The sequence below is a fragment of the Miniopterus natalensis genome, chromosome 11, assembly GCF_054644295.1.
Source record: "Miniopterus natalensis isolate mMinNat1 chromosome 11, mMinNat1.hap1, whole genome shotgun sequence".
NCBI classification, from domain to species: Eukaryota; Metazoa; Chordata; class Mammalia; order Chiroptera; family Miniopteridae; genus Miniopterus; species Miniopterus natalensis.
This window is the reverse complement of record NC_142091.1, coordinates 42,935,513-43,061,742: the sequence shown is the minus strand read 5'-3', so window position 1 is coordinate 43,061,742 and position 126,230 is coordinate 42,935,513. Positions and strand designations below refer to the sequence as shown.

The 126,230-nt window shown below is 43.8% G+C and overlaps 1 protein-coding gene across 1 annotated transcript; it reads right to left on the bottom strand.

Moving 5' to 3' along the window:
• Positions 1 to 5,380: 5,380 nt before the first annotated feature.
• SYT9 (synaptotagmin 9) lies at positions 5,381 to 114,956 on the bottom strand. The gene is made up of 8 exons (XM_087822266.1): positions 114,812 to 114,956; positions 73,416 to 73,767; positions 63,606 to 64,152; positions 14,147 to 14,267; positions 12,529 to 12,700; positions 10,272 to 10,401; positions 5,778 to 5,811; positions 5,381 to 5,448 (listed from the first exon to the last, which is right to left on the bottom strand). The coding sequence occupies exons 1-8, from the start codon at positions 114,954 to 114,956 to the stop codon at positions 5,381 to 5,383; spliced, it is 1,569 nt and encodes a 522-aa protein (XP_087678392.1).
• Positions 114,957 to 126,230: the final 11,274 nt, after the last annotated feature.

The following is a 126,230-nucleotide window of genomic DNA, read 5'->3' as shown; positions in this document are numbered from 1 at the left end:
TTTCTTTCCGATTATTCCTTTTTACTTTCAAGCATCTCCACTGGCAGCAGCAGCTGGAGCTAAAAGCTGTTTCCCTGTAACAAAGCGCAGCTCTCTCAAGGCCTTTGCTCTTAACTCTTTCGGGCTAGGGACGTGAGAGCAGGACTCGGCAGGGCAGATGGGGCAGGTATGGGGCAGGTTAGCCTGCTGTCCTGATCTCCCCTCATCCTCGAAGTGTAGGGTTTCTCTGCATCACTATTTCTTTCTCTACAAGGATCCTTGGATTCATATTTCTGGTATAAGATTTAGTTCCAGGTATGCTCACATTCACATGCTACTTTGATTCCGTTCTTCAAGAGCAATGTAAGCGTTATGTTATTTTTAGGTGGCAGGATAAGAGCCATTAGTGCTAATCCCGGGAGTGGACTTTCTGCAACTTTAAGGAACATAAAATTTTAGATGCAAGTGAAAGATCAGATTCTCTTAGCCCCGGCTCCTCACCTAGAAATACCATTTAGACTTCAGCCTGCAGGCTCCAGGGGACAGGCAGACGGCAGTCCTGCGGCTGCCTTGCCATGCTGCGGGCCTGCCACACAGTTTTCCACAGCCAGGGGGCCTTGGTTGTCGACTCCTTCATTCCTCAACCTTGTGTGCAAAGCGAGTGTAACTCCCATATGCTTCTCCACCACCAGGCCGGCCCAGCCTGCCACGCTTGGGGCCTGCTGGGATCTCCCTCAGTCCTCAGAGTCTGCCGTGAAGACCTCTGCCGTCACCAATACCAGAAGCCCACTCTGACCCCTGCCCGACTCTTGGGTCCCTTGTCAGAGGCCTGATCTGGGGCCGTGGTTACTGCCGCAGGACGGTCCCACCCTCTCTGCCTGTATGGAAGCTTCTCGGACGAGGGTGGGCGCGCCAGCTGCTCAGCCTCCAGATGTTGGTTATGGATTCTATGGAGCTTTTTGCATCCAGTTAATCCCTGTGAGCACCCATCTTCCCTGTGAGCAGGAGTTGGCTGTTCTCAACCAGCTTTGTCCTTGATGTGACCCTGACTCCAGTCAACGAGGAGGGAGAAGCAGGCACGGCCCAAGCAAAGGCACTCCGCCTGGACGCACATGCCCCCCTTCAGAGACGGCATTAGCATCAACGGGGAAAAATCCAGAATGCTCCCATTGTTGACATCTAGTCCATCTGAATCCCTCTGCAGGTGCTCACTTCCTTGACTGGTTTTATGACCTTCCTCTAGTAAAGTTTTCAATCTGGATACTACTATCCATACGCACATTTCAGCATGCTCCAGTCGGATCCCTCAGCCACGCAGGAAACAAAACCGCACCTTTATTTCCTGTCCATAACTGCTTCTCTTCCTGACAATCTGAGCACAGCTCCCGACTGCATCCCACACCCAGGGTTCAGGCTGCATTCCGTCAGTGCTCAGGGACTGTAAAGCTCCCCTGGCTTTGTAGAAACCCCCTTTCCTTATTTTTAATTGAATCTATTGGGGTGACATTGGTTAATAAAATTATAGAGGTTTCAGGGGTACAGTTCTGTAATACATCATCTGTGTGTTGTATGGGGTGTTCGCCACCCCAAGTCCTTTCCTTATTTTCAAGCATTTCAATGATCAATGTCATCACATTTCATATTCTGGACTTTATTTAAAATGGGGGAAAATATGTAATTCTACCACTGCGAATCGCAGACTTTAACATACAATTGAGCTTTAGCTTACAAATAAAAATAATAAATACAGGATTAAAAGATAATGTTCGAGTTCCTAAAATACTGTTCTTTAATAAGTATAGATCTTCATTTGCATTCTAAACAAATAAATTGCAGTACACGGTAGGACAGGCAGACGGGAAAGGACAGTCCCGCAGCTGATCTTCGCCCCAAGGAACTGTGTGCCTTTCTCAACCAGGGAGCCAGCAGGAGGCGGAGAGCTGCCCAGGGCGCCAAGTCCATGCAGGACTTGAATTTCCCTTTGTAAATAAGATACAAAGCAAAAGGAAAGCAGTTTTTCTAAGTTTTGAAATTACTTTCAAAAGAAGAAAGAGAGAATCTTTTTTTGACAATAACTATTTCAACACACAAGTTAAGTCACCAAACATAATTTGTTTTAATAGCATAACTTTATAGACTGTCTGTCACGTGCCACGTACTGTTCGGTACCAGACATACTGTGGTGAGCAAGACAGAAGGGCTGACCTCATGGCAGCTTTGGGAATGGCTCTGTGTCCCAGAGAAGGCATTTCTGTTTCAAGCAACAGAAATCCCACCCCATATTGCTTACAGAACAGAGGAAATGTCCGTACTTACATGTTCATAAAGGCCAGAGCTAACACTGCACGCACGCGGGGCTTGCTCAATCACACGCTTCAGGGTCGGGGTTCTTTTTATCTCTATGCTTCCACCTATCGGGCTGGCCTCACACCAAGCCTGGCTTCCCTACAGGTCCCAAAGGGCCACAGCTGTTCCTAGGGTATATGCCTTCCTTATTTACATCCAGCAGGAAAGAAAGAGCATCTCTGTCCAGGCATCCACACAGAAGGTTCTATACGCTCTCGGGTTAAATCAGTGTGTGCAGTGCTAATCCCCATGGCTGGCTTGACGGTTTAGCCTGGGACGAGGTCATAGTTCCATTATTGGAGCCAAGGATGGAGCCCAGATTCTGACAATCCCCAATCAGAAAGGGGGTGTTGATGGTGGGGAGGCAATGAGCTAACGTTCATGCTGTCTGGGTGGGTACCTGCAGAACCGGGCAGGCCCCTGCCAGCTCTCCTGCTTTTTTGTTGTTGGGGCCTAAGAACTAAAGCCATCTCCCCCAACAGTGCTGCTTACAGAATACACTTTTCATTAACTTGACTTTACTATTCTATTGTCCTCGTTAGCAATTTTAGTATTCCTGGAGAAGACACTTGTCAAGCTAGATAAAAGCTTCAAATAAAATTATTGCTCATTATGGGGACTTGCCAAAAGACCATCAATTCTTCCTTAGAAAGCATCAACAGACAGTTTACACCCCAAGACTCTTTGAATCCTGGTCTCAGAATCCTTGCCTTGCTGTGTCCACCTAAACTATTATGTCATAACAGTTACCCAATCCTAACCAAGCCCTCCAGGTCCCGTCTCATCCCCCTTGTCACATGGAAAGACCAACCTTTAAACCAGACTTCAAAATCTTCATAAATCAGACTTTGCCTTTCCCCTTCCATTACCAGGCAAGCAATAAGCTTGGTTTTGTCTTATCAACAAGTTGCTCTGGTGATGTTTGGGAGATAGCACTCAAAAAGCACACATTCTGAAAGACCATTTTCAGGGGCAGCGGTCCTCCTAATGCCCTCTGCCTTTGGCCAGGATGTCCCACCTCGGCTCCAAGCCCCTCCCCCCAGGAAGTACTCTCCTCCCCCCAGATACAGCGAGGGGATGTGGTTCTTTCAGAGGCTGGTAAAAACGAGCCTCGTTCATTTCATCCAGGGGGAAGAACTGGCCCATCCGTCCATTATGTTAGCAGTCACATCTGAATGCCAGTCCGGGAGATGAAGATTGCTAAGGACTCAAACCCATGGTTAACCACTTTCGTATGATTATTCAGGTGTGCCTCAGGGCCTGTCTAGGACCAGGACTGCTGGGGCAAGGTCATTTGCGAACGAAAGGTCAGTCAAGATGCAGTTGTCTTTCTGTGCGGACAACAATGTTATTTTCCAACCATTATTCTCTTTCATTCCTCCAGCGTTTACCCTCATGCTGTGTATGGTTACTGTCTTCATAGCTTTTCGGAAGTCACTGGCTTTGTATCCCAGCTGAAGGGGAGAAAATGTTTAGGGTCCTTTGTTGTACAGATAATTCAATACAAGAAAGACTTGCTTGGGAAATTCGAATGCTCTTGGCTTTGTTTGCTAACCATTCCCTCCACCAGCTGGAAACACAACACCCCATTAGCACCAACCATGCCCACTTGTCCAGACTTCCTTCTGGCCACTTAAATCAACCAGCGCAGATTCTAATGGGGTTGTTCATGTTCTTCAGATTCCCAAACATGGAGCACATTTTTATGTTCTTTGCGATCAGTTTTGCTTCAGTGGCCCTGCAGGCATTTATGGATACTGGCATGCTAAATCCCACCCATAAAAATAGCTTATTTTGGGGGGAGGGGGGATATCTCACTTATAAGTCCTTTATTTTTTTCAAAAAAATGCTTTCCCATTATTTTTCTCTTTTTTTATCTTCACGTGTAGGTGGAACGATTCATTACCTTGTATAAAACTGCTGCTAAAATATTTCCCTGGTGAGAAAAGCCAACTTGTGGACTAATATCCTCTCTACCTCCCGATCAGTTCACATTCCAGGTCAATGGTCTGCCACTCCCCACAGGGGTCTCTGCGGTATTTCTGTTTCCTCTGTCTCTTATGAAAGAAGATACTGAAGTACTTTAGAACCTGCCCATCTACATAAGCTCAAGAGAAACCTTCATGATTTAGTTAAGGTGCCTCAGTTACTGTTTTGAATATTTCTCAACTGCACTCAAAATGCAAAACCAATATCATCAGACAGCAGCACATGGGAACCAGGGGAGCAGATGACCTCTTCTCACGCCCTTCTCCTAACTGCAAAAAAGGTCACTCAAGCTTGGAGCTTACTGAGGGAATCTCCATCTGGAGAGCCCACTGCAAATTCAATCTCAGTATCTTTTACATCACCCCAAACTGACCTCTACTTTGAACTCCACTGAATGGGGAATTGTGGAGCTTTAGAACCAAAGGAACCCAACTACTTTCACTATATGTCTCTTTCATTCATTCATCAAATACTAATTCAATCTATGTAATAGGGATAGTATTTCCATTCCCTGTAAATCATGCTGTTCCATGCAATTAATCAATGCCATATATTCCAGCACATCAAAGGCAAATAACATACGGTCAGTGATCAGCTAGACCCTCATGAACCTCATGAAGCAAGAGCCAGGCCTTGTCCAAAAAGAGATGCATCTAAATTCCAAATGTTCCCTTTATTTTTATTTATTTTTTAATATATTTTTGTTGACTTCAGAGAGAGAGGAAGGGAGAGGGAGGGAGAGAAACATCAATGATGAGTCACTGATCGGCTGCCTCCTGCACGCCCCCTGCTGGGAATGGAGCCCACAACCCGGGCATGTGCCCTGACCGGGAATCCAACCTTGATCTCCTGCATCCTAGGTCAATGCTCAACCGCTGAGCCACGCTGGCGAGGCCAAATGTTCCCTTTAGATGTTGAGAGGAGCCCTTGGATCTCTGAGCATAAGGCATAGGTAGAGAGGGGTCATGCTATGGATATAAATAAAGTTTCCGTCAGCAGGGAGGAGGAAGTAGAGAGCCCTTGGTGGAGAGACAAGGAAAAGAGGCTCTGATGTGAGGTCCTGGCTTCACCCCTCGGGCTTGAAACCCTGAGTTTCAGGTGGATCGAGGAGGAAGCTGAAGGCAGATGTGGCCCCTGGGCGAACATGAAGCTAGAGGACCAATGTAGAACTGGCTACTCAAGGGCATTACGAGGGCGCCCGTAATGGCAGGTGTGGGAGGACCTGGTTAGCCTGGGGACATGTAGGAAAGGCTGAGCTTGGAGAGAGAAAGACTTGTCCACACCTGGCCAGCCCTGAGCGGGACTCTGCGGTTTAGATTCTTGCACCTTGGCTGGTCAGGGCAATGCTGTTCATCTTCACTGTAAATTCTGAGCAGAGCCTCTGTCTTCTGTCTCTCAGAAAAGTAAAATCTGATTTAACCAAACGGTATGTGTGTCTGGTCTTCCCGTCAAACCAGGTTTACAACGTGTTAATGGAGAGAGTGTATATAGATAGCACTCCACATGGAAGCAATGAAAGCCTGGAACTGTCTCTATGATCTCTCCAGAGACCATGAGGAAGGTCAGCTCCACATCCAGGAGGTGGGTGAGGTGCTGGGATATAGCCAGGCCAATACTACCTTCTCTTGGGTATACAGCGGGGGGCGGGCGGGGACTGGGGTGGGAGCCCCGAGGGTTCTGTCATCTCCCGAGGCCCCATAGAGGGGATGTTCCTGTCCCTGGGTCCCAGGCAGCCTTTTCTGGGGGAGTCTGCCAGCTTCCTAAGCCTTTGACATCTGGCAGTAAAGGGAATGACTGGCTGACCTTTGAGTATGCGGTGAAGCCATCCAGAATCCCCAGGAGAGAAACGGATTTCTGAACTCACTGGCTTTGAAGACTCCATCTGCCACCTGCCCTGGCAAGGTCAGGGCATGCTGGATGCAGCCCCGAGCGGCAGCCAGATCTCTGCAGGCTCAGGGTTCAGTCCTAACCTGGCCCCTCAGTCCCCAGCAGTGAAGAGCTTCTGCCATGCCAGCCTCCCTTCACACGAAATCCTAACGATCCCATATTCTCTCTTTCCCGTTTCTCTCATTCAAACACACATGCTAATGTACACACACACACAAGAGAACTGGGACTTCATTACTGTTTTTGTTTTGTAACAGAAATTTAAAGGAAGCAGGTATAACAGCAACTTATCCTTAAGGCCGAGGAAAACAGAAGGAGCAGAACTGATACATGTGCATCTACGTCCAGCAGGGCTGCAAATGACCCCTTCCCCCGTCCTGAGGTAATGGCTCACGGGTGCAGGGGATGGACATTCCCAGCCTCCCTGTGATCCTCTATGACACACGATGGATGATATTTCTTTGTGTGACAGTCACATGAGGACACACAGCAGTCACTCGGAATGTGGGACATACATGATAATGACTATAACTGAGGCCTTTACTGAGCAGCTATTATGTGCCAGCTGCTGTGCTTCACATATATTAGATGGTTTAATCCTTACCACCACCCTGTGAGACAGGTGCTGTGACGGCCACTTTACAGAGGAGGAAACTCAGATTCAGAGAGGGGAAAACAACTTGCGAGTGGCGGCACAAGGACCTGAACCTGGGTCCACCCACTCCGGAGTGAGAGCTTCCTCCCGCCCGCCTGTGGCCTTCTCCAGCCTCTCGGCTGTTAGCGAAGGGCAGTGACCTCCCCCAGACTGCTTTTCATCTCCTCTGGTACCAGTGCCCCACTTCTGTTCGCTGCACATTTATCTTTAAAAAGAAAAGTACTGCTTCCCCTCTGAGGCTGCATCTGGAGTTCTGGGCACACACTTCAAAGGAGACAGGAAGCCACAGGGCAGGGCCCGCCTCCCCTGGTTCACCCTTCGTGGAAGGGGCACGGCCGTTTCATTTCCTAAGTTCTGCTGCAAGGGTTGAGAATGACCATTGTATTAGCTGAAGTTATTCCAGCTGCTGGAACAACCGACTTCTAAGATTCAGTGGTTTAACCCTAAAGACATTTATTTCTCACTTACATAGCTGTCAAACACAGATTTGCAAAAAGCCAGGTGCTTAGGATTCAGGAATATCTCCCAGGTGACCAAAGTCACACAGTGCCTTTTCCTTGGCAGAGAAGGAAGCCTCTAAGGTCCGTTGTCTACAGGCCCCATTGTGTACTCGCACCACCCAGGGTTACTCCCTCGCAAGGTCATGAGAAAGAACTGCTCGTACCCGGGGTCGGGGCTCATGCCTCAGCCCCACACTGCGCTCCTCGTCTCATCCCGATCCTTTCCTGCGTCCTGTGTCGTGAGAAGCACGGAGCTCTGACGCTGTTTCACACGCCAGATTACAAATAAGAACTGAAGTCAGCGGTGACTTACAAGGGTGCAAAATGTCTATTACAACTTCTCTAACGGCCACTGCTAGCGACAGGCACAGGCGACTTAAGGAGCCCACAGACAGACGGATGCCTTTGAGACCCGCACCAGGAGCTGAGGGAGTGAGGTGCGGTCCAGTCAGCACAGCCCTCCAGCCACTTCTCCAGCTTTAGAGGGCCCGTGGGTCTTCCTTAGGGATTAATTTTGAGTCCAGGAAAGAAAGAGTCTTGGTTTTGATGGCCCAGGGGCAGAGGGGTCCTCAGGGACCTGCAAATTGGAGGCCCAAGGCTTCTCCTGATACCCTGAAGCTTAGCATCAATCCATAAACCCTGTCCTGCTCTTCTCCCTCTGGCACCATCTGCAACAAAGGAAGACTGTCCCTTTGTCCCCAGGCCAGACAGGGGTCGCTGTACAGCTGCCTGGATGTTTACTGCCACCAGACTAACCTGTCAATGGCAGCAGAGCCCACACTGAGCGAGGCTCTGGGGCTGGCCTCTCAGGATGGCTTTGCAGGGGGCACAGCTGTGTGCAGCGGGAGGCTAAGAGAAAAGCTCTCGGCCTGAAATCCAGACTCCCTGGTGTCCCCGTTCCCACGGGCTCGGTTCCCTTCACTTACCAGGAGCAGGAGGAAGAAATGCTCCGTGGACTATTACCTCTAAGCATGACAACACGCTCCTGCTTCGTGCTCTGTAGCACTGGGTGTGGATGACAATGATTACAAATGTGCACTTTTAAAAATATATATATATTTTATTGATTTCAGAGAGAGGAAGGGAGAGAACGAGAGAGAGAGAAACATCAACGATGCGAGTCATTGATCGGCTGCCTCCTGCACGCCCCCTAATGGGGATCGAGCCCCCAACTGGGGCAAGCGCCCTGACCCGGGAATCGAACCTTGATCTCTTGGATCCTAGGTCGATGTTCAACCACCGAGCCACGCCTGCCAGGCACAGACGTGCACTTTAAAGACTAGTTTACTCACCACAGTCTGTCTCTCTTATGGTGTATACGCTCTTCAAGGGAAGGAAGGGATGGTTTCTTATTCACATCTACTTTCTGTACCTAATATGGCATTTGACCCTCAGAAATGTTACCTAGTGGATGCAATTTATTTTTGAGAGAATGAGTTAGTAAGTAAATAAGAGTGTGAGTCAGTGAGCAAAGATGAGTGGGAGGAGAATGCATGAGAAGGAAACGACGGGGAGTGAGAGAATGAATGAGAGTATGAGAGGCAGAATGACTGTCCATTGCCTCCAGGTATCCACCACCCTCTTCTTCCTTGTAAGAAATTTTTACCCTAGTTTTTAATTGGGCACATTTTCACAAAACAAAAAGAATACATTTCCCACACATGTCTATGTGACTAAGTTTATTGTCAGTACCAGTGTTGCATGAGACGTCAAGGAAAATCCTTGAAAAGGAATGTGTGCGCTTTTGGGCACCTTTCTATGGCTTATAAGATATGTGATGGTTAGACCTTAGCAGCCATGTTGTGCAATGAGGTGACCTCAAACAACAGAAAACAACAACCCACACTAGGTCAGTGAGGTAGAAACACAGAAGTCTAGGTCTCTGTTGATCATGGAACCACTATAATAATCTAGGCTTCCTTCCTCTGACCTTTATTATGTAAGACAGAAATAAATTTTCATTTCAACTGTTGTTTTGTGGTTTATTGTTTTTTATATTTTTATCATATGCAGTTGAATCGGATACTAACCAACTTGTCCAGAATCACTCATTCATACTAGAGTCAGTCTAGGCCTCCTCTCTCCTAGTCTCAAGTTCTTTCTGACACCAGGCGTAAGTCACTATATATGATAGCCCGAAAATGCCACACTCACCCAGATCCTGCAGGTGTCCTTCAAATGTCAACCCAAAGCAAGTATCAGAGAATCCTGACCTTTTTTTAACCCTCACCCAAGGACATTTTTCATTGAATTTTAGAGAGAGGGGAAGGATGGGGGAGACAGAGAAAGAGAGAGAGAGAGAAACATTGATTGGTTGCTCCCCACACACGCCCCAAACAAAGTGGAGATCAAATCTGCAACCTAGGCAAATGCTTTGATGGGGAACTAAACCCACAACCTTTTGGTGTATAAGACGATATTCCTACAACTGAGCCACACTGGCCAGGGCTGGAATCTTGACCTATTTATTTATTTATTTATTTTAAAAAATATTTTTCCTGATTTCAGAGAGAGAGGAAGGGAGAGGGAGAGAGAGACAGAAACATCAGTGATGAGAGCATCATTGAATGGCTGCCTCCTACATGCCCTCTGCTGGGGATCGAGCCCGAAACCCGGGCACATGCCCTGACCTGAAATCCAACCGCAATCTCCTGGATCATAGGTCGATGCTCAGTCGCTGAGCCATGCTGGCCAGGCTGGAATCTTGACCTTTTTAAAGGACAGTCAATGTGAAGGATGATCCCTTACCTTGGCTCAAAACCCACCAGGCAGGTGGAGATCACAGACTGAACCTCAGATTGAATGTAGTTCCTAACAGCCCAGGAAATATACACTCACATTTTTGGTGGCTCCTCCACCTCAACATTCAAGCATTTATTCTTCCATGAATTGGAGTATGTTGGGGTGGGTCTTACCTCCACCAGGGAATGCCAGTGTGCAATGGGCTTCCGAGGATATGACAACATTTCACTCCAGTGGTCTCTGCCCAGCCTCTCAGCTTTGTTGCCTACTTGACACACGCCGATGATCTCATTGTGACCTATACTGTGAAAATGGCCCACAATAGTTTTTTCTTAAAATTTTGGTATGCAAGAAAAATAACTACTCAATTAAACCAATAAAGGAGCTGGGGAGGGGTGATTCTTTTCATTCCCTAACTTAAAACTAGATGGAAAGTTTAACAGAGACTAAGACTTGGGATCCAATATTGTACTCGGTGGCATGGAGAGGAAGAGCAGAGCGTGGCCCTCACACACCTAGGGTTTGTAACACGGAAGTGTCACATGGTATGACTTGGCTTGTTCCCAAGAACCCTATGGTTGAAGAGCTCCCTGATGCATGCTAAGGATGACACCTCTGTTTGGTTTTGGAACTAGGTTGACCTTCAGGCCTCCAAATCCATGTAATGAAAGGGGGCCACCTGAATAGAGTTTCTTGCAATAACAGTTGCTCAGATTCCTGCAAGAGGCAACCAAGTACCCATCGGGGGCAGCTCTTTGTCTGGGGCCATAGTCTTGAGCTCACAAAGAGGGCAGAGCTGAGGAAGCTCCTGGGTCTTCTTGCTCCCCCTCTCTTTAGAGAACATGTTTTCTCATGCTCTTTCCTCCTTCCTTCCAAACCCAGCTTTTTCTCTTTGACCCAATTTGATTTCCCTACTGTAAAAAAAATCCTTAGCTCCTTTAACTTTAGGGCTAATACTTCTGAAACATTCCCTAGTTAGGTCCCTCCCTTGGCCCATTTTTTTTCCTTAGCAGGTTTTGGCGAGAGATCCTTTGTACAAATAGAATGACATGGCTATCCTTTAACTCTCTGGGATCCAAACACGCAGACTTTCCTTCCTTTTTCTTCCTGCAAAGATGACTGTTTTCCCTTCTGTTTGGGTAGGAAGTAAGGGGGAAACAAGCTGGGGAAGGGTACTCGAGTCTATGGTGATTAAAATCAGTTGGAAAAAAAAATCAGTTGCATGCAGAAGCTCCATGAATTCTGCCATGGATTTTTCCAGGCCAGATTCATGAGTTTACTGAGAATTAAAATGAAGCAGAGCTCACATAATCAGATTTGTCGATGTGGGAAACTTGGCAATAGCTTGAAAAATGCTGGCCTAGCTTTCTATAGTTGGTGGGCAATGTCCCCTCCCATGGCCTGACACTACTGGTGCTGTATGTCGTTCAGAGGAGACAGAAAGAGGTCTCCTGCCCAGTATGGGCTCTCACACCCATGGCAACTCAGCCACCCATGGGCCTGGGGCTGGAAGATGGTTATGCTTCCCCCAGGCATCTGCTGGAAAGAGTGTTCAGGGCACTGGAGCTGCTTTGTTGACATTGCAGAGGTATGTGGAAAAATTTCTAGCTACAAATAATATTTGGAAGATTATATTAGAAGTCAGAATGATTTTTTTCATAATTGTACCCAGACCACGTGGGAGGTTTCCAATTAAAAAGAGACTTTTCATTTCATTCTAATGACTGGTTTAACATATATAATTCCCTGTTGGTACTTTCTTTGCATATTAAAGTGACTGTTTTTCCAATCTGTCCTTTAAATACACAATTGGCTACAATGTAGGCTATAAATATCTCTTCTGTGCTGTATTAATTAGAAAGTCGAGCATCTTATACATTTTAATGTACCCTGTCATCCATAGTGATTCTAGCATTTTCAGGAGAATATTTCTGTGTTTGCTTTCAGACTTAAGTGGATGGAAATGATCTTTATTAAACATGCTAGGAGAAGGGGAAAAAATAACAAAGTTATATGCTTGGAAATGTTGATGGTCAGGCTAAAGCAATTACTTTGCTGGTTTGAGTAGACCCTTCCCCTGAAGGCCAGGCAGGGCTGCCAAGAGAAGACTTAGACTTGTGGGGCCAGAGTTCTCCAAGCTGGGGTTCTTGGGAGGGGGTGTTGGTGTAGAGAGGGGAAGAGGTGGGGGGAGAGGAGGGTGCAGAAGGAGAAAGAGATTTAAAAGGGGGAGGAAAGCCTGGGAGAGCTAAGGGGCCCTGTCGTAACCCGACTCAACAGCGCGGTTTGGATCCCTTGTCAATCAGCTTTCCATGTGCCGCTCATTCGTATCACTTCCTGCTGCTGGGACACCGGCTAAGAATGGTGGCTGCCCGCCCCTCCCCTTGCCCTGGACACAGGGGACCTGCCCTGAAAGAGCTGCAGGCATCTCACCGGTCATAGTCCATGACCGCTATGGACAAGTGGATTTGGTCAATGTTCTCAGGAGGGACGTCAAAGACTATGGCTTCGTTGTAAACAGGGTTCAGGGTGTTCCTCTTGGTGGACGTTTTCCTCTTCTTCAGCCGCCTGCCGTCGCACATCATTGAGACCTTCACGTAGGGATCTGTGGGGACGGCGAGAAGCAGGGGAGCCGTGAGGACACGTGCAGGCTTAGGCCGGCGGCCCCACCATCGCGGGGTTTCACGGGCCGTGTGTGCGGAACTGCTCCTGCCTGTCGGCTGCAGTCTGAGGAGTTTCATTAATACGATGCCTGGGCAGTGACTAGAGTTAGCAGAATTAAGTCATTCATTCACGAAAAAGCACAGGACACTGTCTCCTCAAAATGCGTGGAATTTAAAAATAGTGTGAAAAAAATCTGTTACCAAATTGGAAACAGTTCCAGCTAGAATTCCGACCGGCCTGGCTGGGACAGGGAGAGAAACCCAAAGGCACCTTCAAGGCCTGGAGAGCCAGCTGCAGGCCCGACTCTGGGCCACTACTGGCAATGTTTTCCTAAACATCTGGTCTTTGGGAAAGGGAGGAGCTGAATTCCCTGAGGACAGGCGGAGTTTCAGGGGTCGGTTTCCAAGGTGCAGGGGCCTTGAGCCCCTGAAGCTGCCTGCAGCCAGGTTGCTAAGGGGGAAGCAGTTTAGCATGTCATGGAGAGAAAGGAGCAGGCTTGCTTGTGGTGTGACGCTGGGATGGGGTGACAGGTGACAAGGCTGGTCTCTGCTTCAGGGAGGCTTTCCTGGTTCCACCTCACTGCCCTACTGCTCAGTGGGGAGCTCTTCTCTCTTCACCTGCATAACAATACACTGTCTAGGAGGGACCTAGAGGGCCAGAAGGGAACAAGTCTTTTTTCTGCTTGGAAAAACCCTGGAAGACTGGAAGCAGAATATACTGCATCTGATGTCCTTTATTTCAGTGACCAACAGCTGGTAGACTGGGTATTTTAGGACCACATTTCGGGAGCCCCTGCAGAAGTTGCTCGTGAATCTGTATGTTAGGAACTGCAGTTCGGGGCTTTTTTTTTAGGGTTTAGAATTTAAGGTATATATTTGATTCACTGGAAAAACAAAACTCCATAGTTTGCTAATGAGCCTTTTATAAGGATAGAGGGTTCTTCGATCTTCAGTAAACCTGAGATGGTAACTGCTTATATCTGAGGAAAGACTTGATTAGATAAGCTGTATCACCATATGTAAATTGTGGGCCCAGTTCACAATTATGGTGACGAAGACTTAAGAAAGAATAATAATGCTGATAGCTAATAATAGGCTATATCTAGTACGCACCAGGCATGTTCTTATGGCTTTATATGTATTAACTCATTTAATCTTATAACAACCCAATGAGCCAGTTACTGTTATTATCCTCTTTTCCAGATGGGGAATCTGACACCCAGAGAGGTTAAGTGACTTGCCCAAGGTCACACAGCGATTAGGTCCAGGACAGGGATTAAACCTAGATAGTTTGGTTCCAGGGTCCATGTGTTTATCACTCTACCAGAAACTTCATAAGGTCCTACAACAGAACCACATGAGAAAGTCTGAATCAGACAGTGTCCCACCTGATGCTCCCGTTATGTCCATGGCCTTTAGATTCCTTGCTTTTATAACGGTGATGGTCAGCCTGCCAGCCGTTGGAAGATAGCAGAGGGAAAACATCAGCTCTCCCAGGTCCACGTTGTCCTGTTGAGAGAGCACACGCTGAAGCGTTAGGGAGCATCTCCAGCCTGGCGTGCAGAGGGTCGGCCGCAGGGCAGCGCAGGAAGGGTGAGCACTGCCCCCTCCGCTCATCTCCTGAATCCCGGTGCCTCTCGCCTGCAGCCAGTCACCTGGAGAAGAATGAACGCCTGCACTTTGGGAGCCCCTCAGCCTAAGGAAGCCCAGCCCATCCTCAGATGGCAAAGCTGTGGAGGCCATCCAGGGCCTCTGTCACCCTCTATCCAGACGCTTGCAGTCCTCCAGCCTCACACAAGTCCCCGTGGCCCAGAGCAGAAGCCCCCACAGCCTTAACTATTCCAAACAGAGTCCCCTTGTGGGTCCACTCATATCCCCGTCACAGTCTACACAGAGCCCCCAGGATGACATACACAAAGAGGTACTGAGGTACTGTGCGGCCCCCACAGCAGCCTGCATAGACATGCTCCGCACAGCCCCAGGCCATCTCTCAAACAGGTCCCCACACAGCTCCTCGGAGGCTCTCCCGCCCTGTTTCCCACATGGCCTCCCCCACAGTTCTTTCCACCAGCCCCACATAGGCCCATAAAGTCCTCCAAATAGTCACTATCTATATGCACACTTGCCCTACACAGGCCCCCCAAGTTTGCCACAATACCCCTCCTAAGCTCTTGCAAACACCCCATGCCCCAAAACACACACACACACACACACACACACACACACACACTCACACACACACTCACACACTCACACCCATACACACATGCACCTCTACCCGCCAGAGCACTGCACACAATCTGGTCTCACACAACCTCTGCAGACCAGCACACGGCTCCACCGGACCCTGGAAACGCCTTGTCCTCACATGGCTCTGGACAAGGACCCTTCAGAAGCACGAGAGCAGCACCTAGAAACCCCGCACATCACAGCCCTGGACATACCCAGCCTTAGACAGAGCCCCGTGCAGTCTCCATGCAGGGCGAGATGGCTGGGCCCCAGGCCCCAAGGCCCTACCGCCCACCCCTGGGGACTCCCACATCGCTGCAGAGCTTGCCTTCTCTTGATGTGTCTCTAAGGAGCCCCCATTTCCCTCTGTTGGGGAAGACATCTCGGGCAGTACACAGCCATTCAAGTAAGTCAGAGGACATGCTTCCCTTTCTCCTTTTTATCCCAGAAAGAGTGTAACCAGAAAGGAAAATAACGAAGCCAATTTATTTAGCTTCAATTTCTGTGATACCTGAGGTTATCAAGCTGGTGAGTGTCTAATTAATAAAGTTGCATTCTGACAATGCTCTGGGGATCCGGTTTTTGTCCCCGACTTCCACAGCCTCCCCTCCCCTTCGCATTCTCCAATGATGCTTCTATTTTTAGAAGCACAGACTCAGCTCTGGAAGGTCACCTCGCCCAGCCTCCCTGCCTTGACCACTCTGGTGGCGGATGAGGTGGGGGGAATCTGTTTGGTCCCTAAGGCGGATGGATTGCTCTGTATCTTCGGCATCACCTGCCTCTTGTAAACAAATGATCTCACCTCACAGGACAGGCTCTCTGGTTCCTGGAACCCTGACCTCAAAAGACCTGGGTGGCTGGGCCTTTCCCTCTGGGGTGGAGGTGACAGGGAAAGATGAGACTTCTACAGGATGGGGGTGTCACATGGGCAGGTGCTGGACTGCTTTGCACCACTGGGTTCCATACTGCAGGGGGGGTGTCTGTCTCACTGAAGAGGGAGAATCCGACCCAGAGTCTGCTGTGGCAGGAGAAAGACAAGCAACGGCCGGCCCCACAAATTATCTTTTCCCTTCCTCACCCCCTGGCCTATTCCTCGGCCCTCTGTCTGCCTTAAGTAGAAAGGGCCAGACACCTGTTCTCCCCTCACAGGGCTCTGCTGCACCCAGCTCACTCCTTCTCTCCTCTCATCCTGCCCAGAAAATCTTGTATGGACGAATTAAAACAGGAGTGACCAAAATCACTCCATGAAGCTTCATCACCACCAATCTTTTCAGCATACAATTCCCGAGGGCAAAAGCTCTGTAGGGTTTGAGGTGTGACATCCTCAAGGCCAATGCACGGAATTGAATGTGGTGTGTCAGGTTGCTTTTGTACTAAGTACATTTTTTTCCAACATATAGCCCATTCACAAATATTTATATTATATGACTGTTGGCTCATGAGTTAAAAGAAAAAAAATCAGAAGTTCAGACTTGGTGATGCTTCAGAATGTGAACTAGGGTTAGTAACCACATTTGTACTTAAAAAACAACCCGGCAAATTAAAGAAATAGTTATCAAAGAGAAAATGCTTGCTTTGATTTCCAGAATGTGAACTAGGGCTAGTATCCACATTTGTACTTAAAAAAAATCAACAACCCGGCAAATTAAAGAAATAGTTATCAAAGAGAAAATGCTTGCTTTGATTTCCAAGTGCTTTAAAGATAAATCATTTAAAAATTTCTATGCTATGAGAATAAAAATGATAAAATTCAAACACAGAAATTTTTAAGTAAGATATCTCCTCTTCTTATGTACATACCACCTATGTCACGCTTTTTCCCAGGGTAACACCATGAATTATCATCCATATTTTTCTTTCCATCCACTCACCCATCCACCCATCCCCTCACTTATTCTTTTAACATTTGCTGTGGTCGTGGTTGCCGAGCATTGCTTTGTGCCAGGTGCTGGGGGCTGCATTTGCAGCAGTGAAAAACACATGGTCCCCTCACAAGAGATGGGATTGCTGGGACATGGAACAGGAGTTGATGGCACCTAATGCTAACTCTGCTTTCTCCCCATCTGATGCTTAATTTGAGGTCAAGAGCCTGTAGAGTTTTTTCTTGATGTGCTGTAGAATTGTGCACCTGAAACCTGTATAATTTTGTTAACTACTGTCACCCCAATAAATTCAATATAAAGAAAAAAGAAGAACCCGTAGATCCTGATATTTGTAAATGTTCCCTTAAACCAGTGGTTAGCAACCAGGACCAATTTTGCTTCCCCTGGGGACATTTGCTACTACCTGGAGAAAATTTTAATTTTCATAACTGGGGAGGTGGGTGTCTTACTGACATCTAGTGGGTCGAGTCCCGGGATGCTGCTAAACATCCTGTAATGCATAGGACAGCCCTTCCTTCCAGAGAATTATCTGGCCCAAAATGTCAATAGTCTGCAAAGTTGAGAAACAGCATTATACAGAAGTGCTTATATTGTTAGTAAAAAAAATTTTCCGGAATGCTGATAAAAGTCAAGCATAAAAGGGTGGGGAGTATATGGCTTCTTTTCAGCTTGACAGGAACCATATAGCAGAAGTTTCACTCATGGCTGAGTGCCCTGGGCGGGGGTACAAGGGGAAGGAAAATGTCATACAGAGATATGCTTCATTTGCTCTTGCTTTGAGTGGCCAAGTTCAGTGTTGTTGGCAAGATACATTGGGGATTTACAGCAAGTGTGTGTGAATTCTCTACCTGCCAATTTGTAAACTCTTTCTGTGATATGTTTGCCTGTAATGGTCTATGACAGCTCTAGTTTTTGTCTAACTAGTACACTTTTGCATTCCTCTTGCTGGATTCTTCTGGTGAGCTCTTTCTCAATTCCATGAAGTTTTAGAAGGGCTGCTGCAGAAATTCAGGCTTATCCAAATATTCATGTCACAGTCTACTGTTGTCTGTTTAGGGATGAGTTATGTAACCCAAGCAGGGGAGCTTAGAGTCCTCTCTGAGATTGGAAAATCAATATTGAGAAATTCTCATTCTACTGGGGTTATTCACTGGGAGGACAGGAAACTAGAACTGTTGTTAAGGTTCTTGTGCTATATATAGTACAAGTAGTATAATATAACTTTAAGTTAGGTTGAAGGATGATACTTGCAAACCATATAGCTAATAAAGGACTTCCATTCAGAATACATAAAAAACTCCTACAACTCAGAGAAACAACCTAACAAAAATATGGGCAGAAGATATGAACAGTCATTTCATCAAAATTATACTAAGCCTTAGTGAGATATCACTACACACTCACTAGAAGAGTTAAAATGAAAGAGTGTTGCCCAAGATGCCAAGCAACTGATTCTCTGATAAGCTGCTGCTGAAATGGCAAAATGTTAAAACCATTTTAGAAAAACAGTTTGGCAATTTCCCTTAAAGCTACACATACTTGCCAAATGATCCAGAAATCTCACATCTAGTTATTTACCTAGTGAAATAAAATCACACATCCACCCAGAGACTTGTATGCAATTGTTCTGAGCCCAAACTGAAAAGAAACCCAAATGTAGCATCAAATGGGGAATGGCCAAACAAAATGGGGCATATGCATACAATGAAATACTACTGGCAACCAAATGAAACAAACTGCCAATACAAGAAAGAGCAAGAATAATCTCAAAAGCATTGCGCTGAGTGAAAGAAGTCACACACAAAAGACAACACATTGTATGAAATTCTAGGTAAAGCAAAATTACAGTGACAGGAAGTGATCAGTGGGTGCTAAGAACCAGGGCTGGGAGAGAAGGTTGACTGCAAAGGGGCACTGGGAAACTTTTGGGGATGACAGATATATTCTGTGTCATGGTTATAGTTGTGGCTATATGACTACACATGTGACAAAACTTATACACTTAAAATTGGTTAATTTTCATTTTATGCAAAATAATAATGGGGATTTAAAAATTCTGAGAAGACAGGTTTTGCAGAGGACTATATTTTTGTTTTCTAGTGTTATTGCCTTGAGTTCAGAATTATCCTAGCCTGCCTTATACCATTCATTTGTGCTCAAATGTATCTGAAAATAATGAGTATTCTCTATTTGTAGGGGACAAATTTTTATGTCTATTAAATCAGCTTGTAAATTTTGTATCCAAATCTTATTCTTCCTAGAATTTAATTTATTATGCTTTTGTCTTTTAAAATGTGGTTTCTTACTATTCCATGATGTTTCACAGCCAAATTATTAACAAACATTTAAACTATGGTTAAAATGTTCTCATTTCTTGGCTCACTGTAGTTTCCTAAAACCCACATCATCCCTGCATTTTAGATACAATTTTCATTTTGCTTGAGTATGTCCTTGAGTATCTTTTTTCCCAGTGAGGGTTCACAGGTAGTTAAAACAATCTTTATTGCACTCTAATTCTTAAAAGAAAGTTGGCACGGCATGGAATTTAGGTTGAAATAATTTTATCTTAGAATCATTTTATTCTGTCACAATGTCTCCTAGTACTTCCAGCTGGGGTGTTTAATGCCATTCCTTTGTAGAATTTTTCTCTCTCAAGGAGGTTTTAAGATTGTTTCTTTGTACTTCTACTTTGTAGTTGTACCTTCTGAAATTTCCTCCGAAGGTATTTAGATATCTTGTTCTCACTGATGTTGTTTGGTCAAATTCTTTCTCTTGCTTTAATCTTTTTTCCCCCAGCGATCAGTTGATCTATTTATTTTGGACCTTCTCTTTCATGATGTTGGTTTTCCTCTGATTCTAGGCCACCCCTAATTGTCTATATTTATAACTGAAGGTGTTATCGCTGGAAATGGAGTTCTTGGGGTGCTGTGAGGAAAAGAATTTCCTGAGGCACCCACGGGAGGATGAGGTTTTGTGGAAAGCTTTATTGATGATGTAAAATTAAGGGGGTTCCCCTCCAAGGTGCCATCTCTGTCCGTCTTGCCATGGAAGAAGTCCATTCTTGTCCTCAGCAGGGCCAGAATTAAGGCCACTGCCCAGAACTTCTGCTCTATATTAAAGGCCAGTCCAGACCAGCATCCTGCATGTGGAATCTGCATAGCCATGGGCCATGAGGCTGCTTAAGGCCACATGGCTATGGAGAGGAGTGTGCAGGAGAGTGTGGGCCATGGAGCAATAGAGAACAAGAGCAGAGCAAGAGCACAAGAGCAAGAGAAAAAAGGGAACTCTTTGTCTGGGGATTTTAACTTTCCAAGATTTTGAGTGCTTGCAGTGGCTCTATCCTCCTAGCCAATGATCTTTATCCCAGGCTAGAATGACAGAGAAGCACCTTCCCTACATCACCCCACTTCACTGTACAACTTTATGCCCACATATTTTAAAAAATAGACAAAATGGATGAATTTTTCATAACATAAAACTTATAAAATCAATATAAGAAGAATTAAAGGCTGAATTCTATGGCTCATTAAAAAACTGAATCTGTAATGACACACCTCACCATAAAGAAAATTTCAGGCCCAGTTGGGTACACTGGTGAATTCTATTAAATACTTAGGTTAGAAGTGAAGCCAGTATCATACAAACACTTTCAGAAAAGAAAAAATAGGGAATATTCCCAAATTCATTTTTTGAAGCCATCCCATTATATTTAGGGTACTAAAATCTGAGATGGACATTACAAGAAAGGAAAAATTATAGACCAATTATATTTCAACTGAGATTAAAAAATTAAACAAAATGTTAGAAAACTAAATGCAGAAAAACATGAAAATGATAATATATTACTGACAGATGTGTTTTATCTCAAGGTTACAAGGTTGGCTTAGCATATAAAAATTTGAAAACATAATTGTCTATAATAAAAAAATAAAGAGAAAATCATATAATTAAATGAATGTAGAAAAATATGATAAAAATCAAGCATTTATTTATGTTAAAAGCTTTTAAAAAACCAGGTATGGAAGAGGTATTTGCTTATCTGATGGAGGGAATCTAAAAAGAAGGCTAACTTGATGGTGTACTTAATGGTGAAATGTGGAAAGCTTCTCAATTAATGTTAGAAACAAGACATATTACTACTTCTATTCTACATTGTATGTGAGGTCCTAGCTAGTGAAACAAGGCATAAAAAGAAATCAAGGGTGTAAAGTGTTGAATAAAAAATTCATTGTCATTGTTAGATGATATGATGTGTAAAGAAATAAAAAAATTCTACAAATAAATTATTGGAATTAATAAGCATGTTTATTGATGATTTATGGATTGATGAATATGGGATCAATGAATAAAAATAAATTTCACTTTTACATACCAGGTAAAAAAAGGTAAAAGTTAAAAATAGAATAAAAACTCACTTAAAATAGAATCAAAAGCATCAATTATCTTGGAATAAATTTACCCAAAAATGTTCAATATTTCTTTACAGAAAAAAATGAAGCATTATTGAATAAAGTTAAGGAAGGTCTACATAAATAAGGAGATATACTATGTTCATAGAATGGAAGGCTCAATATTACAAAGATATTCTTCGAACCTATATACAGGCTAAATTCCAATCACATTACAACTTGACAAATTGATTCTAAATTTTATTTGGACATGCAAAGTGCCAAGAACAGTCAAGATTCTCTTGAAGAAGAATAAATTGGGAGACCTTACTTTACTGGATAGGAAGACTTAGTAGAATGCTGTGGACTAGAATCCAGAATGGACTGGACTAGTGTGGCATTTGTGCAGGGCAAACAGACCAATGGAGCTGTATGCAGATCTCAGAAATGGACTCATATGTGTATGAATGTTTGTCTTCCACACTGGTTCTCTTCATCTGCCTCTCCGTGGCACTCCCTGCTTTGTGCTCTAAAAGGCTGTCCTCTACAGAAAGAAATGAAACCTGATGTATTTACTAAGAGACTTAACCATCGGACAAAGTTTGGGATGAATTAATGATAGCTGCACGGACATCCACTCCCACACATGGCAAATAAAACCAAGGTAATTCATAAAATTAATTATACATAAACATGTATGTAACACACATGTATAATGAAATGGAGAGGGGAGGGAAAAAGTAGAGAAGGGGTCTAAGCAGTGTTGAGGGGTTAAATAAACTGTTAAAGGGAAGGCCTCACAAGAGAGTGGCTTTTGAGCAAGGGCCTGGAGAAATGAGGCGAGGAGGCTGGTTATGCAGCTAACCGGGGAAGATTCCACACAGACCAAGGAGCAAGGGCATGTGCCTGAGGCGGGAGGGAGCTGCTGCGTCTGGGGAAGGGAGAAGAGAGTGAGAAAGGCGAGGGGAAAGATGATGGGGTGAGAGGCCAGGCCACGTAGGCTGTCGAGAGGACTCTGGCTTCTGCTTGGAGTGGGAATGGAAGCCATTGAAAGGAGTGAAGTAGAAAAGTAGCACATTGTGACTTTATTTGAATAGGGTCACCCGGGCTGTTCTGCTGAGAACAGTCTGAGGCGACAAGGAAGAAGCAGAGCCATCGGTTAGGAAATTGTGGCAACGAACCTGGTGAAAGGTGATGTGACTTGGTCTAGAGAAAGCAGGAGAGATAGTGAGAAGTCATCAAATTTTGAAGATAAAATAGGATTTTCTATTAAATTAAATGACAGAGAGGAGTCAAGGAAGATTCCCGTATTTTTGGCCTGAGTTAATGGAAAGGTAGAGTTGCCAGTGACCCTCATTTCTAAATGGAAAGGAGGAAAGACATTGGGCTGTGGAGAGCTCAGGAACTCAGCTGTGCGCCTGCTGAATGTGACAGCCACATGGGGAAGTGACCGATAGCCAATTAGATATGAGAACAGAGATCAGCAGAAAGAGCCACGCTAAAGATACAAACACCAACTCGGGGGGGAGAGACAATGTAATCACAGCACACTACACGGTTCAGCTCTAAACAAAGTTTACACAATAATGGCATAGACATCAATCGCTATCTCCACAAATTTATGATACAACTATTTTGAGACGATGGGGGAAGGAAGTGTGTGTAGTGAACTTATGAGCGAAATCCTCATCTTCCATAATAAAATTGAATACAAGTCTAAAACTCAAAATAAAATAAAGTATTTAAAAATATATATGGGGGTTTCTTTGGCTATATACCCAGAAGTGGAATTGCTGCGTCATAAAGCAGTTTCATTTATTTTTTGATGGAACCTTCATACTGTTTTCCATAGTGGCTACACCCATTCCCACCAACAGTGCACAAGTTTAAAAGAAACAGTTCAAGTAGTAGAAAGTATTTGCTTCTGATGCGTGGGAACTGAGGTTGAGGGTATACAGCTGAGGAAGATGATTTGATTGGTTTTTAAGACCCTGAAGCCTGAACATAAAGTGCAACTGATCGGAAGCTCCTCACTATTATGCAACTTTAGATAAGCTACATAATTTCTCAGTTTCTCTGTTCTGTGTTTTGTTTCCTCATTTGGAAACTTGAAATAATATCTAAAGCACAGGGTTATTAAAAAGGTTAAACGAGAAGACATAGGTATGCAGTAACTACCGAATATTTGCGGTAACTATTATACTAACGCATTTGGTTACATGTTTCTCAGTCCCACTGGTCTGTGTACTCTTCGAGGCCGAGTCCTGCTATCCACCTCTTCCAGTGGCTGACACTTAGGAATAGCTCGGTAAACATTTTTTGAGTTAAGGAATTGATGCACAAGTGAAGGGGGATTGCCAGGGTCCCGGATATTTGCAGCAGCCTCAGTAGCCCAGCTCCCTGGGGTCTTCGGGTCAAATTTCCAGTGAGCCACCACGCAATGGGCCATCTGGTCACTACCACCCCCACTCTTCCCCAGTGGCCGAGTCACTGAGAAATCCTGTTGTTACAGAGTCTCTTTCAAAAGCAAAGCCCTGTGAGATACAGCAGCAAGAAACCATTATTTAGCAAGTGGAGAGGAAGTGCTAGTTGCGATCTTTCTCTCAAGTGTCGTTGATCCTCACCTGTAATAATCACACCGATGGCCCACACTTGGCCTACCTGGAATATGGACGCTGTTAATGATCTGATCATGCTATTTTCTCAGTAACTCCAACTGCATTCCTGATACTCGCCCCAGACATGACAAAATTGGCAAAAACACCCCTTTTCAGTGACAGAGCCTTCCAGTAATTATCATGCACTGTTAAAGTAACTGTTGATTGCACTTTATTTATAGATATTAACATGATTAATTGCATTGGAAGTGTTCCTGGAGGATGACACTTTCTGAGCTGGAGCTGGGGCACAAGTGAACCCAGCAGCCTTACAGGGGCCTTTTCCTTTTCTGAGTTTCTCCCTCAAATGATTCTGGGTCTGATTCCACAGGACTGGCCTACATTAGACAGTAGTCACTGTGACTAATGATATGTTTGTCTGGGAAAGGGCAGGAGAATAACATCACGTATGTGTAAGGCACACTATGGCTGACCAAAAACATTCACGTCACTATCTTATCAGGTCTTATCCAGCTCCCTGGCTTAAAACACCACTTATGTATGGATGGCTCCAACATTTATATCTCCATCCCAGTCTCTTCCCTGCATTAGAGACTCCCACGTCCAAACTGTCTAACAGGCATTTCAATCTTAATATGTCAAATATGAAGCTGATTCCATCCGCTCCCCCACCCTTTCTACCCAAGTCTTCTTCATCTCAGTTTGATAATAACATCCTGCCAAAGGCCAAAGCTCAAAATCTGGTAACCATCATATCTCCACCCCTCCTCATCTCTCACACTTCCACATCTGCAAATCGTGTTATTTCTCTCTCCAGAAATATCTAGAGTCTGTCCAAATTTCTTCTTCTCTATAGTGCTACCCTATTCCAAAATACCCTATTCCTCTTTCACATGAACGACTGCAGAACAGCTAAGGCAAAGGAGACGTGAGTCCATGAGGCAGACGACTGCTATGATGTGCTCATTACACATGATTCTATATGGCTCACAGCTGCTGCAGAGAGAAGGAAGCCTCTTTCGGTTGCTTGCATATCCTCACGCCTATACCACCGCAGGACTCTGAGCATGGGATGCCCAGTGGGCCAGTGCACTGTAAGTACTCAGAGAGAGCTTCAGAAAAGGACTGATTCCACGGTGGAGAGGATATGACACTCCCTCAAAGGCATCTAGAGCCCAACTCGGTGGCTGGAGAGCTCCTCTCACATCTCCACCCACTCGGAAAGCCAGCTGTATCTTAGAGCTGTGATGGCAGGAGGACAGAGAACCATAACACAAAGAAGAATGTAAGAAGAAGAATGATAAATCGCACCGAGGGCTTGCTAGGTGCTCAGCTTCTCTCAGTACTGCAGGGTAAAGGCAGAGCTTGGAGACTGGCTTATGCCTCATAGGAACTGACCGTCTAGGGCGACAGGCACAGCTTCACCGACAGGCGGTGGTCAGGACCCTACCTGGCAGAGAAGGAGACCATAGGCCCAGATAAAGAGCTGAGCCTCTTCCTGGGAAATCATGTTCAGTGCTCTTCTCAGACATGGTATCAGGATTGGTTATTTTAAAAGTATGGTTTCGGAGGTCCTAAAACAAATCAGTGAGTCTTCATGGCTTCATTAAAAACAGGTGATACTAGACTAACACAACTTCCTATTTTGATTTGGGCTCTTTGACTCACACATCAGGGCACAGTAAGTGTGGACCTCAGCACAATATCTGACCACTTGTAGAGGATCTGGGTAAACACGCTGAATGGTAGTTAAATAAGGTGAATTCATATCCAGTTGGACAACCAAACTAAAGGGTGGTTAGGTACTATGCAGTTCTGTAATTTACCAATAATTTAGAAGAAGACATAAAATTTGAGTATGACATAAAAGGCACAGTAAGTACACTGGAGCTCAGAATCATAAAAATCCTGATAGGAAGGTGAACTGGATAAAGCCTAACAATATATATTTATCAAGATAAGTTACTTGAGGGCCTAAAAAATATGATGCAACCTCTTAAGTAGATGCAACCTAATGCATATGAAAGTAAAAGGATTTATGGTTCAATCTTATTTTGAATTAAAATGTGATACAACCAGAAACTAATTTTGCTGTAAGTTGCATCAATAGAGGTGCAGTCTAGAGAGGGAAGGTGTACAGCAGCCACAACACACCCAAAACATGAATCCTGCCCCAGGCATCCTCATTTTAGAGACATGTAATCAGCTGGGAGATGGTGAGACAACCACCACAGGAGAGGTGCAGGATTAGCGAGGAGCAGTGAAGAACTATAAAGCTTTATGGAAAAGATTCAAGAAAGACAAGATTCTTGTCAGCACATATTTGAAGTGGAGTGACACAGAGGAGAAACTAAACTTGTTCTCAACAGTTCCAAGGACTAGAACTAGACCCAACAAGTGGAAGCTGCGGGAAGATTTAGAATAGTCTTTCTCTATCACAGTCCCAAACCAGTGTTTGTCTCTAAAGGTGTTAAGTTCCCCATCCCATCTGTTTGGCAGGTTTTTCTGCTTTAGAGAAGAATTGAGTATAAAGTAATTGGTTGAACCAACATAAAGCTTGTCCCAGCCCTGAAATCCTGCAATTTCCTGACCTCAGATATTAACTTGTGGGCAGGAGGAGAAAAAGTTTGGAGCAAGATAGTTGTGTTATCAGAAATGTGATTAAGGAAATAGGATTTGCTGGACTGTGCAACTGTATTTCAGGGGAAGATGTGGAGACTGGGAGGTCAGAAATAACGAGGGCTATGGACATAATGCTTAATTCAGCATCCTAGGACCATGTATACTTTAAAAGGGGGCATAGGAAAAAGGAGGTGAATTCCCAGTCTTGGTTTCCTTCACACAGAAATTTTGAGTATTGAAGTCTTCCCGAACCTTCTTATTCTTTCTTAACATGCTTCCCTAATAGAGAAATTGAGATGCACACATGACTTTTTTTATGCTCCTATTGTCCCTACATCTAGAGAGAGTCCTTGGTGAAAACAAAGTTAAAGGCCTACAGAAAATGCTTTAATATTTAATTTGAATGTAAATAATCTATCCTGAAAAGACTTTTTATAGAGCCACCAATTCTCAATAGGAAGAAAAACAGAAGTAATTGGAAGTGAAAATTTGTTCTTAAAGGACAAATACCATTTGGCAATGTCAGAGTGTCTTAGAACCTTGGGCATTGTCTGCTGGCTCTGACTGCTACCTCGTGTTTCACTGACGTGAAGAAAGGAAAACATTAAAATGAGTTGGGAATGATTATGAATTCACCCTTTATCCTAAGCATCATTGTCATCCTGAAAATTTTCCATCAAAACAAAGGATTCACATAGTTTATGAGAGGGAAGGGATGAAATTCTCTAGCAAAGCTGTCTTCCAAAGAGAAACATGGCAGTAAGTGAACTAAACTAACACACTCAGTGCTCTGAACAATCAATCATAAAGGAAAACACGGTATTTTTATTTGACCATGGATGGAGATCTGCTCCAAAGATAATCATAGGACATAGGTGTTTTAACCTTTTTTTGTTTGTTTTAAATATGTCTTTATTGACTTCAGAGAGAGAAAAGAAGAGAGAGATAGAAACATCAATGATGAGAGAGTCATTGATCGGCGGCCTCCTGCACGCTCCCTGCTGGAGATCAAACCCACAACCAGGCATGTGCTCCGACCGGGAATCGAACCTCGATCTCCTGAAACATAGGTTGATGCTCAACCACTGGGCAACACCAGCCGGGGAGTGTTTTAACCTTTCACTGGGGACAAGCACTAGGCTTCCCACCTCTCTTCTGTCCCTGTCAACTGTTCCTCCATCCCTATTACTACTTAACTCTTAGAACTTAGTAGTACGTGAGTCACCAGGTCATTTCATTCAGCCTCCAAAATGCACCTTGCTTACAACTCTTCCTCCGCGCCCTTTGCATCGGTGGCTGAAAGATTACTGGGGGCAATGCTACCTCTTCTAATCCACCCTCCATAGAGACACAGAGCTGATCATCTCACTCCCTGCTTAAATCCTTCAACAGATCCTGGATGCTCTTAGGTTAAATGGGAACCTCTTAGCATCTCCTATAAGATGACTTCTCCGACTGTTCTCCTAATGTGTCCTTTTATTTCTCTAACACGTTTAATTTTCCAGTCAGTCGGAACTATTTTTAACTCCCCACAAATGCCTTACCCGTCTATTCCTTTACGTGCTGTTTCTTCTTCCTGAACAACTCTGCTCACTTCTCTGTTGGCAAAATGTTCTTTCGTATCTTTAAAGATCCAGCTTGCAAGTTATTCTCTCTGTGCAACCTTCAGGTCTCCCTGAGCCCGTGCTCTCTGCACGGACACCCCAAGGCCATATTTTTATTACCACAAGAAATCAGAGACATTTGTGTTAGACTGTGAGATGCTGAAGGCAGGAGCTGAATCTTCTTCCTTTTGGAACTCTTATCCAGGGCCCTGGCATTTTACAAAGGAGAATCCAGGGTCAGAGAGGTTGAGCAACCTGCCCAAGGTCACACAGCTAGTTAGTGCTGAAGTCACACCCCAACCAGGCAGCCTGACTGCAAAGCCTATAGCACTCCCAAGTGGGAAGCCCTAGCATAGCCCAAGAGGATCTTAGGGGGTGGTTGAGGGGAAGGTGGCCAATTTTCCCTTTTTGTGTGTGGTGGAGACTTGAGGAAGCTTGGAGGAGCTGAACTGGGAACTAAAAGTCTCCATACTCTTCCCTTTAACACACAATGTTTCCACCTTCAGGGCTGACCTTCTCGCACCTTTTATCTGCTCCAGTTGCTTTTGCCTTTGCAGCTAGTGGGAAAAAGAAAAAAAGAGAGAGAGAGAGGAGAGCTGCCTTGACTGAATCTTATTTAAGAACTAGGGCAAATGGGGCTTCAGGAGAAGCAGCTCTGCCTTTCCTTCCCTGCAAACATCAGACCACTTCTTTCCGTGTCCACCGAAATCTCCTAACGCTCCTCAGAGAAACAGGAGATTATGTTACATTAAAGGGTAGTGGAGGTGTAACCAGGGGCACCTCAGGTGCCCTCTGGGAAAGACAATAGTAATAGTCCACTTCTATCTTTTTCTTTCTCTCTCTCAGAAATTAAATGAAATAATATATGTAAAGCATTAAGCACTATACCTGAAATACATGTGTTAGCTTATTATCAGCGTCGCTCCCACACCTCCGAGAGCAGGGCCCGGCACACAGTCAGTCCACAATTACTAAATGCAGTGCATCGCAGATGAGCAGCAGCAGCCTTACAGAAAGGGGAAGGCCCACAGGCCGGGGCGAGCAGGGAGCAAGCGCTCCTGCCCACCAGCCCCACCCACACTGGAAGAGACGCTCACTCCCTGATCCAAAAGCTGGATAGAGGAGACACAAGTGCTACAAAACCTTCCTCGGCCATGGACAGAATTCCACAGGAAAGAAATGAGATATCCTTTTTAAATGGTATGCCCTGGGACCTACAGAGGGTTGTAAGAGACCATCAGAGAGCTTGAACAACTTGCCCGTGATCACCAAGTTCACCAGTGTCAAAATGAGTTTGGTAAAATTGAAACAGACTCATAGAAACAGAGAACAGACGAATGGTTGCTACAGGGAAGGGAGTTGGGAGCATTGGGTGAAAATGGTGAAAGGATTAAGAAGTTCAAATTGGTAGTTATGAAATAGTGATGGGGATGTAAAGTATAGCATAGAGAATATAGTCAATAATATTGCAATGATCTATGTATGGTGCCAGGTGGGTACTGGATATATTGGGGGGATCACTTGTAAAGCATGTGATTTTCTAACTGCTGTGCTATACACCTAAAACCAATACAAGAAATTTTTTTTTTTTAAGGAATAGTTTTATAGATACTTTCCACCTCCATGTGCTCTCTGACTCCGTCTCCATTCAAAAGTGGGGAGTTTTCGAATGTGTCGATCAATCAAACCTACCAGAAGCCTGGGTCACAGAGGTTAGAATTTTGAAACAAACCTCCCACTCCAACTCCCAGGACTCAGAAGAGGCTCTTCAGTTTTCTCTAACCAATGCTCCCTTTGAGACTCGCAGGCATTTCTAGGAAGAGTAAGTCAACTGCTACAGAGTCTCCTTGGTAATGCACAAGGTCATTTCGCACGTGGGGATGATTCGGGTGACGAACCCGGGCACTGAGGTTGCCCAGACATCTGAGGAATTCTCTGACTCCCGAGTTACACCTCAGTGTACGTGGTGGTGGGATTCCCTCCTCTCCCTGCAAGGGCATGGTCCGCGCTCGCCCAGCACAGGGGCCCAGGGGAGGGCCTGGGCGTGCCTCAGAAAAAAGCCTTCAGTTTGAATGCGTGCATTCATGCACTCAACGAGTATTGGTTGAATACTTACCATGTACCCAGCAGCGTACTAAGCGCTGAGACTACAAAGGGGAGAAACGGTAAGAATCCAGCTGTAATGGAGCTGCCATTCGAGAACTCAGGCAATAAGCAAATTAAATGAGCAAACCGTGCTCTGTGTTAAATGGTGAAAAGGTGTTACCAAAAAATTACAAGGAGGTAGGAGGTGGTGGAAGGAAATGCCATTTTAAGTGGGATGGCCAGGGAAGGCCTCAGGCGATGACATTCGAAAGAAGGCCCGACGGGAGGTAGGAAGCAGGGCACAGGGATCCTAGGAGAGGCTCAGGCGGAGGACGCGGCACCGAGGCAGGAGAGCGGCTCAGCATCAGGGAGCAGGCTCCAGGGGAGTCGGGGGGAGAAAATGTTTGGGAGAGTAGCGGGGCATGGTATCAGATAATGGGGGGAGGGGTCCAAATCCTGGAGGACTTTGCCTTTTATTCTGATGAAATGGGAGTCATCAGAGGATTTGGGGGCAAAAAGTGACAAGAATCAACCAAAAAGGTGAAGGGATCCCTCCAGCTTTTGTCCAGAGAGCAGACTAAAGGGTGGGGGGAGACAAAATAGGATCAGGATAACCAATTAGGCAATAAACCTGCAACCTATGCTATTCAAGCTTCCATTATTTTTAACTAATTTCTTAACACTGTCTTGGAATTTACAAGGTCTCCTTAATCATTAAGAAGTATTTTAATTGGTCATTGAGTTAGCCACGTTTCTGCTACTCATCTAGTCAGATCCTGTAGTGGAGGTTGTGTTTAGAAAGATTTAAAATAGGAGCCTAACTGAAGATTCTTCCCAGGAACTCTGGGATATCAGAGCAGAACCCTCTAGAGCAATCTAGAAAAATGTAAAAAGAATGTTGAAAATGCTCATCAGGAAGCCTTTCCCCCACCCTAAGGGCCCCGATCATACCCACTGCAGGTTTCTCTCTCCGGGGTCTCTAACAGAGAAGTGAATGCTTCCCCAGCCTCCAGGTGCTTCCAGACATCTGGGAGGAGAGAGTCCAAGTATGAGGCTGAACTCTGTGAAGCTGCTACTTTTGTAGGTAAAAAATGGGAGACTATCAGCAATTTCATAGAGTTTAGCCTATTTCATGGCTCAGGGTCAGTGTGAGCTGATCTTGCTGCTGTCCTAGATGTCCTCATTAAATGCCTTCTGACTTAGTACAGAACTCATTCCAAAATAAACTGCAAACCTCAACAGCTCAGGGCAGCCAAGGATGCTGACGACGCCTATCCCTGCAGCAGAGGGACCCCGAGCAGGTTCGCGGGGGACATGGGAACCTCTGGAGCTCAGCAAAGGGCAGTAACAATACAGCAAGAGGAGGTGTGAGCTGAAGGAAATCACTCAATGGTAAAACCACTAGGGCAATGGAAATAAAAAGGTGATGTAGGTAGTTGATTTATTTAAAAATATATTCTAGAGGAAAAAAATAATAGTAACTCTCATATTGAGTTTGTATAATGCTGAAACCAACAGCTGGTAAGATGCACGAAAGAAGCAAGCACCTCCACCAATGCAATACCAAACAAGTGAGCAAACGAAACTACAGGCCAGTTCTTACATGAATATAGTTGAAAAAGCCTATATCATACAGTAACAAATAAAATCTATCAGTGTTAGTAATACAGTTTGACCAAGTAGTATTTATTCCAAGAGACAAAATGATGCAAAATTAGTAAATCACACTAGTGAATTAAAGAAGAAAAATCATGAAAACATCTTAATAGATAAGATATTTGATAAAATTTGACATCCATTCCTAATAAAACAGTAAGGAAACACTAAGATCATTATCATCGAATTCAAGATCAGGACGAGAATCCCTGTGATCACTCATGTTATTGAACAATTTGGGAAGTTCTAGTCAATGCCATAAAATAAGAAAAACTGTATAAAATGTAAAATTATTACAAGAAAGGAGCAAAAATATGATTCTGCACAGCAGATATGACTGTTTAGAACCAAATGAGTAACTACTAGAACTAATGAAACAAGTAGCTAATTATAAGTATATAAAAATAAAGAATTCCTACCAGTTACAAATCAAAAGATAACCCCCCTAAAATGGGAAAAAAAGCTAAAACATAAATTTTATAAAAGAAAGCATATGACAAGCAAGAAAAGGTGCTTGACATCAGTAGCCCTAAAGGAAAAACACAATAGAATGTCATCACTAGACTGGCTAAAGTAAAGAGGTGGCAGTGCCAAATACTGGCAGGGATATGGGGCAATGGGACTCAAGTGCTCCACTGATCAGAATGGAAAATACTTTGAAAAGCTATTTGTATTTCCTATAAACATGTATCTACCCCATGACAAGATATTTGACTCCTAGGTAGTTACCTAAGAGAAATAAAAACATATGTCTACTCAGAGACTTGTATAAGAATGTTCATAACAGCTGTATTCGTATCAGCCAAAACCAAAAACAAAGGGAAAAAGGCCCAACACTAGAAACAACCCACATGTGCAAAAGCAGGAGAATGGATAAACAAATTCTGTTGTACTCATGCAGTGTAATACTACTCAGGAAAAAAAGGAACAAACTACTAACATACTCCACATCATGGTTGAATATAAAAAAATTCTGCTGAACAGACGAATTTTCCCCCACACAAAAGTTTGAAGTATAAGATCAGGAAGTCATGGTAGTAGAGGTCAGAAATTGGCTGCTGTTGGGGAGGAGTGGAGGGGTGGGCTAGAACAGGGCGTGGCGGACTTGCTGGGGTGATGGAGGGGTGGGCTAGAACAGGGCGTGGCGGACTTGCTGGGGTGATGGAGGGGTGGGCTAGAACAGGGCGTGGCGGACTTGCTGGGGTGATGGAGGGGTGGGCTAGAGCAGGGCGTGGCGGACTTGCTGGGGTGATGGAGGGGTGGGCTAGAGCAGGGCGTGGCGGACTTGCTGGGGTGATGGAGGGGTGGGCTAGAGCAGGGCGTGGCGGACTTGCTGGGGTGATGGAGGGGTGGGCTAGAGCAGGGCGTGGCGGACTTGCTGGGGTGATGGAGGGGTGGGCTAGAGCAGGGCGTGGCGGACTTGCTGGGGTGATGGAGGGGTGGGCTAGAGCAGGGCGTGGCGGACTTGCTGGGGTGATGGAGGGGTGGGCTAGAACAGGGCGTGGCGGACTTGCTGGGGTGATGGAAATGCTCTATATCTTGCCCTGACATGGGCAAACACAAATGTCAAAACTCATCATACTGCGCGAGCACTTAAGATCTATACATTCATCAACTATAAATTACCTCATTTAAAAAGTTTTTTCTACATATAGCAGGGAATAAAACAGATTTTAAAAATGAAAAATATCCCATTCTCAAAGGCAGCAAAAATATAAAGTACACACAAAAAATCTTAAAAGGAAATGTAATGAAACCATATAAAGGAATTATATAAAATGTTATTAAATGACTTTTTTAAAAGACTGGAGTAAATGGAGATATTCAATGTTCCCAGATGGGAATATTTAATATTGTAAAGATATTCATTCACACCAAAGTTGTATTAAATATAAGTAAATCACAGAGTACTGTCACAATTCATTTTTAAACATCTTTCTGAAATGATATAAAGGTTTTACTTGCAAGATTAAATGGATGAAACAACCAATCTTTTTATCATTTATAAAAATAAGATGGGAAATTTGTCTTTCTAGATAGCAAAATGTATTATTAAAAGACTGTAATTATAGTCTTGGCATATTGCTACAGAAAAGTGAGGAAAAATAGAAGAAAAAAACATTAAGCACAAAAATAGACCAAAGCATACAGATAGTCCCCTACTTTGGTACATAATTATCTCATAAAAACATACAGAATACAAATGTATAAAACTGAAAAACACACTTAGATATTATAAAGGGGTTTCTATTCTCTAAGAACTAAAAATTCTATTAAAATCCTAGTCACAGAAGTTTTAACAGTATGTTCCCAGCATTTTCTTTCATTCACAATAGATCCCAGAATTAACAGGCCATGTGTGAGAGCACATCTGTTTGAGGATAACAGCGAACTGCTTTCAAATTCTAATTATTTCCACACTTATTCCAATTCTATTACTTTTTTGATGTTTATGCTTTATGTTTCATATCAGCACTTCTCAAGTTCCCATCTTCGGTGTGTATGTGTGTGTCTGAGTGGGGTGTAGGTTGGTGTTTCAATTGCCTTGCTGAGACATAATTTATACCCTATAAAGTCACTCATTTTAAGTGTAAAATTCGATGAATTTTAGTACATTTACAGAATTTTACAACCATCACCACAATCTAATCTCAGAACATTTCCATCACCCTAAAAAGAAACCTAATGTTCCTTAAAGTCACTCCACATCCCCACCCCCAATCCTAGACAACCGCCAATCTGCTTTGAATCTCTATAGATTTGCCTTTTGTGGAATCTACATTAATGGACTCATACAGCAGGTATCCTACTGTGTCTGGCTTCCAAATAAGGCCAGACTGGCATACAGCTTTTAATCAAGTACATAAATACGCTAACCAAATGAAGATGCGGGTTCTCCTGAAACTGATGTGTTAGCAATGCCATTTAAAAAATACGTCTTTACTGATTTCAGAGAGAGGAAGGGAGAGGGAGAGAGAGAAACATCAGTGATGAGAGTCATTGATCAGCTGCCTCCTGCACGCCCCCGACTGGGGATCGAGCCCGCAACCTGGGCATGCGCCCTGAAGAGGAATCGAACCCCGATCGCCTGGATCCTAGGTTGACGCTTAACCGCTGAGCCACACCGGCTGGGCTAGCAATGCCATTTGAATAGGTTTCAAAATCTTTATCGGCTGACACGCCAAATGTCAAAATTGAGTTATAAAAGGTGGTTTAGTGAAGATGTTTAAGGTTCAAATGTGCAAACTGCACAAAAGTAAAAAATGAGTGCTTGTTATATGACAATATTGGTCGTTTAAAAATGCTGGTTCATTCAGATGGGGTTGATATAACAGACTAGTTGGAGAAATTAGTTAAGATCACAGACATATGTGTACACCAAATTCACTCCAATCGTATTCAGACTCTGAAATCAGACTACCTGGGTTTGACTCCAGGCTCTGCCCTTCTCTATGTGACCTCGGGCAAGTGACTTCATCTTTCTGTTTCTCAGCGTCTTCACTTGCATGTGCATACAGAAACATTTACCACCGTCAAAAAGCAAATGAAGGCTGGCACTTTTAACTTCAGAGATCTTAAACTTTCTAAGAAAAAAAAGTAAACTGAAATACAGAAACAAATTAAAGAAACAGATAAGTCACCAAAGAAAAACAAATGGTCAATAAACACACAAAAGATGTTTATCTTCATTAATATAAAAAACATGAATCATGTCAAAATCATCACGCTATATTTTGTTTGCCCGTTAGATTAGAAAACAATAAATTATGATAACAGAATAAACCTGGGGGGGGGGTCACGCCAACTAAAACAATAACTACAACAATTAAAAACATAAAAAATTAAAACAGGTGAGAAGTCCCCTGAAAATGACAGTAAAGAGAAAGCAATGAGAACCAGAAGCTAATAAAAGCTGTTGGTGAGAATACGCTGTGAAGAAAGTTGAATTAGCCATTCATTCATTTATTAAAAAAAACACAAACGTTGTCACCCACGAGATGTCAGGCATGGCACGAGGTGCCTGAGTGGGGGTGAGCAAAGGTGAATGACAGTCCCCTGACCTTGTGGAGTTTTAATTCAGCTCGCTCAGAAGTGCAAATGAAATACAGCCCACGGTTAAACAATGCAAACATCACCAGAATAGGATAGACTATAAAGTCTTAGAAGTATTTTTAGCCTTGAAAAAACAGAAAATGACAAAATTTATTTTTTTCCTTTTTGGCTGAGAAAAGCTATGAAACATGCTTCTCTCCACAAACTGGGGGGAGAGTAAAAGATGCACTCCTTAGACCGGGCTGGCTGTTTTCCTGATGAGTCCTCTGTCCCCACTCTCCTGCCTCCATCTCACAGTTTCTACACGATTTCTTCAGCGTTTTCTCTTCGCAGTCATGAAGACAGAAATGCCTGCCCTCCGCTGTCCGGCTTTCCGTTTCACCCGCCCTCCTGCTGTCGAGGGCGTCACTGACCCGGGGAGAAATGGGAAGATAAGGGACAGAGGAAGTCTGGGGGGGAGGGGGCCTGGGTGCCTGATGCTCGTTATCTAAGACCCCAAGACACAAAACAAGGGGAACTCACAATCCGGGAAAACCTGTTCTGGGGGGCAAGTCGGCACTGTCTTGATAGAAGGTTCAGTTTAGGACAGATTCTTTTTCTCCCCTCTCTCCCTCTAGCATCTGTACTCTCATCCATCTGTCACAGTTGCAGAGTTTCCCAGCCATGAAGGAATCTGACCCCAAATTCTATTTTAGACCGAGTGATGCCTTACATTTATCAGAAATAAATGTTACCGCTGAAGATGATGAAATCTGCTCACACAGGTTAGAGTTTCCAACTGGGTCACCAAAGACCTTATAGATTGATTCCATCTGTAGAAAGTCCAGTGAAGGGATGGCAGAGAATTTCCAAAAAATCAGTAAAAAAATTGGAGGAGATATAATTTTTGCCTTTCCTACACTCTTCTATTTTTTCAAATCAAAGTGTCAAACAGATCTAGGGTTCAATCCCAGCTCTGCTGTAAAAGTTTGGGCAAATAATTTAACATTTGTTTACATATCTGTAGAATGAGGGTAATAGCATTTATTTAGTTGTGATTAATAATAATAACAATAATAATAATACATTGTTGCTATTATTATTTTGAACAAACAATTATTCGTTAGACCAATTAAGAATAAGAAAAATAAAAGCTTTTATTTTACCTTCACTTAATTCTTCTTTGATGTTTTTCCTTTCTTTATGTAGATCCAAGTTTCTGACATATTACTTTCATTCTCTTTAAAGAATTTCTTTTAATATTCTTTTAAAAAGGCAGGTCTTCTGGCAAAAAAATTTCTTTAATTTTTGTGTGAGGAAGTCTTTATTTCTCCTTCACTTTTGTAGGATAATTTCATAGGGTATGAAATTCTAGGTTGGTGTTTTTCTCTTTAAATATTTCACTCCACTCTCTTCTTGTTTGCATGCTTTCTTAAGAGAAGTCAGATGTAATTCTTATATTTGTTACTCTATTGGTTAGTGTTTTTTTCCCTCTGGCTTCTTTCAGGATTTTTTCTTTATCTTTGATTTTCTGTAGTTTAAAAATGATATGCATGGTGTAGTTGTTTTGGCATTTATGCTGATTGGTGTTCTCTAAACTTCCTGAATCTGTGGTTTGGTATATAAAACTAATTTGGGGAAAATTCTCAGTTATTATTGTTTCAACTATTTCTTCTGTTATTGTCTTCTCCTTCTGGTATTCCTAATTATGCACATGTTATGCATTTGTAGTTGTCCCACAGTACTTAGATATTCTGTTGTGTTTATTTTTTTCAGTTTTTGTTTTCTTTGCTTTTCAGTTTTGGAGCTTCCTATTGAGATATCCTCAAGCTCAGAGATTTTTTTCCCTCAGCTGTGTCCAGTCTATTAATAAGCCCATCAAAGGTATTCTTTATTTCTGCTAGTGTTTATCTTCAGCATTTCTTTTTGATTCTTCCTTAGGATTTCTATCTTGGGTTATGTATTGATTTTGTTAGGCTCCTGCCAAGGTGTCTATTAGGAAAAGTAGGAGGAGCAGGTTTGGAGTCTCTCTGGTTATCCACTTATCCAAAAATTATTCTATCAGCGTTTACTTCTCATTGCCTCACTATCTTTATGACAAGCTCAGAGGAGCTGGTGTCCAATTACGACTGGTTCATTGGTATTACCTTGCTTGGGGAGACAAAGTTTAGCAATGCCAATAATTTAAAACATTTTTTTATTGGATCCTGAAGATCATTGTAAACTTAATATTATTTTTGTCTTATGCCGGTATCTGTATCCTGTATTTCCAAACAATCAGACATTGGCTCCTCCTTCTTAATCTCTCAACAGCAGACACTTTACAATCTCTTCTCCACATAACAGTTTGAGAGTTATTTTAAAAAGGCAAATAATTTCATGTCACTCCCTTCCTAAAACTCCTTCAGTAGGTTTCCACTGTTGTTTACGGAGAAAAAAAAAATCCCAAATAGTGAATATGGCTTGTTTTTCATCATGAAACGTTCTTTCCACAACTTCTCTTTAGTGCTCATCTTCAGGTTACCATCTATGAACACTCCAGCCTCAGCAGAGACACTACTCTGGGGAAACGTTCCCAGACTCCTCAAGCCAAGTTTAGCCCATTTGTTACAGGTTCTTAGAGTACCTGGTATTTTTTCTTGTACAACTTCTCACAGTCTTAATTAAATAAAAATTTGTGTAATTATTTATTGAATATCTGCCATGCTTCCCAGTTGAAACACCAAGAAGGCAGAAACCCTAGGACATAGCAGTAGAGTGCCTGGCACACAGCAACCAATCAACATGGATTTGGGAAATGCATAAATTAGCATGCTTTAATATAACTACGAGCAATCTCCAAATGCCAGAACCTGCATCTGGAGCTCCAATTACTCGTGATCACAATTACTTTTAATTGCATCTGCTATAAAATGTGACAGTTGTCTGTAAAGAACTCATTTCATAAAGTTCAGAAAGTGGCTTTTCTTACTCTTTCAAAAGCTCTCAAGTCAGAGATTTGGGTGAGTAAATCATAAAGGAAGAGGAGCATTAGGGGAGTACAGAGGGGTGATGTGAACAGGACAGCCTCTCCCTCTGCTTCCCTCCCTGGGGAGGGCTTGCATTACACTGAGACAAAGTGCTGTTGGGAGGGAGAGAAGAGAAAGAGTAGAAGAGGCAAAGCCCCCAAACTAGGCCAGCATTGCTTAGGCTACAGCCTTGATGCTAACTGCTCACAGTTGACGGCACTGAAATACAGAAGGAGCCACTTCTGCCAAGGGAAGATCTAGATGCTGAATGTCAGAGTTGCAAAAAAGTTGTTTAAAATTAAATTTCACAAATGAGAAAGATGATTCAGGTTTGAAGATGCAAAAAGTAGACTCACCAAACATTTCAGGCTTTCTTCCTATGCTACAACTACATTTGGGATACAGACAATTAGCCTCTCGGAACTGCTTCTTCCATACTTTGACAAGCTCATCATCATTTGTTGACTTTAACCACAGTGACCAATCTCAGCTTCCGGACAGGCTCAAATGCACTGTCAGTTATCTCAGCCTAAACCTAAGACTGTTAACGAGCATACGAGAAATTACCATTCTACTAAAACGATTTAGGTTTGATTTTCAAATGAAATCCAAGGAAAAGGCAATCAGATTCAAATAAGGAACATTTTATGAGCTCCTATTTGTACAAGGCCCTGGGCCAGGCTCATTGTGGCAGACACAAGTCTGTGAGGAAAAGAATGGGCCCCCAAGGAGTTCCTGGGGAAAGAAAACACAGCATGAAAAACACACACAGCACAATTATAAACCAGTTATGACAATCCTGGAATTCTAATTCCAGCTTCAGGTGACACTGGACAAATTCCAGCAAACCCTGATAAGGTTCCTTTCCTCTGTGTATCATTTGAGCAGATGATCTCTAAGGTCAAGCCTATCAATTTCACTGCCCTCTCCCCATTCTTTAACTCAATCACATCGAAGAGATGTCCCAAGGCAGAGGCTGCATCTCTGTCCAATTGGCTAATCAACAGATCAGACAATAACTGCAGCAGAAGTACATAGAAGAAGGTGGGGGAACCTGCATCAGGTGGATGCTTCTATTCCCTCTGGAGAAGGTAGGGAAGAATTTAAGGAAAAGGTGGGATGTGAGTTGAGGCCAGAAAGATCAACAGAAGAGACAGGAGAGGAAGAGTAAAAGGGAACACTTTCCTAATATTTTCTGTTGTGGCAAACACAGAAAGCCATATCTGTAGTATGCACTGGGGTAAACTCGCTAGGTAATGAAGTCTGGAGGTGATGGAATCCCACCTGGCCTTCCAGAAAGCCGAGGGGAAATCCTATCTCAGCACACCTGGAGGTCAGCTGTGGCACGCCTCTATCCTGTAGCAGGCCCACTGGGAAGCTCAGAGTCAGGAGTCTAATGGCAGGAAAGAGAAAATTGCCTCTTTCAGGTTTCAAGTAGGGTCAGATATGGAAATGTGTGAGAGGAGTAGCAGGTAGAAAACCTATGGAGATGTATTTTTTATCTTGGCAGGACCTTGAAAAAAATTAGTGTTTATTGAAATGCCTACTCTATTATAGGTACTAGTCTAAACACTAACTCATTTGTTCTTCACAACAACTGCTTAGGTAGATACAAGTATTACAATATTTTCCATGTGAGAAAACTGAGGCATAGAGAGCAATGGGGGAGCAGGCTGGGAGAGTGTTCCCAAGCACTAGTGTTGTCACTGGGGGGGTGAGGTGACAGTGACAAGTAAGATGATGGATGTATTTCTACTGTGCCACACGCCAAAGGCTGGCACCACCACCTCTGAGAACAAATTATGAAGCATTACAGTGGGTCCAGCACAGGAGCAGCTTTTTGCCAAGAAAAAAACAAAGTATTATGTTGAAAGAAAAATAAAAGAACAGGTGAAAATATCAATCAGCTGAGAGCATAGGGAAGCAGGGCCTTGAATTACTCAACTTACAAGCTTTTCAGAACTGAGGAAGGCATCATGTGTCTGATTAGAGGGAGTCCAAGTCTCAGGACACAGAATCCAACAGGAAAGCCCTGGTGCAGGATCCCTCAGTGTGTGTTCCCCAACTCAGGTTGGTGAGGCGAGTGGGAGCAGGTGACCAGACTGGGGAAGACGCCTGGTCTACGCTAGACGGACTGGATGCTGAAGAAGCCTGGTCTACACTGCAGGAACTGGTTGCTGAGGAAGCCTGGTCTATACTGCATGAGATGGGTGCTGAAGAAGTCTGGTCTACACTGCAGGAACTGGGTGCTGAAGAAGCTGTGCTCACTGCAGCAGCTTGAGAACAGGAGAACGCCAGAACTAGGAAGAAAAACCCCTTCTTTCATTGCCTCTCCATCGCCCACTACTGACAGAGCTTAACATTGTGCCAGGTGGAAAGGAAAAACATTTATAGGTCCCAACTCTAGTTTTCCAGAGTGGGCAATAGAGTACAAATTTGCAGCTGAGAGGAAATATATTTATTTATAACTGGAACATACAGTACAAAAAAATTGGGGGCATGTACCCCCCAACATATGTATATTTACTTACTTATAACTTATATACATGTAGAAAATTCTAACAAATTATATATAATAAACATATACAAAAAAGAGACATAAAACAACATAGTATAAATAGAAGCTCTAATATTTTATTCTTACACCTCAATGTATGCCCCCATCCCTGCTTTGGAGGTCACTCAACCCAGTCAAACTCATCAGGGCCCCAGCCAGGCTGCGTACTCTGTTACGCCTCTCTATAGCTTTCCAGCTCACAGTATCTCTGTGTGTGTCACATGTTTGTATGACCCTGCTCTGCAGTGCTACTTCAGTGTTTCATTGGTGTATTTCACCCTCCCTAACAACTGCAGGGCACTCGTGCCACACGATTCTATACTATCCCCTAGAAGACCGGACAAAAATAACAGTCCTCACAGACTTGCTGATGGTTGATTTGCTATTATTTTTTTAAAAACACCTTATTAAGACATACAAAAAGCTTTATATATTGAATGTATACAACTTGATGAGGTGTAAGAATACACCTTTGAAACCATCACCACAATCTATGCCAAAAATACACCCATCATCACCCACTATCCTTAAATAATATCAACATTTACCAGGTACTTCATTTTTCTTTATTACTGCATGTTTCCACACTTTAGCTATAGATGCCTGGGTCTTACTGTGTGACTCACCTTACCAGGGATACAAGGCAAGTGAGGATCTAGTGAAATGCGCTCGTTTAGGGCAGTGTGAGTGTCTGCTGTACAGCTTTCTGGCGAGCCTACGTACACCCGCTCAGTGGCAGCAGGGACGTCCGGCTGCCTTCGCTGTGCAAACCCAGCTGCCTTGCCGGAGAGACACCGATCTCTTCTCCACCTCCAATGTGCTTGGTCAACAGCTGCATAGAAACTCCTGAGAGTCTAAGATTGCATGTGTCTACGCCTCTTTGGGAAGGAAATGCCCACTGCCTTTAAAATCACTAACATCAGAACTCTAGAGATCTCTCTACTCTATAAAATCGCAGAGCACTTCACCAACACACCCATTTCCCAAACCTCTCCGGGATGGCCCGTTGGGATTTGGCCAAAAAGCCACACAACTGCTCACCACCTGGGCCCTCCTCAGGAGGGCAGCAGACCTAGACCTGCAAAGAAGAGCAAGGCCTGGTGTCCTGCCCCCCTCACTCCATCCCGTCCCCGTCACTCCTGTGGGATGTGTCCCCTGGGGCCCACCTTCACACACCCATCACCACCGGCTCACCCAACAGCAGGCTCAGCACGGAGCAGCTGGTTGCGCGTCAGTTTTTTCCTTCTGTTCTCCCTCTCAGGCCTGTCATGCTCCCGGTGACGTCTGTAACACAGACAGAATCCTCGCCGCCCCGGGTTCTCAAATACCAGCACATCTTTCTAGTAAGCCGACTGTTTGTCTGAGGATCGTTTGCTTAAAAGAGCAGCCAAATGTTGACAAAACAGAGCTTAGCCTCATTTCAAGTTTCCACTTGCATCTTCAGAATCGATGAGGATTCTGGAAAGTGCATCATTAATCCCATTACATCATCTTACGCTGGTGTGGGGTTTTTGAAAGGAAATGGTTCTTTCCCCACCAAAATCAATGACGACAGGCTAAGGATCTGGGCAGGGAAGGAGCAGTCTGCAGCTCCAGTCCAATACACAGCTCATTTGGGGGCCCATAACTCAGGAGCTGCTCCCCGAAGTAAGCCAGCATCCCCGCTGCATGGTGCGTTAGGTGGCTGCCATCACACAGGCTGCCCAAAGCCTCGGGGCCCTCTTGCACTGACCGTGGGAGCTTGACCTTGGCGAGCCACATCCCTGGGCAATTAGTACAGACTCTTGAAAATGTAACCACTGCCCCAAGTAACACACAGGTCATGTTTTACTTGTACTCAAGATCTTAGGAACTATTGAGCTTTTAGTTTCTTTCTTCGTGATATTAAACCATAAAGAAACAGGCAATACTTAACAGTTTGCTTTTTCAAGGTACAAATATAATCATTAAACATTATTTTGAAAACCCCAGCTATTCATATAAAAAGCAGGGCTTTCTAAAGATGGTAACTTTGATCTGGATGCTTTGAAAACAAGAGCATCATATCATAAAAACCAATGGTTTTAATGCCAAGCTGAGGCTCACCCCGCCCCTGACCCCACTCCAGACATAACTGTCACTCATAAACAGAAAGAGGGTTAGTGACGGTGTCAGGGTAAAATATTCTCTAAAAACAGTTGTTTTATGTATTACTTAGGTGCTTGTAAAAGCTGGAAGTTTCTGTTTGTTTTAGGCAATGTGAAAACACGTAGCTATATATATTTTCCCCCTCTTGTCCTGTCCTATCTTCTGCAACAATCACGCTCTCGGGCTGGAAGTTGGTGACGGCAGCAACAGCAATGCCAGTCACGAAGGGAGCAGTGGGGAGTGGGCACTGAGAGGAGAGAACACCAGGCTGAAAGAAGCCAGAGCGAGGCCTTCGCAATAACCTGAGACAGGGAGGTGAAGGCAAGTCAGCACAGGCCACGGCACAGCATTTTGGAGGGACGCACCTACGACGCAGAAGCAAGCTGACAGGGAGGGGGGCTTGCGGCTTGCAGGACAGACCAATGCATGTACGCAGCTCAGGCAGGAGCTCACTTTGGCATTCTTCAAACTGGTATTCTTGAAATACCTGGTCGGTGTGTATTAGAAGACAAGTCGACTGTTCTGGTGGGCCAAGAAAGCAGGTTGACGGAGGCAGTACTGGGCCCCCTCGATCATCCGAACAGTCAGGCCTGAAGCTTGCAGTTAACTGGGCCCCGATCTTTAGAAGACAGGTTAGCAAGCAGCCCCTGCAGCCTGAGCTATTTGGGAACGTCAGCACTCTCCCTCAGGCTGATTGAAGTATTATTTCCAACTGTATGTAATATTCTCTTGGAGAGAAATATTGATGAATAGTTTCTTCTACCTCAGTGTTTTCGTATCCTTTATTGATTAGTCCTCTGGATATCTGTCTGGCCAGCCTGTCCCTTATTCTGGCTCTGATGTGGCATCTATTCATCAAAAACTACACTGGGGGAAAGGTGTTATGGGTGGTCCCACGGGCATGAGTGACTCAGGGTGAAGGGATCTATGACGAAAACCCCAGGACACTGGTGACTCCAGTAAGCATGCCAGACACACATCATGATACAAACTCACTTTCATTCCAGAGTTGGCAAAGGCAATGCTCAAAACGTATTTTATTCTAGGGCAGATATTCTATTGTGTGGTATGATGGTTCTGGATACAGGTTTTATTGATTTTATTTTTTTATTATTTAGAGAGAGAGGAAGGGAGAAGAGAGAGAGAAACATCAATCGGCTGCCTCCTGCATGCCCCCTACTGGGGATCGAGCCCTCAACCTGGGCATGTGCCCTGAGTGGGAATCGAACCAGTGACCTCTTGGTGCAAGGGACGACTCACAACCACTGAGTAACACTGGCTGGGCTGGACACAGGATTCAAATGAGCTGACATTCAAATTTTGTTTCTCCCCTCATTACTTGTGTGACCTTAGACAAGCAATGAACCCTGCTATAGTTCCATTTCCTCTTATGTAAGATGGGTATAATACCTATTTTACTTTTGTGAAAGTTAATTGGGAAACACATAATTGAGCCTGGAGCCTGGCACACAGGTAGTGTGTATTACTTGAGTCCCCTCCTTCCTCTGGTGGAAACTGGCTGGGACTCCAGCCCCGAGGGCACTTGGAGCATGAAGGGTTCCACCACAGCGCAGCTGTTCCTTGACTACGCTGATGTTTCATAGATGAATACAATCTTTTAAAACACGATTTCTCTTTTGTATTTCCAATGGGTATACTCAGCACCCAGGAGAGACCCTTGTATAGAGATGGTGGGGGAAGTGAGAAGTAGGGCAAGAGAGTGAAAAAAATGGGTGGCTTTTGTTAGGACAGATGTTGGTGGGGTGATGGCCTGGGTCTCGGGAGCTAAGCAAGAGTAGCCTTCACTGCCTGGCCTGTTCTGGGACACGGAGGAGCCACCCTCTGCGACCCTGTTCCGGTGCCCAGCTGAGGCAGGGCTGCTCTGGGCACTCTGGCCTGGGCTCTCCTCTGCTGGCTCCAAGTCTCTTTCACAGCCTGACAGAGGATTTTTGTTTTTCTGTATATTTTTAAAATTCTGGTAAAACATACATTACATAAAATTTTCCATTTTAGCCATTTGTAATTGTACAGTTCAGTAGCATTAAGTACATTCACAGTGTTGTGCAGGCATCACCACTGTCTCTTTCTAGAACTTCTGCATCATCCCAGACTCCAGCCATTAACCCGTAACTCCCCATTTCCCCCTGTCCCAGCCCCAGGGAGGAGAGAAGTGGGGGCGACGTGAGCAGGGGCCCACCTGACATTTCCTATTCCAAACCCGCTTCTAAATGTCGTGACTCCTTCGGAAGCCACTCCTCAAAAGCTGTGGGGAGCTCAAAACCCCATCAGAGTGTGTGGCCCTCTGCCCGGGAGTCCGGCATAGCCCTGCCACCCCACCAGTGGCTGTGGCCGTGCAAACTCCTCAGCTCGTGCGCTCCAGCTTCCCTTTCTTTCTCCGGGATCAGACGGACCTTGGCTACTTCCTGTAACCGCTACGACTGAGAAACACACAGACCAGAGCCGGGCGGACCCGGGGCCCACGCCTGCCTATGAAGCGGAAGAGACAGCAAAAGAAAAGTCCGTTTTTAAAAGGACCCGTTCAGTTCCTAAGAACGACCCATCCACATTCTGAATAGAGAGGAGGGTTCTCCTTTTAAAACAAACCAAACCAAGGGCTGATGGCTCCGATACCTGGAAGGGATTAAATGCTAACAATAGCGCAAGGTACTGAGGCTGCTGTGGGAGTGCTCGGGCTGTGAGGCACAGGAAGCAGAATCTGGCTCTAAACGCCAACAAGGGAGGAGTCCGCGTCCCGGGGAGCCTCCTCCCTCAGATGTAAAAGTAATATTCTCTCAGAGCAGCACAGTTATGGACCTCACTGTCCAGCCCAGTGTGTTAAGAAAGCACGAGTGCCCAGCGAAGGATCCCAAACTGACCTGAAATGAAGGAAATGAACTATGAATTAGATTCTCTGATGTCTCCCTGTTTGAGGTGAAGCCATGCTGATGGCCAGGTGACATTTGCAGGGCCATCTGGTGACATTTCTTTTTGGAAACAGATTAACAGAGACTGGGGAGGGTGATGGGGTAGGTGCAGTGGCCAACACAAGATTCTCGGGTGGCTTCCGGGAGCCCGTGTACATCTTCGAAGGGGGGAATCCCTAATTTTTATTCTAGAAAAATGTGATCAAACTATAGCTGCTAACCACTGCGTGACCTGATGGGCAACTCCTCCTAAGCTGAAAGTGTTCCTTTTCATCCTGCAACATCTATGAATATGAATGAAACCCTGGCATTAAAGGAAGTCCCTCATCAGGAGCCGTTCTCTCTTCCCTCCCCCCACTCTCAGGCTGAGGGGGGATAAATGCAGCTGGAGACAAGTTGTTCATTCTTGGAACTGCTTCCTCTCTGATGCCACAGCCTGAGCAGGCTTGCAGTCTCCCCCTTCAGGTTCTGTGGGCGTCCCAGTGCGGAGCAATGTCCCAGTGACTGGCAATGTCTGCGGGAAGAACCAGTTCTTCACTGGGCCTGGACCACCCGTCATGCTCTGCTCTCGCTGAGTTGTTGCTCGCTTTCTCAGTATGACAGAATGCCGAAATCTCCTCTGTTTGGCCTCCCATCCCCTCAACAAGCTGCTGCCCACAGCCTCTTGTGCAGGAACAGTGAGACCCCCCCCTCCAGGCCTAAGTGGAAGCATTTCACGCCCGCACACTTCCTCACTCCCCGGGGCCAGTGGCATCCTTTATTACAGATGCTGGCCCCAAGAGACATCCCAGTGCCTGGCCCCGCAGCATGACCCTACCTTGATTGGATTATTTTCATAAGAACTGTCTGAAAGTAGTATTGGTTAACTGATGAGTGCTAGCTTCCCTTTCGGACACACTGTGCCTGCAAAGAGAGAAGCCAGGTAAGCTCCCTCTGAAGGCTGCACACTGGACTTGTGTTTGCCCGGGAGGCCTTGACCTTGGGAAATATGGATGAAGGGAACAGAGCCCTGTCCAGCTCTTCGGGGAAAGAAACCACGCTGTGCATCCTGCTTCTTTCCTTAAATTAATGCATGGAAGTGGACCACATCATCTCACAACCACATGAAAATTGCATATGAAGAGCCACGGATAGAGATTATACAGGAATGACATGGCCAGACTTTAATAGCGGATGTCCCTGGGTGGGGGGATTCTGGGTGACTCTGTCCTCAGGATTATCTACCCTTCTGTTTCTATTCACATTTTCTGTATTGCACAAATTACCTAATAAAGAAAAAAGCCAATGAGTTGTTTTTGAAAAGGAAGATGTGTTCTAAAGTTTAAAACAGACCAAAGATAAGGTGAGACTGAGTTTACCCCAAAGGACCCCAAGCTCCCTGAGGGCAGAGGCTGTTTCACATTCACGCTCAGCACACAGCTCTGTCTCATACTTCGCAGAGAAAACAGAGCCACCCCATGGGGCTACCCTTACCTGCCTGCCTATGGGGGCCTCTCCTTCCCACTTGGGAGGAAGTGACCTATCCAAAGGCGATCCACCAACTCCGTTCCGGATCCCATCCATGCGCACCTTCCCATGGGCTCCCAGCCACGGGGCCCTCTACTGCTCATCCCCTCTTTTTTCCATCTTTAAACTCCGCCGATTACTGGCTCTTACCCGGCAGCATTTAAAATGTCTGCCCCTCCCCCACCTTGACAAAACCCTCTCCATCCAATCCCTCTCCTCTTCTTTGCAGCCAAATGTGTCATAGAGCTAGTTAAACGTTCTGCCTTTCATCTCCTTTTCAGTCTTCTATACTCTGGCTTCAGTCCTATTGCTAACTTCCCATATTGGAGCTACTAACGGTTTCTTTCCAGACCTTTCTTACTTGACATCAGTTTAGCTTTTGACCCACCTGATCACTCATGGTTGCTTGAAACATTCTTCTGGTGACTTCTATGACACAATCAACCAGTTTCCTTTTACCTCTTTGGGTGTCCCATCTCAGGTTACTTTAAGGCCTCAGGAATTGGTCCCACACCCTCTTCTTCCTTGACTCTAGATTCTACCATTAAGTAACTTCATCAGCCTCTATGATTTGAATGCCATAAGCAGTGTAGGATGACAATTCGTAAGTTAATATTTCCAACTGAGGCCCTACTTCTGAGCTCCAGCCTTGTATATCCAATTGCTTTTTATTTTTTCACACTTCAATGCTTCCCTGGAAATACAAACTTAATATGTTAAAATGGAACACATGATCTTATATAAAACAACCTCCCCTCGCAAAACCCCACCCTATTCTTCACCTAATTCTTCCTATCTCAGTAAATACCAACACCTTCCTTAAAGCTGCTCATGTGAGAAACCAGAAAATCATCTTTGGTCACTTTCATTCTTCAAGTCTTACAGAAAATGAATCACTTCTGACAATGATATAAAGACAGGAAATGAATTACCCCCCCATCTTAAACATCTAAAAATCTAGATAAACTATGTGAAACAATGGTTTCCAAGACACTAGACATCAGACAGTGAAGATAAGTAATACTTGAGTGACAGGAAACAATCAAAGTGAGTCCTACAATTGCCTCTGCTTACTACCTAGAAAGAATTGTCAAGACATAGCACAGAGAGGTAGAAACCCATGCAGAGCCTAGTGGGTTCCCTGAGCTGAGCTGAGGAAATGAACTTGGGAGTTTGGAAAGGCCAATCCAGCCAGAGTTTGCAGGGCAGATTACCAGAGAGGAGGGAGATGAACATTGATAGAACTCTAGAGATCTGTAATATAAAATATTGCTGAAATAAATTAAAGATATATTAAATGTAAAGATATACACTGTTTGTGATTGGGAAGACTCGATGTGTTTAAGATGTCTAATCTTTCCAAACTGATTTTATAGTTCAATGCAAACTAATCAAAATCCCAACTGTGTGTGTGTGCCTGTGTGTGTGTAAGTAGATAAGCTGATTATGAAATTCACATAGAAATTTTAAGGACCTAGAATAACCAAAACCACTTTGAAAAAGTAGGACAAAGTTGGAGCACTTATATTACCTGATTTCAAGACTTATTATAAATCTATAATAATCAAAACCCTGTGGTATTGGAGTAAAGATAGACAAATAGAGCATTGGGTAAGAATAGAGTCCAGAAATAGACCCAGATGTATGATCAGCTGATTTCCTTCAAAAGTACAAAAGGCAGTTAGATAAAGGACAGTCATTTCAATAGTTGGGCTGGAACAATTGAGAACCGTTTAAAAAAAGGACTCTCACTCATACTGCGTACTTCATACAAAAATCACTCAAAATGGATCATAGCCACAAATGTAAGAGCTAAAAATATAAAACTTCTAAAAGAAAACAGGAGAAAAGCACACTGAGTAAATTTGAATGAGTCAAAGATATACCCTGGAACCTATACTCTATAATGAGGATTAAACTGATAAAATGGACTTGAGCAAAATTAAGAACTTCTCCCTTTCAAAGGACAATGTTAAGAGAATAAAACTATACACCACGGCTTGGGAGAAAATATTTGCACTTCATATATTTGATAAAGGATTGGCATCCAAAATATATAAAGAACTCTCACAACTCAATAATAAAAGAGCAAGTAACCTAATTAAAAATGGACAAAAGATTTGAACGGACACTTCAACAAAGAACATAAACAGATGGTAGATGAACACATGGAAAGATGCTCAACATCACGCCAGTAGGGAAATGCAAATTAAGCCTCAATGAGATTCCATTTTTCACCTCTCAGGATGCCTGGAATTAAAGACTGACCTGGCCAAGTGCTGGTGAGAATGGAGAGCAAGAAATTTCTTACCCTTCTGGTGAGGGTGTAAAATGATATAACCATCTTGGTAAACCGTTTGGCCATTCCTTAGAAAGCCAACCATATACCTACCATATGATCCAGCCATTCCACTCCCAAGTAATTATGCAAGAAAAATGAAAGCATATGCCCATGCAAAGCACATGAATACTGATAGCAGCTTTATTTGTAATAGTTCTAAAGTGAAAAAAATCCAAGTAATCTAATAATTTTATTAACCAATGTCATCCCAATGCATTTAATATGTTTTTAAAGTTGATTTTAAAGAGAGCAGATGAAAGAGGAAGAGAAACATCAATTTGAGAGAGAAGCCTCCCACCCCTACGCTGACAGGATCAAACCTACAATAAGGGCATGTGCCCTGACCAGGAATTGAACCAGCAACCCTTCAGTGCATGGGACTATGCTCAACCAACTGAGCCACAAGGGCCAGGGCCACAATACATTTAATTAAAAATAAAAATAAGGACAATTACCATAAAATAAAATTAAAAAATAATAATCCAAATATGCAATGCATAAACAAAAAGTGGTATATCCATGCAAAGGAATAGTAGTCAGCAATAAAAGTACTGAACTATTAATATAACGACATGGATGAATCTCAAAATAATTATTCTGCTGGACAGAAGCCAAACAAAACAGAGAACATACTATACGATTTTTATGTATATAAAATTCTAGAAAATCCCCAACTAACCTATAGTGATAGAATCCAAATCAGCAGTTGCTAAGGATTGGAGGATGGGTGGCAGGAGGGGAGACAGGAAAGGGTTACACAGAGGCACATGACAAGTTTTGGGGGTAACAAATTTGTTTAGTATTTTGATTGTGATGATGGTTTCACAAATGTGTACATATGTCAAATACTGTCAAATTGTTTATCTTAAACATATACAGTTTAGTATATACCAATTATTCCTCAATAAAACTGTTAAAAAATTTTTCTGGAATTTGCTACTGTTCTCCTTTTCTATTACCATTATCTAGGTGAGAAAAATCATCTCCATCCTGGCCTTCTCAATAGCCTGGCCCTTCTTGCTGTCCCTTCTTTTCCATTCTCTGCACTGCAGCCAAAGTGATCTTTTAAGAACATAATCTATTTGTGTCATTTCACTGCTCAAAATTCTTCAAATTTACTCATAAAATAAAGACCCAAAGACTTATTCATGCCTACAAGGCCCTACCTATTCTTGCTTCTGCCTGAACCCTGGTGTCTTTTCCATCTTGTTTTCCCGTCCTTTTAACCCTTCTGCTTGCTACTCCTGGAACTCACCAAAATTGTTTCTGTCTCACGGCCTTTGCACATGCCAATTTTGTTTGCCTGGGACTTTGCCCTTCCAAGTGAACTCCTAACCTTCCTTTAGCCTCAGCATCAATGTTACCTCCTCCAAGCATCCTTCTTTGATGCAACAGGCTAGGTTAGGTTTTAAACAAAACACTTGACTATGTCTCCTTCACAGCACCAACCTCACATGCAAATAATTATTTGTGCAATTTTTTGTTTTCTATCTGTCTCTTCTTTGTGAATGCCCATCTCCCAAGAACATAAGCTCCAAGAGAAGAGGGATCATTATATACTCAGTGCCTAGTACATTGCCTAGCACATAGTAGGTATTCAAAAACATTTGTTGAATAAGTGATAGAGATAGAACTGGGCTTCTCTTCCTGACCCAGGACTCACTCCCTGACTTCCAAATTAGATTTTTCTCAATCCACTCTTGCAAAATCCATCCTTTTGGATCTGACAGCCAAATGTACATTTCCTGTAGTTACTTAGGTCTCAAATTGGTAAGAATTAAGAAATGCACTACAGCCATATCTTAAGTATTAAATGCATTAAAACCAAAGTATTAGACTTAGAAAAGAATGGTTAGCAATGTTAAACATAGCTGAGTCGGGTTTTTAAAAAATCAGTCATGCTCATTTTAATGGTACAATTATTCTGGAAGTTACAACCCCAGAGAGTTACAAAGTTAATTAACAAGACAGTGAACAAGAAGGAAACAGCCTGGAGATGAGGATAGAGAGGCAGGACCCTGTAGGACACGGAGTCACAGCTGGTGGCTGCAAGCTGACCATGAAGCAGCACTGCCATGTTCCCAGCACAGCAGTGGCCTAGATTCTCAGCGCCGCTGAGCGTGGGGCTGGGAAGGTCAAGGCTGCAAACGTGGTCATGTTCCAGGACAGCCTCCTAAGAAACAGCCTGCCTCCCCCGCCCTCTCCCTCCCCCACTATGTTTATAGACTCCCCTTAATTAGAGCATTTCAGCATGGAGGCATAATCCAATCTGAAAGTAAATTTCCCCTGAGAGCCATCTGTCAGAATTAGACTACACTTAGCTACTGGACAGTAAGGCTGCACTGTAAACACCGCAGACCGCTTCGATTCTCCGAAGGCTCAGAACTCATTTTCCGAGCAAGCAAACGCCAGTCCAGGGGACAGGCTTTGTGTCAGGAAGCTGGCTCGCTGTTTTGGACAGTAACGCGGCCACAGGTAGAAGATCATTAAAAGCAGTCCCAGGGGCAATTCTACCTGACCAGCCTCACCTTTCTTCAGAGATGAAAATGCCGTCCTTGGCAACTCTGTTGAGTCTCCTTCAGCTATTCTAGGTCTGCAGGCCGTATATTTCATGGAGCTAGATTGTCTCCATGGATTCAGCTGTAGAGATACTTGACTATGTAAGGGGGGACCAAGTAGAGCCCACTTTGGTTCCCCGTAGAGCCAGCACCTCTCTCAGGAGCTCCCAGCTGGCCACACGCACACCTACCTTTGGCACCCATGCCAAGGCACGGTGGACCCTTTCCTACAAAAGGAGTGTGCAGGGTGGGGGTTGGGGGTGGGAGAAAGAGGGTCTCTTGTCTTTCTTCATCATTTCCCTGCATCTCAGAGGTCACCTGATCCAGGGTCTGGCTTGTGTCCCCATAACCCCCTTTCCATTGTTCTGTTCCGTCACACTGCGGAAGACCCCACTGTGGCCAGGCCAGTGCCCCCGTCCCTTAGCTGCTGGGAGTGTTGGCTGCTCACAGCTCGTTGCATCCTACTTGAGAAAATTCCCCTCAGCTGATGGGAGCCACCTTAAAAGTGAGTGGCAAGTTACACTCTCTCCAGGGGTGGCCGGAAGTCAGGGACAAAGGCAGGCTAGAGAGGTGGCTGTCTGAGAGTGGGGTACCTCTGTGATGTCTTAGGCTCCGCAGCTACCTTGGGGGTCAGGCTCAGGGCTTCTGCCGAAGCCTGTGTTGACCGATCCCGCTGCCCTTGCTTCCCTACAGATTTTGCTTAAAGCAGTTCCTCAATAAATCGAGTACTTACGACACACACTATATTGGCACTATTTTCATTTCATTCATCCATTTTCATTCATCCATTCCTTCACTCAAAAAGCATTTATCGTCTATCTCTTAGGTTAAGTGCTGAATACAAAGTCACAGACTTTGCCTTCGAGGAGCATCTAGTCTAGTGGGGTAGGCAGGACAGATACATTCGAATGTGACACCTGCTGTGAAGAGGTACGGAAAGGATACTTTAAGAGCTTGCAGGGACACTAATCTGTCCCTGATGGCTATAGGAAGGGCTTGCTTAAGGTGATGTTAAGCATAGGACTGGGAGAAGAATAACATTTAGTTGAACAGAGAAGAGAAGTGGAAATAAAGGTCATTGCAGACAGAGAATAGTGTGTGTACAGAACAAAGGCACAAATGAACAATTACAGGGAATTAGGTGGAGTAACAGAAGGAACTGGTTGTCCAAAACTTATGGCAGACATTGCTATTGGATCTCGGTCTTCTCCTTTGCTCAGCCCTTAATCCTTCGTAACACAACTCACCAGTCAGCTAGCATCAGCTGATTAGAATTGGTCCTCAAGATCAAAACTCTTGGCCAGCCTTTTGGCCATATGTTTTTGTGTTCATCTTCAAGGACAAATCTCCAGATCTACAAACTTTCCTGCATCTGCTCCCCTACTTTTCTCATTAATTCCGACATCAAAGGAAATGTTGTTTATCTAAAGTCAGCACTCTACCTGCATCTCAGATCCTGTCTCCTACCTTATTAGGGAACTTGCTCTGTTTATTAGTCTATGCCCTGTATCTATATCTTCAAACTCTCTCTGTACTGATTCTTTTCATTGGATATTTTTCTCATTCACCTGAGTTTTTATTCCCTCCATGAAAGTGGTTTTTAGATTTTTATTAATTTATTTTTAGTTTATATACAGTAAAATTCACAGTTTTGTCAGACTGTTTTATGAATTTTGACAAATGCATAGAGTCGTGTACCCACCACAACTGCAACGGAGACAATTCCATCACGCCTCCCAGATTCCCTCTTGTTGACCTGTTGTAGTCAACGCATCACCCCACCCCAGCTCCTGGCAACCACTGATTTATTCTCTTTCTCTATAATTTTGCCTTTTTGACAATATCATTTAGCATAATGCACCTGAGATTAATTCACATTATTGTGTGTGTGTTGTGCACACACTGTTTCCCTCATTGCTAAATAGTGTTCCATTGTATAGATATAACAGTTTATCCATTTTCCCACGGAAGGACACTGAAGTTGCTTCCAGTTTTTGGTAATTATAAATAAAACTGCTATAAACATTCACATACATGTTCAGAGAGATTTTAAAAATAAACAGGTTTTTAATTTCTTTTGCAGGTTTACTGATTTTCATACTTCATCTAAAATAATCTAAATGAGGGTAGATTGTATAGAGAAAAAGATCAGTATCCCCTGCTATCTTTTTTGAGCTGTAGTATCACCTCCATATATGTACATATGAATCCCAACAGAGCCAGCCTGCTTTCTCAGCTTTCTGCCCTGTCCTCCTCTTTGTGAACCCCAAGAAAGAACGAGAAAATAGAATCAGAGGTTGAGCTCACACTTGAACTTCGCTGCAAAAACTTTTAACAAAATATTAATAAACCAAATAGCTGAACATACACACACACGCACACGCACACGCACACACACACACACACACACACACACTCATGTATATCCATGGATGTGGAAAACCATCATGAACAAGTTGGATTTATCCCAGGAATATAAGCTTTCACCCAAACCAGAAATAAAGCAATATAATTTATGACATTAAAATAGAAAAAAGCAAAATATATGATTTTCTCAATAAATTCAGAAACATCATCTGATAAAATCCAATATGCGTTCAGGTTTTCAAACAGTCTATATCCAATGTCCTATTTAGTGGTGAAAATTGAAAGCATTCCTTTTAAGGTGAGGAAGAACCCAAGGGTTACTCTGTTGGCCTTTGCTTTGGAAGTCCTGGTGCATGCGATAAAGGTAAAGGGATGGTTTTAGGGGAGAAGTCAAAAAGAAAAGCAAGAAACAAAACCGGCCTTACTTATGCATCATGTAATCGTCAAGCCACAAAACTCCAGAGTCTGCGGTGAGCTTCTCAGACTTCGAGTACACAGGACTACCGAGTGTTGGAGACACTACAGACGAAGATGGGCTCCCGAGCTGCTGCTGGGATTGCCATCTGGTCAAACCACTTTGAAGTATAATGTTTTTGATCTAACAACACCACTCCTAGGTACACATATCCTAGAGAAATTCTTGCACATGTTTATGCCAAGAGACATGTATCAAAAGTATACACATAGCAGCATTTTCTAAAATAGAAAACAAATTAATTCAAATATCCATTGGTAAGAGACTAGATAAATAAATTATGATATGCCATTACAATGGAAAGCTAGAACACCTCTGCCAAAAAAAAAAAAAGATCTATAGTATGTATGTGAACATAAATGATTCACTGAATAGCAGTTTGCAGAAGGATTGTACAATATAACTTCTTTCATTTAAACTTCAAAAACAGGCAAAACTGAACAACCTATTCTTATGTGGTAAAATTATTTTAAAAACAAGTAAATTATAGGTATGAAGCTCAGTATATTGATTATCTCTGGGGGGGCTGTAGGGATGGAGAGGGGACACACAGGGAGCTTCAAAGAGACCGATAATGTTCTCTTCAGCCTAATTCTGATAGACTGATGTACATTTTGTTATTTCTAAATCACACATATACATTATATATACTCTTGTAAGTGTCATTCATTTCATTTAAAAAAGCAAATGCTTTGTCCTGGCATCTACATAAGGATAAAAGCTATCGAAGCCTCTTTGTCAGGACCTGTAGAGTTATTAATTCTTTCTTTCAGACATTCTGTCCCGAGGTTCTACCACTTTTCACTCCCTCTGAGCGATCTCACATGAGGGGGATAACATGTCTGAGGGATCATGAGCGATAGGGTGGGATCTGGTGAACTCTCATGGAGACACAACTTATTAGACCTCGGGGTGGCCCAGTCCACACACATCCACATTATAGAAGGAATTTAGCTCCACTGTCATCAGCTGGACACCAGAGGTTTCTGTGGGGCTTTTCAAATGGTTGGTTCCTTAGGATCAGTTATCCAACCAGCCTTACTGTTTTCAGGGCCACATGTAGTGATGCACCGGAGCTGCTCTTATTACTGACACCAGCTGGTGAAAGCCAATGTGAGCATCTTCTGCCAACTCTGCCTTCAGTGATGTCACATTGGTAGCTTCAAATCAGCCCTGCTGGCAGCATTTACACCATGGAAATGAGCAAATGCTAGACGTCAGGTCCCCCTTCTATTCCTTCCACCCAGCTAGTTGTTACACATCTACAAGGACACCAGTGCATGTGACATAGCCATATACATTCAATGGTGAGGATCATGCATCCTGGGCCTCCCTGAAATTTATATCGTCCCCTGAGTGGCTCCAAGTGTCTACCGCTATCAGGTCTAGAAATGGCCCCCCAGGGTCCTGGAGACAGAGTGGGGAAATTCCTAAATCAGCCACTATAAAATATGGGACTTGGCAATGACTCAAAAAGTCAAATTCTGATGGAAATGTAAGGTTTTTAAATTCCTAACATTAAAATAAAGTCTTCCCCAGGTGCTATCTTCTCTCCTGTTGGCTGACACATGTCCCGCAAGGATGCACTGTACCACTATCAATTGATCTGGCTTCAGTAGTTGAGAGTTTAATTAAACTATCATTCTTACATTCAATAATTGCTATTTTTGTTCTTCACAGGAAGGTGTGAGAATTAATTTTTATTTGCTCACATTTATAAAACTCATAATCTGTTTGGAGAAATAAAGACAGAATTTTAAAAAATTAGTTTATAGGTTCAAATCTGCATAACACCTCCAAACCAAATGAGCCTCACCGAATCAGCCCCTCCCCTTAAGGAGCTTCATTTTATACAGTTAGTGCATACTAATTATTTCACTTCCAGACACCATTCTAGAGGCTGGGTGCACAATCGCATCCAAGCCAGATATGGTCTTTGCACTCACAGAACTATCTAATGGAGAAGAAAGACAACTGAACAAATAATATAAAAGAAGGTATAAATAATGATAGAAGTAGAGTGTGTCATGGAAGCAAATACCAGTGAAACTTACCCTAGTACAAGGCTCAGGTAAGAGTTCTCTGAGGAAGTGGCATTCAAGCCAGGATCTAAGAGCTTAGGGCAAGATAGCCAGGGAGAGAGGGGAAAGAGAAGTAGTAAAGCAGCATATATAGTAATTAAAAAAAATCTTCATCGGAGGATATGCTTTCATTGATTTTTAGAGAGAGGGGAAGATTAGGAGAGAGAGACAGACAGACAGACATCATTTGTCCTCCCATACACACCCCAACCGGCGATCGAACCCGCAACCTAGGTATGTGCCTTGACCTGGAATCAAACCCGCAACTTTTGGTGTACCGGCTGATGCTCCAACCAACGGAGCCACCCTGCCAGGGCATGCATAATAATTTTGAGGCACGTTTTCCTGAACTGACTGAGTTGGCTATTGAAAAACTTAGTTGTAATTCCATTATCCAGCTGTGTGACCTTGGCTGAATCTCCTAATGGCCCTCCACTCAGTTTTATGTGCTACTGAGAATTTTAGATTACAGGACCTCTAAGGCTCTTTGTGGCTATTCAATCACAAGGCAAACATAGAAGACATAGATTACTATTCAGTTAGAACAAGTAAAAACTGTAGTTTCAACAGGCTTTTGGAGCAACTCAGTACAGAGTCTCCAGTAATAGGTCAGATGGTCACAGAAGCTCCTCCAGGTGAAAATACTGGACTGTAAAATCCTTTTTAATGCACAGCAAAGCTGATGGGAAGGAAATGGAATGACGCAGCGGTCAGAAACAGGTAAGCTCTTGAGCGGGAGCTTAAATGGAGATAAATGTGAACCTCTCATGGTTTCGTTCCTGGGTTGTAGAGAACTAGAGGAGAATCTTGCATAGGGCTGGAGTCCTAAAGGTTAAGGGTCACATTCTTAAAGGATAAATGAAACAGAACATCCACCTAGCATTCATAAATGTTGGAGATCCATACTGTCTCAGGATTGCTCTGGGGAAAGCAAGAAAAATAAAACTCCCCCTGCCAGTTTCTAACCACTAATACAAGCCTAAACTTACACATATGGAGTCTATATTTACCCTACCTCTGTTGTCCAAAATCCCTCAAGCTCAAAATTCAGTTTGAAGTGGCTACATGTTGGCAGTTCACCTTGGCATCTGGTAGAAGCGATTGCAAATCATCTCTGAAGGAATGTCCTTTCAACCCAGGGCTTGGAAACGTCAGTGGCCCTCCTGATCCACAGTGTCTGTATCTGCAGATTCTATTATCAATCTGTGTTGGCTGAATCCATGGATGAGTAACCTGTGGATGCTGAGGGCTTACTGAGGGATTGGAGAATCTACAGATTTTGGTATCCATGGGAGTCCTGGAACCAATTCCCTACAGATAACCAAGGATGACTGTACTGGCAAAGTTCCAAGATAGATGAGCTCACAATAATAAATCACTAAATGCAAGAGACAACAAGACATGATAAGTTATTGAGTGGATGGAAATGCCAAACAAAAGAATCAGAGCTGCAAAGGTTATAGCTACTGGAGTTATGAGTAACAGAATATCAGAATATATAAATATATATGTGTGTGTGTTTATATGAATATCAGAATATATGTGTGTGTGTGTATTTATATGAATATCAGAATATATATGTGTGTGTATATATGTTTATATACATATATATGAATATAAGTAAACATATGTATATTTATATACATATATATACAAACTATGTATGGAAAGGTAAGAGAAATAGAAAAGGGAACTAAAAGTATGTTGAAGAATAAAAGAATCTATCAAATATGTTAAGCAAATGTGAAAGTATCAAATAATACTTCTACAGACAGAAAGACTCAGTATCGCAAAAGATGTAAAACTTCCCTAAATTAATCTACAGACTTCATACAAATTCAAACAAATACAGGAAAAAAATTTAACTTGACAATTAGATTCTAAAATTTATGAGAAAAGTCAAGTATCAGTCAAGACTAAACTAAAGAAAACATAGGCTGGATGATTGAATTGCTCTTCCAGATGTTAAGGCTTATCATAGAATGACAGTAGCTTGCAAATTATGCTATTGGTAGAAATAGTCATATGGAACAATGGATAAAAAAGAGAATCCAGAACAGACTCTTCATATATCGAAATCTATACAGGAGAGAGCACGCACTGCAGAAATATGCCAGAACATTGGTTACTCATATGGAAAAAGAAATACAGATGCATTATGAACTGAATATTTATGTCACCCAGAAACTCACGTGTTGAAGCCCTCCCCCTCAATGTGATATTTGGAGGTGGGCACTTTGGGAGGTAACTGGGTTTAGAAGAGGTCATGTGGATGGGTCCCCAAGGAACTGTGTCCTTGTAAGAAGAGGAAGAAAGACCAAAGCTCTTTCTGTCATGTAAGGACACATTGAGAAGGCGGCTGTCATTAAGCCAGGAAGAGGGCCCTCACCAGAAACTGAACATGCTGGCACCTTGATCTTGGACTTCCTACCTTCCAGAACTCTGAGAAATAAATTCCCATTGTTTTAGCAGTTTATGGTGTTTTGTCAGCCTGAGATGACTAATACAGAATACCTGTATTAACTATACAAACAATTTACTCTGGGTGGATTAAAAATCATAATTAGGGAAGTCAAGACTTTAAAATTGCTAATGGAAAATACAGAAGAAGTAGCTTTGTGACATAGAGTAAGGAAGAATTCCTTAAACAAGACATGAAAGTGCTAACTTTCAATGGAAAATATTGACATGTTTTACTACATTAAACATAAGAACCTCTATTGATCAAAAGATACCAGGAAGCGAATACAAAGACAGCCGTAAATGAGAGATGATGCTGGTAATACACATTGCCAACAAGAATTTGCATACAGACTACATATATGAATTAATAAGAAAAGAAAAACAGAAAAGAAGTGCTGAACAAGCATTTTACAAGACAGGAAACATGAATGGCCAATAAACATATAAGATGGTCAACCTTGGTAACCATGGAAATACAAATTATATACTATTTTCCATGCATGCACATGCACACATATTCAACAGTGTGGCAACTGCAAGAGTTGGTGAGAATGTGAAGCATTAGGAACTGTCATATCTCACCAGTAGGCGGATCCATTTGTACAGCTACTGTGGAAAGAACTCAGCATTGCCTAGAAAAGTTGAACATGTGTGTACCTTACCTCTACAAGGGATACACACTCTAGAAATTATTGTGTATGTGAATCAGGAAATGTGCACAAAAATGTTCTCTGCCTTATTATTTAGAAACATAAAAAAATGAACACCAACCCAAATGTCATCAATACAAGAAAGCATATCTGTCATACACAACAAAAGGGGATATTATACAGTAATGAAAACACATTAACCACAGCTCTATTCATCTCTATTTTTAAATGTCAAAATCAATGTGAACTGGGAAAAAAAGCCAAAGAAGAGCTATGAAAAGCAGGAAGAGACAAAACCAAACAATACATTGTCTTACAAATATGTCACAATAAATACATTCAGGACAGTGGTTTCCTCTGGGCAGGAGTATACTGAGAGAGAATGTGATGAGAGAGAACCCAAGAGTCACCAAAGTCCTGGTGATGTCCTATTCTTCATGTGAGGGGAAGGTTCATGACTGTTCATTTAATTATTCCCTCATTACTCGGCACATGTACATTATATGCACTGTGCTCCATACATGCCATTACAAAAATAAAATCTTGGCAAATCTAAGTCTCTATACAAAGTCACATTCAAAAAAGCACAGTCAACACAGTCCCAGATAATAACTCTTTAATGAAATTTTAAAAATATATGATAGATTATAAAATAATCTGTATTCCCATTCTCAGGACCTCCTCTCTCCTGCTGACCATCCAAAGGCCTAGGTCAATGCTTAGAATATTTATTTTTTTGCCAGAGGAAACAACTGAGAATTTTGAGGCGTTTAGCCTTATTGGTTTTCCTCCTTGATAAATAATTTAACGTTCTTCACAAATTCTACGGAAATCAAGACTTCTCCAGCAATGGACAGGGAACGCTTAGTCCCAGGAGAGTGCTAAAAAGGCAGTGATCTCAGGGCAGAAGTTCCTTTGGGCTGCCATTCTATATTCTCCTGGCACGGGAAACTGCTCCAGAAGATGTTCCCACCAGGGGTCAGCATTACCCAGATTTTTATCAGCCACTGTCCACTCAGCGTTGCTCTCTCCACAGGGTCTCTGGGAGGCAACTCCCAGCAGGATCCCTGTTGAGTTTTTTAATCACCATTCCAGCTATTTTATGGAAGTCATCTGTCAAAAATATAAACTGGTGTCACACTAGGTGGTACGATCAACCTCCCTCTACTAGGGCTCATCATTGTTGGCCAGCAGTGTCTCAGCTTATTCTCAAAGGGACGTGGCAAATACTCCAGTGGCAGAGTTCATTCTTCAGCCATTCACAGCAGTATAAGCAACCTGCCCTATTCTGTTTCTTTAGAGCTTTTCCTGCTGCCTACCGATTTGGGAATAAGGGTAATTCTTGCTTCCCCCGCATCAAGTTTTTAGTTTATGGACATCACATGTTTCAAGACTAAAGAGATGTGTTCCTTCCCCAACCTCCCAAATCACTTTAGTTTCATCACCCGAGGCTCTCTGCACCTTCTCCAGCGCCTCCTTTTCTTTCCTCATCATTGTGATAAAGGCCAGCAAAACCCATCTACACTTCACTCATCTGAGCAGCGGGACAAAGCTGGCATGTGAACAGAAGGTGCCCAGGTGTGAGTGAGTCCCCAACTCACAGCAGTGACTGAGGATGAGAAAGTACTGGTGTGGTTGTTTGGTCACTGGGCGGAGAATCTGTGTGTTCTCTCACGAGATGGGCTCCAAACTCAAGCTGGAGCCTGCTCTGAGCTGAGTAAGGACTCGGTACTTGGTGTCTTTGGATGGCAAAGCAGAGAAAGGAAAGGGGAAAGGAAATGCAAGGGCAAGGGCAAGGGCGAGGGCGAGGGCAAGGGCAAGGCCTGTATCCCAGAAGACAACAAGCTAACAGTTCCCTGAGAGAATCTGGACAGGTGAAGGAAACAAGTGGCATTAAAATATCAGTTATCTAGGAAAGTCCAATTTTCCTTTCTATTTCAGGAGGGTCATGCAACTCTGCAAGATAATGAAAAGGCTATAAATGCAGGAAAAATAGCACCCTGAGAGCTCGTGCTCAAGACGTGTGCATGGATACATGGCTTCACTACGCGGCACTTCTGCCCTCTCTCTCCTGAGCTCTAAATTGGATTTGACCTTCTATAGATTAGTGTTGCCAATATCTGTAGATCTTTTCAGACTGCTCTTGCTGTAACTTTAATTCAATATTTGAACACGTGGCACCAACTCTTCTCAACCATGCTCACGTCTGGGGTTAAAGGAGAAGGTCTCATCATGAGACATGCTTCTGAGCTGAGCTGACCTGAGAACATGGGTAAGGACTCCATGCTCTTAGCTGCAGATTATGGTCGAGAGAAGGCCAGGATCCATTTAGCACAAACAACCTAAGAAAGCTTTAAAAAAATGTGGTAAGGAGGGCAGATAATATCCACTGTCTATTAGAGAATAGCTAAGAATTAGAAAGTAGAAAAGAGCAAAGGTTATTCTTGAATATTGTTTTCATCAATAACTCTTGGAAATTTCAGAGTGAGTATTGTTAAAGACCTGTTTCTAGAAAGGTACAGGAGGTTCTGAAGCCATAGCTATATGTATATTGACATGGATTTTATACTTTGCCCCCCAAATAAAATAAGATACAAGTAATTTGTTCGCATGCTGACCAAGAAGCATCCCTCACCCCCAACCCCCCAAAAAAAGAAGAAATGCTGGACTTACATTGGTGACATATTCGATGTCCTTCCAAAGGATGCACTCCCTGGGGAAATCGGCCAAGTCTAAGAAGTGGTCCACCACCACCTGGCCGATTAAATCGTGGCGGGAGAACCTGTCGAAGTCGTACACAGAGAAGTGAAGCTTCCGCGCTGCAAGGTCATTGTAGGGGACCGGAAACAGAAACACCTCATCAAACACAGGGTTCAGGGTCTTCCTGTGAACTTTCGTCTGGTGCTTTGTCTTCCGATCGGGAAGCAAATAGATCTTGACGTAAGGATCTGAAGTCCCAGAAAAGTCCTTGGCGGGCAGATTGACGGCTTTGTGAATCTTCACGATGAGCTGCTCTAAGTCGCAGTCATATTTTAAAATAAAGTTCAGTTTCCCACAGGCTTTGCCGCTACCCATTCTCCCTTCGTCATTATCCAGGGACCTCTGCTTGTACAGCTCTGGTTTAATGCGGCCGATCCCGGCCAGCTGTTCCTGTTTCTGTAGCTGCTGGATGTTGAAGTCCGGGTTCGACAGGTTGAGTTGTCTCTGGATTGAATTATGCCTTCAGTGAAGAGCAGACGAGAACAAAGTTATGACCTCGTTAGCTGCGGTCTTTCAGAAACAAGCGCCTGGGATGTAGGCAGCCTCTTACACACTGTTAAAAGCACAGATCTGTGGGTTTCCTTTTTTTTGGCCTAAATTCAATATGCTCATCAATGTGAGTAAGCTCCCCCCAAGGTTTGAAACCTCAAACTGAGGCCCAGTATCAGGAAATAGGCTGACTATGTATGACCTTGGAGCTTTAGAGGTTAAATGCACTTTCTAAACAAATATGCCACCAAAAAAGCTTATTCTGCCGGTAGAATGTAAAGATTTGTTAACACCTGTTTAAAAATAAAATTACTCACTTTTATATAAAAAAAAAAATCATCCTGAAATTGAGATAGTTAGCTGTGCACCTTCTCAAGCAGCATGAATCTATCTCTACATTGCACAGAATTTCCTGTCACTGGCTTACAGCTTTCTACAGATGTATATTCTTACTGGTTGGAATCAAATCAAATCAAATCATTTCATCACCAGAACACAATTTTTGCTTTTGTGAGGATGTAAGTGACAGGAAATGTTTGCTCACAGTGACCAAGTGGGCTTTAACAGGTGCGAGGGACAGCCCCGAGTGTGTCTGTGATACCACGTGGGTGTGACTGCTGAGCAGCAGGGAAGCTATTATTTCTGTAACGAGCACTAAGGGTATGAAAGGAAAGGTAAGTTACTATAAACGTATGCAACGATTCGGTTAGAGAAGGCTGGATACTGACATTTGCAAATCAAATATTTGCTAACAGAATCGACTCTACACCCTATGAGCTTATTGGTTTGGGTTTGAAGTTTCTCTTTGAAATGCGCATTATCCTGTGGGTCTGTGCAAATGGAAAGAAGCAGTCATTACACACAAGGTTGCTTTTAAGGCTATTTTTGTTTGTTTTAAGCTCAGAGTTCAGAGTCATGATACTGCATTTTCTGTAGTCTCTCAATAACCTTAATTAAAATAGCCTCTCTCACCAGGTCAAAGGCAACCACCGGCTGGCTGTCTCTGAGGGGTTGGTAAATAGTTGGAGAGGCAGAGTAAACAGCTGAGTTAATCTTCTTTTTCCTTTCTTAAGGCTGCTTTATAAAATAAAGATGTAAAAGTGGTTTTAATAGCTCCCGAAACATGTTTGAAATTATTCTCCCTTGTCCTACAGATGTTGTTATGCTGAGCATTCCTCTGCATCCTAAAATACACTGCTAGTCACTAATCACCCACGTGGCAGAAGAGGAGCACAGTCACAGAGCTGTCACTTGCACCCATCACAGCCAACACAGTTCACCACCAGCAGACACACCCCAGGCATGAACATTTCCACGTGAGCAAAAACTGCGTGGTCTGAAAGTTTCTGCTGTGAGATTTGAATTTCTTATAGAGAAATCCACAACCTTACATCTTCTCTGTAGCTTCTGATTTTTCAGAGGGTAGGAAGAGAGTCAGGTGATGCTCTTAAGCACCGAAAACCGCCTCTCTCTGCAAGTATAGCCAAGTCACTCCCTTGTCGAGATGCTGACCTCCGTAGCGCCAGAATAGAGCTTTAGTCTTGCTCTCTGGGGATCTCTGGGCAGAAAGGACTGGCAGGGAGCAGAGAGGATCCGGCCCTCTGCGGAGGCCACAAGGGGCTGGTCCCAGCTCTGGCTTCCTCTGCTATTGCGTTATCTCTCTCCAGGTTGGATTCAAACAAGAGCCACAATGGGGTCTGGAGTTAAGTCCTGACCTACGATGGGCCATTCTGGGAGCTGTTAGTGATGCTGTTTAAATACTAAAAGCCTGTGCTGGGGCACGGGTCCTGTGTCCCCACCAGCCCCGGACCCTGCCACTCTGTGCCCCTTCTCTCCCGAGGGGCTATGCACCCCCTGTGCCTGACAACTTACCTTCGGCGTTTGGGAGAGTCCTGGCTTTAGATTCATCACAGGACCATTTGGTCTTAACTCTTATCTGTAGGACTGAGCCTGCGATGTAAATTTTAATTTTAATTTAAAACTACATGAATTTGGCTGCTTAGCAATGGAACATATTCTGTTTCCCTTGTACATTTTCTTAAGATATGAAATCTGAAGAGAAATAAATCCTACGTGTTCCGCTGTTCCCAACCTCAGTGGGTTGCCAGGGGGCAGAGGGAGTGCGCTGGGGAGGGCACTGCGGAGAGATTTGTCCTTCAAAGACCAAAACATCCCCTCGGAATGGACGCCTCCATTCAAAATTCCAACACAGCTCAAGAACCTTTTTAAAAATCAAGCTCAAGTAGGAATACTGTTATCCACCCAAATGTTTTGCATGACAAGTTTCACTCCCAACACTCCCCCCCCTTCAGAATCACACTTACTAGGGGAAAACAGTTGAATCCAACTGTAAGGCAGTGGTTTAAAGCAAAGAGCAGAGACTATAACAGGCCAGGACAGTTCTAACTCCCTGGGGCTCTCTTTCAGTCGCTTTCAATTTCCTTTCCGGAGAGAGTCAGCGATTACCTGAGTTGGAGGCATGGGCTAGAGGAGCTCAGGGCAGCCAGAGATCCAAGGTAACTCATCACCTCCCTGCATAATCTCTGCAACTCTCTGGGCTGAGAAATGAGAAAGTAGAGCAGGGAGCCTGCCCCAGGGACATGAAGGAGAAGCAGAGGAAATGGAAAATCAATATTCTATGGCTCTCCTGGGCTATTCAAATGGAGATAAGCAAGTCAAAAGCAAGACAGAGGAAAGACACAGAACAGGGTGCTGTGACCTGGTTCCTGGCACCCTGGATGGGGAATTCTGAATGGTCAGTGGAGGCGGTGTTCGAGAGCAGTCAACTAGAGCCCCTGCCCTGCCTGCCAAGGGTCTAGAATTTGAATGCTGCTGGGTGACACCAACTCAGTGTGATAAGGAGGGATCTGTGTCCGAGGCAGACAGTCCACTGAGCAGGTGTGGGGAGTCCAATATTTTGGTGTCCTTGGGACTTAAAGTGTACAGTGAATAGAAGGAGAAGGGGTGAGCCCCAAGGATGGGTGTGATGAGTAACGCTGAGAGACTGTGCCCTCTGTAAAAAAGTTATACCCTAATGCTGTCTTAGAGAAGCTAGCCCCTGGGGGGAGGGGGACTCTCAGCTTCCTCCACCTCCATCAGAGGCCATTCTCCTGTCTGAAAGTGGCTAGGGTCAGACTTAATGACTGGACTTGGCTGTCCCAGACCTGAGCTGGAAGACTCGTGGAGGAGCCTGAAGAAAGCCTAATTTCAAAGATGACTAACAAAATCCATAAAGCAGACTTCCCATAACAAACTCAAAACCACACTTCCAACCACACTTCCATGCCTGAAGGGATCTGAGTCTGGTGTTGAGTTGCAGTCAAGGGTCAGGAGAGGTGGGTGCCCAGACCCAAAAGGCTTTTCCTCTTCTCCCTTCCTCAGATTAGAATTAACCAGGTCTAGCATCCCACTTTGAGTCCCCAAAGTCTCGGTCCCCGAGCCATCACTCAAAAAGCCAACTATCTCCACTGGATCTTAAGAAAGAGAACATTACTGTGATTCAAGAAATTTGAATGTGCAAAGTAAGGGGTCAGGTAGGGTAGGAAGGAGAGGGAGGCAAAGCCTAGTCATTGCCTTCAAGGAAATGACTCCCAGGCGGGGGATGAGACAGTCATACACTGACTATAAATCAGGGCACAGGGGGATTAAAAAACCCGACAGGAGGTTAGAGAGCCACAGAGGCAGAGACAGAGGAAAAAAGCCTTTGGGTTGGGAAACTGTCATGGAGGAGATGGAACCCGAGCTGAGCCTGCCTGCTTAACTTGGCCTCATACTTAGCAGCCTCCAAGCTGATGCTCTGGACTCAATAGGGAAATTAACTGAGTTTTCATCCTGGCCCCCAGATCTCCAGCAGGACGAGGTCTTCAGCTCCTCTGCCCCAGCAGCTTTCCCCTAACATCCGTGGCTCTGCTCAGAACCTGCAGCATCCCCCCCGTCGCTGGGTTTCCCCTGTGCAGCCACAGACCAAGGTACGTATGCTCTTCTACCCTCCCTCCTCTCAGGGACCCATCTCAGAGGCGAAACTTGGCAGATCCTTTCCCTGGTTCTGGGGCATCCATGTTGACAAGGCATCAGGGTCCAAGGAGAGAAAAGAGAGAAGAAGCAAATTGTAATTTCAGAAGCACCGTGGGTTTCTTTACCAGGTTCAGGTCAAGACAGGGAGGCTTGGAAACAGTGGAGACAGGACTGTATTTCCCTTCTTGAGACTCCCCTGGTGATGGAGAGGACACAGTTGGGTTGTCTTGATCCTCAGGCAGAAACAGAGGAAGGTGGAGTCGCAGATAGGGACAGATGCAGTTAAATGACGACAAGGGCAGGATGGGGAACTCGAGCCTTTCTTGTAATCGGATTCAGAGGCTTCTGGAGTGAGTGAGATAAAGAAGATGTAGGCACCAGGCCTTGGCCAGTGGAGCTGTGTGGTCAAGTGCAGCTAGAAACACTAAAGCATAACCTGCTTCCGCCCATTCCCTCCAAAGTTAAACAGGTTTAAAACCTTGGTGTCCTCTTCAAATATTGTATCCCCTATTACTAAGATGAGCCCATGCCCCCCATTCCTAAGATTAGCCTTTTCCTAAAGAGCTCACGTCTCAAGCCTCTTTCCTTTCCCACTGCTTCCAGCAGAGCTCAGACCCTCATCGCTACAAGCTGAATGGGCCTCCTGTATCTAGTCTTCACCCCGACCCACAAATTCGGTACACTCTTGCCAGATTCAACAATTTGAGCACTTAAACGTATGTAAGTAATTTAAGTATATTTCCCCAACTAGTTTGTGGGCTTTTGAGGCCAGAGCTACATCTTTTTTCTCTTTATTACCAGCATGTAATGTAGAACTCTGCACATAGCAGACACCAAATGCATGTGTCTAGAGTAAATATAGGAATGCCATGGACATAATAGTTTCCTATAATTAAATCCTAGGAGAGAAAATACATATTTACATCTAGTTGAGAAGAGGGGTCTGGGTAACTTCCATTTTTGAAGCTCTCAGTATATTAAAATCTGAGGAAGTAACTAACAGAGTAATTTAAAAAAATGTTGAAAATGTTTCTATCTAATCAGCGCTCTCCACACAAGTCTAGCTTAATAGTGTTCTAGGCACAGAGCCATCACATTTCATCCTAGGGCACCACTTATGTGGCAAGTAAGGGGGTGATTATCTTCTTTCACTTCGGTCAGTGTATTTCGGGGACTCTACGAAGTGCTTAGTTCAGAGATAAGGTCAAAGGTCTGAACGCAAGGCTCTTAATGAATGTGGGACCTGGTACAGATGGCCTTGCGCCAGCCTCATGCCATTCGGGGCCCTACTCAGTTCATACTTTTGGCCCTTTGCCAGTCCTATCAGCAGAACAGGAGAAAGTGGCCTGACACTGATGAACGTGTTAGTCATTCACGAAAATGTCTGCTCTGTGCCAGAGGCCGCACTACGGGCTACATATTTAGGGAGAAACAAAGCGGGTGGGTGGTCTTTGAGCTCGCAGAACTCACAGTCTAGAGGGGGTGTAAGCAATAAACAATCGTTTGGTTAAAAACGGAGTTCAATCCTCTGAAGAAGTGAAAGCAAGGCCGTGTGTGAGAGAATTAAGAGTGGGAGGGAGTGGAGGAAAGAACGATACTTCAGACAGGGTGATCAGGGAGGCCCTTCGGAGGAGGTGACATTTTAGGTGGGAATGGAGGCTGCAAAGGAGCCAGGCACGGCAAAGAAAAAGGAAAAGCATTTCAGGCAGAGGGAGCAGCCTGTGTGAAGGCCCCAAGGCAGGAAAGAGCTGGAGACACCGAAGGAGCTAAGAGAGAGGCTAGTGTAGCTGGAGTGTGATGAGCTTTTTCACATAAAGCCTCCTACATGTAAACAATGTCCTCTGGGTTGTGACATGTGGTGGCCTGGGCAGAGAGGTGAGGCTGACAGCTGAGAGAAGCAGACTGTGGCAACATCACACCGAGCCTTCACAGATCTGATAAGGAGCTTGCGGTGTGGCAACGGAAATTTTTTAAAAACTCAAGTAAGTGGTGCACTGGGATGACATGTTGTAATTACTCTAGGAGTAGCACAATTCTATTAAGATAGACTATTTTGTATTGGGAGCATTAGTTAGATAGAAACATTTGAAATTATCACTTTTTGAAGTACTCGTTTAGTTCTTTCTTCAGATTTTCATAAACTGAGAGCTTCAAAAATGGAAGTTGTCTGAGACCTCTCTCAACCTCCATGAGACCTTGAAACTAGATATAAATGTGTATTTTCTCTGCTGAGATTTAATTATGAGAAACTGCTATGTCCATGGCATTCTTATATTTACTCTAAACACATGCATCATAGATGACATAGGAAATTTGAGAAGGTTTGAAAAACAGATTGGACTTTCATCGTGGGACATAAATCAAAGATTGGAGTAGATGGCCTGTCAAGGTTCCTTCTATTTTGAGCATCCAGGGAATTTCATATCTTTGGAATAGAGACCTTTAAAATGTCCTGGGAATAAAAAATTTTGACACCCACCCCCCCATTCCCAGGATATTAGGTCATTATACAAACATCCAAATTAAAAGAATTAACAAGGATTTTGCACGGTCCTAATAGTAACTGAGCTAAGTAGAAAGACAATGCTAAGGTGTTTGATCTTGGAAGAACAACAGAAAGTCATCCTGACCAGAAACATTCTTAGAAGATGAAACAAAGCTCATTTTCAGGACATTCCAAAAGGCACTGGTGGGAGCCACACGTGTCTGAGCTGAAGAGGCCAGCGGAGGGTGGCCTTTCTGATGGAAATGCTGTGGCAGAGGCCATGCCAACTGCAATGACGGTGGGGATGCCCTCAACTGGGAGTCTAAGGCTTACGTGCTCTGGCCAAGGAGGTGTCCTGGGAATTTGGGGACAAGTGATAACAGCCACAGGAAGGAAGCAGTAAGAAAGTGACAGTCGTGGGGAGGTAAAGAACGTAGCGAGAAAGAAGAAAGAGGAAAGAGCAGCTGGCAGAGCAGAAGCTTAGAGCCTCTCAGCAAGGACTACCTTCCCTTTCCCCAAACGGGATATCAAAAATTTTAGTTAAAAAAGGATATTAAAAACGCTTCAGAGCATGAAGGAAATTTCACTAATTTTTCCCACCTTGTTGGTAAAAATTCTTTGTGTGTGTGTTTATAACTAAACAGGATTCCTAGAGAATTACAAGACCATACACCATCCTTCTGGTAATACCATCAGCAAAGATATGTGTTTCCAGACAAAACTCATAAAACGAGGTCAGTAATAATTTAGATAAGAACGTTTTAAAATGCATAATGATGCAAATTATCAATATTAGGTCAAATGCAGATGAAAAAGAGTTAGTTTTCTTATGGTAGTTCAGAGAGAACTAAATTTATTTTGACCACCAGAAAAGATAACTTAATTGCATGACCCCCAAAACAAAAATAAATCCAAGTGTAAAATATATTTTACAGGAATAATTCCTTCTCTCTCCTCTTTTTATTTAATTTTCCCCTTCTATCTAAATTCCACAAATCAGCAGTGAAGATATCTATAGTTTTTATTTTTAAATAAAATATATTTTTGATATGTAGAGTACTTACACATTTTTCTAGACTAAATGCTGTGATAATTAGAGTGATGTGAATGCTATCAATTCATTAGAATGATGGCAGAGCCCTCAGATCTATAATCTAACAAAAAACCCAGCACTATCACTCTGTATTGATCAGAACAATTAACATGCAGAACAAGACCAAACAGGAGACAATTTCAGTGGAAACTCCCTTTGACAGGCTCCGTTACTGGGGTACTGAGAAGATTTTGTTGAGTCTGCACTGCTGCACAAACTCCACAGCAGCGTCAGAGAGCTCTAGTTATATTTAAGTGTTAAATCTGGAGAGAAATCCTAGTGATAAAGTCTGAGGATTTCTTCTAAATCAGAAAGCAAACAACCATCCCTTTCCTCGCAGAGGAACGGTTTAGGTTTAGCATTTTGATTCAGAATTGGCAATGATGCTAAAGTCGGTTTCTGAAAAAATTAAATTATAAACTGTCATATTCCATCCCACTTAATGTGAATGAGCACAGCCTCCAGGATAAACTCGATTAACATTAAAAAGGGGAAAATCTTATTGCTGTTTCTAGAGAACAAATAAAAAAGAATTTTTTAAAAAATACCTCCAAACTGTGCTCAGACTTTCCAAATAACAGCAGAAGCCTTTCCTCTGGCTGTTGCTCAAGCAAACATTCTCATTTTAAAGAAAACCGCTTCCCAAGTCTCTTTTCCTAAAGTCTCTTACTGAGAATAAATTTTGATATCCAATGATTCAGAGCTGGCTGTTTGACCTCAAAGCCACCTTTATGCAACATCTAAGTCTTGGGAGAAGCCCGTCTCCAGGATAATGGTGCTAATAAGAGCAACCCTGAGAGCAAAAGGACAGCCCAGGTTTTGGAGTATTTACCAGGTGTAGCCTGTGCAAAGCACATGATGCCCAAGCTATTGTTTCATTCTTAAAACCACCTATACGTCTGCTGTCACTCTTCCTCCTTGCGGAATAGGAAACGGAGACGTACTAAGGGGTCCAATATCACACGTGTAAGTGAAGCCAGTTCACTGGGCCCCAGAACCCTTGCTTTTATGACATTATATTATCCCTCCTCTGCTGAAGGGCACAAAGTATCCAGCCACAGAGAGAGAGGGGCCCCAGGCCTGGGCACTCTGCAGGCCTTGCAAAGGCTAGAGATGGATAAAGACCCCGGCCACTGTGTGGAGTGTAGAGAGCCCGTGTGTGACAGCGAGGCTAGGTCAGAGGCACGGGACTAAATGCCACAGCACTGCAAGCAGTCAGATACTCAGGCTCTGGCGCTGACTGAACCAGGGTTCAAACCCTGACCTGGGTGCTTACCAGTCTGTGTCTTTGACAATCTCCTTGAATTAAGTTTCTTCTGTGAAATGAAAATGATAATAGGATCCATCTTACACAATGTTGAGCTATAATAAAATAGTGCAGATAAAGCTCTTAGACAGTGCCTGACACAGTAAGTCTCAGTAATGGTAACGTTGTTACTATGGACTCAGCAGAGACTGTACAGAGCACAGGAGCCTCACGGAATGCAGGAGGCCCCGAGATGTCCCGTATTCATGTCTAAGACACTGAGTGGACATATGAAAGGTCACAGGCTCCTTGGCTACCCAATACCACTGCTGCCAAGAGAGGGAAGGGGCGGGTGGTCCCGGCCTTGCATCCAGAAGGGAAGGAGGCATTACTGACCGGGAAGAAGAGGTCGGCTCCGTGACTTGGCGCTTCACGCGGACGCCGTGGGCACAGTTGTCCTGGGCCCCCGGCTGGGTGGAGAGCGGGATGTCGGGGGAGGTGTGGCTGATCTTCATGGAGGAGTCAGGGCAGGGGCTGGGAGGGTCTAGGAAGCCCTCGCTGTTCTCCTGCTCGTTGGTCTCTGTGTCCGTGTAGTTAAGAGGCTCCTGGTTGTTGTCTTTGCTACCAGAGAACAGGCCTCGTTCTCGCCACGGAACCCAGCAGAGTTTCCAAGACACGAAAAGAGACACGCCGAAGAGAGCGAGGCCACAGGCAGTGACCAAAAGGGTCAGCAGGCTCACTGAGATATCTGCAAAGAAGCAGAGGTTCAAGGTCAGTAGATTGTCAGCCCCCCCATGCACAGGGCAGGTAGAATGACCCTGCCATGCATCCATCCCTCAGCAGCGAGCTGAGGAAGGCCAGGCGGGGTGCCCCTGGATCACCTGACTCTGAGGCACAGACAGTGAGGACTGGGCCACAGTGCAGAGGCGCTAACACACAGGCTGTGTTAGAAACAAGGGAGAGGCTGCTACAGCAGGAGACGGGGTACATCCAGGGACTGGGGAGGCCCTGCAAGTTAACCATAACTGTATTGCTGTTCACACTATCCCACAGCAACACCAATCACTGATATTGGATGAGCAGGGTGGTTTCAACTGTCCTTAAAAATTCCCCTGTCATGTCAGGGGAGGGGGGAGGCTGGATAAAAGAAGGTTTAGAGAGTAGCCAAAGAACATATATACCCAGCCCAAGGACACAGACAACAGAGGGTGAAGGCCAGGGGCTGGGTGGAGGTGGGCAGAGGGAGTGGGGCAATGGGGACATCTGTAACAATGTCAACAATTAAAATAAATTCCTCTGTCATCTCAGAGAGCAGTATAGTATCACTTATGAATTATTTAAGTAATAACTTTTAAAACAACAAAAAAACGCTAGAGTGCTTTTTTTCTGTTTTTGATATTAACTTGTAAGGGTCTAAGCAAAATGTAGCTCAAGCCCTCTGAAGCCTCAGGAACACCCCCACCCCAGTGGCCAGGGTGCCCAGGACCAGGGACGGTGATCCCAGTTTGGATTTCCCCAGCAGCAGACCTGAGACAAGTATTCAAGGGCAAGTGGTTTGTTGAGATGAAGATAACACAGGTAGGGGGGTGGGGAAGTGTTCCAGGGAAGGAAGCCAGTGAAGGGGACTCTATCAAGCCAGTTACCACCGTGGGGGACGGGACCGTAAGCCTGCTGGGGAGGCTGCACACACCTGGGGTCTCCCCACCCCAGGGGCCAGAGACATGGGTTACTTATAACATCAACTCCCTTCAGTCACTGATTTGAGGGAAGCTGTCAGGGGGCATTTCCAACCTGCAGCATGGGTGGCAAAGTAAGCAGCAGTGGCCAGGGAAATTCCACACTCAAGGGCTGGCCTTAGGAGGTCAGGAGGCACGCGCTCAGGGGGTAAGGGGGAGGGCACATGGCAGGGCAACAACAGTGCGGGGACTCTGGCCCCATGGCCTCAGCTCGGGTCCATGGCAGTGCAGGGCCCCGTGGCTGAGCTTTTAACTTCCAGAACAAAGCCCAACCCTCTCCATGCTCCCGCCACACCTTCCAGAAGAGCCAAGGAAGCTGAGGTATCAACTCGAGCTCATTCCTGGCACTGTGGTGGCTGCAACCCCCTTCCTTTAAAGGACACCCCTGCTGCCCTGACTGTGCTGCAAGGACTCTGCCCAGGTTATGCCCATCAGTAATATTTGCACTGCTTTAGCCAAAGTTTTCTGAATATCCATACATGCCAGGCACTATGCTAGGCTTTGGAGATACAATGGTAAAGAAGAAAATTAGGAATTAGTTATTTAATATTCATAATTTTAACTATCACAGCACATTAGCAATCCATGATACGTGACAATTTGTATGTCTGCTTAGGTGTGCATGTGAACCTTGCCTGCAAGCCACTTGCCCTGAGCCAAGCTGACCTCCTAGCACCCATGCGCTTTTCAACATGACTCCGAAGGTACCTTATGAAATGATGAATCAGTTTCTTCATGGAAAATTGCTCCTGACAGAAAGCCAGCTGCCAGGGCTGGTGATGGATGAATGTATCTCCTCTATGACTCCCAATCAATCTTTGCCCTGGTAGCGAAACAATATTACACCTCTGTTTGAAAACACTGGGGTTCCAACTTCAACATGGGTAACTGAGCTCAAATCTTTGCCACTTTTCTGTCTTCCAGGCCCATGGAAATGGGATAAGCAAACTACATACTGGAAAACAAGGATGGGTCCTATCAATCCACCAGAGAGCCAGTAACACTGAGGAATTTCTGGAACTGGTTTAAAGGAAAAGCCAGTTGGTGCTGGACACTGAACACAGGCACATGAAAACAGGATCAAGGGAAAAATAAAAAACGCACACCCAGCCCGGCGGGTGTGGCTCAGCGGTTGAGCGTCAACCTAGGATCCAGGCGATCGGGGTTCGATTCCCGGTCAGGGCACATGACCGGGTTGTGGGCTCGATCAATGACTCTCTCATCATTGATGCTTCTATCTCTCTCTCTCCCTCTCCTTTCCTCTCTCTGAAATCAATAAAGATATATTTAAAAAACAAACAAAAAACAAAAAAAACAATGTACACAGAAAAACCGAGGTACAGAGTAACAAGGGCAGGGATGAGTAGGGAGTGGTCAGTGGGGCAAAGTAAAGGGCACTAGAAATCACCCATCACAGGGGCCTGACACGAGGGAGGGGGAGCATGGCTGGGCCAGTTCCCACCTGGCACTGCCAGCTCACACAGTAGAGGGGAAAACGTGTTGGTGCCACTTCTACCATAGGTGGTAGTGCTGGGGGCATGGGGAAGGAGACCCCATCCCAGGTAATCAGGCTGCCATAGCAAACATCAACCCCTACTCCCTCCAATGAAACTTAAAATCAAAAACAGCTTCATGCCACAGTGAAATCCCTTCACATGTTCTGTAATCCAAAAGGAGGACTTGTGAGCAAGTCCCTTCCCTATATCCTCTTAATAACTCTAGCAGTGTCCTGACACAGGCACCAAAAGAAGACCACCAGCAATGGCTAGAGGAGGGGTACTCAGGGAGGCAGTGGGGTAGCTGTATTATAATTCACCCCAAATCCACTCTTTCCCACCACAGCACCCCCTCCCAGGGAAGAGCATAAACCCTGACGCCCTGATGTTTGTCTTGGCATGTGACTTGCTCTAGTCAATGAAATATGAGTAGATATGGCCCATGCCACCTCACGCCACAGGACTCTTGGGCTCCCATTTTGTGCCGTGAGAAGGGAGGTGTCATGGGAGAGCTAATCTTCCAGCCGGGGTGCCTTTGTGGGACGGCTGTGGCACAGGCGCAAAATCCAGCATGAGGCGCAAACTGAAACCTGGCCCACAGATGGGACAGAGGCTGCTGCCGACCCACAGATTCACCAGCAACTAAGCAGTCGATGTTTTCGTCATGAAGATTTTGAAGGTGTTTGTTACCAAGGCAAGAAGCTGACTAATATATGTGACCCTATAATATACTGTCCAGGGTTGGGACACTTTTAAGAAACAAAAGAGGTGATATAAATAATCACATGGGACAAGAGACTTCACTAGGATTGTCCAAGGTAAAGCAGGTCATCTGGTCACCCTGGATTTAAGACTCCCACCTGAACTCTGAACTTACCAGCTTGGTACAGTCTGGCCCCTCAGGGTCTACTTGGCATAGAATACATGCTAAATAAATGAAAGTCTGGGCTCACTTTTGTTAGAAATCACAGAGCCCTGACCCAGATCAAGAATGACTCCAGCTTGTTAGCTGACTCCCAGCTCATGCACCCCCCAAAACAGCTTGCTCACAAGTCCAGTCATGGGCGACTCAGGAGGGCAGAGAGCTTGTCTGTCTCTCAGCATTGAATTCCAAGCATCTAAAAGAGTCCTGGCACATAGTAGGCATTCAGTAAATGTCTGATGAAGCCCACTGAGGAACCCTGTAACCACCTCCTGTGTTTACCATGAGTTGAAGTGTGGCCTGTAAACTCCAGGAGGTGCTAGTCACACTCATAGTCATAGATTTTTGTGCAAAGAGTTGCTACAGAAAGTTTCTGGCAAATGGCACGAGTGGCTTTTCCTTATTTACAGAAAGGCGCCCTGTGGGTTAGCAGTGGACCAGGGAACACCTGCTGAGAGAAAGCACCGTGATCTACACAGCCACACCCACACCCACGAAGCGGCATCATCTGGACTTGTTTGCACACAGCTCAGGGGGCTCTCCACACAGTATGTTTGTACTTCCCTCTCATTTTTCAGAAAGAAGTGCTGAGAAGACTGTTATGGAGTCACTAAGGCCATACATACTACCTGCCTCATACCCCACGACCTCAGGAAAGGGAGAGGGAGAATCTGCTTAGCATCACAAATAGATTTATTTAGAAGATCAGAAGTTCTTTCTTCGGTTAGGTGGTCGGTACATGGTCATTCGTTTTATTATAGATCTTTAAACTACATGTACTCACTATGTATACTTTTTTGCCTTCATGGTATATTTCATAATAAACACTGTAAAAATAGTGGCATTAAAAATTATTTTTCTAAAGATAATTTTTGTAAAGAATAGGGAAAATAATTGTTCTAACTGGTCCTTTTGTCCAAGGCTCAAGAGGATAACCAGATGGAGATTCAGGGCTAAAAGGAGACAAATGGTAACTCAGTTCTGATCCAGATTGGGGAGGTGTTACTGCTTGGGGGCAACTGTGCATGAAACCACCGGAGATGCCATGAAATGCATCCTCCCAGGGGAGATGTGGCGTGGATGCCCTGCAGTCAGCCTGGTTGTCAGGACCCTCTTCCACTGGCTATTAGCCCTAACCACAGGACATAGTGTATTGCAGTAACATCCCCAGACTCCAGATATGACATACAGTGACACCTCTAACCCAGCAGACATCCCAGCTGGACACCTATAATTCTAAGGGATCCCTGCAAAGTAAACACTTACTTTGGAATGGCCAATATTACTGTCCAATGAGTGAAAAGCTTGTGCACCCATACACTGCAGATGGACAGGGGAATAGCAGTTGCCCCGCTAAATTGTGAAGGGCGAGAGAGAACACATAAACTAACAACCAAAGAAAAGTCAGGGGATAAATGGGGCAAATCAGCAACTTAAAAGGGACTAACCAAGCTGAGCCATTAGAATAAATGGCTCTTGACATAAAACAAATTAATGCAAGAGGCAAACTAATCCATATACTCAGTGAGATGTTTAAAACAGGGGATCCAAGTGAGAAGTATGGCTCCAGCAGTAATTGCAGCAGATACCCCTGAGATCGCACCTGATCCAAGGAAAGGAGATTGTAGCCCTAGGAGTCCATACCCAGCCACATTATCACAAGAGGAAAGCAAAGGCATTTTCAGCTCTCATGACTCAGAAGATATGCAATTACATGATTCAGCATCTAAAACACTACGCAATTAATCAACATTTCTCAGACAAAGAAAATGTGATCTAGAAATGTAAGGTTAAAGATTACTGTTAATTACTTTTCGATTTGATAATTGCATTGTGGTTATGTTGTATGGATACATATGGAAATGTTCAACTATAATGTCTAGTTTTTGCTTCAAAATATACATGAAATAAGGTTGAACATGGGTTAATAATTTTTGAAACTGAGTAATGAGTATGTAGAGTTTATTACATTATTTTCTCTACTTTTCTCTATGTTTGACAATTTTCTAATGAAAAATAAAAAACTAAACATGTTTTGGTCAGGGAAAAATGTTGGTCCCTGACTTCAGTCTTAGTCTTATTTAATAGGTCTTGAGTGAGGACCCTTAACCTCCATTTTTAACAAGCACATCAGATTTCCGATCAATCTGATGCAGATGGTCCATAAATAACACTGCATAGACCTGATCCAGTAAATATACTAATACTGTGGTTCACAACATGAGACACTTCCCTAATCCTAAAACACTTGTGTCTTGGGGGTTTAATAAAGATGACACTGGGAAATTCAGTTCAGACCATCAGACATGGAGAGCTTGAGGATATCACATGGCGCCTTGCGGGGAGGTGGTAATGTGATCAGACAGAGGGGACAGGCAAGACCAGACGGCTCTGAGGAGGAGATGCTGGGTGTTTAGGAACCTGAGCCAATGTGGAAACACTGTATATCAAGAGAAGCCTTGGGGAGCTGATTCCCTCGGCAGCCAGCTCTCCCATTGACCACCAGGCCTCCATTTGAATACTTTATTTTCTTTATTTTTTTTAACTTAATACAATAAACATGTATTACTTTGCAATTTAAAATACATAATAATAACAACACAATTGTTGCATTAAAAATCACTGGAGTTATCCAGTGAGGGGGAACTCAGCTCCTTACACACCTCAACAGCCCAGAGGGCGTCTTCTGAATGGTGACCCTGAGATACCTTGGATAAGAAGTGCGTAATAGATTTTAGGCTACAGTGAGGTGCTTTGGTGTTGAAAAGATTGAACTTTAATTACACTGTAGGCACCGTAGCCCAGCAGTGAGGAACACAGGTTCTAGACTCGCTCAGTCAGGTCTGCAGCCAACACCTGCTGCGCAACCTAAGAGCTCCGTATTTGTTTTCTCATAGTAACATTGGGATGATAACAGGGTTTACCTCTTGGGGTTGCAGTGAGTGCTTAGAAAGGTACTGGCACTCAATAAGTGTAAGTTTTGGGGGTTTTGTTTTTTGTTTTTTCATGAGGTGTCTCAGCATTCAGCCGCTCCATACCCAGACTTATTTTTATTGTCACAAAATTGTCATGTTGGTTAATAAATAGTGAGGCCTCCTGAATCTTAATGAAGTGAGCTGGCAGTGAGCGAATATCAGGCACCTAATAGGTGCTTATTGAGGGGAATTACTGAGAACAGGAAGGAGCTCCTTTTGAGCACCTGGTATTAGCTAAACACTAAATCAGGGATTCAAAGTAAATAAAACTAGACCTTGCCCTCAAAAAACCACTACTCAAGAGAATTCCAGTAGGACTATTCATAATTTACAGAGTACTACTGGAACCCGGAGGTGGGTTTGAAGAAGGCTTCCCATAAAAGAGGAGCGAGCCAAGTCCTACTTATAACCACTTCTCTTATACAAAGACCAAACCCACATCAGATGGCCACGTGGTCAAAAGACAACATGAGGAGAAGAGGAAGGTAGGGCTTCTGTGTATGCTCACCCATGGTGCATACGACACAACTCGCTCAACTGTACCTGGAAGCCCCAGGAAAGAGCTCACATGTTCTAAGGGCTCTAGGACCAGCTTTGCCACCTTTCGTATTTTGTGACCTTGGGTAAGTCACTACCCCTCTAAGGTCTTCCTCCTCTGTTACAAGGGCCGGGACATGACTCTTACAGTTTGTGGCTCCTATGAATCTGCCAAATGACCTTGAGTTCACAGCAATGTCTATATCTAAGGCTAAAGCCATTATAATAGTAATTCCTATTAACGATCACAAGTCAGTGGGCACTGTCCAATTGGAGACTGCGTTTTGGGACCATTCCTGCTTTTCATTCATGTAGCATACAGAAGGCTCTCTTAGCACTGGCTCATGGTGCTCATTGTAAGGATTAAGGGAGCATTAACCTGGGCCTGCAGGGACCATACCATTATTAAGGTACTGAGCCAGGTAAACAGAGCATTCTACCGCCTTAACTCTAAGAAGCCCTTAGACTAGTAAGATGCATTCGAACACAGAAATTGGCAAATGGCATCAACTGCATTTTGCTGTGACTGACATACAGGGAGGAGCATCTTTAACAGGCCTGTGTCTCAGACCCTTAGATCCCCTCCTCAAAAGTCTACCCCTGTGAACTAAGCAACTGGCCTAAAATTAGCAATGAGAGAACACCTTCTGTTGCACCTTCTATTTGCAAAGTGCAGCCTCATCAGTGTGACCAGCTCCTCTTCACACTGGCATCACCCCCTCTGCCTCCACCAGATGGGGCAGGGTCTGCAGAGGCTACACAGTGGCTGGAGCTGCAAATATTAAGAGCTTGGTTTTAGCTCTTGTGCCTGTAATCCCTGGCTTCCCAATCCTCACACACCAGAGCTCCTGCTGTCTGCATAACAGGAAGGCTCAGGAATTATCATCAGGTTTGCTATTGGATTTCCACTCTCTCTGTACTCATTCTCTACCGAAATTATTTAATTGGAAAAAATCCACTTAAAATATTTTACCACCCACTGCAGTGTCCCTATAGGTGCTTGTGAAATCTACAGTGTTCTCTGTCATGGGATTCTGGCCTGTGCAAAGTGCATGGAAACATTCAGAAGGGCCAGGATTCTTGAAAAATAATAGAAAGTCTTATGCGCAGGGTTTCAGGCAAGGGGGGCTTTCTGCCTGAAAAGAACACCATGAAATAAAACTCACGAGCATGTGGGGACTGGGTACAGGCCAAAGATTTCAGCAACACTCCTTGGTGTGTGTGAGGGAAATGAGCTGGAGGGGGAGAGGAGCTGGTGACTGGAGACCCGGTGTCCAGCTCCATTACCTCCTGAGACCTTGGGCTGCCCACACCTCTCTGGGCCATTTCTCACCTCTAAAAATTAGGGGAGAGATTTCTCCTTGCCCGGCTCTTTGAAACTTAGGTACTTGCATCTGTATAAAAGCCTGCACCCTGCTTTCCTTGCAAGGCTTGAAGTTCTTTGGAAGCCGGTGGTGCTGCCTTGACCCAATAACTCCCACCTCCCAAAGGACCCCTTTCCAAACTCTGTCAGTCCCAGTTGTTTCCTAGGCAGATCTGATCTTGCTTTGATCCAATTAGTGTTTAAATCTCTCATCTACCCTGTGGAATAAGATCAAAAGGTTGCTGACAACCACCTTAGTGAACAAGCATTTAGAAAAATCTCATAAAAAATGTGTGATATGAGGGTGGGGTCGCTTCTTCCCATTCCTGGCTCCCAGAAGATGACTGTTCAAATGCTTCCAGTCACTTTTCCTGCTTCTTACTTCTCCGTCTAGAGTGGGTGAGTGGGTTGCTAGAAAGCTCAGGGAGGTCCTACCTCTCCATTCCACTTGACATCTGTCCACCCGTGTGGGACACGGGGCAGTGCTGGGAGGTCTGTTGTTGCTTTGGACCCCAGAAGTAGGCAGACCTTCTCTCTCGGTTCTTCCCCAGCACAGCTGGGTGCCTGCACTCGGGGCCTTGACCCTTAAGCATAGGGCTGGCCGAGAGCAGTCCGGTGCAAGCGCCCTTGGGTAGCTGTGCCTACACAGGTGTGGGCAGAGGACTCCCAGGCTTCTAACAGCATCAAAAGAGTTACATGATGGGATCTTTTTTTTTCATAGCACAGAAGCTGGGTGAGAGACAGGATCTATGAGGAAATGGCCAGAGTCTGAGTACAGACTTGTTTTTTTAAATACGTGTGAGACACTCCCTAGAGTCTCCCGATAATTCTTGCCAGTACGTGAAGTCCTGGTGCACCCGATGAGTTGTTGGGGGCAATGGGCCAATGAACGCTGAGGTTCTACCAAGGCATCATTAGAATTCTGTGATTCTAAAACAATATTGTCTCTTTCAGATTAGGAAATTTAAACATCCTACGCTCAAATAACTCAGCATTTTTATGTGATGTCCTTTATAAGACAGTCAAAGATCTTCCATCATCTGATTAACCATGGAACTATGTCCTAACGTTTGGAAACAAGATGCATACTGACTTCTGGTAGGGACCAATGTGTTGCACGTTCCCATTTAGCACTACAAATCCACTCTCCCTCCCTCCCCACTCCGCTCTGAGCCTTGGAGGCTGACTCGCATGGACTATATCAAGCGGTTCCCTTGCCTTTGACTTCTGTTGAGTTCAGCCAATAGAAGGTCTCGGTGGGATATTAGAGGGAAGGAAAAGAATGAAGTGATGGTATTTATTCCCCCAGCTTTCTTCCTGCTGGGTCACCATGTTGCATATGTCCCTCTACTAAAAGTCACAGCTCCTTTCCCAGGATCTTTCAGGCCTATGGGTGGCCTATGGGTGGCCACGGTTCTCTGCTGTCACAAGCCCTGGAGTACTGTCCTGTCCCTTGCTGGTTTCCCTGAATCCTGACCATGCCTTTATAAAAAGTCCCTGCATTAAGCCCTCCTCAAATTTCCTAGTTTGAGCAGGCTGCCTGTTTCCACTGAGCCTCAGATGGATCTGCTGAAGAATGAGTTTTGTATTCTGGGCCCTACCTCTCTCTAGTCACCTGCACCACCTCCGGGGACAGAAACTCCTCTCTGGGCCTGAGTTTTCTAATATATAAAATGAAATGGGATGAGATGAAAGGGCTCTTCCAGAGCACATATTCTTGAACTGAGAGAAATTTTCTATCTAAAATATCTTCTACAGCTTAGGATGGTGTCTGGCACACAGGAGACACTCAATGTTTGCTGAATGATAAAATTCTAAGCTAGGTATCATTTCCATTTTTATATCCACTAAAAAATATGTGCTTCAGGCAAAGGACCTGCCAAAGAAGCCGTGTTTTTAAGTCTATATAGAGAGAGCATTAGGATTACCTTTTCCTCATGACTAAAAAATGATACAATACTTCATGCTTCTTTGAACATTTGTCTCCGCAGAGGCAGTGCAGTGCAGTGGAAGGAGCACCGGCTCCGGGGACAGTCGTTATTTATTGACTGAACTTCACAACACATTGAACTGAGCTGCCTTGAAGAAGATATTATGTTATTGGGGGGAGAGTGACCTATTCAGAGTGTGCCAGACAAACTAAATTTTCAGGAGACACCTTACAACTAGGTGATGTCTCCAGACAGTCATGTTTTATGGCCAGCACTAACCCTAGAAGTGCCTCTCCTGAGAAAGTTCCAAGCCGCAGAGAGGCGACTGCCGGTTCAAACTCCTCCCTATTTATTTTTCTCTGCTCTCTGGTGCAAACCCTGGCCCCTAACTAAAATTACAGACTCTCTTGCAACATAAAACCTCTAACTAGCTTGGACTTCTATACCTGAAGCCCTAGTGTGCCCGCAAATCATAGACCTTCCTATGCTAAATGCATGACCAGGCTGAGATGATTAGCAACTGATTAAAAGCATGGGTTCTTGTATCTTTGTATTTACCAAACAATTTTCTATGAATTATATGTTTTCAAGTCAACTTCCTTTCACTGAATACTTAATGGTGCCGAAATGAGCATGGTCTCTTCTAATTCCCTAATTTTCATCAGTAGTCATGCACAGAAACAGACCTTTACTCATCACTGGAATGATTAATAATAATACTGGTATATGACCAAGGAATGCAGCAATCATTCTAAAAAGCATTCATTATAAAGAAAAAATACTTCAGGTTTTAATACAAATTACTCAACTCTAACTGAAAGATGCAAGGAATACGAATTCTTCTGAAAATTGCTCTCCGTAGGCCTGCCCCCTGGAGTCACAGAAATTCTTCATGACGGGCAGTAGACAGAGCTACAGCTATGAGCAGGCACTGATGTTTTTTCCTAAGACATTTCTGCAATCCTCACTTCTCTTTAAACTGGGAAGGTTTTTGTTTTTTGTTTGTTCACTTTTTTAAAAATTGTGGTAAAAATCTACGTAACATAAACTTACCATTTTAACCATTTTTAAGTGGGCAGTTCAGTGACATTAAGTTTATTTGCACTGTGCACCCATCCTCACTACCCATCTCCAGGAAATTTCCATCAGCCCAATACTGAAACTCAATGCCCACTAAACAGCGACTTCCCACTCCCTTCTCCCTCCCTGCCACCCCTATTCCTGGAAACCATTGCTCTACTTTTTGCCTTTGTGATGAACCAAGTAGTTGGCTTCATTTTGATGAAGGTTGGTCACTACATAGGCTCTTCACCTCCCAAATGGCACAGGAAGAACTGGAGATGATTCCAGCCAAAGAGCACAGGCAGGCTGCTGCTTGGATGCTGAGTAAAGAGGAGTGTCTGGGGCACACCCCACGGGATGCGTTGGAGACTAAGGTGGAAAAAGGGGCTGCAATGGGTGTTTTACTAACATTGTCCAGATCTCCTGACCCTGGGTGGAAATGCACTCTCCTGTGGATGCACTCATCAGCATCCTGAATCACTAGGGGAGGGAGCAGCATTGCCAGGGGACACTCTCTACCCATGCTGGGCTTGAGATAGGAAGTATTTCCTTAAAGACCAGCAGGAGTCAAGAAGACTCCAAACAGCAACAGTACCAAGGCAGGGTTCTCACACTTAACGAGGTAGAAGACACAGAGGCTGGAGCACTATGGTAGATCAGGCAGGGGCCTACAAACAGCAGAGATGAGCACGCGGTCAAGGCCAGGAGAACAGGAGCAGCATCGGAGGAGAGAAAGAGCAAGGACGGCAAATGTGGGTATAGGGATGACCAACGCAGTGGGTAGGCGCCGCCGAAAGATGGCAAAGCTAAGGAAAGTGGCTCATTTTATGGGGGGTATTTTTATCCGCCGTATTCCCCACGAGGGACTCATAGGAAAACACAAGAAGGGAAATGACAGGGGACCTTCCTATCCTTTGGCAGGTAAAGGCCAACGATCCAGCAGGCCTAGGTATAGATACTAAAGCAGCCCATGAGTCGGTGATATTCAGGGAGCTATTTAGTTTACACAATAATAAAAGAAACAGAAATAAAAGGTATAGAAACTACTAAAAAGGATAAGACATTATTATCATAAAAACAAAAGAGAATTATAAAACAAGGGAAGACTGATGAAGGGTTAGATTTTTAACAAATACATTTAACTCCACAGCTTTCCTAAATATCAATAATAGGCATTGCATCGTCCCTCTCAAACTGTTCTGCCAAAGTACTCCTAATGGAGTGCCACCCGCCCCGGAGTCTGGGATTCCTCCTAGGGTCTCCCAGGACTCTAACAGTCACATACTTACCCTCCTGTGTTGACTCTGGGAGTCTATGTCAGAAGACCCTTGGTTAATCCTGCAAAATTAGGTCTAAGGAGTATCTTTGCCATTTGCCATTAATGCCTTGATGCTTCTTTCTACTGTGACCATATGGACTGCGATATGTCACCTGGAAAATATGGCACACCAAGGCTTTAAAAATTCCACTTCCATAAAATAACATAAAATCTACAACAAGGAAATGGGATGAAAGCGTACAGTGTTTGACTGTCTTTATAACTTGAATCCTGCCTCAGGAATTTCTGGATGGTTTGCTGGTTTAAAATTTGTTAGAGACTAGAAGGGAGCCCCTATCTCAATGTTCCAAAAGGAGAGAGAAAAAGTTGCAATTAGATGTCATTACTATTGATCAAGTTAGGTTTAAAATAGGGATGTGGATTACCCCAAGAAGTGAAGCAATGACCCAGTTATGCGAAAGGTGCCTGACCTCCTTCTGAGCTAGAGTGACACAATTTCTGCTCAGATCATTGAATTAAGGATAGAGACCACAGCCATCAGTGAAATGAGAAGTCAACGTGGGTAATTACATGCAATTATGACTTAATGTCATCTTAAAAGAAGTGGCCTTTGTTAAAAACCCCTTCTGACTAGTGTTGGTCACTGAGTTCTAAACCTTACACTCATGAACTTAGAAAAAGAACCACTAATTTAACATGGGCATTGAAAGAAGAGAGAAGCCCACCTGATCTTTAGCCTCAAAATTTCTCTAAAATAGGGTCTAGGAACAGCTTGTGCTATAGACTGATTGTTTGTCCCTGCCTCCCCAAATCATGTTATTTCCTAAAACCCAGTGTGATGATATTAGGAGGTGGGGCCTTTGGGAGGTGATTAAGTCATGAGGGTAGAGCCCTCATGAATGAGATTAGTTCCCTTATTAAAAAGAGTTCCCTCACCCTTTCCATCATGTGAGAACACAGAAAGAAGGCACCTTCTTTGAGGAACTGGGCCATCTCATTACACCAAATCTGCTTGTACCTGGGTCTTAAAATTCTCAGCCTCCAGAACTGTGAGAAATAAATTTCTGTTGTTTATAAACCACTCAGTCTATGGTAGTTTGTTATAGCATCCCAAACAGACTAAGACAGCTTGGTCCCCTGGGGAGGTGGAATTATAAGTGAATGGCCTGAGTAAACTCATAATGAGTTATCTTTTTTGCTTCTCAATGCTCAAACTCCACAGTGAGAAGGGGGGAAGGGTATGGAATGATGTAAAGGGAAAACACTATGAGAAATGAGAGGAGGGAACAAAAGATTCACTAAAGTATTCTGAGGTGAACTTTTGCCTTCGAAGATAGAACATATAGCAAAGAGACAAAAAGCAATAGAGAAGCTAGGAAACAGAGGATTAACCTAGGAGGCCCTCTGCAAAGAAATTCTCATAAAAATAACATTTCCCAGAGTGAAAGTCATAAGGTTTTTTTTATCAAATATCCCAGGAACTGCTGAGCAAGATGAATGAAAAGGGCATATACCCAAACACATTGCTATAAAATTTCAAAACCTAAGGCTAGAGAGAAAACCATAAAAGATCTAGAAGCAAGCTGCCTGCAGACTTCTTTTAAGCAATTCTATAGTGCAAGACAACCATGGAACAATACCTTTAAAATTCCAAGAGAAGATTATTTTCACTATAGAATGTATGCTCAGCCAAACCATCCATAAAAATGAGGGCAAAAAAAAGCATTTTTAGGTAAAGGGCTCATTATTTATATCCTATGTCCATTTCTTTTTTAAAAATATGTTTTTTATTGATTTTTTGTTTTTGAGAGACAGGAAGGGAAAGAGAGAGAGAGAGAGAAACACAGATTGACTGCCTCTTGCACATACCCTGATGGGGGATCGAGCCTGTAACCTGGGCATGTGCCCTGATCAGGAATCAAACCTGCAACCTTTCGATGCACAGTATGAGTCTCAACCAACTGAGCCACACTGGCCAGGGCTCTATGCCTATTTCTGAAAAATTTACCTGAAGATGTACTCCAGCTAAATGAAAAAGAAAAGAAATCCAAGTAAGAGAAAACTAATTTATTTATTAGGAAAACTAATAAACAATGTACCTAACCTCCAAGTGCAAGTGATATGGGTCCCAGGACATCACTCTGCATGAGAACATTTCTCTGTGGGATCAGGAACTCCTGGGAAGAATACTGTCAGGAAGAAAGTGGGTGCCACTACCAAATGAATGATCAAGAGACTGCGTATTGCTTCTTTTTGTTTACAAAATATCCTAAGTATTTTATGATAGAAATTATAAAATAGTCTAAGAAACACAAAATGCCATAAAAGAAAGTAATGGCCAAGTATAAAGCCAATTAAAATATGAAAAGATTTTAATAACTGGACTTTGGATGCAAGGAACTGAATCTTGCAAGTGGTCTAAGATTGACAACATAAAACTGTGTTTCCTTTTCCCAGGATTCAATCATATTTCATGGCTCAGTAGTTACTAATTTTTACAAAATCACAGTGTTGTAATACAAATGATAACAGCTCCACCTTTTGATTGTCTAACAAGTGCCAGTGCTGTGATAAGCATCAGCTATGTGATAATTCATTGGTCATTATGAAAACCCTCCGATTACCACAACTTAACAGATGAGGAAACCTAAGGACAGAAAGGTGAAGTCTACTCTTAATCACTACACTCTCACATTAAAGCTGATAACGCTCTTAGCTATTGTGATTGGCATCAGTTAATTGAAAAAGTCAGTTAAAGGGAAAAAATTACTCCCCCCTTAAACCTTAAATATTTTAACATGAATACTTTATTTTGACTTAAAATATTGATTCACCAATCCTTTGATACAGGGTAAAGTTCTTTCCTTTGAATATGGGTCCTCTGATTATAGCTTTGTGCTATCTTTCTTACATCAGAAATACCCATAACGCTATGTGTGTGCAACTCAAGTCTGCTTAAAGTAGAATGAAAGGTTTAAGTTATCTGTGAAGCAGTGTGAGAGAAGAATCCTTCTAGATTATTACCACTGTTTCAGTCTTTCACAGTTGCTCCTCCACTTTCTAATTCAGCAACTTTTTAAAAAATAACTTACTTTTACTGAGCCTTAGCATTCAACTCAGTTTTCACAGAAACAATTCTCTTTTAGTACTCATATTTCATCTGCATATGTAATATTTAATTACGCAATTGAACAACAAGGACAGCCTGAATAAACAAGTTTTGGAACAAAAATAACTGCTTCTCAGTAAGCATTTGGCTTAATTTGTGGGAGCAGAAATAAACGAAATAGTAGTGAACAGCTTGCTATCTATTGTGAGAGCTCAGCCTGGCACAGTATTTACTGAAATGCTTTCTAGAAGAAATGGTGAGCCCTGATCATTCTGGCCAGTGAGAGAACTGGAAGTTGGTTAAGAAAGCTTCAAATATACCATAAAAGCACAGCTTGTTGGTATGTGATGTTTAGAATTAACACATAGAAAAAATACGAATGACTTTATAATTATAATACAGAGTGTAAAAATTTCATCATCACAGTATAATAACAGCTTAATAGCCAAACAATAGCCTCATCTTACAAAGTAGAGGATCCAGAGATCATGTCTAAAAAGTTGACACCATAGGAAATGGAAACAAAAAATTTTGGGGGTCTAAAAATGTAATCAATAAAAGAATCCAAAATAACATAACAAATATAAATTGGGAATGGGAAAATTCCTCATCTTGTTAATACAGATCCTAAAATTGGTAAATAAAACTTAAGTATAAGAGTATTACTTAGAGTATGGAGGCAATTATCAGAAATTTACAACTAGAAAAGATTAAATGAAAGTAGTTGCCTCTGAGAGTGGACCCGTGGGTAACACTGAAAGCTTTTCTTTCTCTTTTTCCATTAGTGTGTGATTTTTTTTTAACATTGTGTATCTATTATTTGGATAATTAAAATTTGTACATAAAAGGCGAGGAAGTAAATATAATTTTAAAACAACAACACGTTTTAAATTAGGAAGCTGAAATAGTCTCGCTTCTGACTAAGGAGGCTCTGGAAGGGCCCTCAGGGGCGCTGGCTCAGCTGGAACAGGGGCCACGGAGCAGGGAAGCACCTGGGAGGCGCCCGCCAGAAGCCCGCTCGGCTGAGGGGCCCAGGCGGCCCCGGGAGGCCGCGTGGCGGGGACTGTCACTGGGCTGCGGCTGCGGAACGAGCCCCTCCGACGCGGCCGAGCACACACATGCACACGGCCTCGGCCTCGGCCTGGAGGGCAAGGGAAAGGCTGCACCGATGCTGCGAAATCGGGGGCTCCCTCCTGCCAAAGCATGGTTTGGTTTCACTTTGGTTTTTAAAGGAAGAAAAAAACTGGCTTTCCCCCCACTTTATAAATGTAATATTGTGTTAGAAAGAAGCGTCCTTCCCCAGTGAAGAATCAGTGGGCACCCTAAGAAGTCTGACTGGGAGAAATGCTTGAGAGCCTGTAGAAGGTCTCTTATGACTGACATGGCAGCCAAGCTGCTGGGTTATAAAGCCAGCATCCGCAGCAGGAAAGCATAATTAGCAACTTAAAGCAACTTTGTGTTTATATTCGTTTGGCAAGCTAAGTTCTGTTTAAGTAGGTCCCTGTGCCACAATGACAAGGGTCGGCACAGAGAATATTGGTAGAGCCCAGGTCTCTGCAGTGGGAAATTCAAACACACTTCAGGAAATGCTCCTGGGAAGGAGAATGAAATTATTTAACAATTTGCGTGTAACATAAGGAAAAACAGGAAAAAGAATATGATTGTGCATTGGAGGCACAGTCCTAATGCCCTGACTGTCCCAAAATTCTATCAGAGACGACACCCACGGCACTGTCAGTTTTGATATGCATTTACGTAAAGGGGTGGCTCAGATCCTAGTATCTCTGCATGTGGCAGACAGCTTCAAGCTTCCAGCTCCAAAAACATACAAATTGCAAATCAATTCTATATCTGGTTTTGAGCAAAGGAGTCCAAAAATCTACTCTAGTGGCCACAGCCAGGCTTCCATCAGATCTTAATTACAACCTGACTGCCCTTTTATAGTAGCGGCGTAGGAGAAAATAGAAAAGAAAGAAACAATAATGCGACGACTGCATTCAGAAGTGTTTCTTGACTGGAGAGTGTCAAAGTACAAAGGCAGTTTTGCTGAAATCAGTAGGATGCAACACAGGAGAGGCAGCTTTACGTGTCAGAATATCTACTGATGCAAACACCAGAGCTGGCAAAGAGCATGAGTCATAAATAGTTTCCCAGGCATGACAGGAAACCCGCTCTATTGGATCTGACCTCATCTGTTCAGGAATTCCTCTTCACACTGATGCCCAGGGGCAGGACACATTTGTCAGGCATGTTACTACTATATTCTTGCTTAGAAGAGCTGCATTTTATGCAAATATGAGAATGTACCTGAATATCGTATCGGTGCTCCTGCATAAAAGCACGGACATAACCTAGTCACTTGTCTGCAAGTTAAGAAAACTCACCCCTGTTCAGCTCACAGCAGCTCATAAGAGGCAATTGTCAAATTTTTAGGAATTTTGAGAGCTAGTTATTAAACACAGCCATTATTTAAAGATTAAATTACATAAACTTACAATTATATAAATTATATTTAAAAAGGTAATAAGTATTCAAAAGTCATCATTTCCTACTCATTTTACTATTATCTATGTTTTCAAAGTTATTGACATGTATCAGACCTGTCATGTTGACATGTATCGCATCCGGCGAAAATACTATGGAATGATGTGCTGCTACTGCACATCTCTTCCCAGCTCCGCCTTCAGTGATGTCACGTTGGTAGGTTGAAGTAGGCCATGGTGCAAAGTTTACATCACAGAAAATTTCCACACCACAAATCGGGGCTTGGCTTATTATTCTACTGATAGACTAGTCTTAAGAAAGCGATGAAGCTCTGGCCATGTGGCTCTGTGGGTTGAGGGTCATCCCATGTACTGAGAGGTCACCGATTAGATTCTAGGTCGGGGCACACGCCAGAGTTGCAGGCTCGATACCCAGTGTGAGGCATGCAGGAGGCAGCCAATGGATGTTTCTCTCCTCTCTCTCTATCTCTCTCAAATCGAATTAAAAGACATTTTAAAAAGTGATCAAGAAAATGTCAATAATGCCAATTAAAAGTGTGTCATGTCTGCAGTGATTACATTGTGAACAGCACAAAAGATTGAAGATAAATCCTTCCAGCATTCAAAAACTACTATCTGATTCAACAAAGAAGCTGCTCCCATTATTATTGACAAATGACTGAAGTGAAGTCACGACATGGGTCCTTGTTGATTCAGTTTCATTTCACTTGTCAACATAAATGAAACTATCGACGACGGTGCATGTTGGACTTATACTCATTTGTCAATTGCCACCCAAGGTTGCTATGGATACAGAAGTTTGACAAAAATCAAGGAATGCATTCTGTAGGAATCGATTGTAATGCAATCAATAAAGTGTATTTTATTATGAATTGTGTATTGCACATCCTCTATAGCAGTAAAATTTATAATAAACTTCTGTGTGTACATCTATGCACACAATCTTAATTCTGCAGAGCTAGTTGCTACACAGGCGGAAGCACACCTCTGCCCCCCATTCAGGCGGCATGGACACTGACTTTCTCCAGCAATTGTAAAGACCTACGCTTCTACGCCCCATTGCTCTACGTAAGGTCTTTACCTCATACAGAATTCCCAAATTACTGCCTTATCAGCCCTGCTTTTCCGACATAAGTGGCTGTCACCAGATGGCAACAGAGTTGGGCTTAACCCTGGGCAATGAGATACTGAGGAAGATCAGAAATGTCTGGGTCACAATCATATAAAAAAGTGAATCTGCTTATAAAACAGCTAAAGAATTCCTACAGCTCTTTAAAAAAATTTTCTTAAATCCTCACCTGAGGATATGTTTATTGATTTTAGAGAGGAAGGAAAGGAGAGAGAGAGGGAGAAATAGCAACGTGAGAGAGAAACATTGACTGGTTGCCTCCCTTACGTGCCCCGACTAGGGATTGAACCCACAACCTGGGTATGTGCCCTGATCAGTAATCAAACCTGCAACCTTTCAGGGTACTGGACAACACTCCAACCAACTAAGCCACATTGGCTAGGGCAAGAATTCCTACACTTCTAGATAACTGGGTAACTTTCTTCACAGGAGACGGTTTTATCTTTAAAGCAAAGCTCTGAAATTTATGTGTGCTTGATAATTGCCTGGGCAACTTGTTAAAAGTACAGATTCCTGGGCTATGCATCCAGAGATCCTGATTCTGGGTGAGGCCCAGGAATCCACATTGTAAGTAAACACCCCCAAGTATCTCTGAAGGCAGGTGGCTCATGGTTCACAGTTCGAGAAATGCAGTATTATAGGACACTGAACAGTAACATCGTAGCGTATCTAAGCCCCTTTCTTAAGCAGATTCTAATTGGCTCCATCAAGCTGACCATAAGGAGGTATCTTCCTGCCTCTCTGGCTTTTCTCTTCAGCTGACATGAGCCTCTCCCCACCCACCCAGCTCAGTTTCTTTGTTCTCAGTGAAAAACACGCTAGTGTTGGTTTTCATAAGCAGTCTTACGAAAAATCTTGCTGAAATCATGATGACTCTACCAATAAAGGAAGCATGGGAAGTTTATTGTGACTTGGTTTTAATAAGACAACTCAGAGGTACCTTTTCTAGGTGCTCACAAACCATCTGCTAAATTGGCTTAGGGCTGTGCCAGCGATAGTCACCAACCTCATGAGCCTTGGATTTCTAGATGCCACATAGCCTCCACTGTGAGGACTGGGCCATCTGCCCAACTCTATCTGCTGGCATTGCTCCTGCCTCTATTGGATGTCTCCTGGCATCTGCTCTTACTCTCTCCCCTCAAATAGGGAGATAGCTTCATCCTTGGTTTGAATATAAATTAAAATACTACACCTCTAATTACTCTATGGTTGTTTCCAAAACACCAATTCATTCTTGCCACAAGCATTCCTGGAAATATCTTCATGGCATTATGATCCCTTAAAGTTCCTAAATATATATTTGCCTGGCCCCTTCATTTGTGTGTCCCAAACCCTTTAAATTTGTGCTCATCAGCAATAGTTTCTGAGATGGTAGGGGCATCCCTCTCCCCTCCCCCACTTTTAAGAGCTAGAATGTGAGAATCTAAAAGACCCTTTTTGTTTTTCATTCCTCTTGAGCTATTTGGAATCTGACTACATGAAATTATTACCTAGTTTTAGTCACTTAAAATCCTCCCTATATAACAGAACACAAGTCCAGCTATATTCAGCCAAATCAAGTCAAATACAGTAGCAAGTGAAATATTATCAACAGCCACCCTCTATAAACCAGACACCGATGTTGTTGCAGTAGCTGCAGTGGGAGTGAGGTGCAGTTTCGGTGTTGCCCCTCTGGCCCAACTGTAGCCAAGACAATGTCAAGGAATCTCAGAGTTCAGTGAAACAGAGTTTTAAAACCACTGTGCAGATTCAAACACCTCCGCCTGGGACTGGCTTTTCTCTGCCATTTAGGTAATGTGCAGCATGCCTAGCTCTTGACGAGTTTACAGCATCACTGGCACAGTGCCTTTCTTAGCGAATCTTTACATGCCACTGAGACAGAACTGTTAACTCAAAATATTCTGGGCATGAATTCCAACAAGTTTATGATAAAGTTCTGCAACAGAAACATTTGTTTTCACATTAAAAACTCAAATCCTGTATGTACTCTAGGGGAAGGAGCAGCAGCTTTCAACTAAGCATACTCTAAGCCCTTGAGAAATTATCCACTAAGCCACACCATCCATGTGCCTGACACAACGCATATCATAACAATGCAATTACGTTATTATTGCAAAACGTGTCCTTTAGTTCTTGTTGGAGGAAACCCCTCAGGTTCATAAGGAACAGAAACCAATGGGCATAATCTGTCAATGGTCCTTTTTTGTTTCCTTTTTTCTTTTCAGTTATTATTAAGCTGATCTTTGGTTTTAATAGGAAAACAGGGATGGCAAGAAATGGGCACTTTCTGACCAGTATAAGGAGAAAGGTCTGTAACAGAGCACACAGGGAACTTCTGCTCTGCAGGTTGCACTAGCATCTTTCATGGTGGGGAAATGCAATTCTGTGCCATAACTTGATAATGACCAGAATTCAGCCAGAAACACCCATCTAGACAGGTTATTCATTCATTCTTCCACCTATTCAAACACTGATCAAGTACTTATGCTTGAGTCGCTGGATCAGATGAAGGGAATAGAAAGATGAGTAGAACATGGTCCTTTCCATCAAATGAATGCGATCTTTCATTGCAGCTCCCAGTCTTTCAGTGAAGCAGGCAGGCACATGGGCCGATAATGCTTTTTGTTGTTGCTTTTTGTTTTTTAACTCTCACTCGAGGATATTTTTTCCACTGCTTTCCAGAGAGAGTGGAAGGGAGACAGAGAGAGAGGGAAAGAGGGAGAGAGAAACATCGATGTGAAAGAGACACATCGATTTATTGCCTCCCACATGTGCCCTGACCGGGGCCGGGGATCGAGCCTGCAACCCAGGTACATGCCCTTGGCTGGAATTGAACCCAGGAGCCTTCAGTCCAAGGGCCACTCTCTAATCACTGAGCCAAACTGGTTAGGGAGGACTGATAACGTTTTAAGTGCAGATATAGTGACAAGGAAAAAAGCACAGAGAATCCAGGGGAAAGAGACTCAAAGCCGAGTGCAGGCCACACAGCCACAGACAACAGAGTGGTGACGGCCAGAGGGAAGGGGGGCGCGGGAGCGGGGTGAGGTGGGCAAAGGAGGGCAAAAGGGGGACATCTGTAATAGCTCTAATAACAAAAATAAAAGTTTTTATAAAAAGAATGATTAGGAAGATCCCACTGGAAGAGAGGGGGCAGGGGTGGGAGGAGAATCATTTGAGGCTAAACGGACATTTCAGTCCGGAGACCAACTGAAGGGCACACACTACTCTCAGTGTAACGCAAGGGAAGGCATGTCGTGTGATACGCTTAAACACAGACTCCAAGCATTTTTAGAAAAATTCAGCAATAACAAATTCACGGTTGTTTCTTAAATGAAATTAGTTGATTTAGAGACATCTCTCATCTTGGAGACTGAGTTTAGGCAGGATAAGGCCTTACCTCTCACTCACCCCCAAACCCTCATTCACACACTTCCCTTGGGATCACCATCAGCCCAAGTTTCTGGTCATGGGACTCACTTAGAGTGGCAATTCTGCCCTGGCTGGTGTGTTTCAGTTGGTTGAGCAATGTCCTGTGCACCAGAAGTTTGCTGGTTCGATTCCTGGTCAGGGCACATGGCCGTGTTACGGGTTGGGACTCTGGTTGGGGTATGTATGGGAGGCAATTGATCTATGTTTCTCACATCAATGTTTCTCTCTCTCTCTCCTTCCCATCAATAAAAAAATATTTTTAAAAAATGGCACTTCTGCTTCTTGGAAGGAAGTCAACTTCCAAGTTCCTGCAGGCAATTCCTATGATACTAGATGCTGATCACTCTATTTTATTCTAATTGCCTTCACAGGAAATGCATAGGGTTTTCTCCTCCACCCCCACCATGTTCTTTTTACACTTTGACCCCTCTTGGAGCCATCATTACCCAACCATGCACACTAAAATATAAGAACAGGCAGAAGGTCCAGAATCGTGAAAAAAAAACAAAACAACAAAAACCAAAAACACAAACACCCCCCCCACACACACAGACACAGAAACAAAAAACCAAGACAAGAGTTGGAAATAACAAATGCAACCACTATTATAATTTCAAAATAAAATTTGAAATTGCTTTTCATTTCAGACACACATTTACAGCTACTGTACACCTCAAACACATGTTCCTGAAACCCAGCTCAGTTCCTCTCCCTCCCTCAACCCGCTCCTTCTTCAATGTTCTGTGCGACCAGCTGCCTAATCCGAAACCCCAGGCTTCCGTTGTGCCTCCGTTCCATCAGGATCCCGTCGCAAAACAGATCACTATTACCTTTAGGGCAAAATTCAAATTCTTCACATGGCCCACAAGACCCTACACGCCTTTGCGACTTTCTCACCACGACAGCATCTCCCACTCTAACTCCCAAATTCAATACCACCCACCCTAGACTTGTTCGGGCTCCCTAAGGTCACGCACCACTTCGAGTACTCAGGCCTTTGTTTTCTTTCTGAAAACTCTCCACCTGAATGCTTTGCTTGAACTCTCGCTTCTATTACATGTCAGAGCCTATTTATTTCGTCTCTGGGGAGGACGTCTTTGATACCACTCCTACCAAGTTCAAGTTCGGTGCCCTTCCTAGGCCCTGCCATACCACAGGCGCTTCCCCTCCCTGCACTAACTTGTCACTGCCTGCTCACTAACCTATGGCGTCCACTAGAGGGCAATCCTGAGGACAGGGACCACGCCTTTCCCATCACACCGCCAGCACCAAGGACAGCACCCTGCGCAAGGTAGTTTCCTGTCAAAAGCTGTGAACAGCTAGAGAACATTGTTGTTATTATTTTAAAAAATTTACCTTTATTGCTGAGAGTATTACAGATATCCCCCCTTTCCTCCCATTGCCCCCCTCCCCTGGTTCCTGCCCCACCCCAGGCCTTCACCTCCCTGTTGTCTGGGACTGTTTTATATTGCATTCTTCCTTACGAAAAGCAGCAGAAAAGAGTGAATGACAAGTTTGGAGAATAAAACAAAGTAGGAGGGGGTAAGATAAAGCAAAAGAAGAGAAAAAATAATGTAGCAGGGCACCAGAAGGCGGGTGAAAAACAGGAGGAGAGATTAATGGAAGAAATAAAAGAAAGAGCAAAAATAAAGGATGGGCCCTAAGAGTCACTTCCACAGACTTTTGTAACTCAGAAAAATCTTTCCCTGAGGGGAGTAATAAGGGAACTAACATTTATTGAGCTCTAAGTGTCAGACTTTGTCCTACATCCATAATCTCATTTACACCTTGCAGTTCCCCTGCATTATTATTAAACATTATTATCCTCATTTTGCTGATAAAAAAATTGAGACGCCAAGAAGTAAGGTAACTGTCCCCAAGTTATCCAACGATGAGGTTGTGAAGCAGTCTTTGACCTCAGTTTACATGGACTGCCCAGGATGTGCTTTTCCCTGGAAGTGCTTTTCCATGTAAGGAGCACAAAACTGTAGAACAAGGGAGATTTGATGGTAAAAAATTCTAAGCAGCTAATCTTATAAACGACAGTGTGATTTACCTTGTTACAGCTCAGCTCCTGCTTTTTCACTCTAAGTCTCTATCTTATAGCTCCTCTGAGAGCCAAGAGAACATCTTGAAGTCAGCAGTAGCCAAAATCTACATGGACTTGAAGTCAACACCTCACCAGCCTCCTCTCGGGAAATGTGTGGTTGAGGGACCCAAGGCACCTGCGTACAGTGGGTTGTTCTAGCCCATCCTTCCCTACAGGCTCCAAATGCAGGGATGGGAGCACTGCTATCTCTCCAACCAGCACTCCCAGCCATGCTACACAGTCTAGAAATGGCTCTGCAATGTTCTAGCAAAATCCCCAAAGTGTAAATTTCCACAAGTGCATGGATTGTCATAGATATGGGCCTCAGCTAAGGCCCTATCGGGACCAAAGGAAAACGTCAATTTACTTGGAGCTAAAATATATACTGGATTATTTTATACAGGAACAAAAAAAAAAAAACCTGTTCTCTTTTTCCAAACTTCTATAACAATAAAATAGCTTTGTCATGACAGCATTCACAGATGCCAGGGGAGAAAGGTTACTCCTCTAGCTGAACAAAAGCTCACGTAGTGGCTATTATGCCTCAGGTTCCTTCATTTACAGAAGCCCCCCCTCCTCAGGTAAAAGCAGGGTCCTCAAAGGCAGAGCCCTTGCAGCCTTCACTCATCCCCTTTTTATGAATTTACTAGGCTTTGTAGTTTCTGTCTATAAATAGTCTCCACATATGATGACACACACACACGTATATTTCTTGTGCATCTAAACATCAAAGCTAACACTTTCTTATGGAAGCAGATTTTCACAAGAAATTAATTTTAACTGATCCAATTCATCATCTAACAGTGGTTACCAAGGATACCAAATAACTGAAATCACTTGGCTCCAACTTGCTTGTTAATCAAAAGATATTAAGAGAAAGCTGTGAAGAATTACTGTTGTCTGAGCAATCGGGAGACAAACAATGCCCCCTCCCATTGTCCCCAAGTCCCGACCTCCATTAAAAACATCCCAGGCTATAGTAACCACTAAACACAGGCAAAGCTTTTTCTAGGATTTGCAACTCGGTGATTAGCATTTAGACAAATGACCACTAATGGTTTCGCCTTCATTCACTTCCCAATAAAGCACTGGACTGAGAATGGCTACTGATTTGATCTTATCAATCTGACAGCAGATGATTCTCACCGTGGCTGCTAACTGAGCACTCAGGTAATCTAGCTGAATCTCTCCTAAAGTCAACAGCCCCTCGCCACACGTGTATTAATACAGGGGAGCATTAAACAGATGAGCCTAGAACGTGTGCACCCAACACAAACAACGCTCCGCCTGGCTAAAAGGTCAATGTGTTTTTTCTTTAAAAAGTATACATAAGATTAAGCATTGTCCACAGTGTACTACTGTACACTTAAAGAAGAACCAAAGAATTGAGAGTTTCTCTTCAAAAGGCACAACCACGTTTCTTACTGATTAATGTATTTCTTTGCACTTTAAGAATATTAATTATATGTCATTCATGGCAACTATTCTGTCCCATTTTGTGGTTTGTCTTCATTCTGCTTAAAATGCCTTTTGCAAAAGAAAAGAAAATACTGTTGCTGTTGTGTTTGCCAAAAGCCATCAAGCTTGTCCGTTATGGTTGTTGGCTTTGGGGTCATGCTAGAGAATGCTTCGCCTCCCTAAAATATGAGAAACTGGTGGTTGCCACCCAATACCTACTTTTGCCTTTTTCCAAATTAAAAAATTCCTGCCCTAGCTGGTTTTGCTCAGTAGTTAGAGTGTCAGCCCACAGACTGAAGGGTCCGGGGTTCGATTCTGGCCAAGGGCATGTACCTCGGTTGCAGGATCCCTGGCCCTGGTTGGGGCACATGTGGGAGGCAACCAATCGATGTGTCTCTTTCACATGGATGTTTCTCTCTCTCTCCCCCTTCCACTCTCTCTGAAAATGCAATGGAAAAAATATCCTTGGGTGAGAATTAAAAAAATAACAATCCTGAGATTTTTAAATGACAAGATATCAAGCCAAAAAACTACATTTCCCAACTTTCCTTCTACCTAGGTATGGCCATGTGACTAAATTCTGTTCAATGAGAAGAAAGCATAAGTGTTGAGTAGAACTTCCAGAAAGGTTCCTTCAGGGCAGAAGCAGGGTGGGGGTGGGGTCTTTTGTCCTTCCCAGAAAACAGAATGTGAGTGCTGGAATTCCAGCAGCCACCTTAGCCCACGAGGTGACTCTGAGCTAGAAGCCATGCGCTCAAGAAGGGAAAATAGAAAGTCAAAGGAACCTGCGTCTTATGACTTCCCGGGAGCCTCTCAGACCTGGGCAGCCTATCTCTAGGTGTACTTACATGAGAGAATTGTAAAAATGTACCTTCTGCGTTACGCCACTGTTATTAACAATTTTCTGCCATACATAGACAATCCTGTTTATAAATTGTCTTATCATTTCCTTTAGAATTTTAATGGTTTTATTTTTTTCTAAAATTCAAAACTCATGAAATTGGGGAGTGGAACAGAAATACAATAATTGGCCAAATAGTTAGCCAATTATCCCTACACCATTTACTGAATAATTCGCTTTCTCCCCCACTGATCTGAAATGCCATCTTTACCAAATACTATATCGCTTTTTTCTTCGTTTTTGTTCCATTAGGGTTTGGGGTGGGGGGGGGGGGGATACAGAGAGTATAGTTCTTATTTTCTCTAAGAAGCGGGAAGTACAGTTTTCTGCAGAAAGTTGGGAGTAGAGGTAGAGCTACAGGCCAGTGGGAAAAGGGCGAGGGAGAGGCCAGGGTGGAATAACGACCCGGCAGCACCGAGCGCCCCGCTGAGATGAGCGTCCCCACGCTGCAGCGCAGGGATGGCCAGGCTGGGCTCCGTGTCCCCAGTGCCCGCATTCAGTTCTGGCCTCGTGACTTGCTGCGAGTCAGACAGGTCGCTTCATCTGCGTGTGCTCTGGCTTCCTCCTCAGTAGGATGGAGGTAACACTGGAACCTACCCCAAGGCTTCCGCATGAAATGCCTTATTATATCAAAAGCTTAGAGCAGTCTCTGGCATTAAGTTCTATTATGTATCACCATCATCGTTATTAACAGTTATAAAGTAATCGTTACTGTCGTCATCAATGCCATCACCATCACACCAGCATTCTTATTAAGGTAGCAGCTTTTCTGTTTCCTAAGGTATTATCAAGAATAACGTTAAATTTTGTCAGATGATTTTTGGGCATCTCCTGAGATGATTATATTTGTTTCTCTAAAAACTTATGGTGGCTGAGGCACCATTTCACACGCACAAGAAGGGCTATAATAAATAAGACAGTGACAAATGTTGGTGAAGATGCAGAGAAATGGGGACCCTCAGACGCTACTGATGGGAATGTAAAATAGTGCAGCCATTTGGAAAATAGTCTGGCAGTTCCTCAAAATGTTCAACACAGAGTTACCATATGACCTAGCAATTACACTCACAGGTATATACCTAAGAGAAATTCAGACACATATCTATGCAAAAATTTGCACCTGAGTGTTTTTAGCAGTAATTATTTATAATAGCCCCAAACTGTAAACAATCCAAATGTGCATGAACTGGTGGATGGGTAAATAAAATGTGGCACATCCATATAATGAAACACTCATTAGTAATAGAGAGGGAAGAACTAATGACACCTGCTACAACATGGATGGACCTAAAAACAGTACCTCATTGAAAGCAGACAGTCACAAAAGAGACCACATATGGCATGATTCCATTCATGAGAAATGCCCAGAAAAGGTAAATCTATGTAGACAGAGTGTGAATTAGTGGCCTCCTGGAACCAGGATTAACAGTGATTGAACCCGAGGGATCTTATTGGGGTGAAGGAAATGTTCTAAAGCTGATTGACAGTGACGCTTGCACAACTTCCCAGATTTACTAAATAGTCACTCAGTTGTACACTTAAAGTGGGTGAATTATAAAATATGCCTCAAAAAGCTATTTTTAAAAAAGTAAGGGGGCCTTAGCCGGTTTGGCTCAGAGGTTAGAGCGTTGGCCATGGACTGAAGGGTCCCTCCCCGGCCCCAGTCTGGGCATGTGTGGGAGGCAACCAATTGATGTGTCTCTCTCATACCAATGTTTCTCTCTTTCCCTCCCTCTCTCTCTCTCTGAAAAGCAAAGGAAAAAATAACCTCAGGTGAGGATTAAAATAAATAAATAAATAACAAAATAAGGGAATGGCGGGAGATTGAGGAAAATGTGCCAAGTTTATGGCACTTATTTTATATAAACAGGGTCAAAAATGAAAATGAATAGTTATACACATATATACATATATGTGTTGATATATATATACACACATATATACCAACAACGGCAGAACAAAACTTATCATTGTGATCATAGGTTTCCTGGGCTTTCCCAGTCTTGTGTTCTTGAAATAAACCCTACGAGGTTATAGCACATCATTCTTTTAATACAAAGCTGGTAAGACAGTTGTGATTGAGTCACTGAAGCGTAAGACAATATGAAAATTAAAAGATCATAAAACCAATGTAATGAAAAAGAGCTGCTATTTTAATCTTTATGGGCCTGCAGAGTGGATCCTCTCAAATTGAACCTCTGGGGATTAGATTTCCCCGGAGAGAAGCCTACGTAATCCACACATAAATGGGCTCTAAAGCAGCGTGGGGTTAGGATCAATGGATGATTCCACCAATAGCAGCTGGAAGGAAAAAAGAAACACTTGGGGGATTTGCTAGCTCTCTTTGTAGACTCTCTCTGAAATACATTCCATAACACAATGAATTTTAGCTCTCTGAAAATTAAAGTAATTCACACAAAGCACTTTCAAAGCCCTAGAAGAAGGATGACCTATAAATTCAGGATATTACAGTGACATTAAATTGAAAGTAGCGGCCGCAGTGGAACAGATTCAAGAAAAGCAAACAACAGTTTTCTCATTCCCTCTGAAATAATTTGGGAAGTCTTCAGAGCTAGCTCAGCTCTGCCATCCATCGACACCCATATTATTTGAGAAATTCAGAATGGAAATTACGTTTGACCTAGGATTTTCTAAAAAGTGCCTCTGATGTGGTCCCTCTTTCTTTGTTTCCCAGATTTTTCTGACAGGAAGTGAACATGTTGGCCAGAACGAATGACAGCCTACAGGAAACAAGCAACCATGTTCTTCTCTGAGTTCACAGCCTAGAGTTTTTACGGAGTGTATTTACAGCATGGTTTTCCTAAATTAAAAATAAATGATAATCATCGTACCACAAGCCTAGCGATAAAGACGACCATGATTTTAGTGCCAGGATACTATAGTTACACCTTACAGCTAAATTTTATGCAGAATTTATTATTAGTTGCACCAACAGCATCCATACTTACTAATACTTTGAGATACCTCCCACTGTGGTAAGAAAATAAGACTCAATGACAGACAGTAAACGCATTTTTGTGCTTGAATTTCCTTGCCTCATATTTTTTGACAGTTTTATACAAATGGTTAGAGCATTTATTTTGACAGTGGGGCTGTAAAAAGTAATTTCAATCCACAAAGGCCATCAATGCATGTCATTTGCAACCCTGGCTGCACACCAGACTCATGTGTCAAGATAGAGTAGATGTCAGCACAGAAGATTCTGATTTAGTCATTCTGGGGAGAGAGCAGTTACATCTTCAGAAATTCCCCAAATGATTCTGATGCCTAGCTGGAATTGAGAATTACTTCCCAAAGTCCTTCAATTTAGAAGTGGCCTTGGGATTCAACCATTTCTCACTCTGATTTCCAGTAACTTCTTTCCAATGGTTCCAGCAGTTAACTTCCCTGGACATCTGCATCAGATCTCATGCACGTCCTCAAACTTAAAGCATTCAAAGTTAATCTTATTATTTTCCCACAAAACATGCTCGACTTCCTATAGTCAACCTGATAAATCAGACCATCCCCCTAGGCATTTATGCCAAAAACTGGGGAATCAGGATCCTGCCACTTCATTTCAGTGTACTGACTATTTCCTGGTGAATATTTTTTATATCTATCCCCTCTTCTCCAACTCCATTTCCTTAAGGCATTCCTTCAACACTTCAGCCTAGATAAATACTAACAGTCTACAACTTCTGGAGTTTTCCCTGAGATCCGCCAGCTCTGAATCTCATGTTGGCCGAGTGCACCACTCCAGCCGCAGCTACCCAGCCTTGTCGCAGATACCTACTATTCTTCAGGTCAACCCCCACCCCATGTCTGGCTTGCCACTCTCTCCAACACTACTTTTATCTTAATTTTTGGTTAATTCAATACTTTCAAAACTCTGGGATATCTGTCCTCCTTCTCTCCTTCAGAAACCTGTCCTCCATCCTACCTTAGGGCTTCACTCCCATGATCATACCCTAGACCCGGTCACCCAACAACCGCAGCCCCTCCATCATCTCTGGCCCCCTGCTCTTCACTGTATTCTCAGGAAGCACCCCATCCCGGAGGACCTACAACCCACCAACCCTATCACCTCTTGACCATCCCTAACGGCCCACACGTCCACTTTACTGTCCTCACTCGGGTGCAAGTTCAGAGTCACTCCTTCCAATCTCTCCACTCTCCCCATCCATCCTCACCTCTTTGCCACCCTGTCATTGTCACTCACACGTAAGCACAACCCTACTCAGACACAAACTCCTGTCTCTTCATGCTTGCACAAACAGAGCTTCGTGGAGGAAAATTTCACGCCCATGGTGGTGGATATCACTTTAAATTCACGATCACCAGCTTCCAAGTGGGCCCTCAATGCTGCCAGGCAAAAACTCCACCTCTCTAATCCATTCACTGTCCTATCGCCTGGACTATCAGACCCTTTCCTGTTTTCAAGCCTCCATCACCTCCTACCCCATCCTCACTTTCAGCTGATGACCTTGTTGCTTCTTTTTTCACCCACAACAGAAGAGCGATCGGAAGACAAATTTCTGGAAGATCCCCAAACCGTGTCTACCCACCTGGGCCCGTATACTCGGCGCTGACTCCTTGAAAAACCCACCTACTCAAGCAGTTCAATCCTCTGTATCACTGCTAACTTCTCCTTAACATACCAACATGCAGTTATTTTGTACTTTCTTTAAAAGCCATCTTTTGAATTATTATTTTCCTTCACAACAAAACTAAAAAGAAGTAATGTACATTCTCTTTCTTCAACTTCTCTTGTTCTCTCTTGAAGAGACTCTGGTCAGACTTTCGCCAACTCAGCTCACCCACCTCTCTCCAAAATCACTCAGTTCAAGGTCGACAGTGAACCTCTGTGTTGCTAAACGCAGTGGCCGGTTCTCAGCCTTCATCGTTCTTGACCTATTAGCCGCATTTCATACAAGGGATCCCTCTCTCCCCCCAGGAATACGTTTTTCAGGTCCAGACCACTGCAATCCCGGTCCTCCTCTGCTGTGCTTGCTCACCCGTTCAGTCTCCTTTGTTGGCTCCTTCCCATCTCCCTAACCTCTAACTAGTTGTTTGGCTTCTTTTCTTTTTAATCTTCATTTGCCTGATGGTGATCTAATCTAGTTTCTCAGCTTGAAATATCATCTTTATGCTGATGGTTCCTAAATGTTTACGTGCAGACTGGGCTCCTCCCATGAACTCCCGGGAAGGATATCCAAATACTCACTCAAGGATATTGCTCCAGCAATCCTCCTCTCCTTCCCCGCATCATACAGTTTTGCCCTCTGCTAGATCATTCCCGCCATGTTAGTGCTGTTATCTCTTACAATTTAAAACAAAACCAAAAACCCTTGATTTCACACTCCCCACGAAGTCAAGAACCCCCACACCACCAGTCTGCCCAAGGCAGATCTGCTCCAGGCCGGGTCCCTTTCTGGTGACAAGCCCTGTAACATCAGAAACAGCCAGACTGTGCATATCCACACACTGAGTAGTTGCGATGCAACTAAACGTGTTGCTTTTTCATTGTTAAATAAACAGGCAAAGAAGCAAGATGTCACTGTTGGCATAGTCTGAAATTATATCTCGAGCCCAGATGCTTGAAGCAGACGACTGAACTTGCTAAAGGCAGTTTTTACAACTATATGAGGTAATTATACTTGTGTTTCAGGGGACATGATTGGGGATGTAAAATAGGTAATCCCCCATTCAGTGATTCCAGTCCATCAGGACCTTACCTTGGGCAGGGAGAACACTGCTCACTATCCATGCAGAGCCAGAAAGATGGGCGCACTCACAGAACTTCCCCATCCTGAAACCTCCCGCAGTACTTTGCTGAGAATGGACCTTTGGGCTCATCACAGTAACTGTACTTTCAAGATTTCTGCATCAGAGTGCTCTAGCCCAAGTCCTCCGTGGGACTTTGACAACAGCATCCAAGAACTTCCATGATCTGACCAGTGTTTACCCGAAAGAGACTTATCCCTCGACAGTCTCAACGCGCACTCCACTTACTTTTACCAAAGATCCCCTCTCTTCTGTCTTGGGACCTTTGTAAATTCCTGGACTGTCCTTCCCACCCACACATTCCAGGTAAAGTGCTCCACCCAAGAATCAACTTCTCTAGGAATCCTCTGCAGGCCCGCTCAAGTCAGCTAATCACTTCTCTCCTCTTTCCGGCACTGTATCCAGCACATATCTCCCTCCTTGTCTTTATTTTATTCATTGTAGTTATTGTTTTATCTCAATTCCATAGAGGCAATAACCATGTCTAATGTATCTCTGAATTACTGATGCCTAACCTAGTACCTGGCACGTAAGAGGCACTCAACACATTAAAAAAAAAAATTTAATTATAATTAGAAAGGAGTGATTGTATCAGTGTGGCTAGAGTAGAGGCTACATAAGTGCTGGGAAGGAAGGGAGGTTGGAAAGAGGGAAAGAAAACATAGATAAAAAGATATTCAAGTTATGTAACAACAAATTGTTTTCCTATTTCACATAAGTAAAGGCAGCACTTTGCATTGGAAGGAATGTTACAATGTGTCAGTTTTCATCTCTTTGCCATTATGGGTGGAAAATGAAAAACTCTAACTTCTTAACATTGTTCAGTTAAAGCTTAACCCCCGTCCCCAAAAAGAAGGTTGCAATGAATCCCTATTTTCTTAAGCACCGCTAAAATTTTTAAAGGCAGTCTAGTTAGTATAATGGGTTGATTATAGTCAGACAACCTGAATTCATTCACTGTACAGTGCTCCTCCTATGAGCTAATTTAACAGAATATATTTTAATTAATGCAGTTGGTAAAACATTAAGATTCTCAAAAAAATTAACTGGCACATGATAGAGAATAAACACAGAAAAATTATGTAAGAGGAAATATGAGTAGGTTTAAAATATTAAAAATATTCAATTCTGCAAACACGAAGTACAAATTGAAATGAGGTAGCTACTTTAAAAAGCACAATTCAATGGGCATATGTATGCCCTGTTAAACAGACACATGCCCTGTTAAATAGCAACCTTGAGTTCACGCTATACCACCTAATGCTGGTGGATTCACTGCTGGCATGGAGCAGGGCTTAAAGGCATAGATCTACTGGAAAGTAATTTGAGCCCATTGTTGATAATTTATCATTACGAAATTTTCCCAATAGGCAGTAGGATACTATAAATATAAAATATTATTTATACTAAAGAAAAATTAGAATCTAGAAATCCCCTCCCCCAAAATAGTTACGTTAAAAAGGTGTGTCTACTCTTTGGAATATATTTTGTCATCACAATAATTGCACAGTAATTGTTCATTATGGAAAAATTATAACAATAATAGGAATAATGGCTAATACTTACTGAGCATTTGCTATATGCCAGGTACTATGATATTTCACATGAATTATGAGATAGGTACTAATAGAAGGTTGCCAGATTTAGCAAATAAAAATATAAGAAGCCCGGTTCAATTTGAATTTCAGATAGACAAGTATAATTATTTAGTATAAGTATATCCCATGCAATATTATCTGCTGCTTCTCTGAAATTCAAATTGTACTGGTCATCCAGTATTTTACCTGGACACTATGTATGTAGAAATACACACTCCAGTTTATCCCTTAAAAAATGAGACAGCTCTCCCACCTCCACCTCTCACGAAGCTCCTCCCCTTTCTCTAATACGTCAGCATGTGGACTTGTTAGTGCCTCCAAGTAAATCAGTTAAGAAACTATGAACTTTTTTAAGCCAAACATATGGGAAAGCACATGTGCACATACAAACACAAAACGTTAATATGCTGTTACAATGAAAGCAAGGCCTATCCTCTTTACAGAAGAGAGAATTTCGGTGTAATTTTCCTGAGGTGTCATTTAATTTTTCCATGAGAGTTTAGCCCACATCAAAAAGTTTGTGCTTTGATTGTTTTTTTCTAGAAGAGGCAGCTGGTCTGCCTGTGAAGCCTTTACCAGAGCTTGCTTTTGTTTGTTCCTCTTGATAATTACTCCATGACTGAACCACTCACTGGTCCATGTAGAGGAATCCCACAGAGATGAAAACACACTTGTTTAAATAAAATATTTATGAAGAAGCCCCCAAATGTCACTGAAGTAAATGCAAATTAGATCTTCACATATTATGCATCCAATATGCCACACATTCCTTAGAAGGCTATTTCCTAATTGCAATTAACATTAATTTTTAAAATTAATCCCATTGTGCATAATCACATCAATGTCTATTCATAAAAATCCAGTGTTTTCAGATTGATTCTCTTTTGACTATCTTTGAAAAATATGAATTAAGGCTAATATTTAATCCTGATGATTATTTTGGAAATTTTTCCTTAGAAACTATATTTATTATTTTACATGTACATCTTCTATTGAGTTACTTTACTTTAATTCAATATAATGTGACATTAATAAAATTTCCTCATTATTGCCTTTTAATGAAATAGTAGTTGGACACAGTTTTCTCAATATGTTCTTCTCTTTTCCCCTAACTGAGTGAACATAATAGATTCTCATGATATTTTTAAAGAGTCCACAAAAGAAAAGTTTGGGATAATAATGTCAAAAGAAAATTAAGAATCAATTGATTTGGGTGGTAACAGTACCAGGGTAACAGTCAAAACCCCTGACATTTGATACCATCTTTCCTAGTTTTGCAAGAAAGAAATGTGAGCTGAGCAGAATCAGGTGGATTCATCCTTCACCTGATGGTCTTAACAGTTGTCCTCCACCTGGCTCCACATTTGAATCAGTCGAGGAACTAAAAAAAATATTGATACTGCCCGGCTGGTGTGGCTCAGCGGTCGAGCATCGCCCTGTGATCCAGGAGATCAAGGTTCTTTTCCTGGTCAGGGCACATGCCCGGGTTGTGGGCTCGATCTCCAGAGCAGGGGGCATGCAGGAGGCAGCCGATCAATGACTCTCTCATCATTGATGTTTTTCTCTCTCTTTCCCCCTCTCCCTTCCTCTCTCTGAAATCAATAAAAAAATACATATTTTAAAAAAATACTGATACTAGGCCCTAGCCCCAGAGATTTCTATTAAATATTTTAAGTTTTTGTTTGTTTTATTCTTGTCTGTTTGGCAAAGCTCCCAAAATTGTTTCTAATGATGAAAACACTGGTCAGAATGAGCTTTTCCTGAATAGAGTTAACATCCACCTAGAAAGAGGAGTCATCAGTGATGTGTTGTAAGGCTCTGCTTCACACTCTGGCCAGGTGAACCAGAAAATGAAAAACAAATCTCTAGAAATACAAAGCTAGAATGTCAATGGAAAACTGGTATCCTGAATAATTCATAAAACTCAAATATTTTATATCATTCAAATTCATGTAATTCAAAAATGCATAACCAAAAACTGAGCTGAATCCTTAAAACTGCATAGAATTTAACCTACACATAGAGATTAAATCCAATATAGAAGTACAGAACAGGGAAAGTGGGTCTAAAGATGGCTCTGATGAAAAATACCTAGGAAATTTTCATTGACAAGAATTCCTACATTCTTAGTATATGTGATGTGCTTACCCAAGATGCTACTTTGACTCTGACTCAACTATTTTCTTAAATGGAACCCATGGCCTTGGGCTAGTTTGGCTCTCTGAGCTTTAGTTTATTCATATACACCAATCTTAGCAATGCCCCTCAAACTTCAATGTCCCTATGAATCACCCGAGGCTCCTGTTAATACACAGAATCACACGCGGTGGGGGGGGGCGCGGGGAAGGGAGCTAAGAGTCTGCATTTCTAATAAGCTCCCTAATGCTGCCAATGGTGCTGGTCCACAGACAAACACTTGGAGCAGCCAGGTCTTAGAAGACGTTATGAGGATTAAATTAAGTGACCTACATAAAACGCTTGGCACAGACATGGTTAGCAGCCCACAGAAGAAAAGACTTATGAAGAAAATAATAAAATGTGGTAAAAACCTAGAAGTCCCATGATCCACTCCTCTTTTCTCTTCCAGATGTGGAAACAACAGGTTGAGAAATGTTAAAATAGCTCCTTCCTAACAGCCAAAGGTGTGTAATGAGAAGATACATTCCCTTTTTTCCCCCCTGAAGAGACATTCTTTTTGACGGCAAAAAGTACAAGCAAGATCAATGAGTGGAAGTTAAAGACAGCTATTCAGTCCATGCAAGGAGAGTCCTTTTATAATAATAAATGTCATCTTATAATCAACTGGCCCTCTTTAGGGGAGAGAATGAAGTCCCAGTTACAAAATATGAGTACAGACCAGTTGATGATATTAAAGAACACATGCTTCAGGTCACTATTAAACTACCTAAGAGACATCACACAATAAGTACAATTAAAAAAAATAAAACAGAAACTTCTCTGTTTCCCTCCCCACTCCAATTCTACTCCCCCTGAGGACTTCTCCTATGCAGTAAATTGAGATGCTTAAGTCAAAAGGTTTTGGAGTCATCCTTAACTTCTCTTCTCTCACTCCTCACATCCATTCCATCAACAATTCCTAATGCTGTACTTTCAAGCAGTGTCCGAACTCCAATTCCTTCTCACTGCCTCCATTAAAACTACCCTGGTCCAAGCCACTGTCTCCTCTGCCAGGATTACTACAATAGCCTCCTAACAAGTTCCTCTGTCTTCAGCCATGATCTTCTACAGTGTTTTCTCCACACAGCAGCCAGTGTATTGCAACTTCTCTGCTCAACCCCTTCTGATGGTTTCACATCTCATTCAGAGTAAGACCCAAAGACCATATAATAGTTTACAAGGCCCTACATGATCTTCCCCCTTCAAATCCTTGATTAGATTTCTTGCTGTTCTCCATCTTTTTCACTCTGCTGCAGATGCCCTTGAACTCACTGTTCCTTGAATCCCATTAAGGACACTTCTATCTCAGGACCTTTGCACTTGCTCTTCACGTGGCCATGAAGGCTATTCTCTGAGATGTGCAAATTTATGTCCAACATCGCCAATACAGGGCGGGGTCAAAATAGGTTTACAGCTGTTTGTATGGAAAATAATGCAATAATTAATAAATAATACTAATACAAGAATAAACTGTTTCGCATACTCACAACCCTAAACCTACCTTTGCCCCACCCTGTATAAGAAACAACCAAAAGACACCTAACAGAAGCATTCTCATTGCTTTCTATGGAAAAAAGTACTCACAATTAGCTTAAAGGTCAGCATTTTACTTTCCATAGTCGGCACAGTAGAAGGACTGGGTGAGGCACTCTAGTTCCAATTGTGACTTAGCTGCATTTTTTTAAAAATCACACTTCATCGAATCATCTCCTAACACCAAGTAAAGGAAGACGAAGTGCTATACTCCCACATCAGAGCGCCAAAAGAATCTCCTTTCTAATGCCCAGCGGTCTGTAAGCCAGGCTTATCCCACCTCTAACAAAATGAACAAACATCATAGAGTCAATGCCACTCTGCTGTCCACAGGGAATGACATGTGTTTTCTCTTTTTAAAACCAGTTCCTCAGGTGAGCTTGACAAAACCTAGCCACCTCTAGGTAGCCCTGGATGGACAATGGGTAGAGAAAGATGGAGTGTGGCACCCAGGTGGGTTCCTTCATAGGAAAGGCAGTCACGCGTTTAGAGAGACACCTCCCTCCAGGGACTGCGGTGCATGGTGGTTCTGGTTCACACCACACAGCAGAAGAGGCACCATTCACAGTGTTTGCTGAGCAGGGACTCCAGCCACACTGCTTTTAGGGCTCAATTAAAGCCACTCTTGGCTTGTACGATCAAACAGCTTCAGAGGGATGGCTATAAATGCCTCTGATGTAAGAATTAATGTGGGCAAGGAGGGGAAAGAGGGAAGTGAAGAAAAATACTGGCCTGAGCTGCAGTGCCCTGGGGGAGAGGGTGCACTTTGGATGTCAGCTTCAGCCTCAGTTCCTCTCACCTGGTACTACATTCCCCCAACTCGTTCCTTAAGAGCAGGCTACTTTCGGACACAAACCCACAATCCTGCCCCAAAAACCCCAGAGCCGTGCTTTCAGCAACTCAAAGAGCAGCAAGGCATACTCTGACCTATGGCCGTTTCTCAGCCAAGGGACCAGGTCTGTCTTTTGTAAGCAACCTTCTCTGTGATTCTCTCTCAAGGGCTGCCCAGTGCAGCGGCTGAGGGAGACCTAAGAACATGGAATCCAGCTCGCGGATGAAAAAGAACAGAGGCATAAAGTTGGCAAAAAAGATGTTAAACATGCAACTCATCAGGAGACCTCATCCATCTTCTCTTGTACAAAAGCCAAAGACGGCTGCTTATGGGGGATAACAGTGGGAGCTCGCGGCACCGTCACGGGCAAGGAAGTGGGACAGAGCAACAGGAACACTTGCTTTGGATGAAGCATGTTAAATAATTTTCTTGTTCCTGCTGCTGAAGGACAGAACGTGCCCCTCTTAGGACATCATCCTGGGCCCCTAGTTCAGGAAATGAGGCTCGCTCAGTCAAGCCTGCCGTCTGAGGCCCGTCCCATTCAGCAAGCCCCACAAAGGCTGGGCATCAGAACTCGGGGGAGATCATTTGGAATCAACAGGATTTCTGGACTTTGTTCTCCACTTTGCGTAACACATTACTGATCACCCACTGAACTTAATTAATGTACCCACAGGCGATGGGAAAACCAATCTTTCTCTTTCGATAGAAAAACAAAAGCCTCTGAGCAGGGAAAATATGTTGTAAACTTTTAACAGATGAGTTCTCTTCACCCTACAGACTCATTTTGAATATACTATCAAGGAAATGCTATTTAAGTCAGCGTGTATCTCTTTATGAATAAAATAATTTTTTAATTTATCTTTTGGGTAAGTGGATTTTTATATAACAGACTGGCTTAAATTGAGGTAAATTCATGCTGGATAATCTGCACAGCAATAGCTCGCTTCCAACATTCAGACACAGGAATATCACCTGAAAGGCCATATTTTTCACCCCATCTTTAACAATCCAACCACAATACACTCTTTTTTTTTTTAGTACTTAGACTGGGAGAATATTCAAAAACTAATTTCTCCAAATGAGCAGAATCTCAAGTAAATATTTATAAGGAATGTGTCTTCCAGTAACCTGTAGTGGGTAAGTCAGACGTGGGAGACCCAGGGCCCTTGGGGAAAGCAAAAGGCTCCACCCAAACTCCCTCCTCCAGCCTTAATTGGTCAAATGCCAAAATAAATGAACTTTCCAAAGTTAGGAGCTTCTCAACTTTCACTGGGAGTATCTGCAGGTGCACAAGCCATGGTCAGAGAGCCCACCGGCCCAGGTGTGCCCAGCGATGGCAGCTGGTCATGCCAGACGGCAGGCCCGAGCCGCCTGCACGCGAAGGGACCCACAGGGAACGGGTTCAGGCCCAGCTGCCCAGGACCCGGGGCTCCGGGACCCCGGCCCAACGCCGGACCCCGCCCGCCCTTCTCTCCCAGATCAAGGAAGGGAGATGGGCGCTTCGGCGCGAGGGCGAGGAGCGCCCAGCGGGGTTCAGTCGCAGCACCGGGCCGTCCCCAACTCCCAACTTCCCAGAGTTTTCCTCCGGCCTCGCGCCCCTTCCCAGGGCCCCAAGGCCGCCGCGGCCTCCCCTCGCCCGAGCGCGGAGCTCGAGCTCCGGAGCCGCCCGGGAGCCCGAGCGGCGGCGGCGCAGGTGGCGGGCGTGGTCCCTCCAGCCTCGCCCCAGCCCACCCGGACTCGGCCTCCGCGCGGAGCCTCCGCCGGGTCCCCGCCGGTTCCAGCGTCAGGCCCGGGCGCGCCGGCTCCAGATCCCCTCCCTAGCTGGGTGGCACCCCCTGCCTCTTCCCTCCAGTCCGCGCCGCTCTTCTGCCTCAGGCCCCGGTGCGGCCCCAACTCCCAGACCAGGGCCCTGCGGTCGCGCAGGTCAGAGGCGGCACTCACCTGGGTCGCGGAGCCGGGGTCTGGCGCGGTCCCGCAGGTGGTAGATGAAATCCTGGCAGCTGTCGTGCTCCAGGGCCCCACGGGCACAGAGCTCGGCCAGCAGCTGCAGCGCCTGGTGACAGAGCGCGTCCCTGGCCCCGGGCATCGCCCCCCCGCATCCTCGGACAGCGCCGGGCAGGCGGGCGCGGGAGACAACCCTCCGCCTGCCAGCTCAGAGCCGCCGCCTCCGGGCCGTCCGCGCTCGCCGCCGGGGACCCGCCGAGAAACGGCCCGAGCCCCGGCCCCAGCCGCCGCCGGCCCGGCCTCCCACCGGTTGCATGCAGCTCTTCGGCAGCCGGTCCGTCGGGCTTTCTCTCTCTCCCTCCCGGCCCCTCCGTCCCTCCCCCGGCACCCGGAGAGGCGGCGCCGCACGGCCCCGCGCGCCTCGCTCCTAGCGCTCCGCCCGCCCCTCGCGGCCGCCCGGGGCGGGGCGGGGTCAGGGGTGCGCGCCGAGGGTGGGCTCTCGGTGGTCCCGGGTTGGGCGCCGGCGGGGATCCCCGGGCGCTCGCGGGCTCCTGGAGCGGCGCGAACTCGGCTCCGGACCTCGCGCTCGGAGCGGTCGCGCCCACGCTTGGAGAGTGTGGAGCGGGCGCGCGCTCCGGGCGCTCTCGCCACCGCACCCCTCCGACCTCAGGCGAACCAACCTCTTCCACCTCCCCTCGCCGCGGGTGGCCAAAGCACGCTTCGGGGTGCCTAGCAGGAAAGGTGCAGTCTGGACCACACCCGCCAGATCTGGAGAACAGAGTGCCGGCTTCAAACTTGAAAAGCACCTTCTGTCCATAAATCACCGGCCTAAGGGTGCTAGATGCCCAAATATGGGGTTTGGGGCCAAGATTCGCCATCAAAGGAAAGAGTCCCCAAGCGCAGGTCAAATAAATGGCACCCGAGAAAGACACTGGGACTTACCTGGAGCTTTGTAGATCCTGGCTGGTTTTCTAGGCAACTGATTGGAAATCCGAGGATTGCCAACGTATTTCCAGCACACACCAAGGAAGAGTATCACAGGATTTGGGATGTCTGAAAGGGAACACAGGCACCTCTCATACACTCACCTCTTCAGCCTTTCAGGCAATAAGCCCAGAAATAACTACGGGAGTACTGAGCTCTTTTGTTTGTGTGTGCCGGGCACTGTGCCACAAGCCTTTTAGATACATAATCTCATTTCATTCCCTCGACAGCCCAACAACGTCTGTATAACTGTTATCCCCGTTTTACCAGTGAGAAACTTGAGTCTCAGAAAAATATCACCTGCCCAAGTTCATATATGAGTAGGCAAAGTAATCTTGATTTTTAAATTTTTATTATTTTTCGCTTTTACATACTAGTGTCCAGGCTCTACTCTAAAACAATTAGAGTAAATCTCTACAACTGGCATTCTTAGCCATAAGGTTGCGATGTTCTAGGGACATCTTATAGCAAATTATGTGCAGAAAGGTAATTCAGGATGCCAAAGAATGCTCACCCAGCAGACAAGCTTTGAAATCCTGCTGTGAGTGGTGCTGGAGCCTGAAGGACTTTCTACTGCAGCAACTTTCAGCCCTTTCATCTCATGGCACACATAAACTAATTACTAAAATTCTGAAGCACACCAAAAAAATTTTATTTTTTTCCTATCTGACCAAAAAAAGGTGTAATTTTGATTCATTCACACGGGACAGCTATTGTTGTGATGGTTTTTGTCATTTTTTTGACAGTCTTAGGGAAAAGAGGTCAGTAAGCCTGACTGGTTAAAAATCCTTGCAGCACACGGTTTGAAAACTGCTGTTCTATTGGAATAGCAGGGACAATGCAGAGTTGTAGAGGTAAAGGTAACTCCAGAGAGTTGTAAAAAGGCAAGTAGGCTGTGTACCTAAGAAATTCGGGGGGAGGAGAAACTGCTGAGAGGGAGCCTGGGGAGGAGGTAGAGCAGAAACTAGTCCTTGAAAGGAGGGAAAGACATGTGAGGTGGAGGGGGAATCAGAGAAAGTGTGGTACTAGGTTTGGTGCAGTAATGGTGGGAAGGAGCCGTGTTCAAGCATGTAGAAGGCCAAAACTGATGTGACTAGGAAGAGGAACTGAAAACAGTAAGAAATTAGTGTGACAACATGGATGGGCCCAAAGGGTATTATGCTGAGTGAAATAAGTTAGACAGAGAAAGACAAATACCATATTTCACTTATATGTGGAATCTAAAAAACAAAAACAACAAATGAACAAATAAAACAAAACAAATAGACTCATAGATACAGAGAACAAACTGATGGTTACCAAAAGGGTGGGTGACGGGATGGGTGAAAAAGGCGAAGGGGAATGAGAGGTACAAACTAAGTTATAAAATAAATAAGTGGTGGGGATATAACACACGTCTAGAGAACATGGTCAGTAATGTAGTAATACCTTTGAATGGTGACCGATGGTTACTAGACTTATCGCGGTGATCACATTGTAAGGCATATAAATCTATAATCACTGTGTCGTACACCTGAAACTAATATAATATTGTATGCCAACTATAATTTTTAAAATGAAGAAACAATTACTTTGATAAGTCAGGATGTGTCTGAACGTGTGGAAGTGGTATTCTGGGTCAGAATGGTGGTTGGCTAGGGTGTGGATAAAAAGGAACCCTGGTGCACTGTTGGTGGGAACAGAAATCGGTACAATGGAAAACAGAACGGAGTTCCCTTAAAAAACTGAAACGAACTATCATGTGATCCAGCTACCCTACTTCTTGGTATATATCTGAAGTGAAACCATTCCCTCAAAGAAATATCTGCGCCCCACTTCACTGCAGCATTATTCACAATAGCCTAAACATGGAAACAACCTACATGTCCATTTACAGACCATAAAGAAAATGTGGTGTGTGTATGTACATATTATACATATACAGGGATAAAAAGGAGGAAATTCTGGTGTTTGCGACAACATGGATGAACATGGAGAGCATTATGCTAAGTGAAACAGTGAAAGAATCCAGGGAGAGAGAGAAAGAAACACTGTCCAGTATCATTTATATGTGGAATCTAAAACAAAAAACAAAAAAAAAGGAATGTTGATCTCATAGAAACAGTGGCTGCCAGGGGCTGAGGGTGAGGGAAATGGAGAGATGTAGGCCAAAAGACACTTTAAATATTTAGTTTTGCCAATTATTCCTCAATAAAGCTGGAAAACGGAAAAGTAATATAAGGAATCCCATGAGTCTTTCACACTGCTCTTAGACCATATCCTCACTCCTGATCCCAAGACCCAGGTTCAGTACTTCGGAAATGGTTTGCAATGCCTAATGGCAGAACGGTGTATTATTGTCATTTTGTTTGATTCAGTTCCTTGCCAGATAGTTGCCTTTAACAAATGAAAATAAGATTCAACAGGCATGACTTATTTTTCATGAGCCCGTGCTATCTCCCAGAGGTCAGCATGCCCGATAAGATAAAGGCAAATTTTGGATTGGTTAGTTCCACTTTGCCCATGTATCTGTTATAGTATCAAGTAGCAACTTGTTCTGAGATATTCAAAAGCTTTAGTCTTCCTTCCTGGGCTGTGTCAGTTTCTTCCAAGTTTTATTATTGTCAATTACAAAGTTGTAACTCCAATGTCTTTGACTTTAAAGAGTAGAGATTGATTAGCTTCAATATTTAAAAGATACCCCAATAAAAGAAGTCTACTGAAAGGAACAGAAGGCAGTGTTCCAGGTCAGAGGCCTGGCACTGCTCCACTGTCTCTTCTTAGAAGACACTCATGGTTCCACATTTGTTCATCTTTACAGAATGAGGCCAGAGGAGAGAGCAGAGGTCAGATTTCTGCTGATCGAGAAAAACCTGGACCTCAGGACCCTCCACCACCAAGAACTTTAAAACAAAAACAAAAAAATTTTGGTGTCCCTGGAGGTGCCTTTCAAAGCAGCCAATGTGCCTCTCCCGGGACGGGTCTGGGAAACTGCTGGGGTCACTCTGGCTGCTGTAAGAGAGAGGATGGTGAAGTCCAAAACCGGCTATACTGTGTCACTGTGGTTGTGGAATTGTGAAATATCCAAGTAGGTAAAGAAAGAGCTGCCAGAAGATTCCAAATAACCAACACCTTCCACAGCAAACTGCCCTCCATCCTCAGGGGCTGAAAATGGACAGAGAGCAGCTTGATCTGCCCTCAGGTGCCTGTGTATTAAGAGGACAATGTGCTTTTGGGTGAGAATATTAAGGTATGAAGCACTTAAAGAAGAGTTTCAACAATCCCTTTTTTTTTTTAATTTTATTTTTGTTTAAAATATTACAGATGTCCCTTAAATGGCTTAGACTGGCATCCTTGGGTAGAGACAGAGACAGGGAGAGAGGCGTCGTTTTATTTCCCTCTAGCTTTATTCAGAAGCGCCAGCCATATGAACAAACCTCGCTGCCTTGGCCGGTGTGGCTCAATTGGTTGGGTATCGTCCCTTGGTTGCTGGTTCAATTTCGAGGCAGCTGATCCTATGTCTGGCTCTAACATCGATGTTTCTCTCTCTCTCCCTTCTTCTTGCTCTAAAAATCTTTAAAAAACAAACAAACAAAACCTTGTTACTAATTTAATACCCAGTTCCAAAATTTGCTTAAGATTCCTCAACACTAATGAGCATCCAAGCCTAAATTCCTTTGTCCTGTCAGATCTTCTCACAAATGTGTTATTTGTCTAAAAAGTAAGAAAAGCTGGGCTGGTTTGATCATCTCTCTGAGCATCCTCCTTGAGCTCCCATGTGCACATATTAAATTGGTTTTCTTCCTGTTAATCTGGCCTTGTGTCATTTTTATTATTAGTTCAGCCATAAGAACTCAAGAGGGGTGGAGGGGAGAATTTCCCCCTCCCCACCAACTACTGAGTGCTAAGTGAGGATCATTTGATACAACTTCTGGGTTGAATATTAAATTTCTATATTTAAGCTCTCTCCTTATATCTTGTGTTCATTATTTAAAACGTCATCCTCTCAGTATTGCTTATGTTTTGAATTACCCCGACTGCAAATCTTGACTTTTCTTTCCTGCCTCTAACCTACCTGTTCCTCACTTTCTTCCTTCTCATTCTCTTTCCAGAAACCCATTCTGCAAAGCTTTTGTCAGGAAGCAGAGTAGAATTTGGAATCCCAGAGGTATTTTTCAGTTATTGTTATAGTTATTATGTTACTATTATTTTTACTATAGTTTTTTGAGCTCATGCAATGTTCCAGACACTCTAAAAATCCTCTAAATGTATTATCTCATATAATTTCCATATCAACCCTATGAAGAGGGTATTGTTATTAATTATCCCTACTTTCCAACTGAGGGCACATAAGCACGAAATTTAAGTAGCCTGCCCCAGGTCACACAGCTAGTCAGTGGTTGCTTTGGGCTGTGTGACTCCTGAGCCCTGTCCTCCTTTGCAGGTGGGTGCACTGGGTCCAGGTGAGAGCACACAGCGCACACCCTGAAGCCAAATGAGCCCAAATGGCCAGAAGAGCAGCACCGGCCTTATGCCTTCACCAACTTTGGTGGATGTCATCATATGGGAAGATGGGCAGGGTCTGACCAACATACATCTAAGTCCTGTCACGGTCTTTCCAGATGGGCCTAAGTGTTCATTACAGCAGACATTTACTGAGCAGTCTCTCTGCACTACGTGCTGTATGCTGTACTTTACACGCCTGGCTTAAATGAATCATTACCACAACCATCTGAATAGATATTATCATCCTGACTTTGTAGATGGGAACACTGAAACTCTGAGTCCTAAGTCACCTGCCCAAAGTTCTCTAGCAAGAGAGGGAACAGATTCAAACCTAGAGACTGAAATTTAACTGTTACATAATATGCTTACCCATAAATTTAATATCAGAGTTGCCTGGCAGGATTTTTCAAGTTTTATTTACATTCTTAGAGACTCTTATGATCCCCCTGGACAATCGCAAGAAAACCAAATCCACACTCTAAAAGGAATTATATGCAGCTTACTAAAGAATTGATCAAAGCCCAGGAGATTAAATGATAAACTACAAGCCAAATATTCCGTGCTCCCATTATTCTGCTAACCCAGTCCCACCTGACGAAAAGCCCGGCCATCGCACTGTGGCCTGGACCCTCTCGGCTGGGCTTCTCGTGCCTCCTTTCACCCTTCTGCCTCGCGGATAAGCACTGGAATCGCTTCCTCCAGCGCAGACACCTCAATCTCTCCATCAGCGACTCATCAAACTTCAGATTTTGCATAGAGTTTCCACTAACTAGACTTAAGTTTTCCTTCCATTCAATAACTGCAAAATACTTGCTGTCCTTTACCACACAATTACTCCCTCTCCCGTGCGTGTGCATGTGTGCACACGCCCGTGTGTGTGTGTGTGTGCGCTGAATAATCTCTGCCTTTGTGTTGGGAAAACAGTCACTCTTTGGGCCAGTACAGGAAGTAATGATGGATTCTATCTGTTGCAACACGAAACAATTTCCCTGGGCTCATGTGGATGCAGGAAATGAGGAATTTTTTTCTTTTGAATCATTTTATTTCTTGTGGAAGAATAATTGTTTCCAAGGAGGGTCAGAGTTCTTCAGGTTCATCAGGGCACAGCAGGGAGCCAGCGTGAGAGCTTACTGCACTATTTTTCAAGGGTCTTTTGAGTTTAGACCTCTTCTGAGAGATGCAGGGTATTGAAAGGAAGGGAAGCTCATCAAGTTGAGATAATGAAGGTTTTATGCAAAATCTGAACTTTAATGAACTGTAGATGGCTGCCTGACTTTGAGGGTTTAATTAGAAGAAGAGGCGTACCTTTTAAACTGTAACTTGAACTCCCATTGATTAAAATAAAAGCACATTCCTTAGTTTTCTTTTAGATCTCCAAAAGAGAGATCACTATGTATCAGTCATCCTATCTGAAATAGTTCTATGTAAAACAACATCATGTTATTTGAGAACTGCTTTAAACATACAGCCTCAACAAAAGAGGAAGGCGTGGTCTTGTTCGTTTTTTTGTTTTAAAATGCTTGGGATATTAAAAGATATGTTCAAATCTTATCTTGCGGGATTTTTTTAGCCTTTTACTATGACATTTTTGAGGAAAATGTCTTGCATGTTTTTCAAGAAAGAAAATGTAGACAAGTTTTCTAAACTGCTTTTCCCCCTTAATTATGTTCCTGTTTTTCTTCAGTCACCTGTGGTTTTTAGGCTCAAATGAGGGTGAAATCACCTGAAGCAAGTCTGTTATATGAAAATTCAAACAGAGATACGACTTAAAACACAGAAGATGGTTACCTTCTAGCACAGACACCCAGGGATGGAGTCGGGTGGGTGGAGAAGTCAGGACTGGAGAGTCTGAAGACAGACCTCTGATCCTCTGAGATCTGTCTTGGTTTCCTTTTATGACAGGCTACTCTCTCATTCTCTTTTACTGACTTCTCCTCTTGCACCTGACCTCTAAATGTTGGATGCCTTGAGCTTGGGTCTTGGATCTCTCTTCCTGTCTTGCTATACTTCTCCCTAAGGCATTTCATTCAGTCCTAGGATTTTAAATTCCCTCTATCTACCGATGACTTTCAAGTTTATATCTCTATCATGATTTCCCTCTTAGCTCCAAACTCATATGTTAAACTGCCTACTGGATAACCATTTAAATGTGTCACTTCACCTTCACCTCAACCTGTTTCTTCCCAACCCTCCTGATATAAGTGAGTTACTGATTTAAATGCTCAGATCTACACCAATGCATCATTCCCTTTGTTCTGTTCCCTTTCCTCACCCTCCTGATTCAATCCACCAAAAAATCTTGTTGCTGTCAGATGTGTAGTATAGTCCCAATCTGTTTCTGTGTTCATTACCCCAATACAAACAGCTATTATCCTCTGCCTGGGCCCTGTAATTACCTACTAGAGGAGGCAATATTGGTTGGTTGCCCAGCATCTATTCATCTCTAGGAGAGCCCTAATGCTTTTCTTATTGCCACCTTCTCCCACCTGGCCAGGTGCTTCGGGGGACTCTGGCTCCATCCCCAGATCCCAAAGGTAAGTACCTAAGTAGTCCAAGGCAATCGAGGCAATTCCCTTCTCCTTGCCAGTGACTGTTTTAGGAAGGCACATCTGACCAAATTATGGTCAACGAGGCATGAACAAAAGTTTATGGAGGGCTCCTGAGTAAGGCTCCTCACTCTTACAAAGGAATACAAGGAATATAGAGCCTCCTTCCGCCTCTGAACATTGTCAGCTCTAATCTGATACCTGGAACCGTCACAGTCAAACTGAAACCAGCCAGAGAGGAGGGAACAAACAAGCAGAGAAAGGCACACCCTTCAGAGCCCTGGTGACATGTAGCCAGAGTCTTGATGGCATGGCCCCAGACTCCTTCATCTGTGCTTCTCATTATGAGAGGGAGTTTATTTCCATATCACTTAAGCCATTTTGAGGCAGTGTTTTCCATTCCTGGCTTTCAAAGACTTCTGTGTCCGTCTGAGTTCCTAGTTGCCAACAATAGAGCCCACTAGATAGTGTAAGCAAATTATGAAAGAATGTCCTGGAGTGAATCAGGTTTTCAATCTAGGAATAGTATCATGTTACATCAGCAGACATAGCCAAAGATCTCATGACTCCCCCCAGCCCCCCCATCATACCCCCCCTTCCCCTGGTGCTGGCACAGGTGCTCACAGTGACAGAGGTGGGGCATGAGGCTCACCACTAGCCACTTACCTCTGCCTCCTGTGAATCTCCCTCTACCACTGTCCCCAGGATCATTCTCTGTAGCACCACTTCTTCAAGGCATTATTTCCTGAATTGAAGTCTCAGTCACATCGGTCAGACTGGCAAAGCTCAGGCCACTTGCCTTTACCCTAGCTGCAAGGGAGGCTAATAGTTTCTTGCTTCCACCTTGGGGGGACAGGACTCAAAAGGGGATGTGTTAGTTATCTATTGCTATGTGACAAATTATCCAAAAGTTGGTAACTTAAACCAGTAAATATTTGTTATTTTACAGTTTCTGACCATCAGGGATCTGAGAGCAGCTTAGCTGGGTGATTCTGGTTCAGGGCTCTCATGAGTCAGGTTGTCAAGCTGTCGGCCAGGCCTGCATCATCTGAAGGCTGGACTGGAGCCGCTTTCAAGGCCCATGGTTGGCTGTGGCTGGAAGCCTCAGTTCCTCGCCATGTGGGCCTTTACACAGGGATACCTGGGTATTCAAGACATGGCAGCTGGTGACACTGGAGTGAGTGACCTTAAAGAGAGATAAGAGCCCCAGACATAGGCCGCAGCCTTTTATAACCTAATCTTAGAAGGGGTCTATCATCCCTTTGGTTGGGTTCTATTAGTTACACAGACTAAATCCTGACACAATATGAGAGGGGACTACACAGGATGCGAACAACGGGATATGGGGATCACTGGAGGCATATGAGAGGCTGGTTACCACAGTGGGAAACTCACCAAATACAGAAAGAGGTGTGAAAGGAGCTGCGTGACCAGAAAGCATGAAAAAAATTCCTTAGCACAGTGCTTTCGGGTCTTTCTCACATTGTGGCAGATGTGGAAAATGATGCCATTTACTCAGCAAGCTCACGTTGAAGGGTGAGTCTGTCTGAAGACGAACCAACCCTATGGCTTTGGCCAGCCCAATCCTTGCCTGGTTACACAAGGACTGAGGAATCAATAGCTCTCATACCCATAACTTGTTTATATGCTAAAACATCCTAACTGATGCATTTTCCTAAGCAGTCTTCCCTCTTCCAGCCTTGCCTCCTACAATCCTTGCTCCTTAGAGCTGTTACAGTGATCTTTTAATTCATGAGTTAAATCACATCGATTCACTGCTTAAACCTTGAATGGCTTCCAATTGCACTGGAAATTCAACCCTACCTCCGTTTGATTTGCAGTGTCCAGCGTAACTGAGCTTCCCTCTACCTTTCTGACGCCAAGCTGTACTCCTCTCCCCCTTGCTCAGTTTGTCTCAGTCGCATTGTTCTCTCTTTGTTGCCAGATACAATCAGTTTGTTCTCAATGCACTGACGCTTCACTTGCTCTTTTCCTCTACGTTAGACACACACCCTCTGCTGGGTGCTTCCTTTTCTTCACATTTGGCCTAAATGTCACCTTCTTAAGCCTTCCTCACTGAACCTATTGGATGCTCTATTTCACATTAATCCATTTCCTCTACATCACTTACCACTATCAGAAACGATCTTGCTCATTCTATCAGATCACAAATACTTAGTCAGCTCCCACCATGTGCCAGAAACTGTTCTGGGTGACGAGTTTGTCTTTGCTTCTTTCTTCCGTGTCCCCCTCCTTCATTCTGCATGAGGGTAGGGACCGTGTCCGCCAGCGCTGAGAACCGAGCATCCAACAGGGGACCCAACTCTTAGGAAGTGTCCAGTGATTATCTGGTAACTGAAAGGTGGGAGGTAATGAAGGGCAGCACTCAAATCCAGATGGGCCAGGGTACCCATGAGAGCTTGGGGTCAGGAGCTTGGCCAACACATGCGAACCAGTGGTGTCCTCTGTCACAGAGCCATGTGCATCAGGAGCTCAGGATCCACGTGAGCAATGTGGATGGGGTCATATGCAGGACAGGGAGTGAGACCAGAAACAGTGCGGGGGGAACTCATTCATGGAAACAAACTTCAGCTTCCCTCCAGTGTCGTTTCTTTCACTGTCAGTCTTATCAGCACAGACCTAGCTAGTCATGTGCAAGTGTAATGAGAGCTGTTGAATAGTGTCCTCCCCCCCTCAAAAAATTCATGTCTACCTGGAATCTCAAGAAGGTGACCTTATTTGGAAACAAGGTCTTTGCAGATGTAATTAGTTAACGATGGAGAGATGAAATCATCCTGGATTTAGGGTGGGCTTCTTCTAAGAAGAGGAGAGGATACAGAGAGACACAGAAAAGAAGACAGAGGCAGATTAGAGTGACGCACCTATGGGGCAGGGAATGCCCAGGAATTGCCAGGAGCCACCAGGAAACGGCATGGTAGGAGTCTTCCCCAGAGACTCCAGAGAGAGCATGGCCCTCCCTGCCAACACCCTGATTTCAGACTCCCAGCCTCCAGAATTATGAGAGAATAAATTTCTGTTGTTTTAAGCCACTAAGTTTATGGTAAATTATTATAGCAGCTCTAAGAAAATAATATAACAGCTATGCAATTATTTTTTTTTTCTGGGCATAAAGCAAGTGTTCAGCCAGGCAAGTTTGTAGGCAACCACTTGCCCAGTATTTGGCACAGAGCAGATGATTTTTTAAAATTCTTGTTGTAGTAAATGTTTGATGATTGGCTGACCCGGTGTTATTTCAATAAAACCGTTAGGAAAAATATATCAAAATATATCAAAATATATCAAAACGTTTCAATGATTCTGTCTGTGACTATATGGAGTCAAAAGCAATGGAGGAACCTGACCTTTCCCTGTTGCTGAAATGAAAATGCAGTACCTTTGTC

Excerpts from the sequence above, each read along its gene's own strand:
- SYT9 (XM_087822266.1), bottom strand. The coding sequence starts at position 114,956 with ATGCCCGGGGCCAGGGACGCGCTCTGTCACCAGGCGCTGCAGCTGCTG. Across the intron at positions 12,701-14,146 it reads GGACATAACGGGAGCATCAG|ATCCCTACGTGAAGGTCTCA; the intron begins GTGGGACACTGT and ends CCGTCCCCACAG. Across the intron at positions 5,449-5,777 it reads ACTCTCTCCATTAACACGTT|GGGCCACATCTGCCTTCAGC; the intron begins GTAAACCTGGTT and ends ATGTTCGCCCAG.